Below are 140956 nucleotides of genomic sequence, written 5' to 3' on the forward strand. Positions count from 1 at the left end.
CAAGGCTTAGGATACAGGAGAGGGTACGGAAACGTGGGAGTGTCAGGCTAAGTGCTGACGCACGGGTCAGTGCCAGCGTACAGGCCAGGAGTAGGGTATGGCGTAGGGTAAGGTGTAGGGTTGGTGGTAGGTTTCCGTTCCAGGCTAGGGTTAGGGTTAGGGAACTGCAAGGTTTAGGACACAGGTGAGGGTACGGAAACGTGTTAGCGTCAGGGTACGTGCTGACGCACGGGTCACTGTCAGCCTACGGATTAGGATTAGGGTACGGCATAGGACAAGGTGTAGGGTTGGTGGTAGTTTTCTGTTTCAAGCTAGGGTTAGGGTTAGGGAACAGCAAGGTTTAGGGCACAGGTGAGGGTACAGAAACGTGTTAGGGTCAGGGTACATGCTGACGCACGGGTTAGGATTAGGGTACGGCGTAGAGTAAGGTGTAGGGTTGGTGGTACGTTTCCGTTCCGGCCTAGGGTTACGCTTAGGGAACGGCAAGGATTAGGGCACAGGTGAGGGTACGGAAACGTGTTAGGGTCAGGGTATGTGTTGACGCACGGTTCATTGTCAGCGTACAGATTAGGATTAGGGTATGGCGTAGGGTAAGGTATAGTGATGGAGGTTGTTTTCCGTTCTGGGCTAGGGTTAGGGTTAGGGAACTGCAAGGTTTAGGGCACAGGTGAGTGTACGGAAACGTGTTAGGGTCAGGGTACGTGTTGACGCACGGGTCAGTGTCAGCGTATGGATTAGGATTAGGGTAGGGGGTAGGGTAAGGTGTAGGTATTGTGGTAGTTTTCCATTCCACACTAGGGTTAGGGTTAGGGAACCGCAAGGTTTAGGACAGAGGTGAGGTTACGGAAACGTGTTAGGGTCAGGGTACTTGCTGACGCACGGGTCAGTGCCGGCGTAGGAGCCAGCAGTAGGCAATGGTGTAGGGTAAGGCGTAGTGCTTGTGGTGGTTTTCTGTTCCCGGCTAGGGTTAGGGTTAGGGAACGGCAAGGCTTAGGGCACAGGTGAGTGTACGGAAACGTGTTAGTGTCAGTGTATGTGCTGATGCACAGATTAGTATGAGTGTTCGACTTAGGGTAAGGTGTAGGGTTGGTGGTAGGTTTTCGTTCCGGGCTAGGGTATCGTTTAGGGAACGGCAAGGTTTAGGGCACAGGTGAGGGTACGGAAACGTGTTAGCATCAGGGTACGTTCTGACGCAGGGGTCAGTGTCAGCTTATGGATTAGGATTAGGGTACGGCATAGGGTAAGGTGGAGGGTTGGTGGTAGGTTTCCATTCCGGGTTAGGGTTAGGGTTAGGGAACGCCAAGGTGTAGGGCACAGGTGAGGGTACAGAAACGTGTTAGGGTCAGGGTACATGCTGACGCACGGGTTAGGATTAGTGTACGGCATAGGGTAAGGTGTAGGTTTGGTGGTAGGTTTCCGTTCCGGCCTAGGGTTACACTTAGGGAACGGCAAGAATTAGGGCACAGGTGAGGTTACGGAAACGTGGGAGGGTCAGGCTACGTGCTGACGCCGAGGTCAGTGCCAGCTTACAGACCAGGAGTAAGCTACGGAGTAGGGTAAGGTGTAGGGCTCGTGGTGGGTTTCCATTCTGGGCTAGGGTTAGGGTTAGGGAACAGCAAGGTTTAGGGCACAGCTGAGTGTACGGAAACGTGTTAGGGTCAGTGTATGTGCTGACGCACGGGTTAGTATGAGGGTTCGGCATAGGGTAAGGTGTAGGGTTGGTGGTAGGTTTTCGTTCCGGTCTAGGGTAACGTTTAGGGAATGGCAAGGTTTAGGACACAGGTGAGGGTACGGAAACGTGTTAGGGTCAGGGTATGTTCTGACGCACGGGTCAGTGTCAGCTTACGGATTAGGATTAGGGTACGGTGTAGGGTAAGGTGGAGGGTTGGTAGTAGGTTTCCATTCCGGGCTAGGGTTAGGGTTAGGGAGCGGCAAGGTTTAGGGCACAGGTGAGGGTACAGAAACGTGTTAGGGTTAGGGTACATGCTGACGCAAGGGTTAGTATTAGGGTACGGTGTAGGGTAAGGCGTAGGGCTGGTGGCGGGTTTCCGTTCCGGGCTAGGGTTAAGGTTAGGGAACGGCAAGGTTTAGGGCACAGGTGAGGGTATGGAAACGTGGGAGTGTCAGGCTACGTGCAGATACATGGGTCAGTGCCGGCGTACGGGCCAGGAGTAGGGTACGGTGTAGGGTAAGGCGGAGGGCTGGTGCATGTTTCCGTTCCGGGCTAGGGTTAAGGTTAGGGAACGGCAAGGTTTAGGGCACAGGTGAGGGTATGGAAACGTGGGAGGGTCAGGCTACGTGCTGATGCACGGGTCAGTGCCAGCGTACGGGCCAGGGGTAGGGAACGGTGTAGGGTAAGGCGGAGGGCTGGTGCATGTTTCCGTTCCGGGCTAGGGTCAGGGTTAGGGAACGGCAAGGCTTAGGGCACAGGTGAGGGTACGGAAACGTGGGAGCGTCAGGCTAAGTGCTGACGCACGGGTCAGTGCCAGCGTACAGGCCAGGAGTAGGGTACGGTGTAGGGTAAGGTGTAGGGCTGGTGGCGGGTTTCCGTTCCGGGCTAGGGTTAGGGTTAGGTAACGGCAAGGCTTAGGGCACAGGTGAGTGTACGGAAACGTGGGAGTGTCAGGGTACGTGCTGAATCACAGGTCAGAGCCTGCGTACGGACCAGAAGTACGGTACAGCGTAGGGTAAGGCGTAGGGCTGGTGGCGGGTTTCCATTCCGGGCTAGGGTTAGGGTTAGGGAACGGCAAGGCTTAGGGCACAGGTGAGGATACGGAAACGTGAGAGGGTCAGGCTACGTGCTGACGCACGGGTCAGTGCCTGTGTACGGGCCAGGAGTAGGGTACGGCGTAGAGTATAGCGTAGGTCTGGTGGCGGGTTTCCTTTCCTGGCTAGTGTTAGGGTTAGGGAATCGCAAGGCTTAGGGCACAGGTGAGGGTACGGAAACGTGGGAGGGTCAGGCTATGTGCTGACGCACGGGTCAGTGCCGGCGCACGGGCCAGGAGTAGGGTACGGCTTAGGGTAAGGTGTAGGGATGTTGGCGGGTTTCCGTTCTGGGCTACGGTTAGGGTTAGGGAACGGCAAGGCTTAGGGCACAGGTGAGGGTACGGATTCGTGGGAGGTTCAAGCTACGTGCTGACGCATGGGTCAATGCCAGCGTACGGGCCAGGAGTAGGTTACGGCATAGGGTAAAGTGTAGGGCTGGTGGTGGGTTTCCGTTCCGGGCTAGGGTTAGGGTTAGGGAACGGCAAGGCTTAGGGCACAGGTGAGGGTACGGAAACGTGGGAGGTTCGGGCTACGTGCTGACGCCGGGGTCAGTGCCAGCTTACGGACTAGGATTAAGCTACGGCGTACGGTAAGGTGTAGGGCTGGTGGTGGGTTTCCATTCTGGGCTAGTGTTAGGGTTAGGGAACGGCAAGGTTTAGGGAACAGGTGAGTGTACGGAAACGTGTTAGGGTCCGTGTATGTGCTGACGCACGGGTTAGTATGAGGGTTCGGCGTAAGGTACGGTGTAGGGTTGGTGTTAGGTTTTCGTTCCGTTCTAGGGTAACGTTTAGGGAATGGCAAGGTTTAGGGCACTGGTGAGGGTACGGAAACGTGTTAGGGTCAGGGTACGTTCTGACGCATGGGTCAGTGTCAGCTTACGGATTAGGATTAGGGTACGGCGTAGGGTAAGGTGGAGGGTTGGTGGTAGGTTTCCATTCCGGGCTAGGGTTAGGGTTAGGGAACGGCAAGGTTTAGGGCACAGATGAGGGTACAGAAACGTGTTAGGGTCAGGGTACATGCTGACGCACGGGTTAGGATTAGGGTACGGCGTAGGGTAAGGTGTAGGTTTGGTGGTAGGTTTCCGTTCCAGCCTAGGGTTACGCTTAGGGAACGGCAAGGATTAGGGCACAGGTGAGGGTACGGAAACGTGTTAGGGTCAGGGTATGTGCTGACGCACGGGTCATTGTCAGCGTACAGATTAGGATTAGGGTATGGCGTAGGGTAAGGTATAGTGATGGAGGTTGTTTTCCGTTCTGGGCTAGGGTTAGGGTTAGGGAACTGCAAGGTTTAGGGCACAGGTGAGTGTACGGAAACGTGTTAGGGTCAGGGTACGTGTTGACGCACGGGTCAGTGTCAGCGTATGGATTAGGATTAGGGTAGGGGGTAGGGTAAGGTGTAGGTATTGTGGTAGTTTTCCATTCCGCACTAGGGTTAGGGTTAGGGAACCGCAAGGTTTAGGACACAGGTGAAGTTACGGAAACGTGTTAGGGTCAGGGTACTTGCTGACGCACGGGTCAGTGTCAGTGTACAGATTAGGATTAGGTTACGGCATAGGGTAAGGTGTAGGGTGGGTGGTAGGTTTCCGTTCCAGGCTAGGGTTAGGGTTAGGGAACTGCAAGGTTTAGGGCACAGGTGAGGGTACAGAAACGTGTTAGTGTCAGGGTACATCCTGACGCACGGGTTAGGATTAGGGTACGGCGTAGAGTAAGGTGTAGGGTTGGTGGTAGGTTTCCATGCCAGCCTAGGGTTAGGCTTAGGGAACGGCAAGGATTAGGGTACAGGTGAGGGTATGGAAACATGTTAGGGTCAGGGTATGTGCTGACGCACGGGTCATTGTCAGCGTACGGATTAGGATTAGGGTACGGCGTAGGGTAAGGTGTAGGGTTGGTGATACGTTTCCATTCTGGGCTAGGGTTAGGGTTAGGGAACGGCAAGGCTTAGGGCACAGGTGAGGGTACGGAAACGTGGGAGGGCCAGGCTACGTGCTGACGCACGGGTCAGTGCCGGCGTACGGGCCAGGAGTAGGGTACGGCATAGGGTAATGTGTAGGGCTGGTGATGGGTTTCCGTTCCGGGCTAGCGTTAGGGTGAGGGAACGGCAAGGCTTAGGGCACAGGTGAGGGTACGGAAACGTGGGAGGGTCAGGCTACGTGCTGACGCATGGGTCAGTGCCTGCTTACGGATGAGGAATAGGGTACGGCGTAAGGTTAGGTGTAGAGCTGGTGGTGGGTTTCCGTTCCGGGCTAGGGTTAGGGTTAGGGAACGGCAAGGCTTAGGGCACAGGTGAGGGTACGGAAACGTGGGAGGGCCAGGCTACGTGCTGACGCACGGGTCAGTGCCGGCGTAGGAGCCAGCAGTAGGCAACGGTGTAGGGTAAGGCGTAGTGCTTGTGGTGGGTTTCTGTTCCCGGCTAGGGTTAGGGTTAGGGAACGGCAAGGCTTAGGGCACAGGTGAGTGTACGGAAACGTGTTAGGGTCAGTGTATGTGCTGACGCACAGGTTAGTATGAGTGTTCGACGTAGGGTAAGGTGTAGGGTTGGTGGTAGGTTTTCGTTCCGGGCTAGGGTAACGTTTAGGGAATGGCAAGGTTTAGGGCACAGGTGAGGGTACGGAAATGTGTTAGCGTCAGGGTACGTTCTGACGCAGGGGTCAGTGTCAGCTTATGGATTAGGATTAGGGTACGGCATAGGGTAAGGTGGAGGGTTGGTGGTAGGTTTCCATTCCGGGCTAGGGTTAGGGTTAGGGAACGCCAAGGTGTAGGGCACAGGTGAGGGTACAGAAACGTGTTAGGGTCAGGGTACATGCTGACGCACGGGTTAGGATTAGGGTACGGCATACGGTAAGGTGTAGGTTTGGTGGTAGGTTTCCGTTCCGGCCTAGGGTTACACTTAGGGAACGGCAAGAATTAGGGCACAGGTGAGGGTACGGAAACGTCGGAGGGTCAGGCTACGTGCTGACGCACGGGTCAGTGCCAGCGTACGGGCCAGGAGTAGGTTACGGCGTAGGGTAAGGCGTAGGGCTGGTGGCGTTTTTCCGTTCCGGGCTAGGGTTAGGGTTAGGGAACGGCAAGGCTTAGGGCACAGGTGAGGGTACGGAAACGTGGGAGGGTCAGGCTATGTGCTGACGCATGGGTCAGTGCTGGCATATGGGCCAGGAGTATGGTACAGCGTAGGGTAATGTTTAGGGCTGGTGGCGGGTTTCCGTTCTGGGCTAGGGTTAGGGTTAGGGAACAGCAAAGCTTAGGGCACAGGTGAGGATACGGAAACATGCGAGGGTCAGGCTACGTGCTGACGCATGGGTCAGTGCCAGCGTACGGTCCAAGAGTAGGGTACGGCGTAGGGTAAGGCGTAGAGCTGGTGGCGGTTTTCCGTTCCGGGCTAGGGTTAGTGTTAGGGAACGGCAAGGCTTAGGGCACAGGTGAGGGCACAGAAACGTGGGAGGGTCAGGCTATGTGCTGATGCACTTGTCAGTGCCGGCATACGGGCCAGGAGTAGGGTACGGCGTAGGGTAAGGCGTAGGGCTGGTGGCGGGTTTCCGTTCCGGGCTAGGGTTAGGGTTAGGGAATGGCAAGGCTTAGGGCACAGGTGAGGGTACGGAAACGTGGGAGGGTCAGGCTACGTGCTGACGCCGGGGTCAGTGCCAGCTTACAGACCAGGAGTAAGCTACAGCGTAGGGTAAGGTGTAGGGCTGGTGGTGGGTTTCCATTTTGGGCTAGGGTTAGGGTTAGGGAACCGCAAGGTTTAGGACACAGGTGAGGTTACGGAAACGTGTTAGGGTCAGGGTACTTGCTGACGCACGGGTCAGTGTCAGTGTACAGATTAGGATTAGGTTACGGTGTAGGATAAGGTGTAGGGTGGGTGGTAGGTTTCCGTTCCAGGCTAGGGTTAGGGTTAGGGAACTGCAAGGTTTAGGGCACAGGTGAGGGTACGGAAACGTGTTAGCGTCAGGGTACGTGCTGACGCACGGGTCAGTGTCAGCGTACGGATTAGGTTTAGGGTACGGCATAGGATAAGGTGTAGGGTTGGTGGTAGGTTTCCGTTTCAGTCTAGGGTTAGGGTTAGGGAACAGCAAGGTTTAGGGCACAGGTGAGGGTACAGAAACGTGTTAGGGTCAGGGTACATCCTGACGCACGGGTTAGGATTAGGGTACGGCGTAGAGTAAGGTGTAGGGTTGGTGGTAGGTTTCCGTGCCGGCCTAGGGTTAGGCTTAGGGAACGGCAAGGATTAGGGCACAGGTGAGGGTACGGAAACATGTTAGGGTCAGGGTATGTGCTGACGCACGGGTCATTGTCAGCGTACGGATTAGGATTAGGGTACGGCGTAGGGTAAGGTGTAGGGTTGGTGATACGTTTCCATTCCGGGCTAGGGTTAGGGTTAGGGAACGGCAAGGCTTAGGGCACAGGTGAGGGTACGGAAACGTGGGAGGGCCAGGCTACGTGCTGAGGCACGGCTCAGTGCCGGCGTACGGGCCAGGAGTAGGGTACGGCATAGGGTAATGTGTAGGACTGGTGATGGGTTTCCGTTCCGGGCTAGCGTTAGGGTGAGGGAACGGCAAGGCTTAGGGCACAGGTGAGGGTACGGAAACGTGGGAGGGTCAGGCTATGTGCTGACGCATGGGTCAGTGCCAGCTTACGGATGAGGAATAGGGTATGGCGTAAGGTTAGGTGTAGAGCTGGTGGTGGGTTTCCGTTCCGGGCTAGGGTTAGGGTTAGGGAACGGCAAGGCTTAGGGCACAGGTGAGGGTACGGAAACGTGTTAGCGTCAGGGTACGTTCTGACGCAGGGGTCAGTGTCAGCTTATGGATTAGGATTAGGGTACGGCATAGGGTAAGGTGGAGGGTTGGTGGTAGGTTTCCATTCCGGGCTAGGGTTAGGGTTAGGGAACGCCAAGGTGTAGGGCACAGGTGAGGGTACAGAAACGTGTTAGGGTCAGGGTACATGCTGACGCACGGGTTAGGATTAGGGTACGGCATAGGGTAAGGTGTAGGTTTGGTGGTAGGTTTCCGTTCCAGCCTAGGGTTACACTTAGGCAACGGCAAGAATTAGGGCACAGGTGAGGGTACAGAAACGTCGGAGGGTCAGGCTACGTGCTGACGCACGGGTCAGTGCCAGCGTACGGGCCAGGAGTAGGTTACGGCGTAGGGTAAGGCGTAGGGCTGGTGGCGTTTTTCCGTTCCGGGCTACGGTTAGGGTTAGGGAACGGCAAGGCTTAGGGCACAGGTGAGGGTACGGAAACGTGGGAGGGTCAGGCTATGTGCTGACGCATGGGTCAGTGCTGGCATATGGGCCAGGAGTAGGGTACAGCGTAGGGTAATGTTTAGGGCTGGTGGCGGGTTTCCGTTCTGGGCTAGGGTTAGGGTTAGGGAACGGCAAAGCTTAGGGCACAGGTGAGGATACGGAAACATGCGAGGGTCAGGCTACGTGCTGACGCACGGGTCAGTGCCAGCGTACGGTCCAAGAGTTGGGTACGGCGTAGGGTATGGCATAGAGCAGGTGGTGGTTTTCCGTTCTGGGCTAGGTTTAGGGTTAGGGAACGGCAAGGCTTAGGGCACAGGTGAGGGCACAGAAACGTGGGAGGGTCAGGCTATGTGCTGATGCACGGGTCAGTGCCGCCGTACGGGCCAGGAGTAGGGTACGGCGTAGGGTAAGGGGTAGGGCTGGTGGTGGGTTTCCGTTCCAGGCTAGGGTTAGGGTTAGGGAACGGCAAGGCTTAGGGCACAGGTGAGGGCACAGAAACGTGGGAGGGTCAGGCTATGTGCTGATGCACGGGTCAGTGCCGGCATACGGGCCAGGAGTAGGGTACGGCGTAGGGTAAGGCGTAGGGCTGGTGGCGGGTTTCCGTTCCGGGCTAGGGTTAGGGTTAGGGAACGGCAAGGCTTAGGGCACAGGTGAGGGTACGGAAACGTGGGAGGGTCAGGCTACGTGCTGACGCCGGGGTCAGTGCCAGCTTACAGACCAGGAGTAAGCTACGGAGTACGGTAAGGTGTAGGGCTCGTGGTGGGTTTCCATTCTGGGCTAGGGTTAGGGTTAGGGAACAGCAAGGTTTAGGGCACAGGTGAGTGTACGGAAACGTGTTAGGGTCAGTGTATGTGCTGACGCACGGGTTAGTATGAGGGTTCGGCATAGGGTAAGGTGTAGGGTTGGTGGTAGGTTTTCGTTCCGGTCTAGGGTAACGTTTAGGGAATGGCAAGGTTTAGGGCACAGGTGAGGGTACGGAAACGTGTTAGGGTCAGGGTATGTTCTGACGCACGGGTCAGTGTCAGCTTACGGATTAGGATTAGGGTACGGTGTAGGGTAAGGTGGAGGGTTGGTAGTAGGTTTCCATTCCGGGCTAGGGTTAGGGTTAGGGAGCGGCAAGGTTTAGGGCACAGGTGAGGGTACAGAAACGTGTTAGGGTCAGGGTACATGCTGACGCAAGGGTTAGGATTAGGTACGGTGTAGGGTAAGGTGTAGGGTTGGTGGCAGGTTTCCGTTCCGGCCTAGGGTTACGCTTAGGGAACGGCAAGGATTAGGGCACAGGTGAGGGTACGGAAACGTGTTAGGGTCAGGGTATGTGCTGACACACGTGTCATTGTCAGTGTACAGATTAGGATTATGGTATGGCGTAGGGTAAGGTATAGTGATGGTGGTAGTTTTCCGTTCTGGGCTAGGGTTAGGGTTAGGGAACTGCAAGGTTTAGGGCACAGTTGAGTGTACGGAAACGTGTTAGGGTCAGGGTACGTGTTGACGCACGGGTCAGTGTCAGCGTATGGATTAGGATTAGGGTAGGGGGTAGGGTAAGGTGTAGGTATTGTGGTAGTTTTCCATTCCACACTAGGGTTAGGGTTAGGGAACCGCAACGTTTAGGACAGAGGTGAGGTTACGGAAACGTGTTAGGGTCAGGGTACTTGCTGACGCACGGGTCAGTGTCAGTGTACAGATTAGGATTAGGTTACGGCGTAGGGTAAGGTGTAGGGTTGGTGGTAGGTTTCCATGCCAGCCTAGGGTTAGGCTTAGGGAACGGCAAGGATTAGGGCACAGGTGAGGGTATGGAAACATGTTAGGGTCAGGGTATGTGCTGACGCACGGGTCATTGTCAGCGTACGGATTAGGATTAGGGTACGGCGTAGGGTAAGGTGTAGGGTGGGTGGTAGGTTTCCGTTCCAGGCTAGGGTTAGGGTTAGGGAACAGCAAGGTTTAGGGCACAGGTGAGGGTACAGAAACGTGTTAGGGTCAGGGTACATCCTGACGCACGGGTTAGGATTAGGGTACGGCGTAGAGTAAGGTGTAGGGTTGGTGGTAGGTTTCCGTGCCGGCCTAGGGTTAGGCTTAGGGAACGGCAAGGATTAGGGCACAGGTGAGGGTACGGAAACATGTTAGGGTCAGGGTATGTGCTGACGCACGGGTCATTGTCAGCGTACGGATTAGGATTAGGGTACGGCGTAGGGTAAGGTGTAGGATTGGTGATACGTTTCCATTCCGGGCTAGGGTTAGGGTTAGGGAACGGCAAGGCTTAGGGCACAGGTGAGGGTATGGAAACGTGGGAGGGCCAGGCTACGTGCTGACGCACGGGTCAGTGCCGGCGTACGGGCCAGGAGTAGGGTACGGCATAGGGTAATGTGTAGGGCTGGTGATGGGTTTCCGTTCCGGGCTAGCGTTAGGGTGAGGGAACGGCAAGGCGTAGGGCACAGGTGAGGGTACGGAAACGTGGGAGGGTCAGGCTACGTGCTGACGCATGGGTCAGTGCCAGCTTACGGATGAGGAATAGGGTATGGCGTAAGGTTAGGTGTAGAGCTGGTGGTGGGTTTCCGTTCCGGGCTAGGGTTAGGGTTAGGGAACGGCAAGACTTAGGGCACAGGTGAGGGTATGGAAACGTGGGAGGGCCAGGCTATGTGTTGACGCACGGGTCAGTGCCGGCGTAGGAGCCAGCAGTAGGCAATGGTGTAGGGTAAGGCGTAGTGCTTGTGGTGGTTTTCTGTTCCCGGCTAGGGTTAGGGTTAGGGAACGGCAAGGCTTAGGGCACAGGTGAGTGTACGGAAACGTGTTAGGGTCAGTGTATGTGCTGATGCACAGATTAGTATGAGTGTTCGACTTAGGGTAAGGTGTAGGGTTGGTGGTAGGTTTTCGTTCCGGGCTAGGGTAACGTTTAGGGAACGGCAAGGTTTAGGGCACAGGTGAGGGTACAGAAACGTGTTAGGGTCAGGGTACATGCTGACGCACGGGTTAGGATTAGCATACGGCGTAGAGTAAGGTGTAGGGTTGGTGGTAGGTTTCCGTGCTAGCCTAGGGTTAGGCTTAGGGAACGGCAAGGATTAGGGCACAGGTGAGGGTACGGAAACATGTTAGGGTCAGGGTATGTGCTGACGCACGGGTCATTGTCAGCGTACGGATTAGGATTAGGGTACGGCGTAGGGTAAGGTGTAGGGTTGGTGATACGTTTCCATTCCGGGCTAGGGTTAGGGTTAGGGAACGGCAAGGTTTAGGGCACAGTTGAGGTTACGGAAACGTGTTAGGGTCAGGGTACGTTCTGACGCATGGGTCAGTGTCAGCTTACGGATTAGGATTAGGGTACGGTGTAGGGTAAGGTGGAGGGTTGGTGGTAGGTTTCCATTCCGGGCTAGGGTTAGGGTTAGGGAACGGCAAGGTTTAGGGCACAGGTGAGGGTACAGAAACGTGTTAGGGTTAGGGTACATGCTGACGCACGGGTTAGTATTAGGGTACGGCGTAGGGTAAGGTGTAGGGTTGGTGGTAGGTTTCCGTTCCGGCCTAGGGTTACGGTTAGGGAACGGCAAGGATTAGGGCACAAGTGAGGGTTCGGAGACGTGTTAGGGTCAGGGTATGTGCTGACGCACGGGTCATTGTCAGCGTACAGATTAGGATTATGGTATGGCGTAGGGTAAGGTATAGTGTTGGTGGTAGTTTTCCGTTCTGGGTTAGGGTTAGGGTTAGGGAACTGAAAGGTTTAGGGCACAGGTGAGTGTACGGAAACGTGTTAGGGTCAGGGTACGTGCTGACGCATGGGTCAGTGTCAGCGTATGGATTAGGATTAGGGTACGGCGTAGGGTAAGGTGTAGGTATTGTGGTAGTTTTCCATTCCGCGCTAGGGTTAGGTTTAGGGAACCGCAAGGTTTAGGACACAGGTGAGGTTACGGAAACGTGTTAGGGTCAGGGTACTTGCTGACACACGGGTCAGTGTCAGTGTACGGATTAGGATTAGGGTACGGCGTAGGGTAAGGTGGAGGGTTGGTGGTAGGTTTCCATTCCGGGCTAGGGTTAGGGTTAGGGAACGGCAAGGTTTAGGGCACAGGTGAGGGTACGGAAACGTGTTAGCGTCAGGGTACGTGCTGACGCACGGGTCAGTTTCAGCGTATGGATTAGGATTAGGGTACGGCATAGGATAAGGTGTAGGGTTGGTGGTAGGTTTCCGTTTCAGTCTAGGGTTAGGGTTAGGGAACAGCAAGGTTTAGGGCACAGGTGAGGGTACAGAAACGTGTTAGGGTCAGGGTACATGCTGACGCATGGGTTAGGATTAGCATACGGCGTAGAGTAAGGTGTAGGGTTGGTGGTAGGTTTCCGTGCTAGCCTAGGGTTAGGCTTAGGGAACGGCAAGGATTAGGGCACAGGTGAGGGTACGGAAACATGTTAGGGTCAGGGTATGTGGTGACGCACGGGTCATTGTCAGCGTACGGATTAGGATTAGGGTACGGCGTAGGGTAAGGTGTAGGGTTGGTGATACGTTTCCATTCCGGGCTAGGGTTAGGGTTAGGGAACGGCAAGGTTTAGGGCACAGTTGAGGTTACGGAAACGTGTTAGGGTCAGGGTACGTTCTGACGCATGGGTCAGTGTCAGCTTACGGATTAGGATTAGGGTACGGCGTAGTGTAAGGTGGAGGGTTGGTGGTAGGTTTCCATTCCGGGCTAGGGTTAGGGTTAGGGAACGGCAAGGTTTAGGGCACAGGTGAGGGTACAGAAACGTGTTAGGGTTAGGGTACATGCTGACGCACGGGTTAGTATTAGGGTACGGCGTAGGGTAAGGTGTAGGGTTGGTGGTAGGTTTCCGTTCCGGCCTAGGGTTACGGTTAGGGAACGGCAAGGATTAGGGCACAAGTGAGGGTTCGGAGACGTGTTAGGGTCAGGGTATGTGCTGACGCACGGGTCATTGTCAGCGTACAGATTAGGATTATGGTATGGCGTAGGGTAAGGTATAGTGTTGGTGGTAGTTTTCCGTTCTGGGTTAGGGTTAGGGTTAGGGAACTGAAAGGTTTAGGGCACAGGTGAGTGTACGGAAACGTGTTAGGGTCAGGGTACGTGCTGACGCATGGGTCAGTGTCAGCGTATGGATTAGGATTAGGGTACGGCGTAGGGTAAGGTGTAGGTATTGTGGTAGTTTTCCATTCCGCGCTAGGGTTAGGTTTAGGGAACCGCAAGGTTTAGGACACAGGTGAGGTTACGGAAACGTGTTAGGGTCAGGGTACTTGCTGACACACGGGTCAGTGTCAGTGTACGGATTAGGATTAGGGTACGGCGTAGGGTATGGTGTAGGGTTGGTGATAGTTTTCCGTTCCAGGCTAGGGTTAGGGTTAGGGAACTGCAAGGTTTAGGGCACAGGTGAGGGTACGGAAACGTGTTAGCGTCAGGGTAGGTGCTGACGCACGGGTCAGTGTCAGCGTACGGATTAGGATTAGGGTACAGCATAGGATAAGGTGTAGGGTTGGTGGTAGGTTTCCGTTTCGGGCTAGGGTTAGGGTTAGGGAACGGCAAGGTTTAGGGCACAGGTGAGGGTACAGAAACGTGTTAGGGTCAGGGTACATGCTGACGCACGGGTTAGGATTAGTGTACGGCGTAGAGTAAGGTGTAGGGTTGGTGGTAGGTTTCCGTGCCGGCCTAGGGTTAGGCTTAGGGAACGGCAAGGATTAGGGCACAGTTGAGAGTACGGAAACATGTTACGTTCAGGGTATGTGCTGATGCACGGGTTATTGTCAGCGTATGGATTAGGATTAGGGTACGGCGTAGGGTAAGGTGTAGGGTTGGTGATACGTTTCCATTCCCGGCTACCGTTAGGGTTAGGGAACGGCAAGGTTTAGGGCACAGGTGAGGTTACGGAAACGTGGGAAGGTCAGGCTATGTGCTGACGCACGGGTCAGTGCCAGCGTACAGGCCAGGAGTAGGGTACGTCGTAGGGTAAGGTGTAGGGCTGGTGGTGGGTTTCCGTTCTGTGCTAAGGTTAGCGTTAGGGAACGGGAAGGCTTAGGGCACAGGTGAGGGTATGGAAACGTGGGAGGGTCAGGCTACGTGCTGACGCATGGGTTAGTGCCAGCTTACGGATGAGGAATAGGGTACGGCGTAAGGTTAAGTGTAGAGCTGGTGGTGGGTTTCCATTCCGGGCAAGGGTTAGGGTTAGGGAACGGCAAGGCTTAGGGCACAGGTGAGGGTACGGAAACGTGGGAGGTTCAGGCTACGTGCTGACGCAGGGGTCAGTGCCAGCGTATGGGCCAGGATTTGGGTACGGCATAGAGCAAAGTGTAGGGTTGGTGGTGGGTTTCCGTTCCGGGCTAGGGTAACGTTTAGGGAACGGCAAGGTTTAGGGCACAGGTGAGGGTACAGAAACGTGTTAGGGTCAGGGTACGTTCTGACGCATGGGTCAGTGTCAGCTTACGGATTAGGATTAGGGTACGGCGTAGGGTAAGGTGGAGGGTTGGTCGTAGGTTTCCATTCCGGGCTAGGGTTAGGGTTAGGGAACGGCAAGTTTAGGTCACAGGTGAGGGTACGGAAACGTGTTAGGGTCAGGGTACATGCTGACGCACGGCTTAGGATTAGGGTACAGCGTAGGGTAAGGTGTAGGGTTGGTGGTAGGTTTCCGTTCCGGCCTAGGGTTATGCTTAGGGAATGGCAAGGATTAGGGCACAGGTGAGGGTACGGAAACGTGTTAGGGTCAGGGTATGTGCTGACGCAAGGGTCATTGTCAGCGTACAGATTAGGATTAGGTTACGGCGTAGGGTAAGATGTAGGGATGGTGGTAGGTTTCCATTCCTGGCTAGGGTTAGGGTTAGGGAACGCCAAGGTTTAGGGCACAGGTGAGTGTACGGAAACGTGTTAGGGTCAGCGTACGTGCTGACACACGTGTCAGTGTAAGCGTACGGATTAGTATTTGGGTACGGTGTAGGGTAAGGTGTAGGTTTTGTGGTAGGTTTCCATTCCGCGCTAGGGTTAGGGTTAGGGAACGGCAAGGTTTAGGACAGACGTGAGGGTACGGAAACGTGTTAGGGTCAGGGAACTTGCTGACGCATGGGTGAGCGTCAGCGAACTGGATTAGGATTAGGGTACGGCGTAGGGTAAGGTGTAGGGTTGGTGGTAGGTTTCTGTTCCGGGCTAGGGTTAGGGTTAGGGAACGGTAAGGTTTAGGGCACGGGTCAGGGTACAGAAACGTGTTAGTGTCACGGTACATGCTGACGCACGGGTTAGGATTAGGGTATCGCGTAGGGTAAGGTGAAGGGTTGGTGGTAGGTTTCTGTTCCAGGCTAGGGTTAGGGTTAGGGAATGGCAAGGCTTAGGATACAGGAGAGGGTACGGAAACGTGGGAGTGTCAGGCTAAGTGCTGACGCACGGGTCAGTGCCAGCGTACAGGCCAGGAGTAGGGTATGGCGTAGGGTAAGGTGTAGGGTTGGTGGTAGGTTTCCGTTCCAGGCTAGGGTTAGGGTTAGGGAACTGCAAGGTTTAGGACACAGGTGAGGGTACGGAAACGTGTTAGCGTCAGGGTACGTGCTGACGCACGGGTCACTGTCAGCCTACGGATTAGGATTAGGGTACGGCATAGGACAAGGTGTAGGGTTGGTGGTAGTTTTCTGTTTCAAGCTAGGGTTAGGGTTAGGGAACAGCAAGGTTTAGGGCACAGGTGAGGGTACAGAAACGTGTTAGGGTCAGGGTACATGCTGACGCACGGGTTAGGATTGGGGTACGGCGTAGAGTAAGGTGTAGGGTTGGTGGTACGTTTCCGTTCCGGCCTAGGGTTACGCTTAGGGAACGGCAAGGATTAGGGCACAGGTGAGGGTACGGAAACGTGTTAGGGTCAGGGTATGTGTTGACGCACGGTTCATTGTCAGCGTACAGATTAGGATTAGGGTATGGCGTAGGGTAAGGTATAGTGATGGAGGTTGTTTTCCGTTCTGGGCTAGGGTTAGGGTTAGGGAACTGCAAGGTTTAGGGCACAGGTGAGTGTACGGAAACGTGTTAGGGTCAGGGTACGTGTTGACGCACGGGTCAGTGTCAGCGTATGGATTAGGATTAGGGTAGGGGGTAGGGTAAGGTGTAGGTATTGTGGTAGTTTTCCATTCCACACTAGGGTTAGGGTTAGGGAACCGCAAGGTTTAGGACAGAGGTGAGGTTACGGAAACGTGTTAGGGTCAGGGTACTTGCTGACGCACGGGTCAGTGTCAGTGTACAGATTAGGATTAGGTTACGGCGTAGGGTAAGGTGTAGGGTGGGTGGTAGGTTTCCGTTCCAGGCTAGGGTTAGGGTTAGGGAACTGCAAGGTTTAGGGCACAGGTGAGGGTACAGAAACGTGTTAGTGTCAGGGTACATCCTGACGCACGGGTTAGGATTAGGGTACGGCGTAGAGTAAGGTGTAGGGTTGGTGGTAGGTTTCCATGCCAGCCTAGGTTTAGGCTTAGGGAACGGCAAGGATTAGGGCACAGGTGAGGGTATGGAAACATGTTAGGGTCAGGGTATGTGCTGACGCACGGGTCATTGTCAGCGTACGGATTAGGATTAGGGTACGGCGTAGGGTAAGGTGTAGGGTGGGTGGTAGGTTTCCGTTCCAGGCTAGGGTTAGGGTTAGGGAACAGCAAGGTTTAGGGCACAGGTGAGGGTACAAAAACGTGTTAGGGTCAGGGTACATCCTGACGCACGGGTTAGGATTAGGGTACGGCGTAGAGTAAGGTGTAGGGTTGGTGGTAGGTTTCCGTGCCGGCCTAGGGTTAGGCTTAGGGAACGGCAAGGATTAGGGCACAGGTGAGGGTACGGAAACATGTTAGGGTCAGGGTATGTGCTGACGCACGGGTCATTGTCAGCGTACGGATTAGGATTAGGGTACGGCGTAGGGTAAGGTGTAGGATTGGTGATACGTTTCCATTCCGGGCTAGGGTTAGGGTTAGGGAACGGCAAGGCTTAGGGCACAGGTGAGGGTATGGAAACGTGGGAGGGCCAGGCTACGTGCTGACGCACGGGTCAGTGCCGGCGTACGGGCCAGGAGTAGGGTACGGCATAGGGTAATGTGTAGGGCTGGTGATGGGTTTCCGTTCCGGGCTAGCGTTAGGGTGAGGGAACGGCAAGGCTTAGGGCACAGGTGAGGGTACGGAAACGTGGGAGGGTCAGGCTACGTGCTGACGCATGGGTCAGTGCCAGCTTACGGATGAGGAATAGGGTATGGCGTAAGGTTAGGTGTAGAGCTGGTGGTGGGTTTCCGTTCCGGGCTAGGGTTAGGGTTAGGGAACGGCAAGACTTAGGGCACAGGTGAGGGTATGGAAACGTGGGAGGGCCAGGCTATGTGTTGACGCACGGGTCAGTGCCGGCGTAGGAGCCAGCAGTAGGCAATGGTGTAGGGTAAGGCGTAGTGCTTGTGGTGGTTTTCTGTTCCCGGCTAGGGTTAGGGTTAGGGAACGGCAAGGCTTAGGGCACAGGTGAGTGTACGGAAACGTGTTAGGGTCAGTGTATGTGCTGATGCACAGATTAGTATGAGTGTTCGACTTAGGGTAAGGTGTAGGGTTGGTGGTAGGTTTTCGTTCCGGGCTAGGGTAACGTTTAGGGAACGGCAAGGTTTAGGGCACAGGTGAGGGTACGGAAACGTGTTAGCGTCAGGGTACGTTCTGACGCAGGGGTCAGTGTCAGCTTATGGATTAGGATTAGGGTACGGCATAGGGTAAGGTGGAGGGTTGGTGGTAGGTTTCCATTCCGGGTTAGGGTTAGGGTTAGGGAACGCCAAGGTGTAGGGCACAGGTGAGGGTACAGAAACGTGTTAGGGTCAGGGTACATGCTGACGCACGGGTTAGGATTAGGGTACGGCATAGGGTAAGGTGTAGGTTTGGTGGTAGGTTTCCGTTCCGGCCTAGGGTTACACTTAGGGAACGGCAAGAATTAGGGCACAGGTGAGGTTACGGAAACGTGGGAGGGTCAGGCTACGTGCTGACGCCGAGGTCAGTGCCAGCTTACAGACCAGGAGTAAGCTACGGAGTAGGGTAAGGTGTAGGGCTCGTGGTGGGTTTCCATTCTGGGCTAGGGTTAGGGTTAGGGAACAGCAAGGTTTAGGGCACAGCTGAGTGTACGGAAACGTGTTAGGGTCAGTGTATGTGCTGACGCAAGGGTTAGTATGAGGGTTCGGCATAGGGTAAGGTGTAGGGTTGGTGGTAGGTTTTCGTTCCGGTCTAGGGTAACGTTTAGGGAATGGCAAGGTTTAGGACACAGGTGAGGGTACGGAAACGTGTTAGGGTCAGGGTATGTTCTGACGCACGGGTCAGTGTCAGCTTACGGATTAGGATTAGGGTACGGTGTAGGGTAAGGTGGAGGGTTGGTAGTAGGTTTCCATTCCGGGCTAGGGTTAGGGTTAGGGAGCGGCAAGGTTTAGGGCACAGGTGAGGGTACAGAAACGTGTTAGGGTTAGGGTACATGCTGACGCAAGGGTTAGTATTAGGGTACGGTGTAGGGTAAGGCGTAGGGCTGGTGGCGGGTTTCCGTTCCGGGCTAGGGTTAAGGTTAGGGAACGGCAAGGTTTAGGGCACAGGTGAGGGTATGGAAACGTGGGAGTGTCAGGCTACGTGCAGATACATGGGTCAGTGCCGGCGTACGGGCCAGGAGTAGGGTACGGTGTAGGGTAAGGCGGAGGGCTGGTGCATGTTTCCGTTCCGGGCTAGGGTTAAGGTTAGGGAACGGCAAGGTTTAGGGCACAGGTGAGGGTATGGAAACGTGGGAGGGTCAGGCTACGTGCTGATGCACGGGTCAGTGCCAGCGTACGGGCCAGGGGTAGGGAACAGTGTAGGGTAAGGCGGAGGGCTGGTGCATGTTTCCGTTCCGGGCTAGGGTCAGGGTTAGGGAACGGCAAGGCTTAGGGCACAGGTGAGGGTACGGAAACGTGGGAGCGTCAGGCTAAGTGCTGACGCACGGGTCAGTGCCAGCGTACAGGCCAGGAGTAGGGTACGGTGTAGGGTAAGGTGTAGGGCTGGTGGCGGGTTTCCGTTCCGGGCTAGGGTTAGGGTTAGGTAACGGCAAGGCTTAGGGCACAGGTGAGTGTACGGAAACGTGGGAGTGTCAGGGTACGTGCTGAATCACAGGTCAGAGCCTGCGTACGGACCAGAAGTACGGTACAGCGTAGGGTAAGGCGTAGGGCTGGTGGCGGGTTTCCATTCCGGGCTAGGGTTAGGGTTAGGGAACGGCAAGGCTTAGGGCACAGGTGAGGATACGGAAACGTGAGAGGGTCAGGCTACGTGCTGACGCACGGGTCAGTGCCTGTGTACGGGCCAGGAGTAGGGTACGGCGTAGAGTATAGCGTAGGTCTGGTGGCGGGTTTCCTTTCCTGGCTAGTGTTAGGGTTAGGGAATGGCAAGGCTTAGGGCACAGGTGAGGGTACGGAAACGTGGGAGGGTCAGGCTATGTGCTGACGCACGGGTCAGTGCCGGCGCACGGGCCAGGAGTAGGGTACGGCTTAGGGTAAGGTGTAGGGATGTTGGCGGGTTTCCGTTCTGGGCTACGGTTAGGGTTAGGGAACGGCAAGGCTTAGGGCACAGGTGAGGGTACGGATTCGTGGGAGGTTCAAGCTACGTGCTGACGCATGGGTCAATGCCAGCGTACGGGCCAGGAGTAGGTTACGGCATAGGGTAAAGTGTAGGGCTGGTGGTGGGTTTCCGTTCCGGGCTAGGGTTAGGGTTAGGGAACGGCAAGGCTTAGGGCACAGGTGAGGGTACGGAAACGTGGGAGGTTCGGGCTACGTGCTGACGCCGGGGTCAGTGCCAGCTTACGGACTAGGATTAAGCTACGGCGTACGGTAAGGTGTAGGGCTGGTGGTGGGTTTCCATTCTGGGCTAGTGTTAGGGTTAGGGAACGGCAAGGTTTAGGGAACAGGTGAGTGTACGGAAACGTGTTAGGGTCCGTGTATGTGCTGACGCACGGGTTAGTATGAGGGTTCGGCGTAAGGTACGGTGTAGGGTTGGTGTTAGGTTTTCGTTCCGTTCTAGGGTAACGTTTAGGGAATGGCAAGGTTTAGGGCACTGGTGAGGGTACGGAAACGTGTTAGGGTCAGGGTACGTTCTGACGCATGGGTCAGTGTCAGCTTACGGATTAGGATTAGGGTACGGCGTAGGGTAAGGTGGAGGGTTGGTGGTAGGTTTCCATTCCGGGCTAGGGTTAGGGTTAGGGAACGGCAAGGTTTAGGGCACAGATGAGGGTACAGAAACGTGTTAGGGTCAGGGTACATGCTGACTCACGGGTTAGGATTAGGGTACGGCGTAGGGTAAGGTGTAGGTTTGGTGGTAGGTTTCCGTTCCGGCCTAGGGTTACGCTTAGGGAACGGCAAGGATTAGGGCACAGGTGAGGGTACGGAAACGTGTTAGGGTCAGGGTATGTGCTGACGCACGGGTCATTGTCAGCGTACAGATTAGGATTAGGGTATGGCGTAGGGTAAGGTATAGTGATGGAGGTTGTTTTCCGTTCTGGGCTAGGGTTAGGGTTAGGGAACTGCAAGGTTTAGGGCACAGGTGAGTGTACGGAAACGTGTTAGGGTCAGGGTACGTGTTGACGCACGGGTCAGTGTCAGCGTATGGATTAGGATTAGGGTAGGGGGTAGGGTAAGGTGTAGGTATTGTGGTAGTTTTCCATTTCGCACTAGGGTTAGGGTTAGGGAACCGCAAGGATTAGGACACAGGTGAAGTTACGGAAACGTGTTAGGGTCAGGGTACTTGCTGACGCACGGGTCAGTGTCAGTGTACAGATTAGGATTAGGTTACGGCATAGGGTAAGGTGTAGGGTGGGTGGTAGGTTTCCGTTCCAGGCTAGGGTTAGGGTTAGGGAACTGCAAGGTTTAGGGCACAGGTGAGGGTACAGAAACGTGTTAGTGTCAGGGTACATCCTGACGCACGGGTTAGGATTAGGGTACGGCGTAGAGTAAGGTGTAGGGTTGGTGGTAGGTTTCCATGCCAGCCTAGGGTTAGGCTTAGGGAACGGCAAGGATTAGGGTACAGGTGAGGGTATGGAAACATGTTAGGGTCAGGGTATGTGCTGACGCACGGGTCATTGTCAGCGTACGGATTAGGATTAGGGTACGGCGTAGGGTAAGGTGTAGGGTTGGTGATACCTTTCCATTCTGGGCTAGGGTTAGGGTTAGGGAACGGCAAGGCTTAGGGCACAGGTGAGGGTACGGAAACGTGGGAGGGCCAGGCTACGTGCTGACGCACGGGTCAGTGCCGGCGTACGGGCCAGGAGTAGGGTACGGCATAGGGTAATGTGTAGGGCTGGTGATGGGTTTCCGTTCCGGGCTAGCGTTAGGGTGAGGGAACGTCAAGGCTTAGGGCACAGGTGAGGGTACGGAAACGTGGGAGGGTCAGGCTACGTGCTGACGCATGGGTCAGTGCCTGCTTACGGATGAGGAATAGGGTACGGCGTAAGGTTAGGTGTAGAGCTGGTGGTGGGTTTCCGTTCCGGGCTAGGGTTAGGGTTAGGGAACGGCAAGGCTTAGGGCACAGGTGAGGGTACGGAAACGTGGGAGGGCCAGGCTACGTGCTGACGCACGGGTCAGTGCCGGCGTAGGAGCCAGCAGTAGGCAACGGTGTAGGGTAAGGCGTAGTGCTTGTGGTGGGTTTCTGTTCCCGGCTAGGGTTAGGGTTAGGGAACGGCAAGGCTTAGGGCACAGGTGAGTGTACGGAAACGTGTTAGGGTCAGTGTATGTGCTGACGCACAGGTTAGTATGAGTGTTCGACGTAGGGTAAGGTGTAGGGTTGGTGGTAGGTTTTCGTTCCGGGCTAGGGTAACGTTTAGGGAATGGCAAGGTTTAGGGCACAGGTGAGGGTACGGAAACGTGTTAGCGTCAGGGTACGTTCTGACGCAGGGGTCAGTGTCAGCTTATGGATTAGGATTAGGGTACGGCATAGGGTAAGGTGGAGGGTTGGTGGTAGGTTTCCATTCCGGGCTAGGGTTAGGGTTAGGGAACGCCAAGGTGTAGGGCACAGGTGAGGGTACAGAAACGTGTTAGGGTCAGGGTACATGCTGACGCACGGGTTAGGATTAGGGTACGGCATACGGTAAGGTGTAGGTTTGGTGGTAGGTTTCCGTTCCGGCCTAGGGTTACACTTAGGGAACGGCAAGAATTAGGGCACAGGTGAGGGTACGGAAACGTCGGAGGGTCAGGCTACGTGCTGACGCACGGGTCAGTGCCAGCGTACGGGCCAGGAGTAGGTTACGGCGTAGGGTAAGGCGTAGGGCTGGTGGCGTTTTTCCGTTCCGGGCTAGGGTTAGGGTTAGGGAACGGCAAGGCTTAGGGCACAGGTGAGGGTACGGAAACGTGGGAGGGTCAGGCTATGTGCTGACGCATGGGTCAGTGCTGGCATATGGGCCAGGAGTAGGGTACAGCGTAGGGTAATGTTTAGGGCTGGTGGCGGGTTTCCGTTCTGGGCTAGGGTTAGGGTTAGGGAACGGCAAAGCTTAGGGCACAGGTGAGGATACGGAAACATGCGAGGGTCAGGCTACGTGCTGACGCATGGGTCAGTGCCAGCGTACGGTCCAAGAGTAGGGTACGGCGTAGGGTAAGGCGTAGAGCTGGTGGCGGTTTTCCGTTCCGGGCTAGGGTTAGTGTTAGGGAACGGCAAGGCTTAGGGCACAGGTGAGGGCACAGAAACGTGGGAGGGTCAGGCTATGTGCTGATGCACTTGTCAGTGCCGGCATACGGGCCAGGAGTAGGGTACGGCGTAGGGTAAGGCGTAGGGCTGGTGGCGGGTTTCCGTTCCGGGCTAGGGTTAGGGTTAGGGAATGGCAAGGCTTAGGGCACAGGTGAGGGTACGGAAACGTGGGAGGGTCAGGCTACGTGCTGACGCCGGGGTCAGTGCCAGCTTACAGACCAGGAGTAAGCTACAGCGTAGGGTAAGGTGTAGGGCTGGTGGTGGGTTTCCATTTTGGGCTAGGGTTAGGGTTAGGGAACCGCAAGGTTTAGGACACAGGTGAGGTTACGGAAACGTGTTAGGGTCAGGGTACTTGCTGACGCACGGGTCAGTGTCAGTGTACAGATTAGGATTAGGTTACGGTGTAGGATAAGGTGTAGGGTGGGTGGTAGGTTTCCGTTCCAGGCTAGGGTTAGGGTTAGGGAACTGCAAGGTTTAGGGCACAGGTGAGGGTACGGAAACGTGTTAGCGTCAGGGTACGTGCTGACGCACGGGTCAGTGTCAGCGTACGGATTAGGTTTAGGGTACGGCATAGGATAAGGTGTAGGGTTGGTGGTAGGTTTCCGTTTCAGTCTAGGGTTAGGGTTAGGGAACAGCAAGGTTTAGGGCACAGGTGAGGGTACAGAAACGTGTTAGGGTCAGGGTACATCCTGACGCACGGGTTAGGATTAGGGTACGGCGTAGAGTAAGGTGTAGGGTTGGTGGTAGGTTTCCGTGCCGGCCTAGGGTTAGGCTTAGGGAACGGCAAGGATTAGGGCACAGGTGAGGGTACGGAAACATGTTAGGGTCAGGGTATGTGCTGACGCACGGGTCATTGTCAGCGTACGGATTAGGATTAGGGTACGGCGTAGGGTAAGGTGTAGGGTTGGTGATACGTTTCCATTCCGGGCTAGGGTTAGGGTTAGGGAACGGCAAGGCTTAGGGCACAGGTGAGGGTACGGAAACGTGGGAGGGCCAGGCTACGTGCTGAGGCACGGCTCAGTGCCGGCGTACGGGCCAGGAGTAGGGTACGGCATAGGGTAATGTGTAGGACTGGTGATGGGTTTCCGTTCCGGGCTAGCGTTAGGGTGAGGGAACGGCAAGGCTTAGGGCACAGGTGAGGGTACGGAAACGTGGGAGGGTCAGGCTATGTGCTGACGCATGGGTCAGTGCCAGCTTACGGATGAGGAATAGGGTATGGCGTAAGGTTAGGTGTAGAGCTGGTGGTGGGTTTCCGTTCCGGGCTAGGGTTAGGGTTAGGGAACGGCAAGGCTTAGGGCACAGGTGAGGGTACGGAAACGTGTTAGCGTCAGGGTACGTTCTGACGCAGGGGTCAGTGTCAGCTTATGGATTAGGATTAGGGTACGGCATAGGGTAAGGTGGAGGGTTGGTGGTAGGTTTCCATTCCGGGCTAGGGTTAGGGTTAGGGAACGCCAAGGTGTAGGGCACAGGTGAGGGTACAGAAACGTGTTAGGGTCAGGGTACATGCTGACGCACGGGTTAGGATTAGGGTACGGCATAGGGTAAGGTGTAGGTTTGGTGGTAGGTTTCCGTTCCAGCCTAGGGTTACACTTAGGCAACGGCAAGAATTAGGGCACAGGTGAGGGTACAGAAACGTCGGAGGGTCAGGCTACGTGCTGACGCACGGGTCAGTGCCAGCGTACGGGCCAGGAGTAGGTTACGGCGTAGGGTAAGGCGTAGGGCTGGTGGCGTTTTTCCGTTCCGGGCTACGGTTAGGGTTAGGGAACGGCAAGGCTTAGGGCACAGGTGAGGGTACGGAAACGTGGGAGGGTCAGGCTATGTGCTGACGCATGGGTCAGTGCTGGCATATGGGCCAGGAGTAGGGTACAGCGTAGGGTAAGGTTTAGGGCTGGTGGCGGGTTTCCGTTCTGGGCTAGGGTTAGGGTTAGGGAACGGCAAAGCTTAGGGCACAGGTGAGGATACGGAAACATGCGAGGGTCAGGCTACGTGCTGACGCACGGGTCAGTGCCAGCGTACGGTCCAAGAGTTGGGTACGGCGTAGGGTATGGCATAGAGCAGGTGGTGGTTTTCCGTTCTGGGCTAGGTTTAGGGTTAGGGAACGGCAAGGCTTAGGGCACAGGTGAGGGCACAGAAACGTGGGAGGGTCAGGCTATGTGCTGATGCACGGGTCAGTGCCGCCGTACGGGCCAGGAGTAGGGTACGGCGTAGGGTAAGGCGTAGGGCTGGTGGTGGGTTTCCGTTCCAGGCTAGGGTTAGGGTTAGGGAACGGCAAGGCTTAGGGCACAGGTGAGGGCACAGAAACGTGGGAGGGTCAGGCTATGTGCTGATGCACGGGTCAGTGCCGGCATACGGGCCAGGAGTAGGGTACGGCGTAGGGTAAGGCGTAGGGCTGGTGGCGGGTTTCCGTTCCGGGCTAGGGTTAGGGTTAGGGAACGGCAAGGCTTAGGGCACAGGTGAGGGTACGGAAACGTGGGAGGGTCAGGCTACGTGCTGACGCCGGGGTCAGTGCCAGCTTACAGACCAGGAGTAAGCTACGGAGTAGGGTAAGGTGTAGGGCTCGTGGTGGGTTTCCATTCTGGGCTAGGGTTAGGGTTAGGGAACAGCAAGGTTTAGGGCACAGGTGAGTGTACGGAAACGTGTTAGGGTCAGTGTATGTGCTGACGCACGGGTTAGTATGAGGGTTCGGCATAGGGTAAGGTGTAGGGTTGGTGGTAGGTTTTCGTTCCGGTCTAGGGTAACGTTTAGGGAATGGCAAGGTTTAGGGCACAGGTGAGGGTACGGAAACGTGTTAGGGTCAGGGGATGTTCTGACGCACGGGTCAGTGTCAGCTTACGGATTAGGATTAGGGTACGGTGTAGGGTAAGGTGGAGGGTTGGTAGTAGGTTTCCATTCCGGGCTAGGGTTAGGGTTAGGGAGCGGCAAGGTTTAGGGCACAGGTGAGGGTACAGAAACGTGTTAGGGTCAGGGTACATGCTGACGCAAGGGTTAGGATTAGGTACGGTGTAGGGTAAGGTGTAGGGTTGGTGGCAGGTTTCCGTTCCGGCCTAGGGTTACGCTTAGGGAACGGCAAGGATTAGGGCACAGGTGAGGGTACGGAAACGTGTTAGGGTCAGGGTATGTGCTGACACAGGTGTCATTGTCAGTGTACAGATTAGGATTATGGTATGGCGTAGGGTAAGGTATAGTGATGGTGGTAGTTTTCCGTTCTGGGCTAGGGTTAGGGTTAGGGAACTGCAAGGTTTAGGGCACAGGTGAGTGTACGGAAACGTGTTAGGGTCAGGGTACGTGCTGACGCATGGGTCAGTGTCAGCGTACGGATTAGGATTAGGGTACCGCGTAGGGTAAGGTGTAGGTATTGTGGTAGTTTTCCATTCCGCTCTAGGCTTAGGGTTAGGGAACCACAAGGTTTATGACACAGGTGAGGTTACAGAAACGTGTTAGGGTCAGGGTACTTGCTGACGCACGGGTCAGTGTCAGTGTACGGATTAGGATTAGGGTACGGCGTAGGGTAAGGTGTAGGGTTGGTGGTAGGTTGCCGTTCCAGGCTAGGGTTAGGGTTAGGGAACCGCAAGGTTTAGGACACAGGTGAGGTTAAGGAAACGTGTTAGGGTCAGGGTACTTGCTGACGCACGGGTCAGTGTCAGTGTACAGATTAGGATTAGGTTACGGCGTAGGGTAAGGTGTAGGGTGGGTGGTAGGTTTCCGTTCCAGGCTAGGGTTAGGGTTAGGGAACTGCAAGGTTTAGGGCACAGGTGAGGGTACGGAAACGTGTTAGTGTCAGGGTACGTGCTGACGCACGGGTCAGTGTCAGCGTACGGATTAGATTTAGGGTACGGCATAGGATAAGGTGTAGGGTTGGTGGTAGGTTTCCGTTTCAGTCTAGGGTTAGGGTTAGGGAACAGCAAGGTTTAGGGCACAGGTGAGGGTACAGAAACGTGTTAGGGTCAGGGTACATCCTGACGCACGGGTTAGGATTAGGGTACGGCGTAGAGTAAGGTGTAGGGTTGGTGGTAGGTTTCCGTGCCGGCCTAGGGTTAGGCTTAGGGAACGGCAAGGATTAGGGCACAGGTGAGGGTACGGAAACATGTTAGGGTCAGGGTATGTGCTGACGCACGGGTCATTGTCAGCGTACGGATTAGGATTAGGGTACGGCGTAGGGTAAGGTGTAGGGTTGGTGATACGTTTCCATTCTGGGCTAGGGTTAGGGTTAGGGAACGGCAAGGCTTAGGGCACAGGTGAGGGTACGGAAACGTGGGAGGGCCAGGCTACGTGCTGACGCACGGGTCAGTGCCGGCGTACGGGCCAGGAGTAGGGTACGGCATAGGGTAATGTGTAGGGCTGGTGATGTGTTTCCGTTCCGGGCTAGCGTTAGGGTGAGGGAACGGCAAGGCTTAGGGCACAGGTGAGGGTACGGAAACTTGGGAGGGTCAGGCTACGTGCTGACGCATGGGTCAGTGCCAGCTTACGGATGAGGAATAGGGTATGGCGTAAGGTTAGGTGTAGAGCTGGTGGTGGGTTTCCGTTCCGGGCTAGGGTTAGGGTTAGGGAACGGCAAGGCTTAGGGCACAGGTGAGGGTACGGAAACGTGGGAGGGCCAGGCTACGTGCTGACGCACGGGTCAGTGCCGGCGTAGGAGCCAGCAGTAGGCAACGGTGTAGGGTTAGGCGTAGTGCTTGTGCTGGGTTTCTGTTCCCGGCTAGGGTTAGGGTTAGGGAACGGCAAGGCTTAGGGCACAGGTGAGTGTACGGAAACGTGTTAGGGTCAGTGTATGTGCTGACGCACAGATTAGTATGAGTGTTCGACTTAGGGTAAGGTGTAGGGTTGGTGGTAGGTTTTCGTTCCGGGCTAGGGTAACGTTTAGGGAACGGCAAGGTTTAGGGCACAGGTGAGGGTACGGAAACGTGTTAGCGTCAGGGTACGTTCTGACGCAGGGGTCAGTGTCAGCTTATGGATTAGGATTAGGGTACGGCATAGGGTAAGGTGGAGGGTTGGTGGTAGGTTTCCATTCCGGGCTAGGGTTAGGGTTAGGGAACGGCAAGGTGTAGGGCACAGGTGAGGGTACAGAAACGTGTTAGGGTCAGGGTACATGCTGACGCACGGGTTAGGATTAGGGTACAGCATAGGGTAAGGTGTAGGTTTGGTGGTAGGTTTCCGTTCCGGCCTAGGGTTACACTTAGGGAACGGCAAGAATTAGGGCACAGGTGAGGTTACGGAAACGTGGGAAGGTCAGGCTACGTGCTGACGCACGGGTCAGTGCCAGCGTACAGGCCAGGAGTAGGGTACGGTGTAGGGTAAGGTGAAGGGCTGGTGGTGGGTTTCCGTTCTGTGCTAAGGTTAGCGTTAGGGAACGGGAAGGCTTAGGGCACAGGTGAGGGTACGGAAACGTGGGAGGGTCAGGCTACGTGCTGACGCATGGGTTAGTGCCAGCTTACGGATGAGGAATAGGGTACGGCGTAAGGTTAAGTGTAGAGCTTGTGGTGGGTTTCCATTCCGGGCAAGGGTTAGGGTTAGGGAACGGCAAGGCTTAGGGCACAGGTGAGGGTACGGAAACGTGGGAGGTTCAGGCTACGTGCTGACGCACGGGTCAGTGCCAGCGTATGGGACAGGAGTTGGGTACGGCATAGAGCAAAGTGTAGGGTTGGTGGTGGGTTTCCGTTCCGGGCTAGGGTAACGTTTAGGGAACGGCAAGGTTTAGGGCACAGGTGAGGTTACGGAAACGTGTTAGTGTCAGGGTACGTTCTGACGCATGGGTCAGTGTCAGCTTACGGATTAGGATTAGGGTACGGCGTAGGGTAAGGTGTAGGGTTGGTCGTAGGTTTCCATTCCGGGCTAGGGTTAGGGTTAGGGAACCGCAAGTGTAGGGCACAGGTGAGGGTACGGAAACGTGTTAGGGTCAGGGTACATGCTGACGCACGGCTTAGGATTAGGGTACGGCGTAGGGTAAGGTGTAGGGTTGGTGGTAGGTTTCCGTTCCGGCCTAGGGTTATGCTTAGGGAACGGCAAGGATTAGGGCACAGGTGAGGGTACGGAAACGTGTTAGGGTCAGGGTATGTGCTGACGCAAGGGTCATTGTCAGCGTACAGATTAGGATTAGGGTACGGCGTAGGGTAAGGTGTAGGGATGGTGGTAGGTTTCCATTCCTGGCTAGGGTTAGGGTTAGGGAACGCCAAGGTTTAGGGCACAGGTGAGTGTACGGAAACGTGTTAGGGTCAGCGTACGTGCTGACACACGTGTCAGTGTAAGCGTACGGATTAGGATTTGGGTACGGTGCAGGGTAAGGTGTAGGTTTTATGGTAGGTTTCCATTCCGCGCTAGGGTTAGGGTTAGGGAACGGCAAGGTTTAGGACAGACGTGAGGGTACGGAAACGTGTTAGGGTCAGGGAACTTGCTGACGCATGGGTCAGCGTCAGCGAACTGGATTAGGATTAGGGTACGGCGTACGGTAAGGTGTAGGGTTGGTGGTAGGTTTCTGTTCCGGGCTAGGGTTAGGGTTAGGGAACGGTAAGGTTTAGGGCACGGGTGAGGGTACAGAAACGTGTTAGTGTCAGGGTACATGCTGACGCACGGGTTAGGATTAGGGTACGGCGTAGGGTAAGGTGAAGGGTTGGTGGTAGGTTTCCGTTCCGGGCTAGGGTTAGGGTTAGGGAATGGCAAAGCTTAGGACACAGGAGAGGGTACGGAAACGTGGGAGGGTCAGGCTACGTGCTGACGCACGGGTCAGTGCCAGTGTACGGGCCAGGAGTAGGGTACGGCGTAGGGTAAGGCGTAGGGCTGGTGGGGGGTTTCCGTTCCGGGCTAGGGTTAAGGTTAGGGAACGGCAAGGTTTAGGGCACAGGTGAGGGTATGGAAACGTGGGAGTGTCAGGCTACGTGCAGATACATGGGTCAGTGCCGGCGTACGGGCCAGGAGTAGGGTACGGCGTAGGGTAAGGCGTAGGCCTGGTGGCAGGTTTCCGTTCCGGGCTAGGGTTAGGGTTAGGGAACGGCAAGGCTTAGGGCACAGGTGAGGGTACGGAAACGTGGGAGCGTCAGGCTACGTGCTGACGCACGGGTCAGTGCCAGCGTACGGGCCAGGGGTAGGGAACGGTGTAGGGTAAGGCGGAGGGCTGGTGGCATGTTTCCGTTCCGGGCTAGGGTCAGGGTTAGGGAACGGCAAGGCTTAGGGCACAGGTGAGGGTACGGAAACGTGGGAGCGTCAGGCTAAGTGCTGACGCACGGGTCAGTGCCAGCGTACAGGCCAGGAGTAGGGTACGGTGTAGGGTAAGGTGTAGGGCTGGTGGCGGGTTTCCGTTCCGGGCTAGGGTTAGGGTTAGGGAACGGCAAGGCTTAGGGCACAGGTGAGGGTACGGATTCGTGGGAGTTTCAAGCTACGTGCTGACGCATGGGTCAATGCCAGCGTACGGGCCAGGAGTAGGATACGGCATAGGGTAAAGTGTAGGGCTGGTGGTGGGTTTCCCTTCCGGACTAGGGTTAGGGTTAGGGAACGGCTAGGCTTAGGGCACAGGTGAGGGTACGGAAACGTGGGAGGTTCGGGCTACGTGCTGACGCCGGGGTAAGTGCCAGCTTACGGACTAGGATTAAGCTACGGCGTACGGTAAGGTGTAGGGCTGGTGGTGGGTTTGCATTCTGGGCTAGGGTTAGGGTTAGGGAATGGCAAGGTTTAGGGCACAGGTGAGTGTACGGAAACGTGTTAGGGTCCGTGTATGTGCTGACGCACGGGTTAGTATGAGGGTTCGGCGTAAGGTAAGGTGTAGGGTTAGTGTTAGGTTTTCGTTCCGTTCTAGGGTAACGTTTAGGGAACAGCAAGGTTTAGGGCACTGGTGAGGGTACGGAAACGTGTTAGGGTCAGGGTACGTTCTGACGCATGGGTCAGTGTCAGCTTACGGATTAGGATTAGGGTACGGCGTAGGGTAAGGTGGAGGGTTGGTGGTAGGTTTCCATTCCGGGCTAGGGTTAGGTTTAGGGAACAGCAAGTTTTAGGGCACAGATGAGGGTACAGAAACGTGTTAGGGTCAGGGTACATGCTGACGCACGGGTTAGGATTAGGGTACGGCGTAGGGTAAGGTGTAGGTTTGGTGGTAGGTTTCCGTTCCGGCCTAGGGTTACGCTTAGGGAACGGCAAGGATTAGGGCACAGGTGAGGGTACGGAAACGTGTTAGGGTCAGGGTATGTGCTGACGCACGGGTCATTGTCAGCGTACAGATTAGGATTAGGGTATGGCGTAGGGTAAGGTATAGTGATGGAGGTTGTTTTCCGTTCTGGGCTAGGGTTAGGGTTAGGGAACTGCAAGGTTTAGGGCACAGGTGAGTGTACGGAAACGTGTTAGGGTCAGGGTACGTGTTGACGCACGGGTCAGTGTCAGCGTATGGATTAGGATTAGGGTACGGCGTAGGGTAAGGTGTAGGTATTGTGGTAGTTTTCCATTCCGCACTAGGGTTAGGGTTAGGGAACCGCAAGGTTTAGGACACAGGTGAGGTTACGGAAACGTGTTAGGGTCAGGGTACTTGCTGACGCACGGGTCAGTGTCAGTGTACAGATTAGGATTAGGTTACGGCGTAGGGTAAGGTGTAGGGTGGGTGGTAGGTTTCCGTTCCAGGCTAGGGTTAGGGTTAGGGAACTGCAAGGTTTAGGGCACAGGTGAGGGTACAGAAACGTGTTAGTGTCAGGGTACATCCTGACGCACGGGTTAGGATTAGGGTACGGCGTAGAGTAAGGTGTAGTGTTTGTGGTAGGTTTCCATGCCAGCCTAGGGTTAGGCTTAGGGAACGGCAAGGATTAGGGCACAGGTGAGGGTACGGAAACATGTTAGGGTCAGGGTATGTGCTGACGCACGGGTCATTGTCAGCGTACGGATTAGGATTAGGGTACGGCGTAGGGTAAGGTGTAGGGTTGGTGGTACGTTTCCATTCTGGGCTAGGGTTAGGGTTAGGGAACGGCAAGGCTTAGGGCACAGGTGAGGGTACGGAAACGTGGGAGGGCCAGGCTACGTGCTGACGCACGGGTCAGTGCCGGCGTACGGGCCAGGAGTAGGGTACGGCATAGGGTAATGTGTAGGGCTGGTGATGGGTTTCCGTTCCGGGCTAGCGTTAGGGTGAGGGAACGTCAAGGCTTAGGGCACAGGTGAGGGTACGGAAACGTGGGAGGGTCAGGCTACGTGCTGACGCATGGGTCAGTGCCTGCTTACGGATGAGGAATAGGGTACGGCATAAGGTTAGGTGTAGAGCTGGTGGTGGGTTTCTGTTCCGGGCTAGGGTTAGGGTTAGGGAACGGCAAGGCTTAGGGCACAGGTGAGGGTACGGAAACGTGGGAGGGCCAGGCTACGTGCTGACGCACGGGTCAGTGCCGGCGTAGGAGCCAGCAGTAGGCAACGGTGTAGGGTAAGGCGTAGTGCTTGTGGTGGGTTTCTGTTCCCGGCTAGGGTTAGGGTTAGGGAACGGCAAGGCTTAGGGCACAGGTGAGTGTACGGAAACGTGTTAGGGTCAGTGTATGTGCTGACGCACAGGTTAGTATGAGTGTTCGACGTAGGGTAAGGTGTAGGGTTGCTGGTAGGTTTTCGTTCCGGGCTAGGGTAACGTTTAGGGAACGGCAAGGTTTAGGGCACAGGTGAGGGTACGGAAACGTGTTAGCGTCAGGGTACGTTCTGACGCAGGGGTCAGTGTCAGCTTATGGATTAGGATTAGGGTACGGCATAGGGTAAGGTGGAGGGTTGGTGGTAGGTTTCCATTCCGGGCTAGGGTTAGGGTTAGGGAACGGCAAGGTGTAGGGCACAGGTGAGGGTACAGAAACGTGTTAGGGTCAGGGTACATGCTGACGCACGGGTTAGGATTAGGGTACGGCATAGGGTAAGGTGTAGGTTTGGTGGTAGGTTTCCGTTCCGGCCTAGGGTTACACTTAGGGAACGGCAAGAATTAGGGCACAGGTGAGGTTACGGAAACGTCGGAGGGTCAGGCTACGTGCTGACGCACGGGTCAGTGCCAGCGTACGGGCCAGGAGTAGGGTACGGCATAGGGTAAAGTGTAGGGCTGGTTGTGGGTTTCCGTTCCGGGCTAGGGTTAGGGTTAGGGAAAGGCAAGGCTTAGGGCACAGGTGAGGGTACGGAAACGTGGGAGGGTCAGGCTACGTGCTGACGCTGGGGTCAGTGCCAGCTTACAGACCAGGAGTAAGCTACGGTGTACGGTAAGGTGTAGGGCTGGTGGTGGGTTTCCATTCAGGGCTAGGGTTAGGGTTAGGGAACAGCAAGGTTTAGGGCACAGGTGAGTGTACGGAAACGTGTTAGGGTCAGTGTATGTGCTGACGCATGGGTTAGTATGAGGTTTCGGCGTAGGGTAAGGTGTAGGGTTGGTGGTAGGTTTTCGTTCCGGGATAGGGTAATGTTTAGGAAACGGCAAGGTTTAGGGCACAGGTGAGGGTACAGAAACGTGTTAGGGTCAGGGTACATGCTGACGCACGGGTTAGGATTAGGTACGGCATAGGGTAAGGTGTAGGGTTGGTGGCAGGTTTCCGTTCCGGCCTTGGGTTACGCTTAGGGAACGGCAAGGATTAGGGCACAGGTGAGGGTTCGGAAACGTGTTAGGGTCAGGGTATGTGCTGACGCACAGGTCATTGTCAGCGTACCGATTAGGATTAGGGTATGGCGTAGTGTAAGTTATAGAGATGGTGGTAGGTTTCCGTTCCAGGCTAGGGTTAGGGGTTGGGAACTGCAAGGTTTAGGGCACAGGTGAGGGTACGGAAACGTGTTAGCGTCAGGGTACGTGCTGACGCTCGGGTCCGTGTCAGCGTACGGATTAGGATTAGGGTACGGCATAGGATAAGGTGTAAGGTTGGTGGTAGGTTTCCGTTTCAGTCTAGGGTTAGGGTTAGGGAACAGCAAGGTTTAGGGCACAGGTGAGGGTACAGAAACGTGTTAGGGTCAGGGTACATGCTGACGCACGGGTTAGGATTAGGGTACGGCGTAGAGTAACGTGTAGGGTTGGTGGTAGGTTTCCGTGCCGTCCTAGGGTTAGGCTTAGGGAACGGCAAGGATTAGGGCACAGGTGAGGGTACGGAAACATGTTAGGGTCAGGGTATGTGCTGACGCACGGGTCATTGTCAGCGTACGGATTAGGATTAGGGTACGGCGTAGGGTAAGGTGTAGGGTTGGTGATACGTTTCCATTCCGGGCTAGGGTTAAGGTTAGGGAACGGCAAGGCTTAGGGCACAGGTGAGGGTACGGAAACGTGGGAGGGCCAGGCTATGTGCTGACGCACGGGTCAGTGCCGGCGTACGGGCCAGGAGTATGGTACGGTCTAGGGTAATGTGTAGGGCTGGTGATGTCTTTCCGTTCCGGGCTAGCGTTATGGTGAGGGAACGGCAAGGCTTAGGGCACAGGTGAGGGTACGGAAACGTGGGAGGGTCAGGCTACGTGCTGACGCACGGATCAGTGCCAGCTTACGGATGAGGAATAGGGTACGGCGTAAGGTTAGGTGTGGAGCTGGTGGTGGGTTTCCGTTCCGGGCTAGGGTTAGGGTTAGGGAACGGCAAGGCTTAGGGCACAGGTGAGGGTACGGAAACGTGGGAGGGCCAGGCTACGTGCTGAAGCACGGGTCAGTGCCGGCGTAAGGGCCAGCAGTAGGCAACGGTGTAGGGTAAGGCATAGTGCTTGTGGTGGGTTTCTTTTCCCGGCTAGGGTTAGGGTTAGGGAACGGCAAGGCTTAGGGCACAGGTGAGTGTACGGAATCGTGTTAGGGTCAGTGTATGTGCTGACGCACAGGTTAGTATGAGGGTTCGACGTAGGGTAAGGTGTAGGGTTGGTGGTAGGTTTTCGTTCCGGGCTAGGGTAACGTTTAGGGAATGGCAAGGTTTAGGGCACAGGTGAGGGTACGGAAACGTGTTAGGGTCAGGTTACGTTCTGACGCAGGGGTCAGTGTCAGCTTATGGGTTAGGATTAGGGTACGGCATAGGGTAAGGTGGAGGGTTGGTGGTAGGTTTCCATTCCGGGCTAGGGTTAGGGTTAGGGAACGGCAAGGTTTAGGGCACAGGTGAAGGTAGAGAAACGTGTTAGGGTCAGGGTACATGCTGACGCACGGGTTAGGATTAGGGTACGGCATAGGGTAAGGTGTAGGTTTGGTGGTAGGTTTCCGTTCCGTCCTAGGGTTACACTTAGGGAACTGCAAGGATTAGGGCACAGGTGAGGGTACGGAAACGTCGGAGGGTCAGGCTACGTGCTGACGCACAGGTCAGTGCCAGCGTACGGGCCAGGAGTAGGTTACGGCGTAGGGTAAGGCGTAGGGCTGGTGGCGTTTTTCCTTTCCGGGCTAGGGTTAGGGTTAGGGAACAGCAAGGCTTAGGGCACAGGTGAGGGTACGGAAATGTTGGAGGGTCAGGCTACGTGATGACGCACGGGTCATTGCCAGCGTACGGGCCAGGAGTAGGGTACGGCGTAGGGTAAGGTGTAGGGCTGTTGGCGGGTTTCCGTTCTCGGTTAGGGTTAGGGTTAGGGAACGGCAAGGCTTAGGGCACAGGTGAGGGTATGGAAACGTGGGAGGGTCAGGCTAGGTGCTGACGCACGGGTTAGCACCGGCGTACGGGCCAGGAGTAGGGTACAGCATAGGGTAAGGCGTAGGGCTGGTCGCGGATTTACGTTCCGGGCTGGGGTTAGGGTTAGGGAACGGCAAGGATTAAGGTACAGGTGAGGGTACGGAAACGTGGGAGGGTCAGGGTACGTGCTGACGCACGGGTCAGTGTCAGTGTACGTATTAGGATTAGGGTACGGCGTAGGGTAAGATGTAGGTATTGTGGTAGTTTTCCATTCCGCGCTAGGGTTAGGGTTAGGGAACCGCAAGGTCTAGGACCCAGGTGAGGTTACGGAAACGTGTTAGGGTCAGGGTACTTGCTGACGCACGGGTCAGTGTCAGTGTATGGATTAGGATTAGGGTACGGTGTAGGGTAAGGTGTAGGGTTGGTGGTAGGTTTCTGTTCCAGGCTAGGCTTAGGGTTAGGGAAGTGCAAGGTTTAGGGCACAGGTGAGTGTACAGAAACGTGTTAGGGTCAAGGTACATGCTGACGCACGGGTTAGGATTGGGGTACGGCGTAGAGTAAGGTGTAGGGTTGGTAGTAGGTTTCCGTTCCGGCCTAGGGTTAGGGTTAGAGAACGGCAAGGTTTAGGGCACAGGTGAGTGTATGGAAACGTGTTATGGTCAGGGTACGTGTTGACCTACGGATAAGGCTTAGGGAACGGCTTAGGTTCAGGTGTAGGGTTGGTGTTAGGTTTCCGTTCTGGGCTAAGGTTAGGGTTAGGGAACGGCAAGGTTTAGGGCACAGGTTAGGGTACGGAAATGTGTTAGGGTGAGTGTACGTGTTGACGCACAGGTTAGTGTCAGCGTACTGATTAGTATTAGGGTACGGCGTAGGGTAAGGTGTACGGTGGGTGGTAGGTTTCCGTTCCTCGCTAGGGTTAGGGTTAGGGAACGGCAAGGTTTATGGCAAAGGTGAGGGTACGGAAACGTGTTAAGACCAGGGGTACGCGTTGACGCACGGGTTAGTGTCAGCGTACGGATTAGGATTATGATCCTTCATAGGGTATGGTGTAGGGTTGGTGGTAGGTTTCCGTTCCGGGCTAGGGTTAGTTTAAGGGAACGGCAAGGTTTAGGGCACAGGTGTGGGTACTGAAACGTGTTATGGTCAGGGTACATGTTGACATATGGATTAGGATTAGTGTACGGCTTAGGGTAAGGTGTAGGTTTGGTGGTAGGTTTCCATACTGGGTTAGGATTAGGGTTAGGGAACGACAAGGTTTAGGACACAGGTGAGGGTACTGAAACGTTTTATGGTCAGGGTACGTGGTGACGTATGGACTAGGATTACTTTACGGCGTAGGGTAAGGCTTTCCATGTTTTATCAGAGGCCCAGAAGGAATTGTACTGAATTTCCCTGTTTTTCTGTTTTGTTTTTGAAATTCATTTTTATAGTGAGATTGAGCTGATTCTCACTGCTGTGTTTATGCCGGTCTAGACACACTTGATTCCCTTATGGAGACATATCAATATATAGGTTTTAAGATTCTTACTAGTCAGATATATTCCTGTATGGGAGATATTGGGTGTTGAGTCCGTTCCCTGAGGAAGGAATAGGTCTTGTCTATTCCTTATTTGGTTTTTGGAACGGTACCTGTGCTAATATCAAACTCTGGTTTTAAGCATCACCCAACTTGTCCTTCCCCCTTAAGCAGGCGTACGAGTGTTTTCTAAATGTGAGTCTCTGTTTTCTTTCCTAACTCAGTTCATGTGCAGCCATGTTTACAGGACCTTCATAAGTGATATCTTATGATAAGTTTCTTTTTCTGTGTGACTTATTTCACTTAGAATCATCGTACCTGAATCCACTCATTATGCTGCTACTGGCCTTATGACATTGATTTCATGGCTGAGGGATATTCCATCGTACGTAAGTACCACAATTTCTTTACCAATTTTGTCTTTCCTGTGATATTTAAGGTGTCCCCAAGTCGAGGTTCTTGTAAGAAGTGCAGCTCTACATTTTGTGGTGGCTATGTATTATTGATTTTCAGTTTTCCCAGGGTATATTCCCTAGACTGGAAGTGCCCTTGGCTCTGTTGCTCTGTTGATTACTTGTTTTATGGAACACAATACAGTCCTCCAGAGAGGCAGTTGGAAATTTACATCCCACCCATCAGCATAACAAGGCTCCCTCTTCTCCAAGGCCTGTCTTGCCTTTCTGGTTTTTACACATATTTCGGATGTCCCTTTTGACCGGTGGGAAGTGATACTTCTTTGTAGTGCAGATTTGCATTGCCCACTTGCTTGCTTGGCCAAAAAGGGCGTATGCATTTTCTCCTGAATATACGCCCTTTTTGGCCAAGTGCATCATTGTCGAAGTTGTGCCCCTCTTCCTGCGATTTAAAGCGATTCCAATGTACCTCTTGAAATCTATTTCCTGCTATTCTGCATCGCATTCAAGTCAGCCTCGTTGCCTTCCCTCAACAGATTTTTGGATGATAGTTGTCCTTTATTACTCTGCCAGTTTGTGAATTGCTGTGCCCCTGAGCTCCATTTTTCAACTCACTTTTTTGTTAGCTGACCGAAAATCCACAATTTTGTTTGAGGTCATATACTGGTTCCTGGTGGTCCGGCTGAGACTTTGGTTAATTCTTCTTCCTGACGTGAAATTAGAGTGACATGTGCCCGTCCAAATGCTTAACAACTACTCTCTCTTTGGTTCACCCACTTCGCTTTCTTCCTTTGAAAAATTGGCAACCTGTGCGAACCAGGAGGTTAAAGGGGCTGTCTCTCCATGTTGGGAGGTTGGTAGTAAAGCAGTTGGGAAGTCAAACAGGAGCACCAGGAGAGGGACTATTAGGAGAGTCTTAGAAACCTTTAGCCATCACAGTGTGCCCATTCTCTAGGTTTCCCATACATGTTATAGCTGTCGTAATATTCCCTTCAACCTGGAGAGTTGGGACCCATGGAATGTGTGCCATGCAGTATTGCTTTAAATGGTCTGCATTTGCTCACCCAATCTCACCAATCTTCTCAGTCCCAAGTGTCCAGCCTTATGCCACATCCAGCTGTCGTTGTAGATATGGTCATTCCAGGTTTCATCAGAGCCCCTGAAGGAATTGTAAAGAAGTTCCCTGTGTTTTCGTTTTGTTTTTGAAATTTATTTTTATAGTGGGTTTGAGCTGATTCTCACTGCCGTGTTTATGCCGGTCTAGACACACTTGATTCCCTTACGGACATATCAATACATAGGTTTTAAGATTCTTACTAGTCAGATATATTCCTCTGCAGGGAATAAGGTGTGTTGAGTCCCGTTCACTGAGGAAGGTGTTGGTCTTGTCTATTCCGTATTTGGTTTTTGGAATGGTACTTGTGCTAATATCGAACTCTGGTTTTATGCATCACCCCACATCTCCTTCCCTCTTAAGCAGGCATAAGAGTGTTTTCTAAATGTGAGACTCTGTTCTCTTTCCTAACTCAGTTCATGTGTAACCATGTTTATAGGACCTTCATAAGTGATATCTTATGATAAGTTTCTTTTTCTGTGTGACTTATTTCACTTAGAATCATCGTACCTGAATCCACTCATTATGCTGCTACTGGCCTTATGACATTGATTTCATGGCTGAGGGATATTCCATCGAACGTAACTACCACAATTTCTTGAACCATTTTTGTCTTTCCTAGGATATTTAAGGCCTACCGAAGTTGACGTTCTTGTAAGCAGGGCAGCCCTACATTTTGTGGTGGCTGTGTCTTATTTATTTTCAGTTTTGCCAAGGTATATTCCCTAGAGTTGACGTGACCTTGTCTCTGCTGCTCTGTTATTTACTTGATTTAGGGAACACAATGCACTCCTCCAGAGAGGCAGTTGGCAATTTACATCCCGCCCATCAGCATAACAAGGCTCCCTGTTCTCCAGGGCGGGTCTTGCCTTTCTGGTTTTTACACATTTTGCAGATGTCCCCTTTAACCGGTGGGAAGTGCTACTTCTTTGTAGTTCAGATTTGCATTGCTCGCTTTCTTGCTTGGCCAAAAAGGGCATATGTGTTTTCTCCTGAATATATTCAGGAGAAAACACATATTCCCCTTTTGGGCAAGTGCATCATTTTCGAAGTTCTGCCCCTCTTCCTGTGCTTTGAATGCGATTCCAATATATCTCTTGACATCTCTATCCTGCTATTCTGCCTCGCTTTCAAGTCCGCCTCGTTGCCTTCCCTCAACAGATTTTTGGACAAGAGTTGTCCTTTATAAATCTGCCAGTTTGTGAATTCCTGTGCCCATGAGCTCCATTTTTCAACTCGCTTTTATGTGAGCTGACGGCAAATCCACCATTTTGCTTCAGGACCTATACTGTTCCTGGGGGGGGGCAGGCTGAGACTTTGGTTATTTCTTCTTCCAGACTGGAAATTAGAGTGACATGTGCTGGTCAAAATACCTACAGCTACTCTCTCATTGTTTCTCCCTCATCCCTTTCATCATCTGCAAAATTGGCAACCTGTGTGAACCAGGATTTTAAAGGGGCTGACTCTGCAATTTGGGAGGTTGATAGTAATGCAGTTGGAAAGTCAAACTGGAGCACCAGGTGAGGGAATATTAGGAGAGTTTTAGAAACCTTTCACCATCACAGTGTGTCCATTCTCTAGGTTTCCCGTGCATGTTATAGCTGTAGTAATATTCCCTTCAACCTGGAGCGTTGGGACCCATGGAATGTGTGTCTCACATTATTGCTTTATAGGGTCTGCATTTGCTCACCCAATCTCACCAATCCTCTCAGTCCCAAGTGTCCAGACTTATGTCTCATCCAGCTGTCGTTGTAGATAGGGTCATTCCAGGTATCATCAGAGCCCCTGAAGTAATTGTGTAAGAATTTCCCTGTTTTATTGGGTTTTTTTTGAAATTCATTTTTATAATTGGATTTAGCTGATTTCACAGCCGTGTTTATAGCATTCTAGACACAATTGATTCCATTACAGTGACATATCAGTACATAGGTTTTAAGATTTTTTCTTGTCAGATATATTCCTCTGCTGGGAATATGGGGGGTTGAGTCCCGTTCACTGAGGAAGGAGTAAGTCTTGTCTACTACATATTTGGTTTATGGAATGGTACTTGTGCTAATATCAAACTCTGATTTTATGCATCACCCCACGTCTCCTTTCCCCTTAAGCAGGCATAATTGTGTTGTCTAAAGGTGAGACACTGTTCTGTTTCCTAATTCAGTTCATGTGTAGCCATGTTTACATTCCCTTCATAATTGATATCTTATGATAAGATTCTTTTTCTGTGTGACTTATTTCACTTAGTATCATCATACCTAAATCCACTAATTATGCTGTTACTGGCCTTATGACTTTGATTTCATGGCTGAGGGATGTTCCATCGTACATAAGTGCCATCCCTTCTTTACCCATTTTTTTCTTTCCTGGGATATTTATGGTGTACTGAAGTTGAGGTGCTTGTAAGCCATGCAGCCCTACATTTTGGGTTGGCTGTGACTTATTCATTTTCAGTTTTCCCAAGGTATATTCCCATGACTGTAACTGCCCTAGGCTCTGTAGCTTTGTTTTTACTCCCTTTAGGGAACATAATGCACTCCTTCTGAGTGGCTGTTGGCAATTTACATCCCGCCCATCAGCATAAAAAGGCTCCCTGTTCCCCATGGCCTGTCCTGCCTTTTGTGTTTTTATGCTTTTTTTGCATGTCTCTTTTGACAGGTGGGATGTGATACTTCTTTGTCGTGTAGATTTGCATTGCCCCCTTGCTTGGTTAGCCAAAAAGTGTGTATGCGTTTTTTCCTGAATATATTCAGGAAGAAATGCATACGCCCTTTTTGGCCAAGTGCATCATTGTCGAAGTTCTTCTTGTTTACATGTGGTTTAAGGCGACTTATTCTCCCTCTTGAAACTTTTTTCTTGCAATTCTGCCTTGCTTTCATATCCTCTTCGTTGCCTTACCTAAATATATTTTTGGACGGTAGTTGTATTTATAACTCTGCAACTTTTTGAATTGGTGAGCTCCTAAACCTCAGTTTTCACCTCACTTTTATGTGATCTGCCCACAATTTGCAGGACTGCTCTAGGACCTATTTTGATCCGGAGAGGCAGGCTGAGCCTTTGGTTATGTCTTCTTTTGATGGCAAAATAAAGTGACATGTACCCCTTCAAACACCTACAGCTAGTCTCTCATTGCTTCCCCCTCTTCCCATTCATCCTATGCACAATTTGGTAACTGTGCGAAACAGGATGTTAAAGGTGCTAATTCTCCCTGTGAGGAGGTTGTTACTAAAGCGGGTGAAATGGCAAACTGGAGCACCACTTTTTGAAAAATTACTTGTGTTTTAGAAACCTGTCCAGATCACACAGTATAAAAACCTCTGGGATTCCCATGCATCTTTTACCTGTAGGAAGATTCCCTTCAACCTGGAGAGTTGGGACCCAGGGAATGGGTAACATGCTGAATTACTTTAAAGGGTCTTCCTTTGCTCACCCAACCACACCAATCATCTGTGCCCCAAGAGTTTCCAGCCTTATGTCTCATCCAGCTGTGGATGTAGATGTGGTCAGTCTGGGTTGCATCACAACTTCTGAACGAATTTTGTAAAAAACTCTCTCTCTTTCACTGTCTCTGTGTTTTGTGTTTGAAATTTATTTTTATAGTGGCATTTACCTGAATTTCACTGCTGTGTTTATGCCACAGTACACAGACTTGATTCACCTACAGCGATATATCAATACATAGGATTTAAAATTCTTACTAGTCAGATATATTTTTCTGTGGTGAATAGTGACTGTTGTGTCCAGTTCACTGAGCAAGGAGTAGGTATTTTCTATTATATATTTGGTTTATAGAACGGTATCTGTGCTAACTTCAAAGTCTTGTTTTATGCATCACCCCACCTCACCTTTCCCCTTAAGCAGGCATAAGTGTGTTTTCTAAATGTGTGACTCTGTTCTGTTTTGTAATTCAGTTCATGTGTAGCGATGTTTACATTCCCTCTCTAAGTGATATCTTATGTTAAGTGTCTTTTTCTGTGTGACTTATTTCACTTAGAATCATCATACCTAAATCCACTTATTATGCTGCTACTGGCCTTATGACATTGATTTCATGTCTGAGTGATATTCCGTTGTACAAAATTACCACAAGTTCTTTACGCAATTTTCTCTTTCCTGGAATATTTAAGGTGTACCGAAGTTGAGGTTCTTGTATGCAGAGCAGCCCTAAACTTTGGGGTGCCTGTGTCTTGTTGATATTTAGTCTTCCCAAGTTATATGCCCGTGAGTGGAAGTTCCCTATGCTCGGTAGCTTTGTATTTTAGATGTTTTAGGAAACAGCATACACTTCTTCAGAGTGGCTCTTGGATATTTATACCCCACCCATCAGCGTGACTAGGCTCCCTGTTCTCCATGGCCTCTCCTGCATTTCTGCTTTGTACACTATTTTTGGATGCCGCTTCTGAGCAGTGGAAATTGAGACTTCTTTGTTGTGCGGATTTGCATTTCCCGCTTGCTTGGTTGGCCAAAAACTCTGTATGTGTTTTATTCCTGAAGATATTCAGGAAAAAAACGCATACACCCTTTTGCCCAACTGCATCATTTTAGATATTCTGCTGCTTTTCATATGCTTTAAATGTGAGTCCAATCTACCTTTTGAAATCTGTTTCCTGCAATTCTGCCTCTCATTCAGATCCTCTTCGTTGCCTTACCTGAATATATTTTTGGACGTTGGTTATCATTATATCTTTGCAGGTCTTTGAATTGTCTGCTCCTGAGCTCCATTTTTCAACTCGCTTTTTTTTTGTGAGCTGGCCGCCAAACCATTGGATTGCTTCTGGCCCTATTCTGGTTCTGGGGAGGCAGGCTGAGCCTTTGGTTAACTCTTCTTCCTAATGGGAAATTAGAGTGACCTGTGCCTGTCAAAACTCCTACAGCTAGTCTCTCATTGGTTCCCCCTCTTCCCGTTTATCCTCTGCACAAATTGCAAACTGTGTGAAACAGGAGGTTAAAGGTGCTGATTCTCCAAGTGGGGAGATTGTTAGTAATGTGGCTGGAATGGCGAACCCCAGCACCAGGAGATCAAAAATGAGGTGCATTTTAGACACCTTTCCTGAGCACACGGTGTACATTCATCTCGGTTTCCCAAGCATGTTTTTGCTGTAGGAAGATTCCCTTGAACCTGCAGATTTGGGACCCATGGAATGGGTACCAGGCAGTATTACTTTAAAAGGTCTGCATTTCCTCACCCAGCCTCTCTAACATCTCTTAGCGTGCATAGCTTCCAGCCTTATATATCATCCTGCTGTGGGTCTAGATGTGTTCAATCCATGTTACATCGTAGCCCTTCAACAAAAGTTGTAAGAATTTTTGTCTGTCTCACTTATTTTCTAAATATTTTTAAATTTATTATTATATTGCTTACAGCTGATTTTCAAAGCTCTGTTTTTTGCTGCTGTACATCCACTTGATTCATGTACTGTGAGACATCAATAAATTCTTTTACAGATTCTTACCAGTCATATGTATTATTTTCCAGTGACTTGAGTGTACTGAGTGCAGTTCTTTGAGGTACCGTGTAGGCCTTGTCAATTATTCAATTTGGTACTTGGAATGGTATCTTGGCTAATTTCAACCTCCTGGATAATACCTCACCCTTCCCCACCTTTCCCATTTAGCAGCCTTATGTCTGTTTTCTACATATTTGACTATGTTTCTGTTTTGTAATTTATTTCATGTGTAGCCATTTTTGATTCCACCTTTAAGTGACATCTTATGATATGTGTCTTTTTCTTTCTGACATATGTCACTTAGAATGATCGTATGTAACTCCTCCAGAGTTGTTCCAACTGGCCTTATTTCATTGATTTCTGGATGAGTAATATTCCACTCTACATAAGTACCCCATCTCTTTCATCCATTTTATCCTTCCAGGGACATTTAGGTTATATCCAAGTGGAGGCTCTTTTTAACAGAGAGGTGGTAAACGTTGGGGTGCCTGTTTTCTGTCGATTTTTGTTTTTCCCAAGGTATACGCCCATGAGTGCAAGTGCCCTATGCTCTGTAGCTCATTTTTTAGATGTTTTAGCAAACACAATACACTTCTCCAGAGTGGCCGTTGGCAAATTACATTTCCACTATCAGCCTCACAGGGCTCCCTTTTCTCCTCGCCCTGTCCTGCATTTCTGGTGTTTACACTTTATGTGGATGGCCCTTCTGACTGATGTGAAGTGATACATTTTGTAGTATTGATTTCCAGTGCCCACCTGTTTGGTTGGATAAAAAGTGTGTATGGCCTTTACTTGAATATATTCAGAAAAAATGTATACGCCCTTTTTGGCCAACTGCATCATTGGCGATGTTCAGCCCCTTTTCTTGTGCTTTAATGGGGAGTCTTTTCTACCTCTTCAAATCTGTTTCCTGCCACACTCCCTTGCTTACAAGTCCTTTTCTGTGACTTACCTCAAGACATTTTTTGACGATAGATATTTTCAACTCTGCAGTTTCATGAATTTTAGTGCCCCTGAGTTCCATTTTTCAACTTGTGTTTTTGGAAACTGGACACAAAACAGCGGGATTTCCTCTAGCCCTATTCTGTTTCTGTGGGCAATTCTAGCCTTTGATGAATTTGTCTTCCGGATTGTAAATTAGAGTGGCATGTGCCTGTCCGAACACCTAGGACTTGTCTCTAACTTTTTCAAATCCTTCCGCTTCATCCTCTGGACAAATTCCAAACTGTGTGCAACAGAATGTTGACGGTGCTGATATCCCCAAGTGAGGAGATTGTTAGGAAAGATGCTGGAGGGTTGAACCTGAGCACCAGGCGATGAGGAGATGAGGTGCCTTTTCCAAACTCTTTCTGATCAAACGGTGTACCATCCTCTAGGTGTGACAGGCATGTTTTAGCAGTAGGAAGGGTCCGGTGCATGTAAGGAGAACACCAGGGATTTTTCCAAATCAGTGCCTCCCCGAACCCCAAACTGGGGAATTTTTAAGCTACGGCTACACATATGTCCATTAAGGGCCTTGGGAAATGGGCAGAGTCCAAACTTTAGATGGTTGAAATCTTCAGGGTCAGAAGCGCTCACCATCGGCCTTGCTTAGGTTACATTTTATCTGTCATTGATAGGTGATGTCGATAAAATATCTATTCTTTTCCAGATTATTTCCCCTTATAGGTTTTTGCAAAATATTCAGTGTAGTTCCCTGTGCTATACAGTAGTTCCTTGTTTATGATCTATTTCATACATAGCAGTGTGTATGTGTTAATCCCAGACTGTTAATTTATCCCTTCTCCTACCTATCCCTTTTGGTAATAATAAATTATAAGATTTTATACTTCTCAGAAATGGGGGAGCTGAAAGAGAGGTATCCTTTTCAATGGAAAAGCATTCAAAACAAGATTGAAGCTTCAGCCAAGAGTATTCTATCTACATCCTTGGAAATAAATCCCTTCATTGCTCTAATGTTGGCCTGACAAATAAGACAGACTTCTTCACTGAACTTGCTTACAATAAAGTGATGGAAATATCAAACGTAAGTCTTAGAAACATCTTACTTTACCCGAGCCTTATACACTGCTCTATGTTAACTACAGTTTGGCTCACACACCTGTTCATTGAAGTTACAATGTTCTCAATTTCTGTTACTGATCCTCCAGAGTGGACCCCAACAGGAGTCCCCGCGCCCAGTGTCATTGGAGCCAACAGATCAAGACTGAGTTTGGTTCAGAAGCAAAGGAAACTTTATATTTTGAAAATAGAATGGAGAGGTGAGAGCGTGCACTCCCCCGTGGGCTGTGGGCTGGGCTGCTGTGTAGGGATCCCGGCAGCGTCAGTGGGAGGGAGGGGATGGAGCTGTCAAAGGCTGGGTTGGCTGCAGCTCAGGCTCTATGTCACGGAGTCTACATGGGACCCCGCTAGCTGAGGTGTCGACCCAGCCATTCTGCACTAGGAAATCGGGTCTGAAGGGCCGGGTGTGGGACCTCTGCATGCGGAACCCCAGGAGCACGTGATATTAGACCAAGCACAAAGGAAAAACAGGTTAGACTTTATTTTATTGCCCAGATTCTCTTTTTATCTCCCAGGAATTTTTAATGAACGTTGCCGGAGACGAACACCTCCTCTGCCTTTTGTCCTGTACCTCATTCTTGGGGTGCTGAGAGTGCAGACCCCTCTTTTGTAACTGCTTCATGCTGAGTTGGGAGCCCTCATACCCGGGGGGAGGGGCAAAATTTCTCCCGAGCACCCTCCAGGTGCGGTTGATTGTCCCAAGGCCTCCTGCCTCACTGCTCGTCCGCCTGAGCACCAGCATTGGAAGAGTTATAGATTCTAGTGACCTTTAAGGGTCCAGGAAAGAGATGCACAGAGATGCTGCAGTGGCAGGTTTCACCCCACCCCACATTTGTTCGGCGACCTTAGGCTGACGTTTTTTGCCAGCCTAGATGCTCTGACCAGTAGTCTGTGCTTTCTTTAATTAGGTCCCTGAATTAATGTACAAACAGCACCATGTGTCAGAGCCCTTTCCGCTCAACTCCCAGACAGTCCAGGGTCAGTGGTGATCCAGGACCATGATGTCCACTGAGTCAACGCCCTTTAGAAGTAGCCAGCAGTCCAGCCGGTCATATTGGCCACCATCACCGCGGTGTCTGTAGGGTTTTCTATGGAGAAAGCGTGATATACATTTCCCCCGCCAAGCTTATTAGCTCCCCTCTGCGTGCAGTAAGTCCTGCAAGCAGTAAGTAGTCTGCTCTTTCGGGGCACAGTCTTGTTGTTTTCTGAGAGAAACTCCAGGTCAAGTGATGGTCACACGAGTCATCTTGGGGGCCCATTGCCCCCGTTTGTGTCCCTGGAGGTTGGAGTTGGAGGGCCTCCTCACTCGAGGTCAGTGTGTCCACAGAGTGACCCCTGCAATGTCAGGGCATGATGGGTGGTTAGGATCACCACGTGGGGTCCTTTTCCCTTAGGAGGGAGCTGGCCTTGCGGGCTGCTGATTTCCAGCTTTTTAGATACCCCAGTATCCTGGCCTGATGGGGCGGTGGGCAAAGCCCTTGGTGACCATAGTTTATCATACCTGAAGGGCATTCTTGTGTTGCTCCATTTCAAGTGGTTCCAGGTTTTGCACTAAGGCTCCCAGGGCGATTAACCTTTGACCGGGTATGTAAAGGTCAAAGGGTTTAGTTAAATTAGGGAGTTCCTGGGCAAGGGTCTGAATTGACTGCTCTTTCCATTCTTGAAAGGCTGCTTCTGGATTCTATTCAAAAGGATCATCATCTTTTCGTGTCAGTGTTTCATGTAGAGGCCCAGCTATTAGACTGTAGTTAGGGATCCAGATGCAGAAAACCTTGGCCTCCCCAGGAACCCCTAAACTGTCTTCTAGTTTTAGAAGAGGTAAGGCTGCAAATGGCTTCTTCCCTATCCTGGGATGTGTTTCTCTGAATATCTGTGAGAATGAAGCCCAGGCATGTCACCTTAGCCTGGGATATTTGAGCCTTTTTCTTGGACACCTTCTATCCTTTCTTGGCTAGGTAGTTCAGAGGCGTCTTTAGTAGGCCTGGCGATCAGAATGTCATCTGCATATTGAAGGAGGGTTCCCTTTTACAGAGGTAGAACTTTTAGGTCTTTAGAGAACATTTCCCCAATGATGGTGTGGGGATTTTTGAACCATTGGGGCAGGACGGCCCAGCATTATTGCTTTTGTTGCATGTTGTGGCCTGCCAGTCACAAGCCAAAAATTCTTGTGACTCTGAGATGAATGGAATACATAAGAAGGCATCATTGAAGTCTAATACAGAATGCCATGGCCTGGTGGATGGTAGAATGACCAGCAGTGTGTAGGTACTGGCTGTATATCCTTGGTGGCTTCACTGACTGTCCTGATATCCTTTACCGGGTCTCCAGCAGCCCATGGGGCTCTCGTGGTCAGGCCAATCCCAGGATATGGAGCTCACCTGGGCTGCACCCCCCACCCCACAGCCCACGGGGCTCTCGTGGTCAAGTCCCTCCCAGTGTATGGAGCTCACCTGTGCAGTTACCCAGCAGCCCATGGGGCTCACATAGTCAGGCCCTTCCCAGGATACGGAGCTCCCCTGGGCAGGTAACCAGGCAGGGCTGGACACACAGGAACCGTGCACATAGCCCAACTTGCAGAGAACCCCCAGCTCACCTGTTGCTCACAGCTGACACAGAACACCTCAGAGCAAGACTTGAACTAACAAACAGCAGCTCTGACAGGTCTGTGACCCTGGCTATCACTCTGTGCAGCCTCTCTCTGCCTGGTCTTCCAGACACTTCCACTGCAGCCAGGGCACCAGGCCTCTGTCTCCACCCACCATCACTCCTCTCCCTGACTCCTGGGTTCCTCTCATTAGGATAGGGTCTTCTTGAATTTGTTTTCCACTCATGGACCAGATAAAATGATAAGAAAACAAGCCACAGCTGCAGCCCCTTGTCTATCCTGACTCTCAAGAGCCCACACGTGTTCCTTGGGCCTGGCCCGTTTAACAAGGTTCATTTTCTGCAACTGAGAGCCCCTGAGGGGTGAGGATTGGCTGATTTGGGCAGCCTGACACTGCCTGCCGGCCCTCCCCAGGTGTGCCTGGGTTGAGGTCAATATAAACAGCGCTCCAGGCAGCAATAGCCCCTGAAGCTGTGCCTGACTCCATATTCTCTGCCCCGTCAGCAGTGTCGGGGCTGTGCTGGTGGGAGGGAGTGAGGGGCCACGGTTTTGTGGGGGGCCCAGTGTGAATGGTGCTCTGCTGGCTTTTCTGCAGGATTTTCCAGGCTGCCACCTGTAAAGAAGAGGATGTGTCACCCATACCTTCCGCTAGAATATCTCTCCGGCCAGTGGTGAGGAAGGAAAAAAGCAGTGGGGGCCGGGACAGGAGGGGTATCTCAGGTAGGGCAATAGAAAGCTTCCAGAAGAGCGCCCGGGGCCAGGACCATCCTGGCTGGCCTGCAGGCACCAAGTTGGCCTGCGTGCTGTCGCTGGTGTGGCTCCAGGGCCCTTCCTCTAGGCTTTCAAGCCCTTGTACATATTCAGGTGTTTTACCTGGGAAGGGTGGGAACAGTTCAGCAGCAGCTGGCCTGGGGCTCAGCTCAGGTTTACTCACAGATGCCTCAGCACGGTCCCCCAGCTTTGCAATGAGGACGCTGCTTGCATGGGGGGTGGGTTGCTGGCTGTATGGGAGGTGATTCCCCACCTCTGACCAATTTCAGAATTCTTTACCGCTGGAGCAAGTGCCCTGATAGGGTTTCCCTCTGTATAACTGGTGGGTTCATGTTTTTTTTTTCTTTTATGGTTCAAGTTAGATTTGATTCCTCTTTTATGTATTTATAGATATAAGCATGGAAATAATTCATTCCTATAAATACATCTGTGTGAAGGGAAGAACTTTTTTCTGTTTTATTTTAAAATTTTATTTTTTTAAATTTTGAAATTTAATTTTATTTATTTTTTTATACAGCAGGTTATTATTAGTTATGTATTTTATGCATATACATGTATACAGGTCAATCCCAATCTCCCAACTCATCCCACCACCACCACCCCATGGCTTCCCACACTTGGTGTCCATACGTTTGTTCTCTACCTCTGTGTCTCTATTTCTTCCCTGCAAACCAGTTCATCTGTACCATTTTTTAGGTTCCACATATATGCATTAATATACAATATTTGTTTTCCTCTTTCTGACTTACTTCATTCTGTATGACTGTCTCTAGATCCATCGATGTCTCTACAAATGACCCAGTTTCATTCCTTTTTATGGCTGAGTAATATTCCATTTTATATATGTACCACATCTTTATCCATTCATCTGTCTGTGGGCATTTAGGTTGCTTGCATTACCTGGCTATTGTAAATAGTGCTGCAATGAACATTGTGGTGAATGTGCCTTTTTGATTTATGGTTTTCTCTGGGTATATGCCCAGAAGTGGGATTGCTGGATCAGATGGTAATTCTATTTCTAGTTTTTTTAAGGAAACTCCATACTCTTCTCCATAGTGACTGTATCAATTTACATCCCCACCAATAGTGGAAGAGGGCTCCTTTTGTCCACAACCTCCCCAGAATTTGTTGTTTGTAGATTTTCTGAGGATGCCGATTCTAACAGGTGTGAGGTGATACCTCATTGTAGTTTTGATTTGCATTTCTCTAATAATTAGTGCTGTTGAGCAGCTTTTCATGTGGGTCTTGGCCATCTCTGTGTCTTCTTTGAAGAAACGTCTCTTTAGATCTTCTACCCATTTTTGTATTGGGTTGTTTGTTTTTTTAATATTAAGCTGCATGAGCTGTTTATATATATATTGGAATTTAAACCTTTGTCCATTGATTCATTTGCAACGATTTTCGCCCATTCTGAGGGATGCCTTTTTCCATTCCCGTTTTTTTAACAAAAAAGGAAAGAAAGAAAAAGAAGCAGAACACTAATGTGCGTAAAATATGCCTTTGGAAATGGTCCTTTTGAAATATGGACGTCCTTTGAATTTTTTGGTCGATATGTGACCCCAGGATTTGTTTTCAGGGCAGGTGTCATTTACAGGCCTGCAATGATTTTGAATATCAACTGACCATTAGCGCTGGGATTAAAGCTGCTGTTGCGTGAAACGGCCACAAGGTGGCAGCAGTTCTCCCTTACCAAATCTGGTTACTAGGGCAACAGAGCCTCAATGGAAGTCGTGTTCTAGATTGGAATTTAGAATGGAATGTGCCAGGAGAAAGCCCCTCATGTTTGTCTCACTACTTCTTGTTCGTGTTTTTAATTTTTTTTTTTATTTTCTATTACAGCAAGTTTGATTACAATGTTTGGCTTGTTGTAGGTGTGGAAGATGTGGTTCTTTTACACATATACAGATGTCTGTTCTTCCTGGGATCCTTTTCCCATGTACGTTAGGACAGAATGTTGAGTCGTCTTCTCTTGGTATTCCGTAGGTCTTTGGTGAATATATATGTCACCTGTGTTTGATTATGTCTGTTAACCCCGATATCGTAATGAAACCAATCCTCACACCTTTCCATTGGTGAACCATAAGTTTGTTTAATGAATCTGTGATTGCCCTTCTCCGTGGAAATATCTGCCCTGGTATCCATTTTTAGGTAATACCTATAAGTGATATGATACGATATGTGTCTTTCACTTTCTGACTTACTCCAAGCCACGTGATTACCTCTAGACTCATCTACGGGGCTGCAAATGGCATTGTGTCCTTTTTTTCCTTGGCTTCTATTCTGCCTTAGCGAGGTCCATTTTCAACCATGTGATTCCCTGAGGGTTGTGGATTAGCTGACCTGGGCAGCCTCACACTGCCGGCCGGCCCTCCCCAGGTGTGCCTGGTTGAGGTCAATATAAACAGCGCTCCAGGCAGCAATAGCCCCTGAAGTTGTGCCTGACTCCATATTCTCTGCCCCGTCAGCAGTCTCGGGGCTGTGCTGTTGGGAGGGAGTGAGGGGCCAAGGGTTTGTTGGTGGCCCGGTGTGAGAGGGCATCTGCTGGCCTTTCTGTAGTAGTTGCCAGACTGCCACCTGTAAAGAAGAGGATGTGTCACCCATAACTTCCGATGGAATTTCTCTTCGGACAGAGTTGAGGAAGGAAAAAAGCAGTGGGGGCCGGGAGAGGAGGGGTATCTCAGGCAGGGCAATAGAAAGCTTCCAGAAGAGCGCCCGGGGCCAGGACCATCCTGACTGGCCTGCAGGCACCAAGTTGGCCTGCGTGTTGTCGCTGGTGTGGCTCCACGGCCCTTCCTCTAGGCTTTCAAGCCCTTGTACATATTCAGGGGTTTTACCTGGGAAGGGTGGGGACAGTTCAGCAGCAGCTGGCCTGGGGCTCAGCTCACGTTTACTCACAGATGCCTCGGCACGGTCCCCCAGCTTTGCAATGAGGAATATCCTTGCGTGGGGGGTGGGTTGCTGGCTGTATGGGTGATGATTCCCCACCTCTGACCAATTTCAGAATTGTTTACCGCTGGAGCAAGTGCACTGATAGGGTTTTCCTCTGTATACCTGGTGGGTTCAGCTTTTTTTTTTCTTTTATGGTTCACGTTAGATTTTATTCCTCTTTTATGTATTGATAGATATAAGCATGGAAATAATTCATTCCTATAAATACATCTGTGTGAAGGGAAGAACTTTTTTCTGTTTTATTTTTAAATTTTATTTTTTAAAATTTTGAAATTTAATTTTATTTATTTTTTTATAGAGCAGGTTATTATTAGTTATGTATTTTATGCATATACATGTATACAGGTCAATCCCCATCTCCCAACTCATCCCACCACCACCACCCCATGGCTTCCCACACTTGGTGTCCATACGTTTGTTCTCTTCCTCTGTGTCTCTATTTCTTCCCTGCAAACCAGTTCATCTGTACCATTTTTTAGGTTCCACATATATGCATTAATATACAATATTTGTTTTCCTCTTTCTGACTTACTTCATTCTGTATGACAGTCTCTAGATCCATCGATGTCTCTACAAATGACCCAGTTTCATTCCTTTTTATGGCTGAGTAATATTCCATTTTATATATGTACCACATCTTTATCCATTCATCTGTCTGTGGGCATTTAGGTTGCTTGCATTACCTGGCTATTGTAAATAGTGCTGCAATGAGCATTGTGGTGAATGTGCCTTTTTGATTTACGGTTTTCTCTGGGTATATACCCAGAAGTGGGATTGCTGGATCAGATGGTAATTCTATTTCTAGTTTTTTTAAGGAAACTCCATACTGTTCTCTATAGTGTCTGTATCAATTTACATTCCCACCAATAGTGGAAGAGGGCTCCTTTTGTCCTCACCTTCCCCAGAATTTGTTGTTTGTAGATTTTCTGAGGATGCGGATTCTAACAGGTGTGAGGTGATACCTCAATGTAGTTTTGATTTGCATTTCTCTAATAATTAGTGCTGTTGAGCAGCTTTTGATGTGCGTCTTGGCCATCTCTGTGTCTTCTTTGAAGAAACGTCTCTTTAGATCTTCTGCCCATTTTTCTATTGAGTTGTTTGTTTTTTTAATATTAAGCTGCATGAGCTGTTTATATATATTGGAGATTAAACCTTTGTCCATTGATTTGTTTGCAACGATTTTCGCCCATTCTGAGGGATGCCTTTTTCCATTCCCGTTTTTTTAACAAAAAAGGAAAGAAAGAAAAAGAAGCAGAACACTAATGTGCGTAAAATATGCCTTTTGAAACGGTCGTTTTGAAATGTGGACGTCCTTTGAATTTTTTGGTCGATATGTGACCCCAGGATTTGTTTTCAGGGCAGGTGTCATTTACAGGCCTGCAATGATTTTGAATATCAACGGACCATTAGGGCTGGGATTAAAGCTGCTGTTGTGTGAAATGGCCACAAGGTGGCAGCAGTTCTCCCTTACCAAATCTGGTTACTAGGGCAACAGAGCCTCAAAGGAAGTCGTGTTCTAGATTGGAATTTAGAATGGAATGTGCCAGGAAAAAGCCCCTCAGGTTTGTCTCACTACTTCTTGTTCGTGTTTTTCATTTAATTTTTTTATTTTTTATTACAGCTGGTGGCGGGTTTCCGTTCAGGGGTAGGGTTAGGGTTAGGGAACGGCAAGGCTTAGGGCTCAGGTGAGGGTACGGAAACGTGGGAGAGTCAGGCTATGTGCTGACGCACGGGTCAGTGCCGGCCTACGGGCCAGGAGTAGGGTACCGCTTACGGTAAGGTGTAGGGCTGGTGGCGGGTTTCCGTTACGGGCTAGGGTTAGATTTAGGGAACGGCAAGGCTTAGGGCACAGGTGAGGGTACAGAAACGTTGGATAGTCAGGCTACGTGCTGACGCAGGAATCAGTGCCGGCGTATGGGCCAGGATTAGGGTACGGCGTAGGGTAAGGCGTAGGGCTGGTGGCGGGTTTCCGTTCCGGGCTAGGGTTAGGGTTAGGGAACGGCAAGGCTTAGGGCACAGGTGAGGGTACGGAAACGTGGGAGGGTCAGGCTACGTGCTGATGCACGGGTCAGTGCCAGCGTACAGGCCAGGAGTAGTGTACGGCGTAGGGTAAGGCACAGGGCTGGTGGCGGGTTTCTGTTCCGGACTAGGGTTAGGGTTAGGGAAAGGCAAGTCTTAGGGCACAGGTGAGGGTACGGAAACGTGGGAGGGTCAGGCTACGTGCTGACGCACGGGTCAGTGCCAGCGTACGGGCCAAGAGTAGCGTACGGAGTAGGGTAAGGTGTAGGGCTTGTGGCGGGTTTTCGTTCCGGGCTAGGGTTAGGTTTAGGGAACGGCAAGGCTTAGGGCACAGGTGAGGGTATGGAAACATGGGAGTGTCAGGCTATGTGCTGACGCAGGGGTCCGTGCCAGCGTACGGGCCAGGAGTAGGTTACGGCGTAGGGTAATGTGTAGGGCTGGTGGCGGGTTTCCGTTCTGGGCTAGGGTTAGCGTTAAGGAACGGCAAGGCTTAGGGCACAGGTGAGGATACGGAAACGTGGGAGGGTCGGGCTCCGTGCTGACGCACGGGTCAGTGCCGGCGTATGGGCCAGGAATAGGGTACAGCGTAGGGTAAGGCGTAGGGCTGGTGGGGGGTTTCCGTTCCGGGCTAGGGTTAGGGATAGGGAACGGCAAGGCTTAGGGCACAGGTGAGGGTGCAGAAACGTGGGAGGGTCAGGCTACGTGCTGACGCACGGGTCAGTGCCGGCGTACGTGCCAGGAGTAGGGTACGGCGTAGGGTAAGGTGTACGGTTGTTGGCTGGTTTCCGTTCTGGGCTAGGGTTAGGGTTAGGGAACGGCAAGGCTTAGGGCACAGGTGAGGGTACGGAAACGTAGGAGGGTCAGGCTATGTGCTGACGCACGTGTCAGTGCCGGCGTATGGGACAGGAGTAGGGTACAGCGTAGGGTAAGGTGTAGGGCTGGTGGTGGGTTTCCGTTCCGGGCTAGGTTTAGGGTAAGGGAACGGCAAAGCTGAGGGCACAGGTGAGGGTACGGAAACGTAGGAGGGTCAGGCTACGTGCTGACGCACGGGTCAGTGCCAGCGTCATGGCCAGGAATATGGTACAGCATAGGGTAAGTCGTAGGGTTGGTGGGGGGTTTCCGTTCCGGGCTAGGGTTAGGGTTTGGGAAAGGCAAGGTTTAGGCCACAGGTGTGGGTACGGAAACATGGGAGTGTCTGGCTACGTGCTGACGCAAGGGTCTGTCCCGACCTACGGGCCAGGAGTAGGGTACGGCGTAGGGTAAGGCGTAGGGCTGGTGGCAGATTTCTGTTCTGGGCTAGGGTTAGGGTTAGGGAACGGCAAGGCTTAGGGCACAGGTGAGGGTACGGAAACGTGGGAGGGTCAGGCTATGTGCTGACGCACGGGTCAGTGCCACCGTATGGTCCAGGAGTAGCGTACGGCATAGAGTAAGGTGTAGGGCTGCTGTCGGGTTTCCGTTCCGGGCTAGGGTTATGGTTAGGGAATGGCAAGGCTTAGGGCACAGGTGAGCGTACATAAACGTGGGAGTGTCAGGCTACGTGCTGACGCACTGGTCAGTGCCGGGGTACGGGCCAGGAGTAGGGTACAGCGTAGGGTAAGGCGTAGGGCAGGTGGCGGGTTTCCGTTCCGGGCTAGGGTTAGGGTTAGGGAACGGCAAGGCTTAGGGCACAGGAGAGGGTACGGAAATTTGGGAGGGTCAGGCTACGTGCTGACGCACGGGTCAGTGCCGGCGTACGGGCCAGGAGTAGGGTACGGCGTAGGGTAAGGCGTAGGGCTGGTGGGGGGTTTCCGTTCCGGGCTAGGGTTAGGGTTAGGGAACAGCAAGGTTTAGGGCACAGGTGAGGGTATGGAAACGTGGGAGTGTCAGGCTACGTGCTGATACATGGGTCAGTGCCGGCGTACGGGCCAGGAGTAGGGTACGGCGTAGGGTAAGGCGTAGGCCTGGTGGCAGGTTTCCGTTCTGGGCTAGGGTTAGGGTTAGGGAACGGCAAGGCTTAGGGCACAGGTGATGGTACGGAAACGTGGGAGGGTCAGGCTACGTGTTGACGCACGGGTCAGTGCCAGCGTACGGGCCAGGGGTAGGGTACGGTGTAGGGTAAGGCGGAGGGCTGGTGGCATGTTTCCGTTCCGGGCTAGGGTCAGGGTTAGGAAACGGCAAGGCTTAGGGCACAGGTGAGGGTACGGAAACGTGGGAGCATCAGGCTAAGTGCTGACGCACGGGTCAGTGCCAGCGTACAGGCCAGGAGTAGGGTACGGTGTAGGGTAATGTGTAGGGCTGGTGGCGGGTTTCCGTTCCGGGCTAGGGTTAGGGTTAGGTAACGGCAAGGCTTAGGGCACAGGTGAGTGTACGGAAACGTGGGAGTGTCAGGGTACGTGCTGACTCACAGGTCAGAGCCTGCGTACGGACCAGAAGTACGGTACGGCGTAGGGTAAGGCGTAGGGCTGGTGGCGGGTTTCCGTTCTGGGCTAGGGTTAGGGTTAGGGAACGGCAAGGCTTAGGGCACAGGTGAGGGTACGGAAACGTGGGAGGGCCAGGATACGTGCTGACGCACAGGTCAGTGACTGCGTACGGGCCAGGAGTATGGGACGGCGTAGGGTAAGGCATAGGGCTGGTGGCGGGTTTCCGTTCCGGGCTAGGGTTAGGGTTAGGGAACGGGAAGGTTTAGGGCACAGGTGAGTGTACGGAAATGTGTTAGGGTCCGTGTATGTGCTGACGCACGGGTTAGTATGAGGGTTCGGCGTAGGGTAAGGTGTAGGGTTGGTGGTAGGTTTTCGTTCCGGTCTAGGGTAACGTTTAGGGAACGGCAAGGTTTAGGGCACAGGTGAGGGTATGGAAACGTGTTAGGGTCAGGGTACGTTCTGACGCACGGGTCAGTGTCAGCTTACGGATTAGTATTAGGGTACGGCGTAGGGTAAGGTGGAGGGTTGGTGGTAGGTTTCCATTCCGGGCTAGGGTTAGGGTTAGGGAACGGCAAGGTTTAGGGCACAGGTGAGGGTACAGAAAGGTGTTAGGGTCAGGGTACATGCTGACGCACGGGTTAGGATTAGGGTACGGCGTAGGGTAAGGTGTAGGGTTGGTGGTAGGTTTCCGTTCCGCCCTAGGCTTACGCTTAGGGAATGGCAAGGATTAGGGCACAAGTGAGGGTACGGAAACGGGTTAGGGTCAGGGTATGTGCTGACGCACGGGTCATTGTCAGCGTACAGATTAGGATTAGGGTATGGCGTAGGGTAAGGTATAGTGATGGAGGTAGTTTTCCGTTCTGGGCTAGGGTTAGGGTTAGGGAACTGCAAGGTTTAGGGCACAGGTGAGTGTACGGAAACGTGTTAGGGTCAGGGCACGTGCTGACCCACGGGTCAGTGTCAGCGTATGGATTAGGATTAGGGTACGGCGTAGGGTAAGGTGTAGGTATTGTGGTAGTTTTCCATTCCGCGCTAGGGTTAGGGTTAGGGAACCGCAAGGTTTAGGACACAGGTGAGGTTACGGAAACGTGTTAGGGTCAGGGTACTTGCTGACGCACAGGTCAGTGTCAGTGTACGGATTAGGATTAGGGTACGGCGCAGGGTAAGGTGTAGGGTTGGTGGTAGGTTTCCGTTCCAGGCTAGGGTTAGGGTTAGGGAACTACAAGGTTTAGGGCACAGGTGAGGGTACGGAAACGTTAGCGTCAGGGTACGTGCTGACGCACGGGTCAGTTTCAGCGTACGGATTAGGATTAGGGTACGGCATAGGATAAGGTGTAGGGTTGGTGGTAGGTTTCCGTTTCAGTCTAGGGTTAGGGTTAGGGAACAGCAAGGTTTAGGGCACAGGTGAGGGTACAGAAACGTGTTAGGGTCAGGGTACATGCTGACGCACGGGTTAGGATTAGCATACGGCGTAGAGTAAGGTGTAGGGTTGGTGGTAGGTTTCCGTTCCGGCCTAGGGTTACGGTTAGGGAACGGCAAGGATTAGGGCACAGGTGAGGGTTCGGAGACGTGTTAGGGTCAGGGTATGTGCTGACGCACGGGTCATTGTCAGCGTACAGATTAGGATTATGGTATGGCGTAGGGTAAGGTATAGTGTTGGTGGTAGTTTTCCGTTCTGGGTTAGGGTTAGGGTTAGGGAACTGAAAGGTTTAGGGCACAGGTGAGTGTACGGAAACGTGTTAGGGTCAGGGTACGTGCTGACGCATGGGTCAGTGTCAGCGTATGGATTAGGATTAGGGTACGGCGTAGGGTAAGGTGTAGGTATTGTGGTAGTTTTCCATTCCGCGCTAGGGTTAGGTTTAGGGAACCGCAAGGTTTAGGACACAGGTGAGGTTACGGAAACGTGTTAGGGTCAGGGTACTGGCTGACACACGGGTCAGTGTCAGTGTACGGATTAGGATTAGGGTACGGCGTAGGGTAAGGTGTAGGGTTGGTGATAGTTTTCCGTTCCAGGCTAGGGTTAGGGTTAGGGAACTGCAAGGTTTAGGGCACAGGTGAGGGTACGGAAACGTGTTAGCGTCAGGGTACGTGCTGACGCACGGGTCAGTGTCAGCGTACGGATTAGGATTAGGGTACAGCATAGGATAAGGTGTAGGGTTGGTGGTAGGTTTCCGTTTCGGGCTAGGGTTAGGGTTAGGGAACGGCAAGGTTTAGGGCACAGGTGAGGGTACAGAAACGTGTTAGGGTCAGGGTACATGCTGACGCATGGGTTAGGATTAGGGTACGGCGTAGAGTAAGGTTTAGGGTTGGTGGTAGGTTTCCGTGCCGGCCTAGGGTTAGGCTTAGGGAACGGCAAGGATTAGGGCACAGGTGAGAGTACGGAAACATGTTACGTTCAGGGTATGTGCTGATGCACGGGTCATTGTCAGCGTATGGATTAGGATTAGGGTACGGCGTAGGGTAAGGTGTAGGGTGGGTGATACGTTTCCATTCCCGGCTACCGTTAGGGTTAGGGAACGGCAAGGTTTAGGGCACAGGTGAGGTTACGGAAACGTGGGAAGGTCAGGCTACGTGCTGACGCACGGGTCAGTGCCAGCGTACAGGCCAGGAGTAGGGTACGGCGTAGGGTAAGGTGTAGGGCTGGTGGTGGGTTTCCGTTCTGTGCTAAGGTTAGCGTTAGGGAACGGGAAGGCTTAGGGCACAGGTGAGGGTACAGAAACGTGGGAGGGTCAGGCTACGTGCTGACGAATGGGTTAGTGCCAGCTTACGGATGAGGAATAGGGTACGGTGTAAGGTTAAGTGTAGAGCTGGTGGTGGGTTTCCATTCCGGGCAAGGGTTAGGGTTAGGGAACGGCAAGGCTTAGGGCACAGGTGAGGGTACGGAAACGTGGGAGGTTCAGGCTACGTGCTGACGCACGGGTCAGTGCCAGCGTATGGGCCAGGAGTTGGGTACGGCATAGAGCAAAGTGTAGGGTTGGTGGTGGGTTTCCGTTCCGGGCTAGGGTAACGTTTAGGGAACGGCAAGGTTTAGGGCACAGGTGAGGGTACGGAAACGTGTTAGGGTCAGGGTACGTTCTGACGCATGGGTCAGTGTCAGCTTACGGATTAGGATTAGGGTACGGCGTAGGGTAAGGTGGAGGGTTGGTCGTAGGTTTCCATTCCGGGCTAGGGTTAGGGTTAGGGAACGGCAAGTTTAGGGCACAGGTGAGGGTACGGAAACGTGTTAGGGTCAGGGTACATGCTGACGCACGGGTTAGGATTAGGGTACAGCGTAGGGTAAGGTGTAGGGTTGGTGGTAGGTTTCCGTTCCGGCCTAGGGTTATGCTTAGGGAACGGCAAGGATTAGGGCACAGGTGAGGGTACGGAAACGTGTTAGGGTCAGGGTATGTGCTGACGCAAGGGTCATTGTCAGCGTACAGATTAGGATTAGGTTACGGCGTAGGGGAAGATGTAGGGATGGTGGTAGGTTTCCATTCCTGGCTAGGGTTAGGGTTAGGGAACGCCAAGGTTTAGGGCACAGGTGAGTGTACGGAAACGTGTTAGGGTCAGCGTACGTGCTGACACACGTGTCAGTGTAAGCGTACGGATTAGTATTTGGGTACGGTGTAGGGTAAGGTGTAGGTTTTGTGGTAGGTTTCCATTCCGCGCTAGGGTTAGGGTTAGGGAACGGCAAGGTTTAGGACAGACGTGAGGGTACGGAAACGTGTTAGGGTGAGGGAACTTGCTGACGCATGGGTCAGCGTCAGCGAACTGGATTAGGATTAGGGTACGGCGTAGGGTAAGGTGTAGGGTTGGTGGTAGATTTCTGTTCTGGGCTAGGGTTAGGGTTAGGGAACGGTAAGGTTTAGGGCACGGGTGAGGGTACAGAAACGTGTTAGTGTCAGGGTACATGCTGACGCACGGGTTAGGATTAGGGTACGGCGTAGGGTAAGGTGAAGGGTTGGTGGTAGGTTTCCGTTCCGGGCTAGGGTTAGGGTTAGGGAACGGCAAGGCTTAGGACACAGGAGAGGGTATGGAAACGTGGGAGGGTCAGGCTAAGTGCTGACGCACGGGTCAGTGCCAGCGTACGGGCCAGAAGTAGGGTACGGCGTAGGGTAAGGCGTAGGGCTGGTGGGGGGTTTCCGTTCCGGGCTAGGGTTAGGGTTAGGGAACGGCAAGGTTTAGGGCACAGGTGAGGGTATGGAAACGTGGGAGTGTCAGGCTACGTGCTGATACATGGGTCAGTGCCGGCATACGGGCCAGGAGTAGGCAACGGGGTAGGGTAAGGCGTAGGGCTGGTGGCGGGTTTCCATTCTGGGCTATGATTAGGGTTAGGGAACGGCAATGCTTAGGGCACAGGTGAGGGTACGGAAACGTGGGAGGGCCAGGCTACGTGCTGACGCACGGGTCAGTGCCGGCCTACGGGCCAGGAGTAGGCAACGGCGTAGGGTAAGGCGAAAGGCTGGTGGTGTGTTTCTGTTCCGGGCTAAAGTAAGGGTTAGGGAACGGCAAGGCTTAGGGCACAGGGGAGGGTAGGGAAACGTGGGAGGGCCAGGCTACGTGCTGACGCACGGGTCAGTGCCAGCGTACAGGCCAGGAGTAGGGTACGGCGTAGGGTAAGGTGTAGGGTTGGTGGTAGGTTTCCGTTCCAGGCTAGGGTTAGGGTTAGGGAACTGCAAGGTTTAGGACACAGGTGAGGGTACGGAAACGTGTTAGCGTCAGGGTACGTGCTGACGCACGGGTCACTGTCAGCCTACGGATTAGGATTAGGGTACGGCATAGGATAAGGTGTAGGGTTGGTGGTAGTTTTCCGTTTCAGGCTAGGGTTAGGGTTAGGGAACAGCAAGGTTTAGGGCACAGGTGAGGGTACAGAAACGTGTTAGGGTCAGGGTACATGCTGACGCACGGGTTAGGATTAGGGTACGGTGTAGAGTAAGGTGTAGGGTTGGTGGTACGTTTCCGTTCCGGCCTAGGGTTACGCTTAGGGAACGGCAAGGATTAGGGCACAGGTGAGGGTACGGAAACGTGTTAGGGTCAGGGTATGTGTTGACGCACGGGTCATTGTCAGCGTACAGATTAGGATTAGGGTATGGCGTAGGGTAAGGTATAGTGATGGAGGTTGTTTTCCGTTCTGGGCTAGGGTTAGGGTTAGGGAACTGCAAGGTTTAGGGCACAGGTGAGTGTACGGAAACGTGTTAGGGTCAGGGTACGTGTTGACGCACGGGTCAGTGTCAGCGTATGGATTAGGATTAGGGTAGGGGGTAGGGTAAGGTGTAGGTATTGTGGTAGTTTTCCATTCCACACTAGGGTTAGGGTTAGGGAACCGCAAGGTTTAGGACACAGGTGAGGTTACGGAAACGTGTTAGGGTCAGGGTACTTGCTGACGCACGGGTCAGTGTCAGTGTACAGATTAGGATTAGGTTACGGCGTAGGGTAAGGTGTAGGGTGGGTGGTAGGTTTCCGTTCCAGGCTAGGGTTAGGGTTAGGGAACTGCAAGGTTTAGGGCACAGGTGAGGGTACAGAAACGTGTTAGTGTCAGGGTACATCCTGATGCACGGGTTAGGATTAGGGTACGGCGTAGAGTAAGGTGTAGGGTTGGTGGTAGGTTTCCATGCCAGCCTAGGGTTAGGCTTAGGGAACGGCAAGGATTGGGGCACAGGTGAGGGTATGGAAACATGTTAGGGTCAGGGTATGTGCTGACGCACGGGTCATTGTCAGCGTACGGATTAGGATTAGGGTACGGCGTAGGGTAAGGTGTAGGGTTGGTGATACGTTTCCATTCTGGGCTAGGGTTAGGGTTAGGGAACGGCAAGGCTTAGGGCACAGGTGAGGGTACGGAAACGTGGGAGGGCCAGGCTACGTGCTGACGCACGGGTCAGTGCCGGCGTACGGGCCAGGAGTAGGGTACGGCATAGGGTAATGTGTAGGGCTGGTGATGGGTTTCCGTTCCGGGCTAGCGTTAGGGTGAGGGAACGGCAAGGCTTAGGGCACAGGTGAGGGTACGGAAACGTGGGAGGGTCAGGCTACGTGCTGACGCATGGGTCAGTGCCTGCTTACGGATGAGGAATAGGGTACGGCGTAAGGTTAGGTGTAGAGCTGGTGGTGGGTTTCCGTTCCGGGCTAGGGTTAGGGTTAGGGAACGGCAAGGCTTAGGGCACAGGTGAGGGTACGGAAACGTGGGAGGGCCAGGCTACGTGCTGACGCACGGGTCAGTGCCAGCGTAGGAGCCAGCAGTAGGCAACGGTGTAGGGTAAGGCGTAGTGCTTGTGGTGGGTTTCTGTTCCCGGCTAGGGTTAGGGTTAGGGAACGGCAAGGCTTAGGGCACAGGTGAGTGTACGGAAACGTGTTAGGGTCAGTGTATGTGCTGACGCACAGGTTAGTATGAGTGTTCGACGTAGGGTAAGGTGTAGGGTTGGTGGTAGGTTTTCGTTCCGGGCTAGGGTAACGTTTAGGGAACGGCAAGGTTTAGGGCACAGGTGAGGGTATGGAAACGTGTTAGGGTCAGGGTACGTTCTGACGCACGGGTCAGTGTCAGCTTACGGATTAGTATTAGGGTACGGCGTAGGGTAAGGTGGAGGGTTGGTAGTAGGTTTCCATTCCGGGCTAGGGTTAGGGTTAGGGAACGGCAAGGTTTAGGGCACAGGTGAGGGTACAGAAAGGTGTTAGGGTCAGGGTACATGCTGACGCACGGGTTAGGATTAGGGTACGGCGTAGGGTAAGGTGTAGGGTTGGTGGTAGGTTTCCGTTCCGCCCTAGGCTTACGCTTAGGGAATGGCAAGGATTAGGGCACAGGTGAGGGTACGGAAACGGGTTAGGGTCAGGGTATGTGCTGACGCACGGGTCATTGTCAGCGTACAGATTAGGATTAGGGTATGGCGTAGGGTAAGGTATAGTGATGGAGGTAGTTTTCCGTTCTGGGCTAGGGTTAGGGTTAGGGAACTGCAAGGTTTAGGGCACAGGTGAGTGTACGGAAACGTGTTAGGGTCAGGGCACGTGCTGACCCACGGGTCATTGTCAGCGTACGGATTAGGATTAGGGTACGGCGTAGGGTAAGGTGTAGGGTTGGTGATACGTTTCCATTTCGTGCTAGGGTTAGGGTTAGGGAACGGCAAGGTTTAGGGCACAGGTGAGGTTACGGAAACGTGTTAGGGTCAGGGTACGTTCTGACGCATGGGTCAGTGTCAGCTTACGGATTAGGATTAGGGTACGGCGTAGGGTAAGGTGGAGGATTGGTGGTAGGTTTCCATTCCGGGCTAGGGTTAGGGTTAGGGAACGGCAAGGTTTAGGGCACAGGTGAGGGTACAGAAACGTGTTAGGGTTAGGGTACATGCTGACGCACGGGTTAGTATTAGGGTACGGCGTAGGGTAAGGTGTAGGGTTGGTGGTAGGTTTCCGTTCCGGCCTAGGGTTACGGTTAGGGAACGGCAAGGATTAGGGCACAGGTGAGGGTTCGGAGACGTGTTAGGGTCAGGGTATGTGCTGACGCACGGGTCATTGTCAGCGTACAGATTAGGATTATGGTATGGCGTAGGGTAAGGTATAGTGTTGGTGGTAGTTTTCCGTTCTGGGTTAGGGTTAGGGTTAGGGAACTGAAAGGTTTAGGGCACAGGTGAGTGTACGGAAACGTGTTAGGGTCAGGGTACTGGCTGACACACGGGTCAGTGTCAGTGTACGGATTAGGATGAGGGTACGGCGTAGGGTAAGGTGTAGGGTTGGTGATAGTTTTCCGTTCCAGGCTAGGGTTAGGGTTAGGGAACTGCAAGGTTTAGGGCACAGGTGAGGGTACGGAAACGTGTTAGCGTCAGGGTACGTGCTGACGCACGGGTCAGTGTCAGCGTACGGATTAGGATTAGGGTACAGCATAGGATAAGTTTTAGGGTTGGTGGTAGGTTTCCGTTTCGGGCTAGGGTTAGGCTTAGGGAACGGCAAGGTTTAGGGCACAGGTGAGGGTACAGAAACGTGTTAGGGTCAGGGTACATGCTGACGCATGGGTTAGGATTAGGGTACGGCGTAGAGTAAGGTTTAGGGTTGGTGGTAGGTTTCCGTGCCGGCCTAGGGTTAGGCTTAGGGAACGGCAAGGATTAGGGCACAGGTGAGAGTACGGAAACATGTTACGTTCAGGGTATGTGCTGATGCACGGGTCATTGTCAGCGTATGGATTAGGATTAGGGTACGGCGTAGGGTAAGGTGTAGGGTGGGTGATACGTTTCCATTCCCGGCTACCGTTAGGGTTAGGGAACGGCAAGGTTTAGGGCACAGGTGAGGTTACGGAAACGTGGGAAGGTCAGGCTACGTGCTGACGCACGGGTCAGTGCCAGCGTACAGGCCAGGAGTAGGGTACGGCGTAGGGTAAGGTGTAGGGCTGGTGGTGGGTTTCCGTTCTGTGCTAAGGTTAGCGTTAGGGAACGGGAAGGCTTAGGGCACAGGTGAGGGTACGGAAACGTGGGAGGGTCAGGCTACGTGCTGACGAATGGGTTAGTGCCAGCTTACGGATGAGGAATAGGGTACGGCGTAAGGTTAAGTGTAGAGCTGGTGGTGGGTTTCCATTCCGGGCAAGGGTTAGGGTTAGGGAACGGCAAGGCTTAGGGCACAGGTGAGGGTACGGAAACGTGGGAGGTTCAGGCTACGTGCTGACGCACGGGTCAGTGCCAGCGTATGGGCCAGGAGTTGGGTACGGCATAGAGCAAAGTGTAGGGTTGGTGGTGGGTTTCCTTTCCGGGCTAGGGTAACGTTTAGGGAACGGCAAGGTTTAGGGCACAGGTGAGGGTACGGAAACGTGTTAGGGTCAGGGTACGTTCTGACGCATGGGTCAGTGTCAGCTTACGGATTAGGATTAGGGTACGGCGTAGGGTAAGGTGGAGGGTTGGTCGTAGGTTTCCATTCCGGGCTAGGGTTAGGGTTAGGGAACGGCAAGTTTAGGGCACAGGTGAGGGTACGGAAACGTGTTAGGGTCAGGGTACATGCTGACGCACGGCTTAGGATTAGGGTACAGCGTAGGGTAAGGTGTAGGGTTGGTGGTAGGTTTCCGTTCCGGCCTAGGGATATGCTTAGGGAACGGCAAGGATTAGGGCACAGGTGAGGGTACGGAAACGTGTTAGGGTCAGGGTATGTGCTGACGCAAGGGTCATTGTCAGCGTACAGATTAGGATTAGGTTACGGCGTAGGGGAAGATGTACGGATGGTGGTAGGTTTCCATTCCTGGCTAGGGTTAGGGTTAGGGAACGCCAAGGTTTAGGGCACAGGTGAGTGTACGGAAACGTGTTAGGGTCAGCGTACGTGCTGACACACGTGTCAGTGTAAGCGTACGGATTAGTATTTGGGTACGGTGTAGGGTAAGGTGTAGGTTTTGTGGTAGGTTTCCATTCCGCGCTAGGGTTAGGGTTAGGGAACGGCAAGGTTTAGGACAGACGTGAGGGTACGGAAACGTGTTAGGGTGAGGGAACTTGCTGACGCATGGGTCAGCGTCAGCGAACTGGATTAGGATTAGGGTACGGCGTAGGGTAAGGTGTAGGGTTGGTGGTAGGTTTCTGTTCTGGGCTAGGGTTAGGGTTAGGGAACGGTAAGGTTTAGGGCACGGGTGAGGGTACAGAAACGTGTTAGTGTAAGGGTACATGCTGACGCACGGGTTAGGATTAGGGTACGGCGTAGGGTAAGGTGAAGGGTTGGTGGTAGGTTTCCGTTCCGGGCTAGGGTTAGGGTTAGGGAACGGCAAGGCTTAGGACACAGGAGAGGGTATGGAAACGTGGGAGGGTCAGGCTAAGTGCTGACGCACGGGTCAGTGCCAGCGTACGGGCCAGGAGTAGGGTACGGCGTAGGGTAAGGCGTAGGGCTGGTGGGGGGTTTCCGTTCCGGGCTAGGGTTAGGGTTAGGGAACGGCAAGGTTTAGGGCACAGCTGAGGGTATGGAAACGTGGGAGTGTCAGGCTACGTGCTGATACATGGGTCAGTGCCGGCATACGGGCCAGGAGTAGGCAACGGGGTAGGGTAAGGCGTAGGGCTGGTGGCGGGTTTCCATTCTGGGCTATGGTTAGGGTTAGGGAACGGCAACGCTTAGGGCACAGGTGAGGGTACGGAAACGTGGGAGGGCCAGGCTACGTGCTGACGCACGGGTCAGTGCCGGCCTACGGGCCAGGAGTAGGCAACGGCGTAGGGTAAGGCGAAAGGCTGGTGGTGTGTTTCTGTTCTGGGCTAAAGTAAGGGTTAGGGAACGGCAAGGCTTAGGGCACAGGGGAGGGTAGGGAAACGTGGGAGGGCCAGGCTACGTGCTGACGCACGGGTCAGTGCCAGCGTACAGGCCAGGAGTAGGGTACGGCGTAGGGTAAGGTGTAGGGTTGGTGGTAGGTTTCCGTTCCAGGCTAGGTTTAGGGTTAGGGAACTGCAAGGTTTAGGACACAGGTGAGGGTACGGAAACGTGTTAGTGTCAGGGTACGTGCTGACGCACGGGTCACTGTCAGCCTACGGATTAGGATTAGGGTACGGCATAGGATAAGGTGTAGGGTTGGTGGTAGTTTTCCGTTTCAGGCTAGGGTTAGGGTTAGGGAACAGCAAGGTTTAGGGCACAGGTGAGGGTACAGAAACGTGTTAGGGTCAGGGTACATGCTGACGCACGGGTTAGGATTAGGGTACGGTGTAGAGTAAGGTGTAGGGTTGGTGGTACGTTTCCGTTCCGGCCTAGGGTTACGCTTAGGGAACGGCAAGGATTAGGGCACAGGTGAGGGTACGGAAACGTGTTAGGGTCAGGGTATGTGTTGACGCACGGGTCATTGTCAGCGTACAGATTAGGATTAGGGTATGGCGTAGGGTAAGGTATAGTGATGGAGGTTGTTTTCCGTTCTGGGCTAGGGTTAGGGTTAGGGAACTGCAAGGTTTAGGGCACAGGTGAGTGTACGGAAACGTGTTAGGGTCAGGGTACGTGTTGACGCACGGGTCAGTGTCAGCGTATGGATTAGGATTAGGGTAGGGGGTAGGGTAAGGTGTAGGTATTGTGGTAGTTTTCCATTCCACACTAGGGTTAGGGTGAGGGAACCGCAAGGTTTAGGACACAGGTGAGGTTACGGAAACGTGTTAGGGTCAGGGTACTTGCTGACGCACGGGTCAGTGTCAGTGTACAGATTAGGATTAGGTTACGGCGTAGGGTAAGGTGTAGGGTGGGTGGTAGGTTTCCGTTCCAGGCTAGGGTTAGGGTTAGGGAACTGCAAGGTTTAGGGCACAGGTGAGGGTACAGAAAGGTGTTAGTGTCAGGGTACATCCTGACGCACGGGTTAGGATTAGGGTACGGCGTAGAGTAAGGTGTAGGGTTGGTGGTAGGTTTCCATGCCAGCCTAGGGTTAGGCTTAGGGAACGGCAAGAATTGGGGCACAGGTGAGGGTATGGAAACATGTTAGGGTCAGGGTATGTGCTGACGCACGGGTCATTGTCAGCGTACGGATTAGGATTAGGGTAAGGCATAGGGTAAGGTGTAGGGTTGTTGATACGTTTCCATTCTGGGCTAGGGTTAGGGTTAGGGAACGGCAAGGCTTAGGGCACAGGTGAGGGTACGGAAACGTGGGAGGGCCAGGCTACGTGCTGACGCACGGGTCAGTGCCGGCGTACGGGCCAGGAGTAGGGTACGGCATAGGGTAATGTGTAGGGCTGGTGATGGGTTTCCGTTCCGGGCTAGCGTTAGGGTGAGGGAACGGCAAGGCTTAGGGCACAGGTGAGGGTACGGAAACGTGGGAGGGTCAGGCTACGTGCTGACGCATGGGTCAGTGCCTGCTTACGGATGAGGAATAGGGTACGGCGTAAGGTTAGGTGTAGAGCTGGTGGTGGGTTTCCGTTCCGGGCTAGGGTTAGGGTTAGGGAACGGCAAGGCTTAGGGCACAGGTGAGGGTACGGAAACGTGGGAGGGCCAGGCTACGTGCTGACGCACGGGTCAGTGCCAGCGTAGGAGCCAGCAGTAGGCAACGGTGTAGGGTAAGGCGTAGTGCTTGTGGTGGGTTTCTGTTCCCGGCTAGGGTTAGGGTTAGGGAACGGCAAGGCTTAGGGCACAGGTGAGTGTACGGAAACGTGTTAGGGTCAGTGTATGTGCTGACGCACAGGTTAGTATGAGTGTTCGACGTAGGGTAAGGTGTAGGGTTGGTGGTAGGTTTTCGTTCCGGGCTAGGGTAACGTTTAGGGAACGGCAAGGTTTAGGGCACAGGTGAGGGTATGGAAACGTGTTAGGGTCAGGGTACGTTCTGACGCACGGGTCAGTGTCAGCTTACGGATTAGTATTAGGGTACGGCGTAGGGTAAGGTGGAGGGTTGGTAGTAGGTTTCCATTCCGGGCTAGGGTTAGGGTTAGGGAACGGCAAGGTTTAGGGCACAGGTGAGGGTACAGAAAGGTGTTAGGGTCAGGGTACATGCTGACGCACGGGTTAGGATTAGGGTACGGCGTAGGGTAAGGTGTAGGGTTGGTGGTAGGTTTCCGTTCCGCCCTAGGCTTACGCTTAGGGAATGGCAAGGATTAGGGCACAGGTGAGGGTACGGAAACGGGTTAGGGTCAGGGTATGTGCTGACGCACGGGTCATTGTCAGCGTACAGATTAGGATTAGGGTATGGCGTAGGGTAAGGTATAGTGATGGAGGTAGTTTTCCGTTCTGGGCTAGGGTTAGGGTTAGGGAACTGCAAGGTTTAGGGCACAGGTGAGTGTACGGAAACGTGTTAGGGTCAGGGCACGTGCTGACCCACGGGTCAGTGTCAGCGTATGGATTAGGATTAGGGTACGGCGTAGGGTAAGGTGTAGGTATTGTGGTAGTTTTCCATTCCGCGCTAGGGTTAGGGTTAGGGAACCGCAAGGTTTAGGACACAGGTGAGGTTACGGAAACGTGTTAGGGTCAGGGTACTTGCTGACGCACAGGTCAGTGTCAGTGTACGGATTAGGATTAGGGTACGGCGCAGGGTAAGGTGTAGGGTTGGTGGTAGGTTTCCGTTCCAGGCTAGGGTTAGGGTTAGGGAACTACAAGGTTTAGGGCACAGGTGAGGGTACGGAAACGTTAGCGTCAGGGTACGTGCTGACGCACGGGTCAGTTTCAGCGTACGGATTAGGATTAGGGTACGGCATAGGATAAGGTGTAGGGTTGGTGGTAGGTTTCCGTTTCAGTCTAGGGTTAGAGTTAGGGAACAGCAAGGTTTAGGGCACAGATGAGGGTACAGAAACGTGTTAGGGTCAGGGTACATGCTGACGCACGGGTTAGGATTAGCATACGGCGTAGAGTAAGGTGTAGGGTTGGTGGTAGGTTTCCGTTCCGGCCTAGGGTTAGGCTTAGGGAACGGCAAGGATTAGGGCACAGGTGAGGGTACGGAAACATGTTAGGGTCAGGGTATGTGCTGACGCACGGGTCATTGTCAGCGTACGGATTAGGATTAGGGTACGGCGTAGGGTAAGGTGTAGGGTTGCTGATACGTTTCCATTCCGTGCTAGGGTTAGGGTTAGGGAACGGCAAGGTTTAGGGCACAGGTGAGGTTACGGAAACGTGTTAGGGTCAGGGTACGTGCTGACGCATGGGTCAGTGTCAGCTTACGGATTAGGATTAGGGTACGGCGTAGGGTAAGGTGGAGGGTTGGTGGTAGGTTTCCATTCCGGGCTAGGGTTAGGGTTAGGGAACGGCAAGGTTTAGGGCACAGGTGAGGGTACAGAAACGTGTTAGGGTTAGGGTACATGCTGACGCACGGGTTAGTATTAGGGTACGGCGTAGGGTAAGGTGTAGGGTTGGTGGTAGGTTTCCGTTCCGGCCAAGGGTTACGGTTAGGGAACGGCAAGGATTAGGGCACAGGTGAGGGTTCGGAGACGTGTTAGGGTCAGGGTATGTGCTGACGCACGGGTCATTGTCAGCGTACAGATTAGGATTATGGTATGGCGTAGGGTAAGGTATAGTGTTGGTGGTAGTTTTCCGTTCTGGGTTAGGGTTAGGGTTAGGGAACTGAAAGGTTTAGGGCACAGGTGAGTGTACGGAAACGTGTTAGGGTCAGGGTACGTGCTTACGCATGGGTCAGTGTCAGCGTATGGATTAGGATTAGGGTACGGCGTAGGGTAAGGTGTAGGTATTGTGGTAGTTTTCCATTCCGCGCTAGGGTTAGGTTTAGGGAACCGCAAGGTTTAGGACACAGGTGAGGTTACGGAAACGTGTTAGGGTCAGGGTACTGGCTGACACACGGGTCAGTGTCAGTGTACGGATTAGGATTAGGGTACGGCGTAGGGTAAGGTGTAGGGTTGGTGATAGTTTTCCGTTCCAGGCTAGGGTTAGGGTTAGGGAACTGCAAGGTTTAGGGCACAGGTGAGGGTACGGAAACGTGTTAGCGTCAGGGTACGTGCTGACGCACGGGTCAGTGTCAGCGTACGGATTAGGATTAGGGTACAGCATAGGATAAGGTGTAGGGTTGGTGGTAGGTTTCCGTTTCGGGCTAGGGTTAGGGTTAGGGAACGGCAAGGTTTAGGGCACAGGTGAGGGTACAGAAACGTGTTAGGGTCAGGGTACATGCTGACGCATGGGTTAGGATTAGGGTACGGCATAGAGTAAGGTTTAGGGTTGGTGGTAGGTTTCCGTGCCGGCCTAGGGTTAGGCTTAGGGAACGGCAAGGATTAGGGCACAGGTGAGAGTATGGAAACATGTTACGTTCAGGGTATGTGCTGATGCACGGGTCATTGTCAGCGTATGGATTAGGATTAGGTTACGGCGTAGGGTAAGGTGTAGGGTGGGTGTTACGTTTCCATTCCCGGCTACCGTTAGGGTTAGGGAACGGCAAGGTTTAGGGCACAGGTGAGGTTACGGAAACGTGGGAAGGTCAGGCTACGTGCTGACGCACGGGTCAGTGCCAGCGTACAGGCCAGGAGTAGGGTACGGCGTAGGGTAAGGTGTAGGGCTGGTGGTGGGTTTCCGTTCTGTGCTAAGGTTAGCGTTAGGGAACGGGAAGGCTTAGGGCACAGGTGAGGGTACGGAAACGTGGGAGGGTCAGGCTACGTGCTGACGAATGGGTTAGTGCCAGCTTACGGATGAGGAATAGGGTACGGCGTAAGGTTAAGTGTAGAGCTGGTGGTGGGTTTCCATTCCGGGCAAGGGTTAGGGTTAGGGAACGGCAAGGCTTAGGGCACAGGTGAGGGTACGGAAACGTGGGAGGTTCAGGCTACGTGCTGACGCACGGGTCAGTGCCAGCGTATGGGCCAGGAGTTGGGTACGGCATAGAGCAAAGTGTAGGGTTGGTGGTGGGTTTCCGTTCCAGGCTAGGGTAACGTTTAGGGAACGGCAAGGTTTAGGGCACAGGTGAGGGTACGGAAACGTGTTAGGGTCAGGGTACGTTCTGACGCATGGGTCAGTGTCAGCTTACGGATTAGGATTAGGGTACGGCGTAGGGTAAGGTGGAGGGTTGGTCGTAGGTTTCCATTCCGGGCTAGGGTTAGGGTTAGGGAACGGCAAGTTTAGGGCACAGGTGAGGGTACGGAAACGTGTTAGGGTCAGGGTACATGCTGACGCACGGCTTAGGATTAGGGTACAGCGTAGGGTAAGGTGTAGGGTTGGTGGTAGGTTTCCGTTCCGGCCTAGGGTTATGCTTAGGGAACGGCAAGGATTAGGGCACAGGTGAGGGTACGGAAACGTGTTAGGGTCAGGGTATGTGCTGACGCAAGGGTCATTGTCAGCGTACAGATTAGGATTAGGTTACGGCGTAGGGGAAGATGTAGGGATGGTGGTAGGTTTCCATTCCTGGCTAGGGTTAGGGTTAGGGAACGCCAAGGTTTAGGGCACAGGTGAGTGTACGGAAACGTGTTAGGGTCAGCGTACGTGCTGACACACGTGTCAGTGTAAGCGTACGGATTAGAATTTGGGTACGGTGTAGGGTAAGGTGTAGGTTTTGTGGTAGGTTTCCATTCCGCGCTAGGGTTAGGGTTAGGGAACGGCAAGGTTTAGGACAGACGTGAGGGTACGCAAACGTGTTAGGGTGAGGGAACTTGCTGACGCATGGGTCAGCGTCAGCGAACTGGATTAGGATTAGGGTACGGCGTAGGGTAAGGTGTAGGGTTGGTGGTAGGTTTCTGTTCTGGGCTAGGGTTAGGGTTAGGGAACGGTAAGGTTTAGGGCACGGGTGAGGGTACAGAAACGTGTTAGTGTCAGGGTACATGCTGACGCACGGGTTAGGATTAGGGTACGGCGTAGGGTAAGGTGAAGGGTTGGTGGTAGGTTTCCGTTCCGGGCTAGGGTTAGGGATAGGGAACGGCAAGGCTTAGGACACAGGAGAGGGTATGGAAACGTGGGAGGGTCAGGCTAAGTGCTGACGCACGGGTCAGTGCCAGCGTACGGGCCAGGAGTAGGGTACGGCGTAGGGTAAGGCGTAGGGCTGGTGGGGGGTTTCCGTTCCGGGCTAGGGTTAGGGTTAGGGAACGGCAAGGTTTAGGGCACAGGTGAGGGTATGGAAACGTGGGAGTGTCAGGCTACGTGCTGATACATGGGTCAGTGCCGGCATACGGGCCAGGAGTAGGCAACGGGGTAGGGTAAGGCGTAGGGCTGGTGGCGGGTTTCCATTCTGGGCTATGGTTAGGGTTAGGGAACGGCAATGCTTAGGGCACAGGTGAGGGTACGGAAACGTGTTAGCGTCAGGGTACGTGCTGACGCACGGATCACTGTCAGCCTACGGATTAGGATTAGGGTACGGCATAGGATAAGGTGTAGGGTTGGTGGTAGTTTTCCGTTTCAGGCTAGGGTTAGGGTTAGGGAACAGCAAGGTTTAGGGCACAGGTGAGGGTACAGAAACGTGTTAGGGTCAGGGTACATGCTGACGCACGGGTTAGGATTAGGGTACGGTGTAGAGTAAGGTGTAGGGTTGGTGGTACGTTTCCGTTCCGGCCTAGGGTTACGCTTAGGGAACGGCAAGGATTAGGGCACTGGTGAGGGTACGGAAACGTGTTAGGGTCAGGGTATGTGTGGACGCACGGGTCATTGTCAGTGTACAGATTAGGATTAGGGTATGGCGTAGGGTAAGGTATAGTGATGGAGGTTGTTTTCCGTTCTGGGCTAGGGTTAGGGTTAGGGAACTGCAAGGTTTAGGGCACAGGTGAGTGTACGGAAACGTGTTAGGGTCAGGGTACGTGTTGACGCACGGGTCAGTGTCAGTGTATGGATTAGGATTAGGGTAGGGGGTAGGGTAAGGTGTAGGTATTGTGGTAGTTTTCCATTCCACACTAGGGTTAGGGTTAGGGAACCGCAAGGTTTAGGACACAGGTGAGGTTACGGAAACGTGTTAGGGTCAGGGTACTTGCTGACGCACGGGTCAGTGTCAGTGTACAGATTAGGATTAGGTTACGGCGTAGGGTAAGGTGTAGGGTGGGTGGTAGGTTTCCGTTCCAGGCTAGGGTTAGGGTTAGGGAACTGCAAGGTTTAGGGCACAGGTGAGGGTACAGAAACGTGTTAGTGTCAGGGTACATCCTGACGCACGGGTTAGGATTAGGGTACGGCGTAGAGTAAGGTGTAGGGTTGGTGGTAGGTTTCCATGCCAGCCTAGGGTTAGGCTTAGGGAACGGCAAGGATTGGGGCACAGGTGAGGGTATGGAAACATGTTAGGGTCAGGGTATGTGCTGACGCACGGGTCATTGTCAGCGTACGGATTAGGATTAGGGTACGGCGTAGGGTAAGGTGTAGGGTTGGTGATACGTTTCCATTCTGGGCTAGGTTTAGGGTTAGGGAACGGCAAGGCTTAGGGCACAGGTGAGGGTACGGAAACGTGGGAGGGCCAGGCTACGTGCTGACGCACGGGTCAGTCCCGGCGTACGGGCCAGGAGTAGGGTACGGCATAGGGTAATGTGTAGGGCTGGTGATGGGTTTCCGTTTCGGGCTAGCGTTAGGGTGAGGGAACGGCAAGGCTTAGGGCACAGGTGAGGGTACGGAAACGTGGGAGGGTCAGGCTACATGCTGACGCATGGGTCAGTGCCTGCTTACGGATGAGGAATAGGGTACGGCGTAAGGTTAGGTGTAGAGCTGGTGGTGGGTTTCCGTTCCGGGCTAGGGTTAGGGTTAGGGAACGGCAAGGCTTAGGGCACAGGTGAGGGTACGGAAACGTGGGAGGGCCAGGCTACGTGCTGACGCACGGGTCAGTGCCAGCGTAGGAGCCAGCAGTAGGCAACGGTGTAGGGTAAGGCGTAGTGCTTGTGGTGGGTTTCTGTTCCCGGCTAGGGTTAGGGTTAGGGAACGGCAAGGCTTAGGGCACAGGTGAGTGTACGGAAACGTGTTAGGGTCAGTGTATGTGCTGACGCACAGGTTAGTATGAGTGTTCGACGTAGGGTAAGGTGTAGGGTTGGTGGTAGGTTTTCGTTCCGGGCTAGGGTAACGTTTAGCGAACGGCAAGGTTTAGGGAACAGGTGAGGGTACGGAAACGTGTTAGCGTCAGGGTACGTTCTGTCGCAGGGGTCAGTGTCAGCTTGTGGATTAGGATTAGGGTACGGCATAGGGTAAGGTGGAGGGTTGGTGGTAGGTTTCCATTCCGGGCTAGGGTTAGGGTTAGGGAACGGCAAGGTGTAGGGCACAGGTGAGGGTACAGAAACGTGTTAGGGTCAGGGTACATGCTGACACACGGGTTACGATTAGGGTACGGCATAGGGTAAGGTGTAGGTTTGGTGGTAGGTTTCCGTTCCAGCCTAGGGTTACACTTAGGGAACGGCAAGAATTAGGGCACAGGTGAGGGTACGGAAACGTCGGAGGGTCAGGCTACGTGCTGACGCACGGGTCCGTGCCAGCGTACGGGCCAGGAGTAGGTTACGGCGTAGGGTAAGGCGTAGGGCTGGTGGCGTTTTTCTGTTCCGGGCTAGGGTTAGGGTTAGGGAACGGCAAGGCTTAGGGCACAGGTGAGGGTACGGAAACGTGGGAGGGTCAGGCTATGTGCTGACGCATGGGTCAGTGCTGGCATATGGGCCAGGAGTAGGGTACAGCGTAGGGTAAGGTTTAGGGCTGGTGGCGGGTTTCCGTTCTGGGCTAGGGTTAGGGTTAGGGAACGGCAAAGCTTAGGGCACAGGTGAGGATACGGAAACATGCGAGGGTCAGGCTACGTGCTGACGCACGGGTCAGTGCCAGCGTACGGTCCAAGAGTAGGGTACGGCGTAGGGTAAGGCGTAGAGCTGGTGGCGGTTTTCCGTTCCGGGCTAGGGTTAGGGTTAGGGAACGGCAAGGCTTAGGGCACAGGTGAGGGCAGAGAAACGTGGGAGGGTCAGGCTATGTGCTGATGCACGGGTCAGTGCCGCCGTACGGGCCAGGAGTAGGGTACGGCGTAGCGTAAGGTGTAGGGCTGGTGGTGGGTTTCCGTTCCAGGCTAGGGTTAGGGTTAGGGAACGGCAAGGCTTAGGGCACAGGTGAGGGCACAGAAACGTGGGAGGGTCAGGCTATGTGCTGACGCCGGGGTCAGTGCCAGCTTACAGACCAGGAGTAAGCTACGGAGTAGGGTAAGGTGTAGGGCTCGTGGTGGGTTTCCATTCTGGGCTAGGGTTAGGGTTAGGGAACAGCAAGGTTTAGGGCACAGGTGAGTGTACGGAAACGTGTTAGGGTCAGTGTATGTGCTGACGCACGGGTTAGTATGAGGGTTCGGCATAGGGTAAGGTGTAGGGTTGGTGGTAGGTTTTCGATCCGGTCTAGGGTAACGTTTAGGGAATGGCAAGGTTTAGGGCACAGGTGAGGGTACGGAAACGTGTTAGGGTCAGGGTATGTTCTGACGCACGGGTCAGTGTCAGCTTACGGATTAGGATTACGGTACGGCGTAGAGTAACGTGTAGGGTTGGTGGTAGGTTTCCGTGCCGTCCTAGGGTTAGGCTTAGGGAACGGCAAGGATTAGGGCACAGGTGAGGGTACGGAAACATGTTAGGGTCAGGGTATGTGCTGACGCACGGGTCATTGTCAGCGTACGGATTAGGATTAGGGTACGGCGTAGGGTAAGGTGTAGGATTGGTGATACGTTTCCATTCCGGGCTAGGGTTAGGGTTAGGGAACGGCAAGGCTTAGGGCACAGGTGAGGGTACGGAAACGTGGGAGGGCCAGGCTACATGCTGACGCACGGGTCAGTGCCGGCGTACGGGCCAGGAGTAGGGTACGGCATAGGGTAATGTGTAGGGCTGGTGATGGGTTTCCGTTCCGGGCTAGCGTTAGGGTGAGGGAACGGCAAGGCTTAGGGCACAGGTGAGGGTACGGAAACGTGGGAGGGTCAGGCTACGTGCTGACGCATGGGTCAGTGCCTGCTTACGGATGAGGATTAGGGTACGGCGTAAGGTTAGGTGTAGAGCTGGTGGTGGGTTTCCGTTCCGGGCTAGGGTTAGGGTTAGGGAACGGCAAGGCTTAGGGCACAGGTGAGGGTACGGAAACGTGGGAGGGCCAGGCTACGTGCTGACGCACGGGTCAGTGCCGGCGTAGGAGCCAGCAGTAGGCAACGGTGTAGGGTAAGGCGTAGTGCTTGTGGTGGGTTTCTGTTCCCGGCTAGGGTTAGGGTTAGGGAACGGCAAGGCTTAGGGCACAGGTGAGTGCACGGAAACGTGTTAGGGTCAGTGTATGTGCTGACGCACAGGTTAGTATGAGTGTTCGACGTAGGGTAAGGTGTAGGGTTGGTGGTAGGTTTTCGTTCTGGGCTAGGGTAACGTTTAGGGAACGGCAAGGTTTAGGGCACAGGTGAGGGTACGGAAACGTGTTAGCATCAGGGTACGTTCTGATGCAGGGGTCAGTGTCAGCTTATGGATTAGGATTAGGGTACGGCTTAGGGTAAGGTGGAGGGTTGGTGGTAGGTTTCCATTCCGGGCTAGGGTTAGGGTTAGGGAACGGCAAGGTGTAGGGCACAGGTGAGGGTACAGAAACGTGTTAGGGTCAGGGTACATGCTGACGCACGGGTTAGGATTAGGGTACGGCATAGGGTAAGGTGTAGGTTTGGTGGTAGGTTTCCATTCCGGCCTAGGGTTACACTTAGGGAACGGCAAGAATTAGGGCACAGGTGAGGGTACGGAAACGTCGGAGGGTCAGGCTACGTGCTGACGCACGGGTCAGTGCCAGCGTACGGGCCAGGAGTAGGTTACGGCGTAGGGTAAGGCGTAGGGCTGGTGGCGTTTTTCCGTTCCGGGCTAGGGTTAGGGTTAGGGAACGGCAAGGCTTAGGGCACAGGGGAGGGTACGGAAACGTGGGACGGTCAGGCTATGTGCTGACGCATGGGTCAGTGCTGGCATATGGGCCAGGAGTAGGGTACAGCGTAGGGTAAGGTTTAGGGCTGGTGGCGGGTTTCCGTTCTGGGCTAGGGTTAGGGTTAGGGAACGGCAAAGCTTAGGGCACAGGTGAGGATACGGAAACATGCGAGGGTCAGGCTACGTGCTGACGCACGGGTCAATGCCAGCGTACGGTCCAAGAGTAGGGTACGGCGTAGGGTAAGGCGTAGAGCTGGTGGCGGTTTTCCGTTCCGGGCTAGGGTTAGTGTTAGGGAACGGCAAGGCTTAGGGCACAGGTGAGGGCACAGAAACGTGGGAGGGTCAGGCTATGTGCTGATGCACGGGTCAGTGCCGCCGTACGGGCCAGGAGTAGGGTACGGCGTAGGGTAAGGCGTAGGGCTGGTGGTGGGTTTCCGTTCCAGGCTAGGGTTAGGGTTAGGGAACGGCAAGGCTTAGGGCACAGGTGAGGGTACGGAAACGTGGGAGGGTCAGGCTACGTGCTGACGCATGGGTCAGTGCCTGCTTACGGATGAGGATTAGGGTACGGCGTAAGGTTAGGTGTAGAGCTGGTGGTGGGTTTCCGTTCCGGGCTAGGGTTAGGGTTAGGGAACGGCAAGGCTTAGGGCACAGGTGAGGGTACGGAAACGTGGGAGGGCCAGGCTACGTGCTGACGCACGGGTCAGTGCCGGCGTAGGAGCCAGCAGTAGGCAACGGTGTAGGGTAAGGCGTAGTGCTTGTGGTGGGTTTCTGTTCCCGGCTAGGGTTAGGGTTAGGGAACGGCAAGGCTTAGGGCACAGGTGAGTGCACGGAAACGTGTTAGGGTCAGTGTATGTGCTGACGCACAGGTTAGTATGAGTGTTCGACGTAGGGTAAGGTGTAGGGTTGGTGGTAGGTTTTCGTTCCGGGCTAGGGTAACGTTTAGGGAACGGCATGGTTTAGGGCACAGGTGAGGGTACGGAAACGTGTTAGCGTCAGGGTATGTTCTGACGCAGGGGTCAGTGTCAGCTTATGGATTAGGATTAGGGTACGGCATAGGGTAAGGTGGAGGGTTGGTGGTAGGTTTCCATTCCGGGCTAGGGTTAGGGTTAGGGAACGCCAAGGTGTAGGGCACAGGTGAGGGTACAGAAACGTGTTAGGGTCAGGGTACATGCTGACGCACGGGTTAGGATTAGGGTACGGCATAGGGTAAGGTGTAGGTTTGGTGGTAGGTTTCCATTCCGGCCTAGGGTTACACTTAGGGAACGGCAAGAATTAGGGCACAGGTGAGGGTACGGAAACGTCGGAGGGTCAGGCTACGTGCTGACGCACGGGTCAGTGCCAGCGTACGGGCCAGGAGTAGGTTACGGCGTAGGGTAAGGCGTAGGGCTGGTGGCATGTTTCAGTTCCGGGCTAGGGTTAGGGTTAGGGAACGGCAAGGCTTAGGGCACAGGTGAGGGTACGGAAATGTGGGACGGTCAGGCTATGTGCTGACGCATGGGTCAGTGCTGGCATATGGGCCAGGAGTAGGGTACAGTGTAGGGTAAGGTTTAGGGCTGGTGGCGGGTTTCCATTCTGGGCTAGGGTTAGGGTAAGGGAACGGCAAAGCTTAGGGCACAGGTGAGGATACGGAAACATGCGAGGGTCAGGCTACGTGCTGACGCACGGGTCAGTGCCAGCGTACGGTCCAAGAGTAGGGTACGGCGTAGGGTAAGGCGTAGAGCTGGTGGCGGTTTTCCGTTCCGGGCTAGGGTTAGTGTTAGGGAACGGCAAGGCTTAGGGCACAGGTGAGGGCACAGAAACGTGGGAGGGTCAGGCTATGTGCTGATGCACGGGTCAGTGCCGCCCTACGGGCCAGGAGTAGTGTACGGCATAGGGTAAGGCGTAGGGCTGGTGGTGGGTTTCCGTTCCAGGCTAGGGTTAGGGTTAGGGAATGGCAAGGCTTAGGGCACAGGTGAAGGCACAGAAACGTGGGAGGGTCAGGCTATGTGCTGATGCACGGGTCAGTGCCGGCATACGGGCCAGGAGTAGGGTACGGCGTAGGGTAAGGCGTAGGGCTGGTGGCGGGTTTCCGTTCCGGGCTAGGGTTAGGGTTAGGGAATGGCAAGTCTTAGGGCACAGGTGAGGGTACGGAAACGTGGGAGGGTCAGGCTACGTGCTGACGCCGGGGTCAGTGCCAGCTTACAGACCAGGAGTAAGCTACGGAGTAGGGTAAGGTGTAGGGCTCGTGGTGGGTTTCCATTCTGGGCTAGGGTTAGGGTTAGGGAACAGCAAGGTTTAGGGCACAGGTGTGTACGGAAACGTGTTAGGGTCAGTGTATGTGCTGACGCACGGGTTAGTATGAGGGTTCGGCATAGGGTAAGGTGTAGGGTTGGTGGTAGGTTTTCGTTCCGGTCTAGGGTAACGTTTAGGGAATGGCAAGGTTTAGGGCACAGGTGAGGGTACGGAAACGTATTAGGGTCAGGGTATGTTCTGACGCACGTGTCAGTGTCAGCTTACGTATTAGGATTAGGGTACGGTGTAGGGTAAGGTGGAGGGTTGGTAGTAGGTTTCCATTCCGGGCTAGGGTTAGGGTTAGGGAGCGGCAAGGTTTAGGGCACAGGTGAGGTTACAGAAACGTGTTAGGGTCAGGGTACATGTTGACATATGGATTAGGATTAGTGTACGGCTTAGGGTAAGGTGTAGGGTTGGTGATACGTTTCCATTCCGGGCTAGGGTTAGGGTTAGGGAACGGCAAGGCTTAGGGCACAGGTGAGGGTACGGAAACGTGGGAGGGCCAGGCTACGTGCTGACGCACGGGTCAGTGCCAGCTTACGGATGAGGAATAGGGTACGGCATAAGGTTAGGTGTGGAGCTGGTGGTGGGTTTCCGTTCCGGGCTAGGGTTAGGGTTAGGGAACGGCAAGGCTTAGGGCACAGGTGAGGGTATGGAAACGTGGGAGGGCCAGGCTACGTGCTGACGCACGGGTCAGTGCCGGCGTACGGGCCAGGAGTAGGCAACGGTGTAGGGTAAGGCATAGTGCTTGTGGTGGGTTTCTTTTCCCGGCTAGGGTTAGGGTTAGGGAATGGAAAGGCTTAGGGCACAGGTGAGTGTACGGAAACGTGTTAGGGTCAGTGTATGTGCTGACGCACAGGTTAGTATGAGTGTTCGACGTAGGGTAAGGTGTAGGGTTGGTGGTAGGTTTTCGTTCTGGGCTAGGGTAACGTTTAGGGAACGGCAAGGTTTAGGGCACAGGTGAGGGTACGGAAACGTGTTAGGGTCAGGGTACGTTCTGACGCAGGGGTCAGTGTCAGCTTATGGGTTAGGATTAGGGTACGGCATAGGGTAAGGTGGAGGGTTGTTGGTAGGTTTCCATTCCGGGCTAGGGTTAGGGTTAGGGAACAGCAAGGTTTAGAGCACAGGTGAGGGTACAGAAACGTGTTAGGGTCAGGGTACATGCTGACGCACGGGTTAGGATTAGGGTACGGCATAGGGTAAGGTGTAGGTTTGGTGGTAGGATTCCGTTCCGGCCTAGGGTTACACTTAGGGAACGGCAAGGATTAGGGCACAGGTGAGGGTATGGAAACGTCGGAGGGTCAGGCTATGTGCTGACGCACGGGTCAGTGCGAGCGTACGGGCCAGGAGTAGGTTACGGCGTAGGGTAAGGCGTAGGGCTGGTGGCGTTTTTCCTTTCCGGGCTAGGGTTAGGGTTAGGGAACGGCAAGGCTTAGGGCACAGGTGAGGGTACGGAAATGTTGGAGGGTCAGGCTACGTGATGACGCACGGGTCATTGCCAGCGTACGGGCCAGGCGTAGGGTACAGCGTAGGGTATGGGGTAGGGCTGTTGGCGGGTTTCCATTCCTGGCTAGGGTTAAGGTTACGGAACGGTAAGGCTTAGGGCACAGGTGACGGTACGGAAACGTCGGCGGGTCAGGCTACGTGCTGACGCACGGGTCAGTGCCAGCGTACGGGCCAGGAGTAGGGTACGGCATAGGGTAAAGTGTAGGGCTGGTGGTGGGTTTCCGTTCCGGGTTAGGGTTAGGGTTAGGGAACGGCAAGGCTTACGGCACAGGTGAGGGTACGGAAACTTGGGAGGGTCAGGCTATGTGCTGACGCCGGGTTCAGTGCCAGCTTACGGACCAGGAGTAAGCTACGGCGTAGGGTAAGGTGTAGGGCTGGTGGTGGGTTTCCATTCTGGGCTAGGGTTAGTGTTAGGGAACGGCAAGGTTTAGGGCACAGGTGAGTGTACGGAAACGTGTTAGGGTCAGTGTATGTGCTGACTCACGGGTTAGTATGAGAGTTCGGAGTATTGTAAGGTGTAGGGTTGGTGGTAGGTTTTCGTTCCGGTCTAGGGTAACGTTTAGGGAACGGCAAGGTTTAGGGCACAGGTGAGTGTAGGGAAACGTGTTAGGGTCAGGGTACGTTCTGACGCACGGGTCAGTGTCAGCTTACGGATTAGGATTAGGGTACGGTGTAGGGTAAGGTGGAGGGTTGGTGGTAGGTTTCCATTCCGGGCTAGGGTTAGGGTTAGGGAACGGCAAGGTTTAGGGCACAGGTGAGGGTACAGAAACGTGTTAGGGTCAGGGTACATGCTGACGCACGGGTTAGGATTAGGGTACGGCGTAGAGTAAGGTGTAGGGTTGGTGGTAGGTTTCCGTGCCGGCCTAGGGTTAGGCTTAGGGAACGGCAAGGATTAGGGCACCGGTGAGGGTACGGAAACATGTTAGTGTCAGGGTATGTGCTGACGCACTCGTCATTGTCAGCGTACAGATTAGGATTATGGTACGGCGTCGGGTAAGGTGTAGGGTTGGTGATACGTTTCCATTCCAGGCTAGGGTTAGGGTTAGGGAACGGCAAGGTTTAGGGCACAGGTGAGTGTACAGAAACGTGTTAGGGTCATGGTACGTGCTGATGCACGGGTCAGTGTCAGCGTACGGATTAGGATTAGGGTACGGCGTAGGGTAAGGTGTAGGTTTTGTGGTAGGTTTCCTTTCCGCGCTACGGTTAGGGTTAGTGAACCGTAAGGTTTAGGACACAGGTGAGCATACGGAAACGTGTTAGGGTCAGGGTACTTGCTGACGCATGGGTCAGTGTCAGCGTACGGATTAGGATTAGGGTACGGCGTAGGGTAAGGTGTAGGGTTGGTGGTAGGTTTCCGTTCCGCCCTAGGGTTACGCTTAGGGAACGGCAAGGATTAGTGCACAGGTGAGGATACGGAAACGTGTTAGGGTCAGGGTATGTGCTGACGCACGGGTCATTGTCAGCGTACAGATTAGGATTAGGGTATGGCGTACGTTAAGGTATAGTGATGGTGGTAGTTTTCCTTTCTGGGCTAGGGTTAGGGTTAGGGAACTGCAAGGTTTAGGGCACAGGTGAGTGTACGGAAACGTGTTAGGCTCAGGGTACGTGCTGACGCACGGGTCAGTGTCAGCGTATGGAGAAGGATTAGGGTACGGCGTAGGGTAAGGTGTAGGTTTGGTGGTAGGATTCCGTTCCGGCCTAGGGTTACACTTAGGGAACGGCAAGGATTAGGGCACAGGTGAGGGTATGGAAACGTCGGAGGGTCAGGCTATGTGCTGACGCACGGGTCAGTGCGAGCGTACGGGCCAGGAGTAGGTTACGGCGTAGGGTAAGGCGTAGGGCTGGTGGCGTTTTTCCTTTCCGGGCTAGGGTTAGGGTTAGGGAACGGCAAGGCTTAGGGCACAGGTGAGGGTACGGAAATGTTGGAGGGTCAGGCTACGTGATGACGCACGGGTCATTGCCAGCGTACGGGCCAGGAGTAGGGTACAGCGTAGGGTATGGGGTAGGGCTGTTGGCGGGTTTCCATTCCTGGCTAGGGTTAAGGTTACGGAACGGTAAGGCTTAGGGCACAGGTGACGGTACGGAAACGTCGGCGGGTCAGGCTACGTGCTGACGCACGGGTCAGTGCCAGCGTACGGGCCAGGAGTAGGGTACGGCATAGGGTAAAGTGTAGGGCTGGTGGTGGGTTTCCGTTCCGGGTTAGGGTTAGGGTTAGGGAACGGCAAGGCTTACGGCACAGGTGAGGGTACGGAAACTTGGGAGGGTCAGGCTATGTGCTGACGCCGGGTTCAGTGCCAGCTTACGGACCAGGAGTAAGCTACGGCGTAGGGTAAGGTGTAGGGCTGGTGGTGGGTTTCCATTCTGGGCTAGGGTTAGTGTTAGGGAACGGCAAGGTTTAGGGCACAGGTGAGTGTACGGAAACGTGTTAGGGTCAGTGTATGTGCTGACTCACGGGTTAGTATGAGAGTTCGGAGTATTGTAAGGTGTAGGGTTGGTGGTAGGTTTTTGTTCCGGTCTAGGGTAACGTTTAGGGAACGGCAAGGTTTAGGGCACAGGTGAGTGTAGGGAAACGTGTTAGGGTCAGGGTACGTTCTGACGCACGGGTCAGTGTCAGCTTATGGATTAGGATTAGGGTACGGCGTAGGGTAAGGTGGAGGGTTGGTGGTAGGTTTCCATTCCGCGCTAGGGTTAGGGTTAGGGAACGGCAAGGTTTAGGGCACAGGTGAGGGTACAGAAACGTGTTAGGGTCAGGGTACATGCTGACGCACGGGTTAGGATTAGGGTACGGCGTAGAGTAAGGTGTAGGGTTGGTGGTAGGTTTCCGTGCCGGCCTAGGGTTAGGCTTAGGGAACGGCAAGGATTAGGGCACAGGTGAGGGTACGGAAACATGTTAGTGTCAGGGTATGTGCTGACGCACTCGTCATTGTCAGCGTACAGATTAGGATTAGGGTACGGCGTCGGGTAAGGTGTAGGGTTGGTGATACGTTTCCATTCCAGGCTAGGGTTAGGGTTAGGGAACGGCAAGGTTTAGGGCACAGGTGAGTGTACGGAAACGTGTTAGGGTCATGGTACGTGCTGATGCACGGGTCAGTGTCAGCGTACGGATTAGGATTAGGGTACGGCGTAGGGTAAGGTGTAGGTTTTGTGGTAGGTTTCCTTTCCGCGCTACGGTTAGGGTTAGTGAACCGTAAGGTTTAGGACACAGGTGAGCATACGGAAACGTGTTAGGGTCAGGGTACTTGCTGACGCATGGGTCAGTGTCAGCGTACGGATTAGGATTAGGGTACGGCGTAGGGTAAGGTGTAGGGTTGGTGGTAGGTTTCCGTTCCAGGCTAGGGTTAGGGTTAGGGAACTGCAAGGTTTAGGGCACAGGTGAGGGTACGGAAACGTGTTAGGCTCAGGGTACGTGCTGACGCACGGGTCAGTGTCAGCGTATGGAGAAGGATTAGGGTACGGCGTAGGGTAAGGTGTAGGGTTGGTGGTAGGTTTCCATTCTGGGCTAGGGTTAGGGTTAGGGAACGGCAAGGCTTAGGGCACAGGTGAGGGTACGGAAACGTGGGAGGGTCAGGCTACATGTTGACGCACGGGTCAGTGCCAGCATACGGGCCAGGCGTAGTGTACGGCATAGGGTAAAGTGTAGGGCTAGTGGCGGGTTTCCGTTCCGGGCTAGGGTTAGGGTTAGGGTACGGCAAGGCTTAGGGCACAGGTGAGGGTACGGAAACGTGGGAGGTCCAGGCTACGTGCTGATGCACGGGTCAGTGCCAGCGTATGGGCCAGGAGTTGGGTACTGCATAGAGTAAAGTGTAGGGTTAGTGGTGGGTTTCCCTTCTGGGCTAGGGTTAGGGTTAGGGAACGGCAAGGCTTAGGGCACAGGTGAGGGTACGGAAACGTGGGAGGGTCAGGCTACGTGCTGACGCCGGGGTCAGTGCCAGCTTACAGACCAGGAGTAAGCTACGGCGTAGGGTAAGGTGTAGGGCTGGTGGTGGGTTTCCATTCTGGGCTAGGGTTAGGGTTAGGGAACGTCAAGGTTTAGGGCACAGGTGAGTGCACGGAAACGTGTTAGGGACAGTGTATGTGCTGACGCACGGGTTAGTATGAGGGTTCGGCGTAGGGTAAGGTGTAGGGTTGGTGGTAGGTTTTCGTTCCGGTCTAGGGTAAGGTTTAGGGAACGGCAAGGCTTAGGGCACAGGTGAGGGTACGGAAACGTGTTAGGGTCAGGGTACGTTCTGACGCACGGGTCAGTGTCAGCTTACGGATTAGGATTAGGGTACGGCGTAGGGTAAGGTGGAGGGTTGGTGGTATGTTTCCATTCCGGGCTAGGGTTAGGGTTAGGGAACGGCAAGGTTTAGGGCACAGGTGAGGGTACAGAAACGTGTTAGGGTCAGGGTACATGCTGACGCACGGGTTAGGATTAGGGTACGGCGTAGGGTAAGGTGTAGGGTTGGTGGTAGGTTTCCATTCCGCCCTAGGGTTACGCTTAGGGAACGGCAAGGATTAGGGCACAGGTGAGGATACGGAAACGTGTTAGGGTCAGGGTATGTGCTGACGCACGGGTCATTGTCAGCGTACAGATTAGGATTAGGGTATGGCGTAGGGTAAGGTATAGTGATGGTGGTAGTTTTCCTTTCTGGGCTAGGGTTAGGGTTAGGGAACTGCAAGGTTTAGGGCACAGGTGAGTGTACGGAAACGTGTTAGGCTCAGGGTACGTGCTGACGCACGGGTCAGTGTCAGCGTATGGAGAAGGATTAGGGTACGGCGTAGGGTAAGGTGTAGGTTTGGTGGTAGGATTCCGTTCCGGCCTAGGGTTACACTTAGGGAACGGCAAGGATTAGGGCACAGGTGAGGGTATGGAAACGTCGGAGGGTCAGGCTATGTGCTGATGCACGGGTCAGTGCGAGCGTACGGGCCAGGAGTAGGTTACGGCGTAGGGTAAGGCGTAGGGCTGGTGGCGTTTTTCCTTTCCGGGCTAGGGTTAGGGTTAGGGAACGGCAAGGCTTAGGGCACAGGTGAGGGTACGGAAATGTTGGAGGGTCAGGCTACGTGATGACGCACGGGTCATTGCCAGCGTACGGGCCAGGAGTAAGGTACAGCGTAGGGTATGGGGTAGGGCTGTTGGCGGGTTTCCATTCCTGGCTAGGGTTAAGGTTACGGAGCGGTAAGGCTTAGGGCACAGGTGACGGTACGGAAACGTCGGCGGGTCAGGCTACGTGCTGACGCACGGGTCAGTGCCAGCGTACGGGCCAGGAGTAGGGTACGGCATAGGGTAAAGTGTAGGGCTGGTGGTGGGTTTCCGTTCCGGGTTAGGGTTAGGGTTAGGGAACGGCAAGGCTTACGGCACAGGTGAGGGTACGGAAACTTGGGAGGGTCAGGCTATGTGCTGACGCCGGGTTCAGTGCCAGCTTACGGACCAGGAGTAAGCTACGGCGTAGGGTAAGGTGTAGGGCTGGTGGTGGGTTTCCATTCTGGGCTAGGGTTAGTGTTAGGGAACGGCAAGGTTTAGGGCACAGGTGAGTGTACGGAAACGTGTTAGGGTCAGTGTATGTGCTGACTCACGGGTTAGTATGAGAGTTCGGAGTATTGTAAGGTGTAGGGTTGGTGGTAGGTTTTCGTTCCGGTCTAGGGTAACGTTTAGGGAACGGCAAGGTTTAGCGCACAGGTGAGTGTAGGGAAACGTGTTAGGGTCAGGGTACGTTCTGACGCACGGGTCAGTGTCAGCTTACGGATTAGGATTAGGGTACGGTGTAGGGTAAGGTGGAGGGTTGGTGGTAGGTTTCCATTCCAGGCTAGGGTTAGGGTTAGGGAACGGCAAGGTTTAGGGCACAGGTGAGGGTACAGAAACGTGTTAGGGTCAGGGTACATGCTGACGCACGGGTTAGGATTAGGGTACGGCGTAGAGTAAGGTGTAGGGTTGGTGGTAGGTTTCCGTGCCGGCCTAGGGTTAGGCTTAGGGAACGGCAAGGATTAGGGCACCGGTGAGGGTACGGAAACATGTTAGTGTCAGGGTATGTGCTGACGCACTCGTCATTGTCAGCGTACAGATTAGGATTAGGGTACGGCGTCGGGTAAGGTGTAGGGTTGGTGATACGTTTCCATTCCAGGCTAGGGTTAGGGTTAGGGAACGGCAAGGTTTAGGGCACAGGTGAGTGTATGGAAACGTGTTAGGGTCATGGTACGTGCTGATGCACGGGTCAGTGTCAGCGTACGGATTAGGATTAGGGTACGGCGTAGGGTAAGGTGTAGGTTTTGTGGTAGGTTTCCTTTCCGCGCTACGGTTAGGGTTAGTGAACCGTAAGGTTTAGGACACAGGTGAGCATACGGAAACGTGTTAGGGTCAGGGTACTTGCTGACGCATGGGTCAGTGTCAGCGTACGGATTAGGATTAGGGTACGGCGTAGGGTAAGGTGTAGGGTTGGTGGTAGGTTTCCGTTCCAGGCTAGGGTTAGGGTTAGGGAACTGCAAGGTTTAGGGCACAGGTGAGGGTACGGAAACGTGTTAGGCTCAGGGTACGTGCTGACGCACGGGTCAGTGTCAGCGTATGGAGAAGGATTAGGGTACGGCGTAGGGTAAGGTGTAGGGTTGGTGGTAGGTTTCCATTCCGCGCTAGGGTTAGGGTTAGGGAATGGCAAGGTTTAGGACAGAGGTGAGTGTACGGAAACGTGTTAGGGTCAGGGTACTTGCTGACGCACGGGTCAGTGTCAGCGAACGGATTAGGATTAGGGTACGGCGTAGGGTAAGGTGTAGGGTTGGTGGTAGGCTTCTGTTCCGGGCTAGGGTTAGGGTTAGGGAACGGTAAGGTTTAGGGCACAGGTGAGGGTACAGAAACGTGTTAGTGTCAGGGTACATGCTGACGCACGGGTTAGGATTAGGGTACGGCGTAGGGTAAGGTGTCGGGTTGGTGGTAGGTTTCCGTTCCGGGCTAGGGTTAGGGTTAGGGAAAGGCAATGCTTAGGGCACAGGTGAGGGTACGGAAACATGGGAGGGCCAGGCTACGTGCTGACGCACGGGTCAGTGCCAGCGTACGGGCCAGGAGTAGGGTACGGCGTATGGTAAGGCGTAGGGCTGGTGGGGGGTTTCCGTTCCGGGCTAGGGTTAGGGCTAGGGAACGGCAAGGCTTAGGGCACAGGTGAGGGTACGGAAACGTGGGAGGGCCAGGCTACGTGCTGACGCACGGGTCAGTGCTGGCGTACGGTCCAGGAGTAGGGTACAGCGTAGGGTAAGGCGTAGGGCTGGTGGCGGGTTTTCGTTCCGGGCTAGCGTTAGGGTTAGGGAACGGGAAGGCTTAGGGCACAGGTGAGGGTACGGAAACGTGGGAGGGCCAGGCTACGTGCTGACACACAGGTCAGTGCTGGCGTACGGGCCAGGAGTAGGGTACGGCGTAGGGTAAGGCGTAGGGCTGGTGGCGGGTTTCCTTTCCGGGCTAGGGTTAGGGTTAGGGAACGGCAAGGCTTAGGGCACAGGTGAGAATACGGAAACGTGGGAGGGTCAGGCTACGTGCTGACGCACAGGTCAGTGCCAGCTTACGGATGAGGAATAGGGTACGGCGTAAGGTTAGGTGTAGAGCTGGTGGTGGGTTTCCGTTCCGGTCTCGGGTTAGGGTTAGGGAACGGCAAGGCTTAGGGCACAGGTGAGGGTACGGAAACGTGGGAGGTTCAGGCTACGTGCTGACGCACGGGTCAGTGCCAGCGTACGGGCCAGGAGTAGGGTACGGCATAGGGTAAAGTGTAGGGCTGGTTGTGGGTTTCCGTTCCGGGCTAGGGTTAGGGTTAGGGAAAGGCAAGGCTTAGGGCACAGGTGAGGGTACGGAAACGTGGGAGGGTCAGGCTACGTGCTGACGCTGGGGTCAGTGCCAGCTTACAGACCAGGAGTAAGCTACGGTGTAGGGTAAGGTGTAGGGCTGGTGGTGGGTTTCCATTCAGGGCTAGGGTTAGGGTTAGGGAACAGCAAGGTTTAGGGCACAGGTGAGTGTACGGAAACGTGTTAGGGTCAGTGTATGTGCTGACGCATGGGTTAGTATGAGGTTTCGGCGTAGGGTAAGGTGTAGGGTTGGTGGTAGGTTTTCGTTCCGGGATAGGGTAATGTTTAGGAAACGGCAAGGTTTAGGGCACAGGTGAGGGTACGGAAACGTGTTAGGGTCAGGGTACGTTCTGACGCACAGGTCAGTGTCAGCTTACGGATTAGGATTAGGGTACGGCGTAGGTTAAGGTGGAGGGTTGGTGGTAGGTTTCCATTCTGGGCTAGGGTTAGGGTTAGGGAACGGCAAGGTTTAGGGCACAGGTGAGGGTACAGAAACGTGTTAGGGTCAGGGTACATGCTGACGCACGGGTTAGGATTAGGTACGGCGTAGGGTAAGGTGTAGGGTTGGTGGCAGGTTTCCGTTCCGGCCTTGGGTTACGCTTAGGGAACGGCAAGGATTAGGGCACAGGTGAGATTTCGGAAACGTGTTAGGGTCAGGGTATGTGCTGACGCACAGGTCATTGTCAGCGTACAGATTAGGATTAGGGTATGGCGTAGGGTAAGTTATAGAGATGGTGGTAGGTTTCCGTTCCAGTCTAGGGTTAGGGGTTGGGAACTGCAAGGTTTAGGGCACAGGTGAGGGTACGGAAACGTGTTAGCGTCAGGGTACGTGCTGACGCTCGGGTCAGTGTCAGCGTACGGATTAGGATTAGGGTACGGCATAGGATAAGGTGTAAGGTTGGTGGTAGGTTTCCGTTTCAGTCTAGGGTTAGGGTTAGGGAACAGCAAGGTTTAGGGCACAGGTGAGGGTACAGAAACGTGTTACGGTCAGGGTACATGCTGACGCACGGGTTAGGATTAGGGTACGGCGTAGAGTAACGTGTAGGGTTGGTGGTAGGTTCCCGTGCCGTCCTAGGGTTAGGCTTAGGGAACGGCAAGGATTAGGGCACAGGTGAGGGTACGGAAACATGTTAGGGTCAGGGTATGTGCTGACGCACGGGTCATTGTCAGCGTACGGATTAGGATTAGGGTACGGCGTAGGGTAAGGTGTAGGGTTGGTGATACGTTTCCATTCCGGGCTAGGGTTAGGGTTAGGGAACGGCAAGGCTTAGGGCACAGGTGAGGGTACGGAAACGTGGGAGGGCCAGGCTATGTGCTGACGCACGGGTCAGTGCCGGCGTACGGGCCAGGAGTATGGTACGGTCTAGGGTAATGTGTAGGGCTGGTGATGGCTTTCCGTTCCGGGCTAGCGTTAGGGTGAGGGAACGGCAAGGCTTAGGGCACAGGTGAGGGTACGGAAACGTGGGAGGGTCAGGCTACGTGCTGACGCACGGGTCAGTGCCAGCTTACGGATGAGGAATAGGGTACGGCGTAAGGTTAGGTGTGGAGCTGGTGGTGGGTTTCCGTTCCGGGCTAGGGTTAGGGTTAGGGAACGGCAAGGCTTAGGGCACAGGTGAGGGTACGGAAACGTGGGAGGGCCAGGCTACGTGCTGAAGCACGGGTCAGTGCCGGCGTACGGGCCAGCAGTAGGCAACGGTGTAGGGTAAGGCATAGTGCTTGTGGTGGGTTTCTTTTCCCTGCTAGGGTTAGGGTTAGGGAACGGCAAGGCTTAGGGCACAGGTGAGTGTACGGAAACGTGTTAGGGTCAGTGTATGTGCTGACGCACAGGTTAGTATGAGGGTTCGACGTAGGGTAAGGTGTAGGGTTGGTGGTAGGTTTTCGTTCCGGGCTAGGGTAACGTTTAGGGAATGGCAAGGTTTAGGGCACAGGTGAGGGTACGGAAACGTGTTAGGGTCAGGTTACGTTCTGACGCAGGGGTCAGTGTCAGCTTATGGGTTAGGATTAGGGTACGGCATAGGGTAAGGTGGAGGGTTGGTGGTAGGTTTCCGTTCCGGGCTAGGGTTAGGGTTAGGGAACGGCAAGGTTTAGGGCACAGGTGAAGGTAGAGAAACGTGTTAGGGTCAGGTTACATGCTGACGCACGGGTTAGGATTAGGGTACGGCATAGGGTAAGGTGTAGGTTTGGTGGTAGGTTTCCGTTCCGGCCTAGGGTTACACTTAGGGAACGGCAAGGATTAGGGCACAGGTGAGGGTACGGAAACGTCGGAGGGTCAGGCTACGTGCTGACGCACAGGTCAGTGCCAGCGTACGGGCCAGGAGTAGGTTACGGCGTAGGGTAAGGCGTAGGGCTGGTGGCGTTTTTCCTTTCCGGGCTAGGGTTAGGGTTAGGGAACAGCAAGGCTTAGGGCACAGGTGAGGGTACGGAAATGTTGGAGGGTCAGGCTACGTGATGATGCACGGGTCATTGCCAGCGTACGGGCCAGGAGTAGGGTACGGCGTAGGGTAAGGTGTAGGGCTGTTGGCGGGTTTCCGTTCTGGGTTAGGGTTAGGGTTAGGGAACGGCAAGGCTTAGGGCACAGGTGAGGGTACGGAAACGTGGGAGGGTCAGGCTAGGTGCTGACGCACGGGTTAGCACCGGCGTACGGGCCAGGAGTAGGGTACAGCATAGGGTAAGGCGTAGGGCTGGTCGCGGATTTACGTTCCGGGCTGGGGTTAGGGTTAGGGAACGGCAAGGATTAAGGTACAGGTGAGGGTACGGAAACGTGGGAGGGTCAGGGTACGTGCTGACGCACGGGTCAGTGTCAGTGTACGTATTAGGATTAGGGTACAGCGTAGGGTAAGATGTAGGTATTGTGGTAGTTTTCCATTCTGCGCTAGGGTTAGGGTTAGGGAACCGCAAGGTCTAGGACCCAGGTGAGGTTACGGAAACGTGTTAGGGTCAGGGTACTTGCTGACGCATGGTTCAGTGTCAGTGTACGGATTAGGATTAGGGTACGGTGTAGGGTAAGGTGTAGGGTTGGTGGTAGGTTTCTGTTCCAGGCTAGGCTTAGGGTTAGGGAAGTGCAAGGTTTAGGGCACAGGTGAGTGTACAGAAACGTGTTAGGGTCAAGGTACATGCTGACGCACGGGTTAGGATTGGGGTACGGCGTAGAGTAAGGTGTAGGGTTGGTAGTAGGTTTCCGTTCCGGCCTAGGGTTAGGGTTAGAGAACGGCAAGGTTTAGGGCACAGGTGAGTGTATGGAAACGTGTTATGGTCAGGGTACGTGTTGACCTACGGATAAGGCTTAGGGAACGGCTTAGGTTCAGGTGTAGGGTTGGTGTTAGGTTTCCGTTCTGGGCTAAGGTTAGGGTTAGGGAACGGCAAGGTTTAGGGCACAGGTTAGGGTACGGAAATGTGTTAGGGTGAGTGTACGTGTTGACGCACAGGTTAGTGTCAGCGTACTGATTAGTATTAGGGTACGGCGTAGGGTAAGGTGTACGGTGGGTGGTAGGTTTCCGTTCCTCGCTAGGGTTAGGGTTAGGGAACGGCAAGGTTTATGGCAAAGGTGAGGGTACGGAAACGTGTTAAGACCAGGGGTACGCGTTGACGCACGGGTTAGTGTCAGCGTACGGATTAGGATTATGATCCTTCATAGGGTATGGTGTAGGGTTGGTGGTAGGTTTCCGTTCCGGGCTAGGGTTAGTTTAAGGGAACGGCAAGGTTTAGGGCACAGGTGTGGGTACTGAAACGTGTTATGGTCAGGGTACATGTTGACATATGGATTAGGATTAGTGTACGGCTTAGGGTAAGGTGTAGGTTTGGTGGTAGGTTTCCATACTGGGTTAGGATTAGGGTTAGGGAACGACAAGGTTTAGGACACAGGTGAGGGTACTGAAACGTTTTATGGTCAGGGTACGTGGTGACGTATGGACTAGGATTACTTTACGGCGTAGGGTAAGGCTTTCCATGTTTTATCAGAGGCCCAGAAGGAATTGTACTGAATTTCCCTGTTTTTCTGTTTTGTTTTTGAAATTCATTTTTATAGTGAGATTGAGCTGATTCTCACTGCTGTGTTTATGCCGGTCTAGACACACTTGATTCCCTTATGGAGACATATCAATATATAGGTTTTAAGATTCTTACTAGTCAGATATATTCCTGTATGGGAGATATTGGGTGTTGAGTCCGTTCCCTGAGGAAGGAATAGGTCTTGTCTATTCCTTATTTGGTTTTTGGAACGGTACCTGTGCTAATATCAAACTCTGGTTTTAAGCATCACCCAACTTGTCCTTCCCCCTTAAGCAGGCGTACGAGTGTTTTCTAAATGTGAGTCTCTGTTTTCTTTCCTAACTCAGTTCATGTGTAGCCATGTTTACAGGACCTTCATAAGTGATATCTTATGATAAGTTTCTTTTTCTGTGTGGCTTATTTCACTTAGAATCATCGTACCTGAATCCACTCATTATGCTGCTACTGGCCTTATGACATTGATTTCATGGCTGAGGGATATTCCATCGTACGTAAGTACCACAATTTCTTTACCAATTTTGTCTTTCCTGTGATATTTAAGGTGTCCCCAAGTCGAGGTTCTTGTAAGAAGTGCAGCTCTACATTTTGTGGTGGCTATGTATTATTGATTTTCAGTTTTCCCAGGGTATATTCCCTAGACTGGAAGTGCCCTTGGCTCTGTTGCTCTGTTGATTACTTGTTTTATGGAACACAATACAGTCCTCCAGAGAGGCAGTTGGAAATTTACATCCCACCCATCAGCATAACAAGGCTCCCTCTTCTCCAAGGCCTGTCTTGCCTTTCTGGTTTTTACACATATTTCGGATGTCCCTTTTGACCGGTGGGAAGTGATACTTCTTTGTAGTGCAGATTTGCATTGCCCACTTGCTTGCTTGGCCAAAAAGGGCGTATGCATTTTCTCCTGAATATACGCCCTTTTTGGCCAAGTGCATCATTGTCGAAGTTGTGCCCCTCTTCCTGCGATTTAAAGCGATTCCAATGTACCTCTTGAAATCTATTTCCTGCTATTCTGCATCGCATTCAAGTCAGCCTCGTTGCCTTCCCTCAACAGATTTTTGGATGATAGTTGTCCTTTATTACTCTGCCAGTTTGTGAATTGCTGTGCCCCTGAGCTCCATTTTTCAACTCACTTTTTTGTTAGCTGACCGAAAATCCACAATTTTGTTTGAGGTCATATACTGGTTCCTGGTGGTCCGGCTGAGACTTTGGTTAATTCTTCTTCCTGACGTGAAATTAGAGTGACATGTGCCCGTCCAAATGCTTAACAACTACTCTCTCTTTGGTTCACCCACTTCGCTTTCTTCCTTTGAAAAATTGGCAACCTGTGCGAACCAGGAGGTTAAAGGGGCTGTCTCTCCATGTTGGGAGGTTGGTAGTAAAGCAGTTGGGAAGTCAAACAGGAGCACCAGGAGAGGGACTATTAGGAGAGTCTTAGAAACCTTTAGCCATCACAGTGTGCCCATTCTCTAGGTTTCCCATACATGTTATAGCTGTCGTAATATTCCCTTCAACCTGGAGAGTTGGGACCCATGGAATGTGTGCCATGCAGTATTGCTTTAAATGGTCTGCATTTGCTCACCCAATCTCACCAATCTTCTCAGTCCCAAGTGTCCAGCCTTATGCCACATCCAGCTGTCGTTGTAGATATGGTCATTCCAGGTTTCATCAGAGCCCCTGAAGGAATTGTAAAGAAGTTCCCTGTGTTTTCGTTTTGTTTTTGAAATTTATTTTTATAGTGGGTTTGAGCTGATTCTCACTGCCGTGTTTATGCCGGTCTAGACACACTTGATTCCCTTACGGACATATCAATACATAGGTTTTAAGATTCTTACTAGTCAGATATATTCCTCTGCAGGGAATAAGGTGTGTTGAGTCCCGTTCACTGAGGAAGGTGTTGGTCTTGTCTATTCCGTATTTGGTTTTTGGAATGGTACTTGTGCTAATATCGAACTCTGGTTTTATGCATCACCCCACATCTCCTTCCCTCTTAAGCAGGCATAAGAGTGTTTTCTAAATGTGAGACTCTGTTCTCTTTCCTAACTCAGTTCATGTGTAACCATGTTTATAGGACCTTCATAAGTGATATCTTATGATAAGTTTCTTTTTCTGTGTGACTTATTTCACTTAGAATCATCGTACCTGAATCCACTCATTATGCTGCTACTGGCCTTATGACATTGATTTCATGGCTGAGGGATATTCCATCGAACGTAACTACCACAATTTCTTGAACCATTTTTGTCTTTCCTAGGATATTTAAGGCCTACCGAAGTTGACGTTCTTGTAAGCAGGGCAGCCCTACATTTTGTGGTGGCTGTGTCTTATTTATTTTCAGTTTTGCCAAGGTATATTCCCTAGAGTTGACGTGACCTTGTCTCTGCTGCTCTGTTATTTACTTGATTTAGGGAACACAATGCACTCCTCCAGAGAGGCAGTTGGCAATTTACATCCCGCCCATCAGCATAACAAGGCTCCCTGTTCTCCAGGGCGGGTCTTGCCTTTCTGGTTTTTACACATTTTGCAGATGTCCCCTTTAACCGGTGGGAAGTGCTACTTCTTTGTAGTTCAGATTTGCATTGCTCGCTTTCTTGCTTGGCCAAAAAGGGCATATGTGTTTTCTCCTGAATATATTCAGGAGAAAACACATATTCCCCTTTTGGGCAAGTGCATCATTTTCGAAGTTCTGCCCCTCTTCCTGTGCTTTGAATGCGATTCCAATATATCTCTTGACATCTCTATCCTGCTATTCTGCCTCGCTTTCAAGTCCGCCTCGTTGCCTTCCCTCAACAGATTTTTGGACAAGAGTTGTCCTTTATAAATCTGCCAGTTTGTGAATTCCTGTGCCCATGAGCTCCATTTTTCAACTCGCTTTTATGTGAGCTGACGGCAAATCCACCATTTTGCTTCAGGACCTATACTGTTCCTGGGTGGGGGGGCAGGCTGAGACTTTGGTTATTTCTTCTTCCAGACTGGAAATTAGAGTGACATGTGCTGGTCAAAATACCTACAGCTACTCTCTCATTGTTTCTCCCTCATCCCTTTCATCATCTGCAAAATTGGCAACCTGTGTGAACCAGGATTTTAAAGGGGCTGACTCTGCAATTTGGGAGGTTGATAGTAATGCAGTTGGAAAGTCAAACTGGAGCACCAGGTGAGGGAATATTAGGAGAGTTTTAGAAACCTTTCACCATCACAGTGTGTCCATTCTCTAGGTTTCCCGTGCATGTTATAGCTGTAGTAATATTCCCTTCAACCTGGAGCGTTGGGACCCATGGAATGTGTGTCTCACATTATTGCTTTATAGGGTCTGCATTTGCTCACCCAATCTCACCAATCCTCTCAGTCCCAAGTGTCCAGACTTATGTCTCATCCAGCTGTCGTTGTAGATAGGGTCATTCCAGGTATCATCAGAGCCCCTGAAGTAATTGTGTAAGAATTTCCCTGTTTTATTGGGTTTTTTTTGAAATTCATTTTTATAATTGGATTTAGCTGATTTCACAGCCGTGTTTATAGCATTCTAGACACAATTGATTCCATTACAGTGACATATCAGTACATAGGTTTTAAGATTTTTTTCTTGTCAGATATATTCCTCTGCTGGGAATATGGGGGGTTGAGTCCCGTTCACTGAGGAAGGAGTAAGTCTTGTCTACTACATATTTGGTTTATGGAATGGTACTTGTGCTAATATCAAACTCTGATTTTATGCATCACCCCACGTCTCCTTTCCCCTTAAGCAGGCATACTTGTGTTGTCTAAAGGTGAGACACTGTTCTGTTTCCTAATTCAGTTCATGTGTAGCCATGTTTACATTCCCTTCATAATTGATATCTTATGATAAGATTCTTTTTCTGTGTGACTTATTTCACTTAGTATCATCATACCTAAATCCACTAATTATGCTGTTACTGGCCTTATGACTTTGATTTCATGGCTGAGGGATGTTCCATCGTACATAAGTGCCATCCCTTCTTTACCCATTTTTTTCTTTCCTGGGATATTTATGGTGTACTGAAGTTGAGGTGCTTGTAAGCCATGCAGCCCTACATTTTGGGTTGGCTGTGACTTATTCATTTTCAGTTTTCCCAAGGTATATTCCCATGACTGTAACTGCCCTAGGCTCTGTAGCTTTGTTTTTACTCCCTTTAGGGAACATAATGCACTCCTTCTGAGTGGCTGTTGGCAATTTACATCCCGCCCATCAGCATAAAAAGGCTCCCTGTTCCCCATGGCCTGTCCTGCCTTTTGTGTTTTTATGCTTTTTTTGCATGTCTCTTTTGACAGGTGGGATGTGATACTTCTTTGTCGTGTAGATTTGCATTGCCCCCTTGCTTGGTTAGCCAAAAAGTGTGTATGCGTTTTTTCCTGAATATATTCAGGAAGAAATGCATACGCCCTTTTTGGCCAAGTGCATCATTGTCGAAGTTCTTCTTGTTTACATGTGGTTTAAGGCGACTTATTCTCCCTCTTGAAACTTTTTTCTTGCAATTCTGCCTTGCTTTCATATCCTCTTCGTTGCCTTACCTAAATATATTTTTGGACGGTAGTTGTATTTATAACTCTGCAACTTTTTGAATTGGTGAGCTCCTAAACCTCAGTTTTCACCTCACTTTTATGTGATCTGCCCACAATTTGCAGGACTGCTCTAGGACCTATTTTGATCCGGAGAGGCAGGCTGAGCCTTTGGTTATGTCTTCTTTTGATGGCAAAATAAAGTGACATGTACCCCTTCAAACACCTACAGCTAGTCTCTCATTGCTTCCCCCTCTTCCCATTCATCCTATGCACAATTTGGTAACTGTGCGAAACAGGATGTTAAAGGTGCTAATTCTCCCTGTGAGGAGGTTGTTACTAAAGCGGGTGAAATGGCAAACTGGAGCACCACTTTTTGAAAAATTACTTGTGTTTTAGAAACCTGTCCAGATCACACAGTATAAAAACCTCTGGGATTCCCATGCATCTTTTACCTGTAGGAAGATTCCCTTCAACCTGGAGAGTTGGGACCCAGGGAATGGGTAACATGCTGAATTACTTTAAAGGGTCTTCCTTTGCTCACCCAACCACACCAATCATCTGTGCCCCAAGAGTTTCCAGCCTTATGTCTCATCCAGCTGTGGATGTAGATGTGGTCAGTCTGGGTTGCATCACAACTTCTGAACGAATTTTGTAAAAAACTCTCTCTCTTTCACTGTCTCTGTGTTTTGTGTTTGAAATTTATTTTTATAGTGGCATTTACCTGAATTTCACTGCTGTGTTTATGCCACAGTACACAGACTTGATTCACCTACAGCGATATATCAATACATAGGATTTAAAATTCTTACTAGTCAGATATATTTTTCTGTGGTGAATAGTGACTGTTGTGTCCAGTTCACTGAGCAAGGAGTAGGTATTTTCTATTATATATTTGGTTTATAGAACGGTATCTGTGCTAACTTCAAAGTCTTGTTTTATGCATCACCCCACCTCACCTTTCCCCTTAAGCAGGCATAAGTGTGTTTTCTAAATGTGTGACTCTGTTCTGTTTTGTAATTCAGTTCATGTGTAGCGATGTTTACATTCCCTCTCTAAGTGATATCTTATGTTAAGTGTCTTTTTCTGTGTGACTTATTTCACTTAGAATCATCATACCTAAATCCACTTATTATGCTGCTACTGGCCTTATGACATTGATTTCATGTCTGAGTGATATTCCGTTGTACAAAATTACCACAAGTTCTTTACGCAATTTTCTCTTTCCTGGAATATTTAAGGTGTACCGAAGTTGAGGTTCTTGTATGCAGAGCAGCCCTAAACTTTGGGGTGCCTGTGTCTTGTTGATATTTAGTCTTCCCAAGTTATATGCCCGTGAGTGGAAGTTCCCTATGCTCGGTAGCTTTGTATTTTAGATGTTTTAGGAAACAGCATACACTTCTTCAGAGTGGCTCTTGGATATTTATACCCCACCCATCAGCGTGACTAGGCTCCCTGTTCTCCATGGCCTCTCCTGCATTTCTGCTTTGTACACTATTTTTGGATGCCGCTTCTGAGCAGTGGAAATTGAGACTTCTTTGTTGTGCGGATTTGCATTTCCCGCTTGCTTGGTTGGCCAAAAACTCTGTATGTGTTTTATTCCTGAAGATATTCAGGAAAAAAACGCATACACCCTTTTGCCCAACTGCATCATTTTAGATATTCTGCTGCTTTTCATATGCTTTAAATGTGAGTCCAATCTACCTTTTGAAATCTGTTTCCTGCAATTCTGCCTCTCATTCAGATCCTCTTCGTTGCCTTACCTGAATATATTTTTGGACGTTGGTTATCATTATATCTTTGCAGGTCTTTGAATTGTCTGCTCCTGAGCTCCATTTTTCAACTCGCTTTTTTTTTGTGAGCTGGCCGCCAAACCATTGGATTGCTTCTGGCCCTATTCTGGTTCTGGGGAGGCAGGCTGAGCCTTTGGTTAACTCTTCTTCCTAATGGGAAATTAGAGTGACCTGTGCCTGTCAAAACTCCTACAGCTAGTCTCTCATTGGTTCCCCCTCTTCCCGTTTATCCTCTGCACAAATTGCAAACTGTGTGAAACAGGAGGTTAAAGGTGCTGATTCTCCAAGTGGGGAGATTGTTAGTAATGTGGCTGGAATGGCGAACCCCAGCACCAGGAGATCAAAAATGAGGTGCATTTTAGACACCTTTCCTGAGCACACGGTGTACATTCATCTCGGTTTCCCAAGCATGTTTTTGCTGTAGGAAGATTCCCTTGAACCTGCAGATTTGGGACCCATGGAATGGGTACCAGGCAGTATTACTTTAAAAGGTCTGCATTTCCTCACCCAGCCTCTCTAACATCTCTTAGCGTGCATAGCTTCCAGCCTTATATATCATCCTGCTGTGGGTCTAGATGTGTTCAATCCATGTTACATCGTAGCCCTTCAACAAAAGTTGTAAGAATTTTTGTCTGTCTCACTTATTTTCTAAATATTTTTAAATTTATTATTATATTGCTTACAGCTGATTTTCAAAGCTCTGTTTTTTGCTGCTGTACATCCACTTGATTCATGTACTGTGAGACATCAATAAATTCTTTTACAGATTCTTACCAGTCATATGTATTATTTTCCAGTGACTTGAGTGTACTGAGTGCAGTTCTTTGAGGTACCGTGTAGGCCTTGTCAATTATTCAATTTGGTACTTGGAATGGTATCTTGGCTAATTTCAACCTCCTGGATAATACCTCACCCTTCCCCACCTTTCCCATTTAGCAGCCTTATGTCTGTTTTCTACATATTTGACTATGTTTCTGTTTTGTAATTTATTTCATGTGTAGCCATTTTTGATTCCACCTTTAAGTGACATCTTATGATATGTGTCTTTTTCTTTCTGACATATGTCACTTAGAATGATCGTATGTAACTCCTCCAGAGTTGTTCCAACTGGCCTTATTTCATTGATTTCTGGATGAGTAATATTCCACTCTACATAAGTACCCCATCTCTTTCATCCATTTTATCCTTCCAGGGACATTTAGGTTATATCCAAGTGGAGGCTCTTTTTAACAGAGAGGTGGTAAACGTTGGGGTGCCTGTTTTCTGTCGATTTTTGTTTTTCCCAAGGTATACGCCCATGAGTGCAAGTGCCCTATGCTCTGTAGCTCATTTTTTAGATGTTTTAGCAAACACAATACACTTCTCCAGAGTGGCCGTTGGCAAATTACATTTCCACTATCAGCCTCACAGGGCTCCCTTTTCTCCTCGCCCTGTCCTGCATTTCTGGTGTTTACACTTTATGTGGATGGCCCTTCTGACTGATGTGAAGTGATACATTTTGTAGTATTGATTTCCAGTGCCCACCTGTTTGGTTGGATAAAAAGTGTGTATGGCCTTTACTTGAATATATTCAGAAAAAATGTATACGCCCTTTTTGGCCAACTGCATCATTGGCGATGTTCAGCCCCTTTTCTTGTGCTTTAATGGGGAGTCTTTTCTACCTCTTCAAATCTGTTTCCTGCCACACTCCCTTGCTTACAAGTCCTTTTCTGTGACTTACCTCAAGACATTTTTTGACGATAGATATTTTCAACTCTGCAGTTTCATGAATTTTAGTGCCCCTGAGTTCCATTTTTCAACTTGTGTTTTTGGAAACTGGACACAAAACAGCGGGATTTCCTCTAGCCCTATTCTGTTTCTGTGGGCAATTCTAGCCTTTGATGAATTTGTCTTCCGGATTGTAAATTAGAGTGGCATGTGCCTGTCCGAACACCTAGGACTTGTCTCTAACTTTTTCAAATCCTTCCGCTTCATCCTCTGGACAAATTCCAAACTGTGTGCAACAGAATGTTGACGGTGCTGATATCCCCAAGTGAGGAGATTGTTAGGAAAGATGCTGGAGGGTTGAACCTGAGCACCAGGCGATGAGGAGATGAGGTGCCTTTTCCAAACTCTTTCTGATCAAACGGTGTACCATCCTCTAGGTGTGACAGGCATGTTTTAGCAGTAGGAAGGGTCCGGTGCATGTAAGGAGAACACCAGGGATTTTTCCAAATCAGTGCCTCCCCGAACCCCAAACTGGGGAATTTTTAAGCTACGGCTACACATATGTCCATTAAGGGCCTTGGGAAATGGGCAGAGTCCAAACTTTAGATGGTTGAAATCTTCAGGGTCAGAAGCGCTCACCATCGGCCTTGCTTAGGTTACATTTTATCTGTCATTGATAGGTGATGTCGATAAAATATCTATTCTTTTCCAGATTATTTCCCCTTATAGGTTTTTGCAAAATATTCAGTGTAGTTCCCTGTGCTATACAGTAGTTCCTTGTTTATGATCTATTTCATACATAGCAGTGTGTATGTGTTAATCCCAGACTGTTAATTTATCCCTTCTCCTACCTATCCCTTTTGGTAATAATAAATTATAAGATTTTATACTTCTCAGAAATGGGGGAGCTGAAAGAGAGGTATCCTTTTCAATGGAAAAGCATTCAAAACAAGATTGAAGCTTCAGCCAAGAGTATTCTATCTACATCCTTGGAAATAAATCCCTTCATTGCTCTAATGTTGGCCTGACAAATAAGACAGACTTCTTCACTGAACTTGCTTACAATAAAGTGATGGAAATATCAAACGTAAGTCTTAGAAACATCTTACTTTACCCGAGCCTTATACACTGCTCTATGTTAACTACAGTTTGGCTCACACACCTGTTCATTGAAGTTACAATGTTCTCAATTTCTGTTACTGATCCTCCAGAGTGGACCCCAACAGGAGTCCCCGCGCCCAGTGTCATTGGAGCCAACAGATCAAGACTGAGTTTGGTTCAGAAGCAAAGGAAACTTTATATTTTGAAAATAGAATGGAGAGGTGAGAGCGTGCACTCCCCCGTGGGCTGTGGGCTGGGCTGCTGTGTAGGGATCCCGGCAGCGTCAGTGGGAGGGAGGGGATGGAGCTGTCAAAGGCTGGGTTGGCTGCAGCTCAGGCTCTATGTCACGGAGTCTACATGGGACCCCGCTAGCTGAGGTGTCGACCCAGCCATTCTGCACTAGGAAATCGGGTCTGAAGGGCCGGGTGTGGGACCTCTGCATGCGGAACCCCAGGAGCACGTGATATTAGACCAAGCACAAAGGAAAAACAGGTTAGACTTTATTTTATTGCCCAGATTCTCTTTTTATCTCCCAGGAATTTTTAATGAACGTTGCCGGAGACGAACACCTCCTCTGCCTTTTGTCCTGTACCTCATTCTTGGGGTGCTGAGAGTGCAGACCCCTCTTTTGTAACTGCTTCATGCTGAGTTGGGAGCCCTCATACCCGGGGGGAGGGGCAAAATTTCTCCCGAGCACCCTCCAGGTGCGGTTGATTGTCCCAAGGCCTCCTGCCTCACTGCTCGTCCGCCTGAGCACCAGCATTGGAAGAGTTATAGATTCTAGTGACCTTTAAGGGTCCAGGAAAGAGATGCACAGAGATGCTGCAGTGGCAGGTTTCACCCCACCCCACATTTGTTCGGCGACCTTAGGCTGACGTTTTTTGCCAGCCTAGATGCTCTGACCAGTAGTCTGTGCTTTCTTTAATTAGGTCCCTGAATTAATGTACAAACAGCACCATGTGTCAGAGCCCTTTCCGCTCAACTCCCAGACAGTCCAGGGTCAGTGGTGATCCAGGACCATGATGTCCACTGAGTCAACGCCCTTTAGAAGTAGCCAGCAGTCCAGCCGGTCATATTGGCCACCATCACCGCGGTGTCTGTAGGGTTTTCTATGGAGAAAGCGTGATATACATTTCCCCCGCCAAGCTTATTAGCTCCCCTCTGCGTGCAGTAAGTCCTGCAAGCAGTAAGTAGTCTGCTCTTTCGGGGCACAGTCTTGTTGTTTTCTGAGAGAAACTCCAGGTCAAGTGATGGTCACACGAGTCATCTTGGGGGCCCATTGCCCCCGTTTGTGTCCCTGGAGGTTGGAGTTGGAGGGCCTCCTCACTCGAGGTCAGTGTGTCCACAGAGTGACCCCTGCAATGTCAGGGCATGATGGGTGGTTAGGATCACCACGTGGGGTCCTTTTCCCTTAGGAGGGAGCTGGCCTTGCGGGCTGCTGATTTCCAGCTTTTTAGATACCCCAGTATCCTGGCCTGATGGGGCGGTGGGCAAAGCCCTTGGTGACCATAGTTTATCATACCTGAAGGGCATTCTTGTGTTGCTCCATTTCAAGTGGTTCCAGGTTTTGCACTAAGGCTCCCAGGGCGATTAACCTTTGACCGGGTATGTAAAGGTCAAAGGGTTTAGTTAAATTAGGGAGTTCCTGGGCAAGGGTCTGAATTGACTGCTCTTTCCATTCTTGAAAGGCTGCTTCTGGATTCTATTCAAAAGGATCATCATCTTTTCGTGTCAGTGTTTCATGTAGAGGCCCAGCTATTAGACTGTAGTTAGGGATCCAGATGCAGAAAACCTTGGCCTCCCCAGGAACCCCTAAACTGTCTTCTAGTTTTAGAAGAGGTAAGGCTGCAAATGGCTTCTTCCCTATCCTGGGATGTGTTTCTCTGAATATCTGTGAGAATGAAGCCCAGGCATGTCACCTTAGCCTGGGATATTTGAGCCTTTTTCTTGGACACCTTCTATCCTTTCTTGGCTAGGTAGTTCAGAGGCGTCTTTAGTAGGCCTGGCGATCAGAATGTCATCTGCATATTGAAGGAGGGTTCCCTTTTACAGAGGTAGAACTTTTAGGTCTTTAGAGAACATTTCCCCAATGATGGTGTGGGGATTTTTGAACCATTGGGGCAGGACGGCCCAGCATTATTGCTTTTGTTGCATGTTGTGGCCTGCCAGTCACAAGCCAAAAATTCTTGTGACTCTGAGATGAATGGAATACATAAGAAGGCATCATTGAAGTCTAATACAGAATGCCATGGCCTGGTGGATGGTAGAATGACCAGCAGTGTGTAGGTACTGGCTGTATATCCTTGGTGGCTTCACTGACTGTCCTGATATCCTTTACCGGGTCTCCAGCAGCCCATGGGGCTCTCGTGGTCAGGCCAATCCCAGGATATGGAGCTCACCTGGGCTGCACCCCCCACCCCACAGCCCACGGGGCTCTCGTGGTCAAGTCCCTCCCAGTGTATGGAGCTCACCTGTGCAGTTACCCAGCAGCCCATGGGGCTCACATAGTCAGGCCCTTCCCAGGATACGGAGCTCCCCTGGGCAGGTAACCAGGCAGGGCTGGACACACAGGAACCGTGCACATAGCCCAACTTGCAGAGAACCCCCAGCTCACCTGTTGCTCACAGCTGACACAGAACACCTCAGAGCAAGACTTGAACTAACAAACAGCAGCTCTGACAGGTCTGTGACCCTGGCTATCACTCTGTGCAGCCTCTCTCTGCCTGGTCTTCCAGACACTTCCACTGCAGCCAGGGCACCAGGCCTCTGTCTCCACCCACCATCACTCCTCTCCCTGACTCCTGGGTTCCTCTCATTAGGATAGGGTCTTCTTGAATTTGTTTTCCACTCATGGACCAGATAAAATGATAAGAAAACAAGCCACAGCTGCAGCCCCTTGTCTATCCTGACTCTCAAGAGCCCACACGTGTTCCTTGGGCCTGGCCCGTTTAACAAGGTTCATTTTCTGCAACTGAGAGCCCCTGAGGGGTGAGGATTGGCTGATTTGGGCAGCCTGACACTGCCTGCCGGCCCTCCCCAGGTGTGCCTGGGTTGAGGTCAATATAAACAGCGCTCCAGGCAGCAATAGCCCCTGAAGCTGTGCCTGACTCCATATTCTCTGCCCCGTCAGCAGTGTCGGGGCTGTGCTGGTGGGAGGGAGTGAGGGGCCACGGTTTTGTGGGGGGCCCAGTGTGAATGGTGCTCTGCTGGCTTTTCTGCAGGATTTTCCAGGCTGCCACCTGTAAAGAAGAGGATGTGTCACCCATACCTTCCGCTAGAATATCTCTCCGGCCAGTGGTGAGGAAGGAAAAAAGCAGTGGGGGCCGGGACAGGAGGGGTATCTCAGGTAGGGCAATAGAAAGCTTCCAGAAGAGCGCCCGGGGCCAGGACCATCCTGGCTGGCCTGCAGGCACCAAGTTGGCCTGCGTGCTGTCGCTGGTGTGGCTCCAGGGCCCTTCCTCTAGGCTTTCAAGCCCTTGTACATATTCAGGTGTTTTACCTGGGAAGGGTGGGAACAGTTCAGCAGCAGCTGGCCTGGGGCTCAGCTCAGGTTTACTCACAGATGCCTCAGCACGGTCCCCCAGCTTTGCAATGAGGACGCTGCTTGCATGGGGGGTGGGTTGCTGGCTGTATGGGAGGTGATTCCCCACCTCTGACCAATTTCAGAATTCTTTACCGCTGGAGCAAGTGCCCTGATAGGGTTTCCCTCTGTATAACTGGTGGGTTCATGTTTTTTTTTTCTTTTATGGTTCAAGTTAGATTTGATTCCTCTTTTATGTATTTATAGATATAAGCATGGAAATAATTCATTCCTATAAATACATCTGTGTGAAGGGAAGAACTTTTTTCTGTTTTATTTTAAAATTTTATTTTTTTAAATTTTGAAATTTAATTTTATTTATTTTTTTATACAGCAGGTTATTATTAGTTATGTATTTTATGCATATACATGTATACAGGTCAATCCCAATCTCCCAACTCATCCCACCACCACCACCCCATGGCTTCCCACACTTGGTGTCCATACGTTTGTTCTCTACCTCTGTGTCTCTATTTCTTCCCTGCAAACCAGTTCATCTGTACCATTTTTTAGGTTCCACATATATGCATTAATATACAATATTTGTTTTCCTCTTTCTGACTTACTTCATTCTGTATGACTGTCTCTAGATCCATCGATGTCTCTACAAATGACCCAGTTTCATTCCTTTTTATGGCTGAGTAATATTCCATTTTATATATGTACCACATCTTTATCCATTCATCTGTCTGTGGGCATTTAGGTTGCTTGCATTACCTGGCTATTGTAAATAGTGCTGCAATGAACATTGTGGTGAATGTGCCTTTTTGATTTATGGTTTTCTCTGGGTATATGCCCAGAAGTGGGATTGCTGGATCAGATGGTAATTCTATTTCTAGTTTTTTTAAGGAAACTCCATACTCTTCTCCATAGTGACTGTATCAATTTACATCCCCACCAATAGTGGAAGAGGGCTCCTTTTGTCCACAACCTCCCCAGAATTTGTTGTTTGTAGATTTTCTGAGGATGCCGATTCTAACAGGTGTGAGGTGATACCTCATTGTAGTTTTGATTTGCATTTCTCTAATAATTAGTGCTGTTGAGCAGCTTTTCATGTGGGTCTTGGCCATCTCTGTGTCTTCTTTGAAGAAACGTCTCTTTAGATCTTCTACCCATTTTTGTATTGGGTTGTTTGTTTTTTTAATATTAAGCTGCATGAGCTGTTTATATATATATTGGAATTTAAACCTTTGTCCATTGATTCATTTGCAACGATTTTCGCCCATTCTGAGGGATGCCTTTTTCCATTCCCGTTTTTTTAACAAAAAAGGAAAGAAAGAAAAAGAAGCAGAACACTAATGTGCGTAAAATATGCCTTTGGAAATGGTCCTTTTGAAATATGGACGTCCTTTGAATTTTTTGGTCGATATGTGACCCCAGGATTTGTTTTCAGGGCAGGTGTCATTTACAGGCCTGCAATGATTTTGAATATCAACTGACCATTAGCGCTGGGATTAAAGCTGCTGTTGCGTGAAACGGCCACAAGGTGGCAGCAGTTCTCCCTTACCAAATCTGGTTACTAGGGCAACAGAGCCTCAATGGAAGTCGTGTTCTAGATTGGAATTTAGAATGGAATGTGCCAGGAGAAAGCCCCTCATGTTTGTCTCACTACTTCTTGTTCGTGTTTTTAATTTTTTTTTTATTTTCTATTACAGCAAGTTTGATTACAATGTTTGGCTTGTTGTAGGTGTGGAAGATGTGGTTCTTTTACACATATACAGATGTCTGTTCTTCCTGGGATCCTTTTCCCATGTACGTTAGGACAGAATGTTGAGTCGTCTTCTCTTGGTATTCCGTAGGTCTTTGGTGAATATATATGTCACCTGTGTTTGATTATGTCTGTTAACCCCGATATCGTAATGAAACCAATCCTCACACCTTTCCATTGGTGAACCATAAGTTTGTTTAATGAATCTGTGATTGCCCTTCTCCGTGGAAATATCTGCCCTGGTATCCATTTTTAGGTAATACCTATAAGTGATATGATACGATATGTGTCTTTCACTTTCTGACTTACTCCAAGCCACGTGATTACCTCTAGACTCATCTACGGGGCTGCAAATGGCATTGTGTCCTTTTTTTCCTTGGCTTCTATTCTGCCTTAGCGAGGTCCATTTTCAACCATGTGATTCCCTGAGGGTTGTGGATTAGCTGACCTGGGCAGCCTCACACTGCCGGCCGGCCCTCCCCAGGTGTGCCTGGTTGAGGTCAATATAAACAGCGCTCCAGGCAGCAATAGCCCCTGAAGTTGTGCCTGACTCCATATTCTCTGCCCCGTCAGCAGTCTCGGGGCTGTGCTGTTGGGAGGGAGTGAGGGGCCAAGGGTTTGTTGGTGGCCCGGTGTGAGAGGGCATCTGCTGGCCTTTCTGTAGTAGTTGCCAGACTGCCACCTGTAAAGAAGAGGATGTGTCACCCATAACTTCCGATGGAATTTCTCTTCGGACAGAGTTGAGGAAGGAAAAAAGCAGTGGGGGCCGGGAGAGGAGGGGTATCTCAGGCAGGGCAATAGAAAGCTTCCAGAAGAGCGCCCGGGGCCAGGACCATCCTGACTGGCCTGCAGGCACCAAGTTGGCCTGCGTGTTGTCGCTGGTGTGGCTCCACGGCCCTTCCTCTAGGCTTTCAAGCCCTTGTACATATTCAGGGGTTTTACCTGGGAAGGGTGGGGACAGTTCAGCAGCAGCTGGCCTGGGGCTCAGCTCACGTTTACTCACAGATGCCTCGGCACGGTCCCCCAGCTTTGCAATGAGGAATATCCTTGCGTGGGGGGTGGGTTGCTGGCTGTATGGGTGATGATTCCCCACCTCTGACCAATTTCAGAATTGTTTACCGCTGGAGCAAGTGCACTGATAGGGTTTTCCTCTGTATACCTGGTGGGTTCAGCTTTTTTTTTTCTTTTATGGTTCACGTTAGATTTTATTCCTCTTTTATGTATTGATAGATATAAGCATGGAAATAATTCATTCCTATAAATACATCTGTGTGAAGGGAAGAACTTTTTTCTGTTTTATTTTTAAATTTTATTTTTTAAAATTTTGAAATTTAATTTTATTTATTTTTTTATAGAGCAGGTTATTATTAGTTATGTATTTTATGCATATACATGTATACAGGTCAATCCCCATCTCCCAACTCATCCCACCACCACCACCCCATGGCTTCCCACACTTGGTGTCCATACGTTTGTTCTCTTCCTCTGTGTCTCTATTTCTTCCCTGCAAACCAGTTCATCTGTACCATTTTTTAGGTTCCACATATATGCATTAATATACAATATTTGTTTTCCTCTTTCTGACTTACTTCATTCTGTATGACAGTCTCTAGATCCATCGATGTCTCTACAAATGACCCAGTTTCATTCCTTTTTATGGCTGAGTAATATTCCATTTTATATATGTACCACATCTTTATCCATTCATCTGTCTGTGGGCATTTAGGTTGCTTGCATTACCTGGCTATTGTAAATAGTGCTGCAATGAGCATTGTGGTGAATGTGCCTTTTTGATTTACGGTTTTCTCTGGGTATATACCCAGAAGTGGGATTGCTGGATCAGATGGTAATTCTATTTCTAGTTTTTTTAAGGAAACTCCATACTGTTCTCTATAGTGTCTGTATCAATTTACATTCCCACCAATAGTGGAAGAGGGCTCCTTTTGTCCTCACCTTCCCCAGAATTTGTTGTTTGTAGAGTTTCTGAGGATGCGGATTCTAACAGGTGTGAGGTGATACCTCAATGTAGTTTTGATTTGCATTTCTCTAATAATTAGTGCTGTTGAGCAGCTTTTGATGTGCGTCTTGGCCATCTCTGTGTCTTCTTTGAAGAAACGTCTCTTTAGATCTTCTGCCCATTTTTCTATTGAGTTGTTTGTTTTTTTAATATTAAGCTGCATGAGCTGTTTATATATATTGGAGATTAAACCTTTGTCCATTGATTTGTTTGCAACGATTTTCGCCCATTCTGAGGGATGCCTTTTTCCATTCCCGTTTTTTTAACAAAAAAGGAAAGAAAGAAAAAGAAGCAGAACACTAATGTGCGTAAAATATGCCTTTTGAAACGGTCGTTTTGAAATGTGGACGTCCTTTGAATTTTTTGGTCGATATGTGACCCCAGGATTTGTTTTCAGGGCAGGTGTCATTTACAGGCCTGCAATGATTTTGAATATCAACGGACCATTAGGGCTGGGATTAAAGCTGCTGTTGTGTGAAATGGCCACAAGGTGGCAGCAGTTCTCCCTTACCAAATCTGGTTACTAGGGCAACAGAGCCTCAAAGGAAGTCGTGTTCTAGATTGGAATTTAGAATGGAATGTGCCAGGAAAAAGCCCCTCAGGTTTGTCTCACTACTTCTTGTTCGTGTTTTTCATTTAATTTTTTTATTTTTTATTACAGCTGGTGGCGGGTTTCCGTTCAGGGGTAGGGTTAGGGTTAGGGAACGGCAAGGCTTAGGGCTCAGGTGAGGGTACGGAAACGTGGGAGAGTCAGGCTATGTGCTGACGCACGGGTCAGTGCCGGCCTACGGGCCAGGAGTAGGGTACCGCTTACGGTAAGGTGTAGGGCTGGTGGCGGGTTTCCGTTACGGGCTAGGGTTAGATTTAGGGAACGGCAAGGCTTAGGGCACAGGTGAGGGTACAGAAACGTTGGATAGTCAGGCTACGTGCTGACGCAGGAATCAGTGCCGGCGTATGGGCCAGGATTAGGGTACGGCGTAGGGTAAGGCGTAGGGCTGGTGGCGGGTTTCCGTTCCGGGCTAGGGTTAGGGTTAGGGAACGGCAAGGCTTAGGGCACAGGTGAGGGTACGGAAACGTGGGAGGGTCAGGCTACGTGCTGATGCACGGGTCAGTGCCAGCGTACAGGCCAGGAGTAGTGTACGGCGTAGGGTAAGGCACAGGGCTGGTGGCGGGTTTCTGTTCCGGACTAGGGTTAGGGTTAGGGAAAGGCAAGTCTTAGGGCACAGGTGAGGGTACGGAAACGTGGGAGGGTCAGGCTACGTGCTGACGCACGGGTCAGTGCCAGCGTACGGGCCAAGAGTAGCGTACGGAGTAGGGTAAGGTGTAGGGCTTGTGGCGGGTTTCCGTTCCGGGCTAGGGTTAGGTTTAGGGAACGGCAAGGCTTAGGGCACAGGTGAGGGTATGGAAACATGGGAGTGTCAGGCTATGTGCTGACGCAGGGGTCCGTGCCAGCGTACGGGCCAGGAGTAGGGTACGGCGTAGGGTAATGTGTAGGGCTGGTGGCGGGTTTCCGTTCTGGGCTAGGGTTAGCGTTAGGGAACGGCAAGGCTTAGGGCACAGGTGAGGATACGGAAACGTGGGAGGGTCGGGCTACGTGCTGACGCACGGGTCAGTGCCGGCGTATGGGCCAGGAATAGGGTACAGCGTAGGGTAAGGCGTAGGGCTGGTGGGGGGTTTCCGTTCCGGGCTAGGGTTAGGGATAGGGAACGGCAAGGCTTAGGGCACAGGTGAGGGTGCGGAAACGTGGGAGGGTCAGGCTACGTGCTGACGCACGGGTCAGTGCCGGCGTACGTGCCAGGAGTAGGGTACGGCGTAGGGTAAGGTGTACGGTTGTTGGCTGGTTTCCGTTCTGGGCTAGGGTTAGGTTTAGGGAACGGCAAGGCTTAGGGCACAGGTGAGGGTACGGAAACGTAGGAGGGTCAGGCTATGTGCTGACGCACGTGTCAGTGCCGGCGTATGGGACAGGAGTAGGGTACAGCGTAGGGTAAGGTGTAGGGCTGGTGGCGGGTTTCCGTTCCGGGCTAGGTTTAGGGTAAGGGAACGGCAAAGCTGAGGGCACAGGTGAGGGTACGGAAACGTAGGAGGGTCAGGCTACGTGCTGACGCACGGGTCAGTGCCAGCGTCATGGCCAGGAATATGGTACAGCATAGGGTAAGTCGTAGGGTTGGTGGGGGGTTTCCGTTCTGGGCTAGGGTTAGGGTTTGGGAAAGGCAAGGTTTAGGCCACAGGTGTGGGTACGGAAACATGGGAGTGTCTGGCTACGTGCTGACGCACGGGTCTGTCCCGGACTACGGGCCAGGAGTAGGGTACGGCGTAGGGTAAGGCGTAGGGCTGGTGGCAGATTTCCGTTCTGGGCTAGGGTTAGGGTTAGGGAACGGCAAGGCTTAGGGCACAGGTGAGGGTACGGAAACGGAGGGTCAGGCTACGTGCTGACGCACGGGTCAGTGCCACCGTATGGTCCAGGAGTAGCGTACGGCATAGAGTAAGGTGTAGGGCTGCTGTCGGGTTTCCGTTCCGGGCTAGGGTTATGGTTAGGGTATGGCAAGGCTTAGGGCACAGGTGAGCGTACATAAACGTGGGAGGGTCAGGCTACGTGCTGACGCACTGGTCAGTGCCGGGGTACGGGCCAGGAGTAGGGTACAGCGTAGGGTAAGGCGTAGGGCAGGTGGCGGGTTTCCGTTCCGGGCTAGGGTTAGGGTTAGGGAACGGAAAGGCTTAGGGCACAGGAGAGGGTACGGAAATTTGGGAGGGTCAGGCTACGTGCTGACGCACGGGTCAGTGCCGGCGTACGGGCCAGGAGTAGGGTACGGCGTAGGGTAAGGCGTAGGGCTGGTGGGGGGTTTCCGTTCCGGGCTAGGGTTAGGGTTAGGGAACGGCAAGTTTTAGGGCACAGGTGAGGGTAAGGAAACGTGGGAGTGTCAGGCTACGTGCTGATACATGGGTCAGTGCCGGCGTACGGGCCAGGAGTAGGGTACGGCGTAGGGTAAGGCGTAGGCCTGGTGGCAGGTTTCCGTTCTGGGCTAGGATTATGGTTAGGGAACGGCAAGGCTTAGGGCACAGGTGATGGTACGGAAACGTGGGAGGGTCAGGCTACGTGTTGACGCACGGGTCAGTGCCAGCGTACGGGCCAGGGGTAGGGTACGGTGTAGGGTAAGGCGGAGGGCTGGTGGCATGTTTCCGTTCCGGGCTAGGGTCAGGGTTAGGGAACGGCAAGGCTTAGGGCACAGGTGAGGGTACGGAAACGTGGGAGCGTCAGGCTAAGTGCTGACGCACGGGTCAGTGCCAGCGTACAGGCCAGGAGTAGGGTACGGTGTAGGGTAATGTGTAGGGCTGGTGGCGGGTTTCCGTTCCGGGCTAGGGTTAGGGTTAGGTAACGGCAGGGCTTGGGGCACAGGTGAGTGTACGGAAACGTGGGAGTGTCAGGGTACGTGCTGACTCACAGGTCAGAGCCTGCGTATGGACCAGAAGTACGGTACGGCGTAGGGTAAGGCGTAGGGCTGGTGGCGGGTTTCCGTTCCGGGCTAGGGTTAGGGTTAGGGAACGGCAAGGCTTAGGGCACAGGTGAGGGTACGGAAACGTGGGAGGGCCAGGATACGTGCTGACGCACAGGTCAGTGACTGCGTACGGGCCAGGAGTATGGTACGGCGTAGGGTAAGGCATAGGGCTGGTGGCGGGTTTCCGTTCCGGGCTAGGGTTAGGGTTAGGGAACGGGAAGGTTTAGGGCACAGGTGAGTGTACGGAAATGTGTTAGGGTCCGTGTATGTGCTGACGCACGGGTTAGTATGAGGGTTCGGCGTAGGGTAAGGTGTAGGGTTGGTGGTAGGTTTTCGTTCCGTTCTAGGGTAACGTTTAGGGAACGGCAAGGTTTAGGGCACAGGTGAGGGTATGGAAACGTGTTAGGGTCAGGGTACGTTGTGACGCACGGGTCAGTGTCAGCTTACGGATTAGTATTAGGGTACGGCGTAGGGTAAGGTGGAGGGTTGGTGGTAGGTTTCCATTCCGGGCTAGGGTTAGGGTTAGGGAACGGCAAGGTTTAGGGCACAGGTGAGGGTACAGAAACGTGTTAGGGTCAGGGTACATGCTGACGCACGGGTTAGGATTAGGGTACGGCGTAGGGTAAGGTGTAGGGTTGGTGGTAGGTTTCCGTTCCGCCCTAGGCTTACGCTTAGGGAATGGCAAGGATTAGGGCACAGGTGAGGGTACGGAAACGGGTTAGGGTCAGGGTATGTGCTGATGCACGGGTCATTGTCAGCGTACAGATTAGGATTAGGGTATGGCGTAGGGTAAGGTATAGTGATGGAGGTAGTTTTCCGTTCTGGGCTAGGGTTAGGGTTAGGGAACTGCAAGGTTTAGGGCACAGGTGAGTGTACGGAAACGTGTTAGGGTCAGGGCACGTGCTGACCCACGGGTCAGTGTCAGCGTATGGATTAGGATTAGGGTACGGCGTAGGGTAAGGTGTAGGTATTGTGGTAGTTTTCCATTCGGCGCTAGGGTTAGGATTAGGGAACCGCAAGGTTTAGGGCACAGGTGAGCGTACAGAAACGTGTTAGGGTCAGGGTACATGCTGACGCACGGGTTAGTATTAGCATACGGCGTAGAGTAAGGTGTAGGGTTGGTGGTAGGTTTCCGTGCTAGCCTAGGGTTAGGCTTAGGGAACGGCAAGGATTAGGGCACAGGTGAGGGTACGGAAACATGTTAGGGTCAGGGTATGTGCTGACGCACGGGTCATTGTCAGCGTACGGATTAGGATTAGGGTACGGCGTAGGGTAAGGTGTAGGGTTGGTGATACGTTTCCATTCCAGGCTAGGGTTAGGGTTAGGGAACGGCAAGGTTTAGGGCACAGTTGAGGTTACGGAAACGTGTTAGGGTCAGGGTACGTTCTGACGCATGGGTCAGTGTCAGCTTACGGATTAGGATTAGGGTACGGCGTAGGGTAAGGTGGAGGGTTGGTGGTAGGTTTCCATTCCGGGCTAGGGTTAGGGTTAGGGAACGGCAAGGTTTAGGGCACAGGTGAGGGTACAGAAACGTGTTAGGGTTAGGGTACATGCTGACGCACGGGTTAGTATTAGGGTACGGCGTAGGGTAAGGTGTAGGGTTGGTGGTAGGTTTCCGTTCCGGCCTAGGGTTACGGTTAGGGAACGGCAAGGATTAGGGCACAAGTGAGGGTTCGGAGACGTGTTAGGGTCAGGGTATGTGCTGACGCACGGGTCATTGTCAGCGTACAGATTAGGATTATGGTATGGCGTAGGGTAAGGTATAGTGTTGGTGGTAGTTTTCCGTTCTGGGTTAGGGTTAGGGTTAGGGAACTGAAAGGTTTAGGGCACAGGTGAGTGTACGGAAACGTGTTAGGGTCAGGGTACGTGCTGACGCATGGGTCAGTGTCAGCGTATGGATTAGGATTAGGGTACGGCGTAGGGTAAGGTGTAGGTATTGTGGTAGTTTTCCATTCCGCGCTAGGGTTAGGTTTAGGGAACCGCAAGGTTTAGGACACAGGTGAGGTTACGGAAACGTGTTAGGGTCAGGGTACTTGCTGACACACGGGTCAGTGTCAGTGTACGGATTAGGATTAGGGTACAGCGTAGGGTAAGGTGTACGGTTGGTGATAGTTTTCCGTTCCAGGCTAGGGTTAGGGTTAGGGAACTGCAAGGTTTAGGGCACAGGTGAGGGTACGGAAACGTGTTAGCGTCAGGGTAGGTGCTGACGCACGGGTCAGTGTCAGCGTACGGATTAGGATTAGGGTACAGCATAGGATAAGGTGTAGGGTTGGTGGTAGGTTTCCGTTTCGGGCTAGGGTTAGGGTTAGGGAACGGCAAGGTTTAGGGCACAGGTGAGGGTACAGAAACGTGTTAGGGTCAGGGTACATGCTGACGCACGGGTTAGGATTAGTGTACGGCGTAGAGTAAGGTGTAGGGTTGGTGGTAGGTTTCCGTGCCGGCCTAGGGTTAGGCTTAGGGAACGGCAAGGATTAGGGCACAGTTGAGAGTACGGAAACATGTTACGTTCAGGGTATGTGCTGATGCACGGGTTATTGTCAGCGTATGGATTAGGATTAGGGTACGGCGTAGGGTAAGGTGTAGGTTTGGTGATACGTTTCCATACCCGGCTACCGTTAGGGTTAGGGAATGGCAAGGTTTAGGGCACAGGTGAGGTTACGGAAACGTGGGAAGGTCAGGCTACGTGCTGAAGCACGGGTCAGTGCCAGCGTACAGGCCAGGAGTAGGGTACGGCGTAGGGTAAGGTGTAGGGCTGGTGGTGGGTTTCCGTTCTGTGCTAAGGTTAGCGTTAGGGAACGGGAAGGCTTAGGGCACAGGTGAGGGTACGGAAACGTGGGAGGGTCAGTCTACGTGCTGACGCATGGGTTAGTGCCAGCTTACGGATGAGGAATAGGGTACGGCGTAAGGTTAAGTGTAGAGCTGGTGGTGGGTTTCCATTCCGGGCAAGGGTTAGGGTTAGGGAACGGCAAGGCTTAGGGCACAGGTGAGGGTACGGAAACGTGGGAGGTTCAGGCTACGTGCTGACGCACGGGTCAGTGCCAGCGTATGGGCCAGGATTTGGGTACGGCATAGAGCAAAGTGTAGGGTTGGTGGTGGGTTTCCGTTCCGGGCTAGGGTAACGTTTAGGGAATGGCAAGGTTTAGGGCACAGGTGAGGGTACAGAAACGTGTTAGGGTCAGGGTACGTTCTGACGCATGGGTCAGTGTCAGCTTACGGATTAGGATTAGGGTACGGCGTAGGGTAAGGTGGAGGGTTGGTCGTAGGTTTCCATTCCGGGCTAGGGTTAGGGTTAGGGAACGGCAAGTTTAGGTCACAGGTGAGGGTACGGAAACGTGTTAGGGTCAGGGTACATGCTGACGCACGGCTTAGGATTAGGGTACAGCGTAGGGTAAGGTGTAGGGTTGGTGGTAGGTTTCCGTTCCGGCCTAGGGTTATGCTTAGGGAATGGCAAGGATTAGGGCACAGGTGAGGGTACGGAAACGTGTTAGGGTCAGGGTATGTGCTGACGCAAGGGTCATTGTCAGCGTACAGATTAGGATTAGGTTACGGCGTAGGGGAAGATGTAGGGATGGTGGTAGGTTTCCATTCCTGGCTAGGGTTAGGGTTAGGGAACGCCAAGGTTTAGGGCACAGGTGAGTGTACGGAAACGTGTTAGGGTCAGCGTACGTGCTGACACACGTGTCAGTGTAAGCGTACGGATTAGTATTTGGGTACGGTGTAGGGTAAGGTGTAGGTTTTGTGGTAGGTTTCCATTCCGCGCTAGGGTTAGGGTTAAGGAACGGCAAGGTTTAGGACAGACGTGAGGGTACGGAAACGTGTTAGGGTCAGGGAACTTGCTGACGCATGGGTGAGCGTCAGCGAACTGGATTAGGATTAGGGTACGGCGTAGGGTAAGGTGTAGGGTTGGTGGTAGGTTTCTGTTCCGGGCTAGGGTTAGGGTTAGGGAACGGTAAGGTTTAGGGCACGGGTCAGGGTACAGAAACGTGTTAGTGTCAGGGTACATGCTGACGCACGGGTTAGGATTAGGGTACCGCGTAGGGTAAGGTGAAGGGTTGGTGGTAAGTTTCCGTTCCAGGCTAGGGTTAGGGTTAGGGAACGGCAAGGCTTAGGATACAGGAGAGGGTACGGAAACGTGGGAGTGTCAGGCTAAGTGCTGACGCACGGGTCAGTGCCAGCGTACAGGCCAGGAGTAGGGTACGGCGTAGGGTAAGGTGTAGGGTTGGTGGTAGGTTTCCGTTCCAGGCTAGGGTTAGGGTTAGGGAACTGCAAGGTTTAGGACACAGGTGAGGGTACGGAAACGTGTTAGCGTCAGGGTACGTGCTGACGCACGGGTCACTGTCAGCCTACGGATTAGGATTAGGGTACGGCATAGGACAAGGTGTAGGGTTGGTGGTAGTTTTCTGTTTCAGGCTAGGGTTAGGGTTAGGGAACAGCAAGGTTTAGGGCACAGGTGAGGGTACAGAAACGTGTTAGGGTCAGGGTACATGCTGACGCACGGGTTAGGATTAGGGTACGGCGTAGAGTAAGGTGTAGGGTTGGTGGTACGTTTCCGTTCCGGCCTAGGGTTACGCTTAGGGAACGGCAAGGATTAGGGCACAGGTGAGGGTACGGAAACGTGTTAGGGTCAGGGTATGTGTTGACGCACGGTTCATTGTCAGCGTACAGATTAGGATTAGGGTATGGCGTAGGGTAAGGTATAGTGATGGAGGTTGTTTTCCGTTCTGGGCTAGGGTTAGGGTTAGGGAACTGCAAGGTTTAGGGCACAGGTGAGTGTACGGAAACGTGTTAGGGTCAGGGTACGTGTTGACGCACGGGTCAGTGTCAGCGTATGGATTAGGATTAGGGTAGGGGGTAGGGTAAGGTGTAGGTATTGTGGTAGTTTTCCATTCCACACTAGGGTTAGGGTTAGGGAACCGCAAGGTTTAGGACAGAGGTGAGGTTACGGAAACGTGTTAGGGTCAGGGTACTTGCTGACGCACGGGTCAGTGTCAGTGTACAGATTAGGATTAGGTTACGGCGTAGGGTAAGGTGTAGGGTTGGTGGTAGGTTTCCATGCCAGCCTAGGGTTAGGCTTAGGGAACGGCAAGGATTAGGGCACAGGTGAGGGTATGGAAACATGTTAGGGTCAGGGTATGTGCTGACGCACGGGTCATTGTCAGCGTACGGATTAGGATTAGGGTACGGCGTAGGGTAAGGTGTAGGGTGGGTGGTAGGTTTCCGTTCCAGGCTAGGGTTAGGGTTAGGGAACAGCAAGGTTTAGGGCACAGGTGAAGGTACAGAAACGTGTTAGGGTCAGGGTACATCCTGACGCACGGGTTAGGATTAGGGTACGGCGTAGAGTAAGGTGTAGGGTTGGTGGTAGGTTTCCGTGCCGGCCTAGTGTTAGGCTTAGGGAACGGCAAGGATTAGGGCACAGGTGAGGGTACGGAAACATGTTAGGGTCAGGGTATGTGCTGACGCACGGGTCATTGTCAGCGTACGGATTAGGATTAGGGTACGGCGTAGGGTAAGGTGTAGGATTGGTGATACGTTTCCATTCCGGGCTAGGGTTAGGGTTAGGGAACGGCAAGGCTTAGGGCACAGGTGAGGGTATGGAAACGTGGGAGGGCCAGGCTACGTGCTGACGCACGGGTCAGTGCCGGCGTACGGGCCAGGAGTAGGGTACGGCATAGGGTAATGTGTAGGGCTGGTGATGGGTTTCCGTTCCGGGCTAGCGTTAGGGTGAGGGAACGGCAAGGCGTAGGGCACAGGTGAGGGTACGGAAACGTGGGAGGGTCAGGCTACGTGCTGACGCATGGGTCAGTGCCAGCTTACGGATGAGGAATAGGGTATGGCGTAAGGTTAGGTGTAGAGCTGGTGGTGGGTTTCCGTTCCGGGCTAGGGTTAGGGTTAGGGAACGGCAAGACTTAGGGCACAGGTGAGGGTATGGAAACGTGGGAGGGCCAGGCTATGTGTTGACGCACGGGTCAGTGCCGGCGTAGGAGCCAGCAGTAGGCAATGGTGTAGGGTAAGGCGTAGTGCTTGTGGTGGTTTTCTGTTCCCGGCTAGGGTTAGGGTTAGGGAACGGCAAGGCTTAGGGCACAGGTGAGTGTACGGAAACGTGTTAGGGTCAGTGTATGTGCTGATGCACAGATTAGTATGAGTGTTCGACTTAGGGTAAGGTGTAGGGTTGGTGGTAGGTTTTCGTTCCGGGCTAGGGTAACGTTTAGGGAACGGCAAGGTTTAGGGCACAGGTGAGGGTACAGAAACGTGTTAGGGTCAGGGTACATGCTGACGCACGGGTTAGGATTAGCATACGGCGTAGAGTAAGGTGTAGGGTTGGTGGTAGGTTTCCGTGCTAGCCTAGGGTTAGGCTTAGGGAACGGCAAGGATTAGGGCACAGGTGAGGGTACAGAAACATGTTAGGGTCAGGGTATGTGCTGACGCACGGGTCATTGTCAGCGTACGGATTAGGATTAGGGTACGGCGTAGGGTAAGGTGTAGGGTTGGTGATACGTTTCCATTCCGGGCTAGGGTTAGGGTTAGGGAACGGCAAGGTTTAGGGCACAGTTGAGGTTACGGAAACGTGTTAGGGTCAGGGTACGTTCTGACGCATGGGTCAGTGTCAGCTTACGGATTAGGATTAGGGTACGGCGTAGGGTAAGGTGGAGGGTTGGTGGTAGGTTTCCATTCCGGGCTAGGGTTAGGGTTAGGGAACGGCAAGGTTTAGGGCACAGGTGAGGGTACAGAAACGTGTTAGGGTTAGGGTACATGCTGACGCACGGGTTAGTATTAGGGTACGGCGTAGGGTAAGGTGTAGGGTTGGTGGTAGGTTTCCGTTCCGGCCTAGGGTTACGGTTAGGGAACGGCAAGGATTAGGGCACAAGTGAGGGTTCGGAGACGTGTTAGGGTCAGGGTATGTGCTGACGCACGGGTCATTGTCAGCGTACAGATTAGGATTATGGTATGGTGTAGGGTAAGGTATAGTGTTGGTGGTAGTTTTCCGTTCTGGGTTAGGGTTAGGGTTAGGGAACTGAAAGGTTTAGGGCACAGGTGAGTGTACGGAAACGTGTTAGGGTCAGGGTACGTGCTGACGCATGGGTCAGTGTCAGCGTATGGATTAGGATTAGGGTACGGCGTAGGGTAAGGTGTAGGTATTGTGGTAGTTTTCCATTCCGCGCTAGGGTTAGGTTTAGGGAACCGCAAGGTTTAGGACACAGGTGAGGTTACGGAAACGTGTTAGGGTCAGGGTACTTGCTGACACACGGGTCAGTGTCAGTGTACGGATTAGGATTAGGGTACGGCGTAGGGTAAGGTGGAGGGTTGGTGGTAGGTTTCCATTCCGGGCTAGGGTTAGGGTTAGGGAACGGCAAGGTTTAGGGCACAGGTGAGGGTACGGAAACGTGTTAGCGTCAGGGTACGTGCTGACGCACGGGTCAGTTTCAGCGTACGGATTAGGATTAGGGTACGGCATAGGATAAGGTGTAGGGTTGGTGGTAGGTTTCCGTTTCAGTCTAGGGTTAGGGTTAGGGAACAGCAAGGTTTAGGGCACAGGTGAGGGTACAGAAACGTGTTAGGGTCAGGGTACATGCTGACGCACGGGTTAGGATTAGCATACGGCGTAGAGTAAGGTGTAGGGTTGGTGGTAGGTTTCCGTGCTAGCCTAGGGTTAGGCTTAGGGAACGGCAAGGATTAGGGCACAGGTGAGGGTACGGAAACATGTTAGGGTCAGGGTATGTGCTGACGCACGGGTCATTGTCAGCGTACGGATTAGGATTAGGGTACGGCGTAGGGTAAGGTGTAGGGTTGGTGATACGTTTCCATTCCGGGCTAGGGTTAGGGTTAGGGAACGGCAAGGTTTAGGGCACAGTTGAGGTTACGGAAACGTGTTAGGGTCAGGGTACGTTCTGACGCATGGGTCAGTGTCAGCTTACGGATTAGGATTAGGGTACGGCGTAGTGTAAGGTGGAGGGTTGGTGGTAGGTTTCCATTCCGGGCTAGGGTTAGGGTTAGGGAACGGCAAGGTTTAGGGCACAGATGAGTGTACAGAAACGTGTTAGGGTTAGGGTACATGCTGACGCACGGGTTAGTATTAGGGTACGGCGTAGGGTAAGGTGTAGGGTTGGTGGTAGGTTTCCGTTCCGGCCTAGGGTTACGGTTAGGGAACGGCAAGGATTAGGGCACAAGTGAGGGTTCGGAGACGTGTTAGGGTCAGGGTAGGTGCTGACGCACGGGTCATTGTCAGCGTACAGATTAGGATTATGGTATGGCGTAGGGTAAGGTATAGTGTTGGTGGTAGTTTTCCGTTCTGGGTTAGGGTTAGGGTTAGGGAACTGAAAGGTTTAGGGCACAGGTGAGTGTACGGAAACGTGTTAGGGTCAGGGTACGTGCTGACGCATGGGTCAGTGTCAGCGTATGGATTAGGATTAGGGTACGGCGTAGGGTAAGGTGTAGGTATTGTGGTAGTTTTCCATTCCGCGCTAGGGTTAGGTTTAGGGAACCGCAAGGTTTAGGACACAGGTGAGGTTACGGAAACGTGTTAGGGTCAGGGTACTTGCTGACACACGGGTCAGTGTCAGTGTACGGATTAGGATTAGGGTACGGCGTAGGGTATGGTGTAGGGTTGGTGATAGTTTTCCGTTCCAGGCTAGGGTTAGGGTTAGGGAACTGCAAGGTTTAGGGCACAGGTGAGGGTACGGAAACGTGTTAGCGTCAGGGTAGGTGCTGACGCACGGGTCAGTGTCAGCGTACGGATTAGGATTAGGGTACAGCATAGGATAAGGTGTAGGGTTGGTGGTAGGTTTCCGTTTCGGGCTAGGGTTAGGGTTAGGGAACGGCAAGGTTTAGGGCACAGGTGAGGGTACAGAAACGTGTTAGGGTCAGGGTACATGCTGACGCACGGGTTAGGATTAGTGTACGGCGTAGAGTAAGGTGTAGGGTTGGTGGTAGGTTTCCGTGCCGGCCTAGGGTTAGGCTTAGGGAACGGCAAGGATTAGGGCACAGTTGAGAGTACGGAAACATGTTACGTTCAGGGTATGTGCTGATGCACGGGTTATTGTCAGCGTATGGATTAGGATTAGGGTACGGCGTAGGGTAAGGTGTAGGTTTGGTGATACGTTTCCATTCCCGGCTACCGTTAGGGTTAGGGAATGGCAAGGTTTAGGGCACAGGTGAGGTTACGGAAACGTGGGAAGGTCAGGCTATGTGCTGACGCACGGGTCAGTGCCAGCGTACAGGCCAGGAGTAGGGTACGGCGTAGGGTAAGGTGTAGGGCTGGTGGTGGGTTTCCGTTCTGTGCTAAGGTTAGCGTTAGGGAACGGGAAGGCTTAGGGCACAGGTGAGGGTATGGAAACGTGGGAGGGTCAGGCTACGTGCTGACGCATGGGTTAGTGCCAGCTTACGGATGAGGAATAGGGTATGGCGTAAGGTTAAGTGTAGAGCTGGTGGTGGGTTTCCATTCCGGGCAAGGGTTAGGGTTAGGGAACGGCAAGGCTTAGGGCACAGGTGAGGGTACGGAAACGTGGGAGGTTCAGGCTACGTGCTGACGCAGGGGTCAGTGCCAGCGTATGGGCCAGGATTTGGGTACGGCATAGAGCAAAGTGTAGGGTTGGTGGTGGGTTTCCGTTCCGGGCTAGGGTAACGTTTAGGGAACGGCAAGGTTTAGGGCACAGGTGAGGGTACAGAAACGTGTTAGGGTCAGGGTACGTTCTGACGCATGGGTCAGTGTCAGCTTACGGATTAGGATTAGGGTACGGCGTAGGGTAAGGTGGAGGGTTGGTCGTAGGTTTCCATTCCGGGCTAGGGTTAGGGTTAGGGAACGGCAAGTTTAGGTCACAGGTGAGGGTACGGAAACGTGTTAGGGTCAGGGTACATGCTGACGCACGGCTTAGGATTAGGGTACAGCGTAGGGTAAGGTGTAGGGTTGGTGGTAGGTTTCCGTTCCGGCCTAGGGTTATGCTTAGGGAATGGCAAGGATTAGGGCACAGGTGAGGGTACGGAAACGTGTTAGGGTCAGGGTATGTGCTGACGCAAGGGTCATTGTCAGCGTACAGATTAGGATTAGGTTACGGCGTAGGGTAAGATGTAGGGATGGTGGTAGGTTTCCATTCCTGGCTAGGGTTAGGGTTAGGGAACGCCAAGGTTTAGGGCACAGGTGAGTGTACGGAAACGTGTTAGGGTCAGCGTACGTGCTGACACACGTGTCAGTGTAAGCGTACGGATTAGTATTTGGGTACGGTGTAGGGTAAGGTGTAGGTTTTGTGGTAGGTTTCCATTCCGCGCTAGGGTTAGGGTTAGGGAACGGCAAGGTTTAGGACAGACGTGAGGGTACGGAAACGTGTTAGGGTCAGGGAACTTGCTGACGCATGGGTGAGCGTCAGCGAACTGGATTAGGATTAGGGTACGGCGTAGGGTAAGGTGTAGGGTTGGTGGTAGGTTTCTGTTGCGGGCTAGGGTTAGGGTTAGGGAACGGTAAGGTTTAGGGCACGGGTCAGGGTACAGAAACGTGTTAGTGTCACGGTACATGCTGACGCACGGGTTAGGATTAGGGTACCGCGTAGGGTAAGGTGAAGGGTTGGTGGTAGGTTTCTGTTCCAGGCTAGGGTTAGGGTTAGGGAATGGCAAGGCTTAGGATACAGGAGAGGGTACGGAAACGTGGGAGTGTCAGGCTAAGTGCTGACGCACGGGTCAGTGCCAGCGTACAGGCCAGGAGTAGGGTATGGCGTAGGGTAAGGTGTAGGGTTGGTGGTAGGTTTCCGTTCCAGGCTAGGGTTAGGGTTAGGGAACTGCAAGGTTTAGGACACAGGTGAGGGTACGGAAACGTGTTAGCGTCAGGGTACGTGCTGACGCACGGGTCACTGTCAGCCTACGGATTAGGATTAGGGTACGGCATAGGACAAGGTGTAGGGTTGGTGGTAGTTTTCTGTTTCAAGCTAGGGTTAGGGTTAGGGAACAGCAAGGTTTAGGGCACAGGTGAGGGTACAGAAACGTGTTAGGGTCAGGGTACATGCTGACGCACGGGTTAGGATTAGGGTACGGCGTAGAGTAAGGTGTAGGGTTGGTGGTACGTTTCCGTTCCGGCCTAGGGTTACGCTTAGGGAACGGCAAGGATTAGGGCACAGGTGAGGGTACGGAAACGTGTTAGGGTCAGGGTATGTGTTGACGCACGGGTCATTGTCAGCGTACAGATTAGGATTAGGGTATGGCGTAGGGTAAGGTATAGTGATGGAGGTTGTTTTCCGTTCTGGGCTAGGGTTAGGGTTAGGGAACTGCAAGGTTTAGGGCACAGGTGAGTGTACGGAAACGTGTTAGGGTCAGGGTACGTGTTGACGCACGGGTCAGTGTCAGCGTATGGATTAGGATTAGGGTAGGGTGTAGGGTAAGGTGTAGGTATTGTGGTAGTTTTCCATTCCACACTAGGGTTAGGGTTAGGGAACCGCAAGGTTTAGGACAGAGGTGAGGTTACGGAAACGTGTTAGGGTCAGGGTACTTGCTGACGCACGGGTCAGTGTCAGTGTACAGATTAGGATTAGGTTACGGCGTAGGGTAAGGTGTAGGGTTGGTGGTAGGTTTCCATGCCAGCCTAGGGTTAGGCTTAGGGAACGGCAAGGATTAGGGCACAGGTGAGGGTATGGAAACATGTTAGGGTCAGGGTATGTGCTGACGCACGGGTCATTGTCAGCGTACGGATTAGGATTAGGGTACGGCGTAGGGTAAGGTGTAGGGTGGGTGGTAGGTTTCCGTTCCAGGCTAGGGTTAGGGTTAGGGAACAGCAAGGTTTAGGGCACAGGTGAGGGTACAGAAACGTGTTAGGGTCAGGGTACATCCTGACGCACGGGTTAGGATTAGGGTACGGCGTAGAGTAAGGTGTAGGGTTGGTGGTAGGTTTCCGTGCCGGCCTAGGGTTAGGCTTAGGGAACGGCAAGGATTAGGGCACAGGTGAGGGTACGGAAACATGTTAGGGTCAGGGTATGTGCTGACGCACGGGTCATTGTCAGCGTACGGATTAGGATTAGGGTACGGCGTAGGGTAAGGTGTAGGATTGGTGATACGTTTCCATTCCGGGCTAGGGTTAGGGTTAGGGAACGGCAAGGCTTAGGGCACAGGTGAGGGTATGGAAACGTGGGAGGGCCAGGCTACGTGCTGACGCACGGGTCAGTGCCGGCGTACGGGCCAGGAGTAGGGTACGGCATAGGGTAATGTGTAGGGCTGGTGATGGGTTTCCGTTCCGGGCTAGCGTTAGGGTGAGGGAACGGCAAGGCTTAGGGCACAGGTGAGGGTACGGAAACGTGGGAGGGTCAGGCTACGTGCTGACGCATGGGTCAGTGCCAGCTTACGGATGAGGAATAGGGTATGGCGTAAGGTTAGGTGTAGAGCTGGTGGTGGGTTTCCGTTCAGGGCTAGGGTTAGGGTTAGGGAACGGCAAGACTTAGGGCACAGGTGAGGGTATGGAAACGTGGGAGGGCCAGGCTATGTGTTGACGCACGGGTCAGTGCCGGCGTAGGAGCCAGCAGTAGGCAATGGTGTAGGGTAAGGCGTAGTGCTTGTGGTGGTTTTCTGTTCCCGGCTAGGGTTAGGGTTAGGGAACGGCAAGGCTTAGGGCACAGGTGAGTGTACGGAAACGTGTTAGGGTCAGTGTATGTGCTGATGCACAGATTAGTATGAGTGTTCGACTTAGGGTAAGGTGTAGGGTTGGTGGTAGGTTTTCGTTCCGGGCTAGGGTAACGTTTAGGGAACGGCAAGGTTTAGGGCACAGGTGAGGGTACAGAAACGTGTTAGGGTCAGGGTACATGCTGACGCACGGGTTAGGATTAGCATACGGCGTAGAGTAAGGTGTAGGGTTGGTGGTAGGTTTCCGTGCTAGCCTAGGGTTAGGCTTAGGGAACGGCAAGGATTAGGGCACAGGTGAGGGTACGGAAACATGTTAAGGTCAGGGTATGTGCTGACGCACGGGTCATTGTCAGCGTACGGATTAGGATTAGGGTACGGCGTAGGGTAAGGTGTAGGGTTGGTGATACGTTTCCATTCCGGGCTAGGGTTAGGGTTAGGGAACGGCAAGGTTTAGGGCACAGTTGAGGTTACGGAAACGTGTTAGGGTCAGGGTACGTTCTGACGCATGGGTCAGTGTCAGCTTACGGATTAGGATTAGGGTACGGCGTAGGGTAAGGTGGAGGGTTGGTGGTAGGTTTCCATTCCGGGCTAGGGTTAGGGTTAGGGAACGGCAAGGTTTAGGGCACAGGTGAGGGTACAGAAACGTGTTAGGGTTAGGGTACATGCTGACGCACGGGTTAGTATTAGGGTACGGCGTAGGGTAAGGTGTAGGGTTGGTGGTAGGTTTCCGTTCCGGCCTAGGGTTACGGTTAGGGAACGGCAAGGATTAGGGCACAAGTGAGGGTTCGGAGACGTGTTAGGGTCAGGGTATGTGCTGACGCACGGGTCATTGTCAGCGTACAGATTAGGATTATGGTATGGCGTAGGGTAAGGTATAGTGTTGGTGGTAGTTTTCCGTTCTGGGTTAGGGTTAGGGTTAGGGAACTGAAAGGTTTAGGGCACAGGTGAGTGTACGGAAACGTGTTAGGGTCAGGGTACGTGCTGACGCATGGGTCAGTGTCAGCGTATGGATTAGGATTAGGGTACGGCGTAGGGTAAGGTGTAGGTATTGTGGTAGTTTTCCATTCCGCGCTAGGGTTAGGTTTAGGGAACCGCAAGGTTTAGGACACAGGTGAGGTTACGGAAACGTGTTAGGGTCAGGGTACTTGCTGACACACGGGTCAGTGTCAGTGTACGGATTAGGATTAGGGTACGGCGTAGGGTAAGGTGGAGGGTTGGTGGTAGGTTTCCATTCCGGGCTAGGGTTAGGGTTAGGGAACGGCAAGGTTTAGGGCACAGGTGAGGGTACGGAAACGTGTTAGCGTCAGGGTACGTGCTGACGCACGGGTCAGTTTCAGCGTACGGATTAGGATTAGGGTACGGCATAGGATAAGGTGTAGGGTTGGTGGTAGGTTTCCGTTTCAGTCTAGGGTTAGGGTTAGGGAACAGCAAGGTTTAGGGCACAGGTGAGGGTACAGAAACGTGTTAGGGTCAGGGTACATGCTGACGCACGGGTTAGGATTAGCATACGGCGTAGAGTAAGGTGTAGGGTTGGTGGTAGGTTTCCGTGCTAGCCTAGGGTTAGGCTTAGGGAACGGCAAGGATTAGGGCACAGGTGAGGGTACGGAAACATGTTAGGGTCAGGGTATGTGCTGACGCACGGGTCATTGTCAGCGTACGGATTAGGATTAGGGTACGGCGTAGGGTAAGGTGTAGGGTTGGTGATACGTTTCCATTCCGGGCTAGGGTTAGGGTTAGGGAACGGCAAGGTTTAGGGCACAGTTGAGGTTACGGAAACGTGTTAGGGTCAGGGTACGTTCTGACGCATGGGTCAGTGTCAGCTTACGGATTAGGATTAGGGTACGGCGTAGGGTAAGGTGGAGGGTTGGTGGTAGGTTTCCATTCCGGGCTAGGGTTAGGGTTAGGGAACGGCAAGGTTTAGGGCACAGGTGAGGGTACAGAAACGTGTTAGGGTTAGGGTACATGCTGACGCACGGGTTAGTATTAGGGTACGGCGTAGGGTAAGGTGTAGGGTTGGTGGTAGGTTTCCGTTCCGGCCTAGGGTTACGGTTAGGGAACGGCAAGGATTAGGGCACAAGTGAGGGTTCGGAGACGTGTTAGGGTCAGGGTATGTGCTGACGCACGGGTCATTGTCAGCGTACAGATTAGGATTATGGTATGGCGTAGGGTAAGGTATAGTGTTGGTGGTAGTTTTCCGTTCTGGGTTAGGGTTAGGGTTAGGGAACTGAAAGGTTTAGGGCACAGGTGAGTGTACGGAAACGTGTTAGGGTCAGGGTACGTGCTGACGCATGGGTCAGTGTCAGCGTATGGATTAGGATTAGGGTACGGCGTAGGGTAAGGTGTAGGTATTGTGGTAGTTTTCCATTCCGCGCTAGGGTTAGGTTTAGGGAACCGCAAGGTTTAGGACACAGGTGAGGTTACGGAAACGTGTTAGGGTCAGGGTACTTGCTGACACACGGGTCAGTGTCAGTGTACGGATTAGGATTAGGGTACGGCGTAGGGTATGGTGTAGGGTTGGTGATAGTTTTCCGTTCCAGGCTAGGGTTAGGGTTAGGGAACTGCAAGGTTTAGGGCACAGGTGAGGGTACGGAAACGTGTTAGCGTCAGGGTAGGTGCTGACGCACGGGTCAGTGTCAGCGTACGGATTAGGATTAGGGTACAGCATAGGATAAGGTGTAGGGTTGGTGGTAGGTTTCCGTTTCGGGCTAGGGTTAGGGTTAGGGAACGGCAAGGTTTAGGGCACAGGTGAGGGTACAGAAACGTGTTAGGGTCAGGGTACATGCTGACGCACGGGTTAGGATTAGTGTACGGCGTAGAGTAAGGTGTAGGGTTGGTGGTAGGTTTCCGTGCCGGCCTAGGGTTAGGCTTAGGGAACGGCAAGGATTAGGGCACAGTTGAGAGTACGGAAACATGTTACGTTCAGGGTATGTGCTGATGCACGGGTTATTGTCAGCGTATGGATTAGGATTAGGGTACGGCGTAGGGTAAGGTGTAGGTTTGGTGATACGTTTCCATTCCCGGCTACCGTTAGGGTTAGGGAACGGCAAGGTTTAGGGCACAGGTGAGGTTACGGAAACGTGGGAAGGTCAGGCTATGTGCTGACGCACGGGTCAGTGCCAGCGTACAGGCCAGGAGTAGGGTACGGCGTAGGGTAAGGTGTAGGGCTGGTGGTGGGTTTCCGTTCTGTGCTAAGGTTAGCGTTAGGGAACGGGAAGGCTTAGGGCACAGGTGAGGGTATGGAAACGTGGGAGGGTCAGGCTACGTGCTGACGCATGGGTTAGTGCCAGCTTACGGATGAGGAATAGGGTACGGCGTAAGGTTAAGTGTAGAGCTGGTGGTGGGTTTCCATTCCGGGCAAGGGTTAGGGTTAGGGAACGGCAAGGCTTAGGGCACAGGTGAGGGTACGGAAACGTGGGAGGTTCAGGCTACGTGCTGACGCAGGGGTCAGTGCCAGCGTATGGGCCAGGATTTGGGTACGGCATAGAGCAAAGTGTAGGGTTGGTGGTGGGTTTCCGTTCCGGGCTAGGGTAACGTTTAGGGAACGGCAAGGTTTAGGGCACAGGTGAGGGTACAGAAACGTGTTAGGGTCAGGGTACGTTCTGACGCATGGGTCAGTGTCAGCTTACGGATTAGGATTAGGGTACGGCGTAGGGTAAGGTGGAGGGTTGGTCGTAGGTTTCCATTCCGGGCTAGGGTTAGGGTTAGGGAACGGCAAGTTTAGGTCACAGGTGAGGGTACGGAAACGTGTTAGGGTCAGGGTACATGCTGACGCACGGCTTAGGATTAGGGTACAGCGTAGGGTAAGTTGTAGGGTTGGTGGTAGGTTTCCGTTCCGGCCTAGGGTTATGCTTAGGGAATGGCAAGGATTAGGGCACAGGTGAGGGTACGGAAACGTGTTAGGGTCAGGGTATGTGCTGACGCAAGGGTCATTGTCAGCGTACAGATTAGGATTAGGTTACGGCGTAGGGTAAGATGTAGGGATGGTGGTAGGTTTCCATTCCTGGCTAGGGTTAGGGTTAGGGAACGCCAAGGTTTAGGGCACAGGTGAGTGTACGGAAACGTGTTAGGGTCAGCGTACGTGCTGACACACGTGTCAGTGTAAGCGTACGGATTAGTATTTGGGTACGGTGTAGGGTAAGGTGTAGGTTTTGTGGTAGGTTTCCATTCCGCGCTAGGGTTAGGGTTAGGGAACGGCAAGGTTTAGGACAGACGTGAGGGTACGGAAACGTGTTAGGGTCAGGGAACTTGCTGACGCATGGGTGAGCGTCAGCGAACTGGATTAGGATTAGGGTACGGCGTAGGGTAAGGTGTAGGGTTGGTGGTAGGTTTCTGTTCCGGGCTAGGGTTAGGGTTAGGGAACGGTAAGGTTTAGGGCACGGGTCAGGGTACAGAAACGTGTTAGTGTCACGGTACATGCTGACGCACGGGTTAGGATTAGGGTACCGCGTAGGGTAAGGTGAAGGGTTGGTGGTAGGTTTCTGTTCCAGGCTAGGGTTAGGGTTAGGGAATGGCAAGGCTTAGGATACAGGAGAGGGTACGGAAACGTGGGAGTGTCAGGCTAAGTGCTGACGCACGGGTCAGTGCCAGCGTACAGGCCAGGAGTAGGGTATGGCGTAGGGTAAGGTGTAGGGTTGGTGGTAGGTTTCCGTTCCAGGCTAGGGTTAGGGTTAGGGAACTGCAAGGTTTAGGACACAGGTGAGGGTACGGAAACGTGTTAGCGTCAGGGTACGTGCTGACGCACGGGTCACTGTCAGCCTACGGATTAGGATTAGGGTACGGCATAGGACAAGGTGTAGGGTTGGTGGTAGTTTTCTGTTTCAAGCTAGGGTTAGGGTTAGGGAACAGCAAGGTTTAGGGCACAGGTGAGGGTACAGAAACGTGTTAGGGTCAGGGTACATGCTGACGCACGGGTTAGGATTAGGGTACGGCGTAGAGTAAGGTGTAGGGTTGGTGGTACGTTTCCGTTCCGGCCTAGGGTTACGCTTAGGGAACGGCACGGATTAGGGCACAGGTGAGGGTACGGAAACGTGTTAGGGTCAGGGTATGTGTTGACGCACGGTTCATTGTCAGCGTACAGATTAGGATTAGGGTATGGCGTAGGGTAAGGTATAGTGATGGAGGTTGTTTTCCGTTCTGGGCTAGGGTTAGGGTTAGGGAACTGCAAGGTTTAGGGCACAGGTGAGTGTACGGAAACGTGTTAGGGTCAGGGTACGTGTTGACGCACGGGTCAGTGTCAGCGTATGGATTAGGATTAGGGTAGGGGGTAGGGTAAGGTGTAGGTATTGTGGTAGTTTTCCATTCCACACTAGGGTTAGGGTTAGGGAACCGCAAGGTTTAGGACAGAGGTGAGGTTACGGAAACGTGTTAGGGTCAGGGTACTTGCTGACGCACGGGTCAGTGCCGGCGTAGGAGCCAGCAGTAGGCAATGGTGTAGGGTAAGGCGTAGTGCTTGTGGTGGTTTTCTGTTCCCGGCTAGGGTTAGGGTTAGGGAACGGCAAGGCTTAGGGCACAGGTGAGTGTACGGAAACGTGTTAGTGTCAGTGTATGTGCTGATGCACAGATTAGTATGAGTGTTCGACTTAGGGTAAGGTGTAGGGTTGGTGGTAGGTTTTCGTTCCGGGCTAGGGTATCGTTTAGGGAACGGCAAGGTTTAGGGCACAGGTGAGGGTACGGAAACGTGTTAGCATCAGGGTACGTTCTGACGCAGGGGTCAGTGTCAGCTTATGGATTAGGATTAGGGTACGGCATAGGGTAAGGTGGAGGGTTGGTGGTAGGTTTCCATTCCGGGTTAGGGTTAGGGTTAGGGAACGCCAAGGTGTAGGGCACAGGTGAGGGTACAGAAACGTGTTAGGGTCAGGGTACATGCTGACGCACGGGTTAGGATTAGTGTACGGCATAGGGTAAGGTGTAGGTTTGGTGGTAGGTTTCCGTTCCGGCCTAGGGTTACACTTAGGGAACGGCAAGAATTAGGGCACAGGTGAGGTTACGGAAACGTGGGAGGGTCAGGCTACGTGCTGACGCCGAGGTCAGTGCCAGCTTACAGACCAGGAGTAAGCTACGGAGTAGGGTAAGGTGTAGGGCTCGTGGTGGGTTTCCATTCTGGGCTAGGGTTAGGGTTAGGGAACAGCAAGGTTTAGGGCACAGCTGAGTGTACGGAAACGTGTTAGGGTCAGTGTATGTGCTGACGCACGGGTTAGTATGAGGGTTCGGCATAGGGTAAGGTGTAGGGTTGGTGGTAGGTTTTCGTTCCGGTCTAGGGTAACGTTTAGGGAATGGCAAGGTTTAGGACACAGGTGAGGGTACGGAAACGTGTTAGGGTCAGGGTATGTTCTGACGCACGGGTCAGTGTCAGCTTACGGATTAGGATTAGGGTACGGTGTAGGGTAAGGTGGAGGGTTGGTAGTAGGTTTCCATTCCGGGCTAGGGTTAGGGTTAGGGAGCGGCAAGGTTTAGGGCACAGGTGAGGGTACAGAAACGTGTTAGGGTTAGGGTACATGCTGACGCAAGGGTTAGTATTAGGGTACGGTGTAGGGTAAGGCGTAGGGCTGGTGGCGGGTTTCCGTTCCGGGCTAGGGTTAAGGTTAGGGAACGGCAAGGTTTAGGGCACAGGTGAGGGTATGGAAACGTGGGAGTGTCAGGCTACGTGCAGATACATGGGTCAGTGCCGGCGTACGGGCCAGGAGTAGGGTACGGTGTAGGGTAAGGCGGAGGGCTGGTGCATGTTTCCGTTCCGGGCTAGGGTTAAGGTTAGGGAACGGCAAGGTTTAGGGCACAGTTGAGGGTATGGAAACGTGGGAGGGTCAGGCTACGTGCTGATGCACGGGTCAGTGCCAGCGTACGGGCCAGGGGTAGGGAACGGTGTAGGGTAAGGCGGAGGGCTGGTGCATGTTTCCGTTCCGGGCTAGGGTCAGGTTTAGGGAACGGCAAGGCTTAGGGCACAGGTGAGGGTACGGAAACGTGGGAGCGTCAGGCTAAGTGCTGACGCACGGGTCAGTGCCAGCGTACAGGCCAGGAGTAGGGTACGGTGTAGGGTAAGGTGTAGGGCTGGTGGCGGGTTTCCGTTCCGGGCTAGGGTTAGGGTTAGGTAACGGCAAGGCTTAGGGCACAGGTGAGTGTACGGAAACGTGGGAGTGTCAGGGTACGTGCTGAATCACAGGTCAGAGCCTGCGTACGGACCAGAAGTACGGTACAGCGTAGGGTAAGGCGTAGGGCTGGTGGCGGGTTTCCATTCCGGGCTAGGGTTAGGGTTAGGGAACGGCAAGGCTTAGGGCACAGGTGAGGATACGGAAACGTGAGAGGGTCAGGCTACGTGCTGACGCACGGGTCAGTGCCTGTGTACGGGCCAGGAGTAGGGTACGGCGTAGAGTATAGCGTAGGTCTGGTGGCGGGTTTCCTTTCCTGGCTAGTGTTAGGGTTAGGGAATCGCAAGGCTTAGGGCACAGGTGAGGGTACGGAAACGTGGGAGGGTCAGGCTATGTGCTGACGCACGGGTCAGTGCCGGCGCACGGGCCAGGAGTAGGGTACGGCTTAGGGTAAGGTGTAGGGATGTTGGCGGGTTTCCGTTCTGGGCTACGGTTAGGGTTAGGGAACGGCAAGGCTTAGGGCACAGGTGAGGGTACGGATTCGTGGGAGGTTCAAGCTACGTGCTGACGCATGGGTCAATGCCAGCGTACGGGCCAGGAGTAGGTTACGGCATAGGGTAAAGTGTAGGGCTGGTGGTGGGTTTCCGTTCCGGGCTAGGGTTAGGGTTAGGGAACGGCAAGGCTTAGGGCACAGGTGAGGGTACGGAAACGTGGGAGGTTCGGGCTACGTGCTGACGCCGGGGTCAGTGCCAGCTTACGGACTAGGATTAAGCTACGGCGTACGGTAAGGTGTAGGGCTGGTGGTGGGTTTCCATTCTGGGCTAGTGTTAGGGTTAGGGAACGGCAAGGTTTAGGGAACAGGTGAGTGTACGGAAACGTGTTAGGGTCCGTGTATGTGCTGACGCACGGGTTAGTATGAGGGTTCGGCGTAAGGTACGGTGTAGGGTTGGTGTTAGGTTTTCGTTCCGTTCTAGGGTAACGTTTAGGGAATGGCAAGGTTTAGGGCACTGGTGAGGGTACGGAAACGTGTTAGGGTCAGGGTACGTTCTGACGCATGGGTCAGTGTCAGCTTACGGATTAGGATTAGGGTACGGCGTAGGGTAAGGTGGAGGGTTGGTGGTAGGTTTCCATTCCGGGCTAGGGTTAGGGTTAGGGAACGGCAAGGTTTAGGGCACAGATGAGGGTACAGAAACGTGTTAGGGTCAGGGTACATGCTGACGCACGGGTTAGGATTAGGGTACGGCGTAGGGTAAGGTGTAGGTTTGGTGGTAGGTTTCTGTTCCAGCCTAGGGTTACGCTTAGGGAACGGCAAGGATTAGGGCACAGGTGAGGGTACGGAAACGTGTTAGGGTCAGGGTATGTGCTGACGCACGGGTCATTGTCAGCGTACAGATTAGGATTAGGGTATGGCGTAGGGTAAGGTATAGTGATGGAGGTTGTTTTCCGTTCTGGGCTAGGGTTAGGGTTAGGGAACTGCAAGGTTTAGGGCACAGGTGAGTGTACGGAAACGTGTTAGGGTCAGGGTACGTGTTGACGCACGGGTCAGTGTCAGCGTATGGATTAGGATTAGGGTACGGCGTAGGGTAAGGTGTAGGGTTGGTGATACGTTTCCATTCTGGGCTAGGGTTAGGGTTAGGGAACGGCAAGGCTTAGGGCACAGGTGAGGGTACGGAAACGTGGGAGGGCCAGGCTACGTGCTGACGCACGGGTCAGTGCCGGCGTACGGGCCAGGAGTAGGGTACGGCATAGGGTAATGTGTAGGGCTGGTGATGGGTTTCCGTTCCGGGCTAGCGTTAGGGTGAGGGAACGGCAAGGCTTAGGGCACAGGTGAGGGTACGGAAACGTGGGAGGGTCAGGCTACGTGCTGACGCATGGGTCAGTGCCTGCTTACGGATGAGGAATAGGGTACGGCGTAAGGTTAGGTGTAGAGCTGGTGGTGGGTTTCCGTTCCGGGCTAGGGTTAGGGTTAGGGAACGGCAAGGCTTAGGGCACAGGTGAGGGTACGGAAACGTGGGAGGGCCAGGCTACGTGCTGACGCACGGGTCAGTGCCGGCGTAGGAGCCAGCAGTAGGCAACGGTGTAGGGTAAGGCGTAGTGCTTGTGGTGGGTTTCTGTTCCCGGCTAGGGTTAGGGTTAGGGAACGGCAAGGCTTAGGGCACAGGTGAGTGTACGGAAACGTGTTAGGGTCAGTGTATGTGCTGACGCACAGGTTAGTATGAGTGTTCGACGTAGGGTAAGGTGTAGGGTTGCTGGTAGGTTTTCGTTCCGGGCTAGGGTAACGTTTAGGGAATGGCAAGGTTTAGGGCACAGGTGAGGGTACGGAAATGTGTTAGCGTCAGGGTACGTTCTGACGCAGGGGTCAGTGTCAGCTTATGGATTAGGATTAGGGTACGGCATAGGGTAAGGTGGAGGGTTGGTGGTAGGTTTCCATTCCGGGCTAGGGTTAGGGTTAGGGAACGCCAAGGTGTAGGGCACAGGTGAGGGTACAGAAACGTGTTAGGGTCAGGGTACATGCTGACGCACGGGTTAGGATTAGGGTACGGCATACGGTAAGGTGTAGGTTTGGTGGTAGGTTTCCGTTCCGGCCTAGGGTTACACTTAGGGAACGGCAAGAATTAGGGCACAGGTGAGGGTACGGAAACGTCGGAGGGTCAGGCTACGTGCTGACGCACGGGTCAGTGCCAGCGTACGGGCCAGGAGTAGGTTACGGCGTAGGGTAAGGCGTAGGGCTGGTGGCGTTTTTCCGTTCCGGGCTAGGGTTAGGGTTAGGGAACGGCAAGGCTTAGGGCACAGGTGAGGGTACGGAAACGTGGGAGGGTCAGGCTATGTGCTGACGCATGGGTCAGTGCTGGCATATGGGCCAGGAGTATGGTACAGCGTAGGGTAATGTTTAGGGCTGGTGGCGGGTTTCCGTTCTGGGCTAGGGTTAGGGTTAGGGAACAGCAAAGCTTAGGGCACAGGTGAGGATACGGAAACATGCGAGGGTCAGGCTACGTGCTGACGCATGGGTCAGTGCCAGCGTACGGTCCAAGAGTAGGGTACGGCGTAGGGTAAGGCGTAGAGCTGGTGGCGGTTTTCCGTTCCGGGCTAGGGTTAGTGTTAGGGAACGGCAAGGCTTAGGGCACAGGTGAGGGCACAGAAACGTGGGAGGGTCAGGCTATGTGCTGATGCACTTGTCAGTGCCGGCATACGGGCCAGGAGTAGGGTACGGCGTAGGGTAAGGCGTAGGGCTGGTGGCGGGTTTCCGTTCCGGGCTAGGGTTAGGGTTAGGGAATGGCAAGGCTTAGGGCACAGGTGAGGGTACGGAAACGTGGGAGGGTCAGGCTACGTGCTGACGCCGGGGTCAGTGCCAGCTTACAGACCAGGAGTAAGCTACAGCGTAGGGTAAGGTGTAGGGCTGGTGGTGGGTTTCCATTTTGGGCTAGGGTTAGGGTTAGGGAACCGCAAGGTTTAGGACACAGGTGAGGTTACGGAAACGTGTTAGGGTCAGGGTACTTGCTGACGCACGGGTCAGTGTCAGTGTACAGATTAGGATTAGGTTACGGTGTAGGATAAGGTGTAGGGTGGGTGGTAGGTTTCCGTTCCAGGCTAGGGTTAGGGTTAGGGAACTGCAAGGTTTAGGGCACAGGTGAGGGTACGGAAACGTGTTAGCGTCAGGGTACGTGCTGACGCACGGGTCAGTGTCAGCGTACGGATTAGGTTTAGGGTACGGCATAGGATAAGGTGTAGGGTTGGTGGTAGGTTTCCGTTTCAGTCTAGGGTTAGGGTTAGGGAACAGCAAGGTTTAGGGCACAGGTGAGGGTACAGAAACGTGTTAGGGTCAGGGTACATCCTGACGCACGGGTTAGGATTAGGGTACGGCGTAGAGTAAGGTGTAGGGTTGGTGGTAGGTTTCCGTGCCGGCCTAGGGTTAGGCTTAGGGAACGGCAAGGATTAGGGCACAGGTGAGGGTACGGAAACATGTTAGGGTCAGGGTATGTGCTGACGCACGGGTCATTGTCAGCGTACGGATTAGGATTAGGGTACGGCGTAGGGTAAGGTGTAGGGTTGGTGATACGTTTCCATTCCGGGCTAGGGTTAGGGTTAGGGAACGGCAAGGCTTAGGGCACAGGTGAGGGTACGGAAACGTGGGAGGGCCAGGCTACGTGCTGAGGCACGGCTCAGTGCCGGCGTACGGGCCAGGAGTAGGGTACGGCATAGGGTAATGTGTAGGACTGGTGATGGGTTTCCGTTCCGGGCTAGCGTTAGGGTGAGGGAACGGCAAGGCTTAGGGCACAGGTGAGGGTACGGAAACGTGGGAGGGTCAGGCTATGTGCTGACGCATGGGTCAGTGCCAGCTTACGGATGAGGAATAGGGTATGGCGTAAGGTTAGGTGTAGAGCTGGTGGTGGGTTTCCGTTCCGGGCTAGGGTTAGGGTTAGGGAACGGCAAGGCTTAGGGCACAGGTGAGGGTACGGAAACGTGTTAGCGTCAGGGTACGTTCTGACGCAGGGGTCAGTGTCAGCTTATGGATTAGGATTAGGGTATGGCATAGGGTAAGGTGGAGGGTTGGTGGTAGGTTTCCATTCCGGGCTAGGGTTAGGGTTAGGGAACGCCAAGGTGTAGGGCACAGGTGAGGGTACAGAAACGTGTTAGGGTCAGGGTACATGCTGACGCACGGGTTAGGATTAGGGTACGGCATAGGGTAAGGTGTAGGTTTGGTGGTAGGTTTCCGTTCCAGCCTAGGGTTACACTTAGGCAACGGCAAGAATTAGGGCACAGGTGAGGGTACAGAAACGTCGGAGGGTCAGGCTACGTGCTGACGCACGGGTCAGTGCCAGCGTACGGGCCAGGAGTAGGTTACGGCGTAGGGTAAGGCGTAGGGCTGGTGGCGTTTTTCCGTTCCGGGCTACGGTTAGGGTTAGGGAACGGCAAGGCTTAGGGCACAGGTGAGGGTACGGAAACGTGGGAGGGTCAGGCTATGTGCTGACGCATGGGTCAGTGCTGGCATATGGGCCAGGAGTAGGGTACAGCGTAGGGTAAGGTTTAGGGCTGGTGGCGGGTTTCCGTTCTGGGCTAGGGTTAGGGTTAGGGAACGGCAAAGCTTAGGGCACAGGTGAGGATACGGAAACATGCGAGGGTCAGGCTACGTGCTGACGCACGGGTCAGTGCCAGCGTACGGTCCAAGAGTTGGGTACGGCGTAGGGTATGGCATAGAGCAGGTGGTGGTTTTCCGTTCTGGGCTAGGTTTAGGGTTAGGGAACGGCAAGGCTTAGGGCACAGGTGAGGGCACAGAAACGTGGGAGGGTCAGGCTATGTGCTGATGCACGGGTCAGTGCCGCCGTACGGGCCAGGAGTAGGGTACGGCGTAGGGTAAGGGGTAGGGCTGGTGGTGGGTTTCCGTTCCAGGCTAGGGTTAGGGTTAGGGAACGGCAAGGCTTAGGGCACAGGTGAGGGCACAGAAACGTGGGAGGGTCAGGCTATGTGCTGATGCACGGGTCAGTGCCGGCATACGGGCCAGGAGTAGGGTACGGCGTAGGGTAAGGCGTAGGGCTGGTGGCGGGTTTCCGTTCCGGGCTAGGGTTAGGGTTAGGGAACGGCAAGGCTTAGGGCACAGGTGAGGGTACGGAAACGTGGGAGGGTCAGGCTACGTGCTGACGCCGGGGTCAGTGCCAGCTTACAGACCAGGAGTAAGCTACGGAGTAGGGTAAGGTGTAGGGCTCGTGGTGGGTTTCCATTCTGGGCTAGGGTTAGGGTTAGGGAACAGCAAGGTTTAGGGCACAGGTGAGTGTACGGAAACGTGTTAGGGTCAGTGTATGTGCTGACGCACGGGTTAGTATGAGGGTTCGGCATAGGGTAAGGTGTAGGGTTGGTGGTAGGTTTTCGTTCCGGTCTAGGGTAACGTTTAGGGAATGGCAAGGTTTAGGGCACAGGTGAGGGTACGGAAACGTGTTAGGGTCAGGGTATGTTCTGACGCACGGGTCAGTGTCAGCTTACGGATTAGGATTAGGGTACGGTGTAGGGTAAGGTGGAGGGTTGGTAGTAGGTTTCCATTCCGGGCTAGGGTTAGGGTTAGGGAGCGGCAAGGTTTAGGGCACAGGTGAGGGTACAGAAACGTGTTAGGGTCAGGGTACATGCTGACGCAAGGGTTAGGATTAGGTACGGTGTAGGGTAAGGTGTAGGGTTGGTGGCAGGTTTCCGTTCCGGCCTAGGGTTACGCTTAGGGAACGGCAAGGATTAGGGCACAGGTGAGGGTACGGAAACGTGTTAGGGTCAGGGTATGTGCTGACACACGTGTCATTGTCAGTGTACAGATTAGGATTATGGTATGGCGTAGGGTAAGGTATAGTGATGGTGGTAGTTTTCTGTTCTGGGCTAGGGTTAGGGTTAGGGAACTGCAAGGTTTAGGGCACAGGTGAGTGTACGGAAACGTGTTAGGGTCAGGGTACGTGCTGACGCACGGGTCAGTGTCAGCGTATGGATTAGGATTAGGGTAGGGGGTAGGGTAAGGTGTAGGTATTGTGGTAGTTTTCCATTCCACACTAGGGTTAGGGTTAGGGAACCGCAAGGTTTAGGACAGAGGTGAGGTTACGGAAACGTGTTAGGGTCAGGGTACTTGCTGACGCACGGGTCAGTGTCAGTGTACAGATTAGGATTAGGTTACGGCGTAGGGTAAGGTGTAGGGTTGGTGGTAGGTTTCCATGCCAGCCTAGGGTTAGGCTTAGGGAACGGCAAGGATTAGGGCACAGGTGAGGGTATGGAAACATGTTAGGGTCAGGGTATGTGCTGACGCACGGGTCATTGTCAGCGTACGGATTAGGATTAGGGTACGGCGTAGGGTAAGGTGTAGGGTGGGTGGTAGGTTTCCGTTCCAGGCTAGGGTTAGGGTTAGGGAACAGCAAGGTTTAGGGCACAGGTGAGGGTACAGAAACGTGTTAGGGTCAGGGTACATCCTGACGCACGGGTTAGGATTAGGGTACGGCGTAGAGTAAGGTGTAGGGTTGGTGGTAGGTTTCCGTGCCGGCCTAGGGTTAGGCTTAGGGAACGGCAAGGATTAGGGCACAGGTGAGGGTACGGAAACATGTTAGGGTCAGGGTATGTGCTGACGCACGGGTCATTGTCAGCGTACGGATTAGGATTAGGGTACGGCGTAGGGTAAGGTGTAGGATTGGTGATACGTTTCCATTCCGGGCTAGGGTTAGGGTTAGGGAACGGCAAGGCTTAGGGCACAGGTGAGGGTATGGAAACGTGGGAGGGCCAGGCTACGTGCTGACGCACGGGTCAGTGCCGGCGTACGGGCCAGGAGTAGGGTACGGCATAGGGTAATGTGTAGGGCTGGTGATGGGTTTCCGTTCCGGGCTAGCGTTAGGGTGAGGGAACGGCAAGGCGTAGGGCACAGGTGAGGGTACGGAAACGTGGGAGGGTCAGGCTACGTGCTGACGCATGGGTCAGTGCCAGCTTACGGATGAGGAATAGGGTATGGCGTAAGGTTAGGTGTAGAGCTGGTGGTGGGTTTCCGTTCCGGGCTAGGGTTAGGGTTAGGGAACGGCAAGACTTAGGGCACAGGTGAGGGTATGGAAACGTGGGAGGGCCAGGCTATGTGTTGACGCACGGGTCAGTGCCGGCGTAGGAGCCAGCAGTAGGCAATGGTGTAGGGTAAGGCGTAGTGCTTGTGGTGGTTTTCTGTTCCCGGCTAGGGTTAGGGTTAGGGAACGGCAAGGCTTAGGGCACAGGTGAGTGTACGGAAACGTGTTAGGGTCAGTGTATGTGCTGATGCACAGATTAGTATGAGTGTTCGACTTAGGGTAAGGTGTAGGGTTGGTGGTAGGTTTTCGTTCCGGGCTAGGGTAACGTTTAGGGAACGGCAAGGTTTAGGGCACAGGTGAGGGTACAGAAACGTGTTAGGGTCAGGGTACATGCTGACGCACGGGTTAGGATTAGCATACGGCGTAGAGTAAGGTGTAGGGTTGGTGGTAGGTTTCCGTGCTAGCCTAGGGTTAGGCTTAGGGAACGGCAAGGATTAGGGCACAGGTGAGGGTACGGAAACATGTTAGGGTCAGGGTATGTGCTGACGCACGGGTCATTGTCAGCGTACGGATTAGGATTAGGGTACGGCGTAGGGTAAGGTGTAGGGTTGGTGATACGTTTCCATTCCGGGCTAGGGTTAGGGTTAGGGAACGGCAAGGTTTAGGGCACAGTTGAGGTTACGGAAACGTGTTAGGGTCAGGGTACGTTCTGACGCATGGGTCAGTGTCAGCTTACGGATTAGGATTAGGGTAC

This window comes from Mesoplodon densirostris, chromosome 15, assembly GCF_025265405.1.
Source record: "Mesoplodon densirostris isolate mMesDen1 chromosome 15, mMesDen1 primary haplotype, whole genome shotgun sequence".
NCBI lineage: Eukaryota > Metazoa > Chordata > Mammalia > Artiodactyla > Ziphiidae > Mesoplodon > Mesoplodon densirostris.